The sequence below is a fragment of the Pteronotus mesoamericanus genome, unplaced genomic scaffold, assembly GCF_021234165.1.
Source record: "Pteronotus mesoamericanus isolate MK-2021 breed Mesoamerican mustached bat unplaced genomic scaffold, CSHL_Meso_final contig_78, whole genome shotgun sequence".
Classification (NCBI taxonomy): Eukaryota; Metazoa; Chordata; class Mammalia; order Chiroptera; family Mormoopidae; genus Pteronotus; species Pteronotus mesoamericanus.
Window position 1 is genome coordinate 11,622,042 of NW_026555258.1, and position 109,979 is coordinate 11,732,020.

Consider the following 109,979-nt stretch of genomic DNA (forward strand, 5'->3'; position numbering starts at 1 on the left):
GTGAACTGGTACAGCCTCCATGAAAAACACTTTGATGATTTCTCAAGAAGTTAGACATAGAATTACCATATGATCCAGCAATTCCACTCCTAGGTATATACCCAAGAGAACTGAAAACGGAGACTCACACCAATACTTGTCTGTTCATAGCAGCATTATTTACAAGGCGGCAACAACCCAAGTGTCCATCCGCAGATGAATGTATAAGAAAATGTGGTGCGCGCATGTGCGTGTGTGTGTATGTATGTATGTGTGTGTGTGTGTATATATATATATATATATATATAAATGTTATTTGACAATAAAATGAAGCTCTAACATATGCTACAATATGGATGAACCTCAGAACATACTAGGGAATAGAACCCAGACACAAAAGACACATTGGGTGATTCTACTTAATGTGAAATATCTAAAATAGGCAAATTCATAGAGACAGAAAGTAAATTAGAGGTTTGGGGGAGGAGAGGACGAGGAGCCATTGCTCAGTGGATGCAGTGTCTGCTCAGGATGATGGAACGTTTCGGAAGTAGTGGTGATGGTTGCCAAGCACCGTGAATGTGATCCATGCCGCTGAAGTGTGCACTTTAAAATGGTTTAAGTGGCAAATTTTATCTAGTACGTACTTTGCCACATTAAAAAATTGTACAGAAAAGTAAGTTGGCATCACATATTGCAAAGCTGGCTTTAGAGCTCAGCAATAAAGGCATTTCATTATTTTATAAAATTATTTTACATGCTTTGTAAGCAGTGCTCTCGATAACATAAAAGATATGTCAAAAATCACAGACACTGGCAATCCTGACTTTAAAGGTGATTTAGAAGAACTGAACTCAGAATGTGCAAGTTTTAGGAATATCTTAACCAATATATTTTACTGTTGGTAAGCGGATAAACAAATTAGGTATAGCTACGCAATGGAATATTACTCAGCCATAAAAAGGAAAAACTGCCAACACATACAATAACATGGGTGAATTTCCAAATTATTCAGCTGAATGAAATAAGCCACACACAAAAGAATGCAGGCGACATATGTCTATTTATACGTATTTCTCTCCCTAAAACTAACCTCTAGTGGCAGAGCGGTGGTTGCTGGGGATGGAAGTGGGGGGAAGGATGTGTTACAAGGGCCGGAGGGAACCCTTGGTGATGAAGATGTCCATTATCTTGACTATAGTGATGGTTTCACAGATGCACACATATGTCAAAACTCATCAAATGGACACTTTCAATATGTGTGGCTTATTTATGTGAAATTATACATCATTAAAATTGTGAAAAAATGATTTCCTGTTCTTGCTTTCTATTTTCTAAAGCTTCCTTCTCCTAAGTGCATTCACCACGCATACTCTTGGCCAGTCTGTCCCAATCACTTTGCTTCCTGGTGTAAACATGTGTCCCTCATGCTCTGCGGTTCTGCTCCTCAGGTGACTAATGAGCTTGGTGTGCCAGCTCCTGTTCCCCTGGGCTACGGGCTCGCCTGAAGAGCAGTGTTTCGGTGAAAGGCTGCAGACCAAGCTTTGGTCTATGTTCTTCCCACTGGGTTCAAGGAGAGAGGAGGGATAAGCCCCAAGTCACAGAACCCAGGACCCATACAGTCACTCCTGATACGATTTGCTTAATCTCACCCTTTCTGGTGGGATTGACCCTCTAAAGCTCAGGGTCTTATCCTCACACTCACAGTGAGCAGCAGCCCGGGAAGGGAGACAGTGCAATCTCTAGCTGCATTTTACTTTGCTTCTCACTGGGGCTTCTTGTTCCCTGGTGAGCCGACATGTGGCCTGGCTGTGATGCTAGTCTCCACAGGGCAGGCGCAGGCAGCACTAACCGGAGACAGCCCTGGGAGAGGCGGTGGCCAACCTTCCGGGCGTTTCCTTCAGCTTCCCCGCTCCCTGTCCTTCCATCAGCCTCCCCACAGGCTGCAGGCAGCCCCTCCCACCCGAGGCTCACTCACCGGTTCCGGACCGACTGCTGCTCCGCAGGGCCGCTCCTTATGTTTTGTTTTATAAGTGCTTTAACTCCATCCTTCCATTTCACTTAGATAATTCCTCCAGAATAAATCGTGAGGGGGAGAGAGAGAGAGAACCTGGTGTTAAATTTGTCTTGTCAGGGACCCCATAATTTATTTTAACTGATTCGAAACCATTTGATATTATTGGAAGAGCAGCGCAGGTCTGAAAATCAGGTTCCTGAACATTGTAAGAGAACCAAAGACAATAAGAACTACAGAAAAGTGGGAGACAGTTTGCTGATTCCAAAGCCAGAAAAAGAAATGACTTTCTAAACAGACTTTGACAAATACTTTAGAACTACATATATTCATTTGAGTTAGTGACTTTACCCTGTTCTGAGTGGTGGAAAAACCAAACTACAAAGAATTCTGAATAAGTTAAAATGTTATTTCAAACAAGAACACACTGCATTTAACACAGCCCGCTGGCCTCTGGGCTGTGTTCTGAGCGTACTAAGAGTTTTCCTGCTTTGGGGTCTTGGACTGACTCTCGCCTTTTCTTGGGATTCGCTTCTCCCAGATCTCCACAGGTCTTGCTCCTTCTTAGTACTTAGGACTAGCTTCAAATTTCACCTTTCTAGAAATTTCCATGACTACTCTATCTTTGAAACCACTCCCACCCCGTCCACCCTCAATCACTTTTGAACTCCCTGTTTGCTTTTTTATTCCTTCATAGCACCTATCTCCATATGAAATTATATATCTATCAGTTTTTTTATTGTCTGTTTTCTCCCATACGAGACTGGAGGCTTCTCCTATCTTGTTCAGGAAGGTACAGATCCCCAATGCCTGGAATAATATACTCGGTACTGGGTGGGCCTTCAGTAACTAATTGTTAAATAAATGAATCTCCCCACCCTCTGCCATGTATGGTTGCTTCTATCGATGTAATATTCTATTCTGAAACTTACTGGCTTACAACAACAATTTGTTATTTCTCACAATTCTGTGGGTTGGCTGGGTCAGCTGGGCTCGCCTGGGCTCGCCTGTGCTTGCCTGGTCTGAGGTGAGGCATGGTCTTAGGTGGCCTTACTCACACATCTGGCACCTGAGCTGGCGCAGCTTAGGCCTCTCCTCACGGCCTTCCAACCTGGGTGTCTTGATGGCCTTGATCTTCCAAGAAGGCAAAGGTAGGAGCTGCAAGGCTGTGAGGGCTGGGCTCCGGACCTCCACACGTCGCTTCCTCCATGTTCTCTTGGTAGAGCAAGCCAGGAGGCCGGCGGAATCAAGGGGTGGAGGATAGGTGTCACCTCTTGATGGGAGAACCTGCAAAATATTATAACCTTGTTTTTCATCTACCACGTTGCTCCAAAGCAGCTTTCCTCGTTTGTAAACAGCAGAATTGTAGGATCATCAACCATTGCCCAGCCCAAGGCCTGGCACCTCACTCGCCCTCACTCTTGGTCTAGGGAATCAATGAATGCCATCACTGATTCCAGTCCCTTCCACCATGCAGTGCCCACTTCTCATTGGTTTACGCTGCTCCCTAGTGAAATGTGAGGATCGATACTTCTTTTCTTGGAAGATTGAACTGTAGGATTCCAGGTGACAAATTAGGACAGCGGTTCCTAAACTTTAGCTTATATGTGAGGTACATGCAGATCTTATTAAGAATGGAAGATTCCATTGGAAAACATCTCTGCCGCTTAGTATCTGTGTAATTTTGGGAAACGCACTTAACCTCTCTGATTCTCAGGCCTCTCCTCTGCAGAAGGGGTTAATGTTAGCTATTGCGTAGGGTTGCTGTGAGATTGGAAACAGTGCCTCGTTACACTGCATAACAGACCCTAACTCAGTTAAGTGGGGGTTAATATTATTGGTGTGATACCACAGACAAAGGTCTGTGAAAGTGTATAGCGTAGTAATAGAGGTTCAGCAAGCATTAGCAGAGTTTAACTACCGTAAGCACCAAAACAACAAGAAGAATCATGTCTACCCGCCATAGGTTACCAGCAGTTAGTGTGTCAAAAATGTCATAGAGCAGGTGCTGAACAAATGATTTTTAAACAAATGAATGGAGTTCTCATGTCCTATCTCTGTTGGTATGAGAGTTTGTTTTCCCAGTGTGCATTTCCTTATCAGCACTGGTTGTATCAGAAGTTTGGGGGGGGGGTGTTTGTGTGTGTTTAGGTTAAGTTTTGTAGGGACTTTTAGGCACATTTTGTTTTGTGTACACCTCAACACATACTAAATTGTCAGGGGTCAAGTTGTTTTTAGAAAACTTATTCCTAGTGTGGCATAGTGAGAAGAATACCAGCCTTGCAGACAGAAGACCAGGGTTCAAATCCCTGTTTTGACTAGTAGTTCTGACTAGTAGTGTCACTTTAGGCAACTCACTCACCCTCTATGAGCCTCACTTTCCCCATTTGGAGGATGAGGGAGTTGTTGCTGAGGGTCTATCCTTCCCTAATGTGTTACAATTCTGTAGTCTAGTTCAAAGTTTTAAATAATTCCTTTGTTATAAAAGTAATATTGGTATATGTTCACTGTTAAAACCTTTAAAAATACTAAAAATAATAAATAAGAAAATAAAAATCATTGCTAATACCGCTTACCCAGGAGAACCACTGTTAACATTTTGGTGAATATTCAAGTCCTTTTCATGTCTCTGAATAATTTTAAGCAAAAAAAATGGAATCAGAATATATATACTGTTTTGCAATGTGCTTTTCTTACTTAACATAATCAGAATTTTTGTATAATTAATGTTCTTCCATAGCATGATCCTCATGGCTGTCTAGTAGTCTTATCGGATGAACGGATGGGTTACAATTTATTTAAACAATTCCTTTATTGGATGTTTCAGTTCGTTCCATTTATTAGCGTTACAGATAATGATGGTTAGCCTTTTATGCAAATGTATACCCACATCTCTGAATCTACCATCTTTGGTTGAATTTGTAAAGCTTTTGAGGTCTATCACCAAACTGCCCTGCAGAAAAGTTGTACAAATTGTACCCTCATTAATAACATTTGAAAGTAACCATTTCTCCATTAAGCCCCTGTTGGCTACTGTGGTTTAAAAAAATCTTTGCCAATGTCACAGATGAAAAATAGTACATCATTGTTTTAATCTAATGTAATTTTCATCACCTTGTTTTATTTTGGTAGAATATAAAATTGCATATACACTATTTTCCAACTTCGTAAAAATACATGTACATATCAAGTGTGGGAGGGACCATATGGAAAAGTCAGTAGCTGTATAATGGGATTGTGATAGAATTCTGTTATTATTCATTTTCTTAAATTAAAAAACAGTCTTTGTAGCACATGGCTGTTGTTCCCCCAACTCCTTTCTCTACCTCTTCCTAGGCAGAGCGGGGACTACGTTTCCCAGCCTCCCTTGCAGCTGGATGTGGTCATGTGGTTGAGTATGAGCCAATAGAATATAAAAGGAAGGGATGTGCACACTCTCTGGGTCACCTCTAACTTAAGCTCTTTATGTTACTTGTTGGCTCTTTCCTCTTTCCCAGGAGTAGCAACCCAGCTTTAATTAAGCAAATGAGGATCCCCAAGGGAGGGCAGAGCAACAAGGAACCTGGTTCCTACTCATGGCAGAGTCATTTCACCAACATAGCCTGGCTGGTTGTTTTTTTTAAGAGAGAAATTAATTGATGATGATGTTTGGGTCACTATAATTTTTGTAGTCTTTTTGTTAAAGCAGCTTAGCTGTGACCTAACAAATAAAACTTCAAACTTCTCCCTAAGACTAGGGACATTTGTTGACCATTTCACAGTTTGTGGAGCTGATTAGGCTCTAGTAGAACAGCACCTGGGAGTTGCTATATGCTTTACAGAACAGCATAGGATATTGGTCTTTTATATTCCTTTATATAAACTTTGATTTAACAAAAATTACATATTAAGCATATTTTGTTTAAGATATTTAGATGTATTATAATACATATAATCTAAGTTATTATTTATTACAACATAGTTTAAGTTATATATTATATATGCTATAATAAATATTACATATTATAGTTTGTTATAATAATCAATATAATCTAGATGTATTGATAGAATACATCTGGCACCTGAGCTGGCGCAGCTTAGGCCTCTCCGCACGGCCTTCCAACCTGGGTGTCTTGATGGCCTTGATCTTCCAAGAAGGCAAAGGTAGGAGCTGCAAGGCTGTGAGGGCTGTGCTCCAGAATCCCAATTACAAGCAACAACCAACAACCAACATCCTCCACTGGGGCTAAGCTGTCCCATTAATATTTAAAGGCTGTATGTTCATCATTGGTTTTGCTATACTGTGCATTCTTAATGGCGATGGTTGTAGTAGAACAATAGAAAGCATACATTTAAAAAAGAGTTTCACGTGATTGGTTCAATCGAATGCATTCACAATTGCTTCAGTTGAATGGATTTGCACTTCCTACTCTGGGAAGTACAGTATCAGACAGCCCTTGAAGTCAGCCTTTGTCCAAGATGCTGAATGCTGGCAAGAGACTTGAGCGAGGCACACTGGGAGCTCCGAGGGTGCCCCTCCCAAAAGGTCGCCCGTTCTCTCCATGAATGACTGGTTCCACGGCCCCACGTTGACCTTGGTCCGTGATTCTCATCACAGTTACATAGCCCAGCCATGACCTCCCCCTTCTGACGAAAGAAGGAGGTGTCACTTGGGAGGAGAGCCCTCCCTCCTCCTCTGAATGGGTCTTCTCAGGCACCCTCGGTAGTGCAGGCTGGCAGTGGTCCCCAGCCCGCTCCTCAGAGGAAGCCCAGATTCTCTTGGTCACAGTGATGTGGCAGAGATGGGCCACTCAAGGACAGAGGGTATGGGTGTGCTTTCCAGCTCCATGTCTTCCTATTGTGAGAACCAGCGTGGTTGAGGGATGCCCTTTCACATTTCATTGTGTTTGTTTTTATTTAATGTAAAACCATCATTAGCAATTCACTTGATGTACATTGCCATTGCCTTCATAATTAACACTTTTACTGACTATACATTATTTCATCAAATAATATAATTTATCTAACTAGGCTCTTTAAGTAGTTCTCAGTTTATGTTATTGTAAAAATTGCTGCAATTAATACCTTTGTCAATATAACTTTTTGCTTTGTTTGGATAATTTCCTCAGGAAATGGGGTCAGTTTTGGCTACCTCTTACAGGAGACAAAAAGGATATTGTGGCAACATTTTTTTGTGCAACATTTTAGCATTCTGCATTAGCAAAAAAAATGGGAAAGAGCAGAAATATCCTTCAGTAGGAAGTGCTTAAATAAACTATGCTCCATCCAATCAATGGAATACAACGCAGTCACTAAAACGAATGAGGATTATTCATAATAACCCAAAAGTACAAACAATCCAAATGTCCATCAACTAATGAATGGATAAACAAAATGTGGTATAATAGCCATACAATGGAACATCATTCAGCCATAAAAAGGAATGAAGCTCTGATTCATGCTATGACAGGGATGAACTGTGAAAACGTTATGCTAAACGAAAGGAGTCAGACACGGAAAGCCTCATATAACATGAGTCCATGTATAAGAAGCGTCTAGAATAGGGAAATCCATAAAGACAGAAAATAAGATGAGCAGTATGGGGGGCTGGTGGGAGAGAGGACTGGGAAGTAATGAATATGAGGTTTCTTTGGGGGCTGATAAAAATTGCTCTGGAACTACATGGTAGTGAAATACGAAAAACCACTGAACTGAAAACTTTGTGGTATGTGAATAAAAAAATTGAAGAATCTGTGCTGACATAATTTGTCATTCATTGTAAAAAACAAAGTGCAGAGCAGTATCTAAAATATACCATTTTGGTGAAAGTCTTTTTTTCTGTCTTTGGTGGTTGAAATTGGGAGGCTTCCTCAAAAAGATGTTGGTCCTGCCGTCACTCTGCCTCTTTTTCTGGACACAGAGAGCACCTGCTGCATGTTGGGCGCTGAGATCCTGCGTAAGGACGTCTATGTGATGTATGATTATTCCTGTGGTCTCAGATGCAAAACAGGGGTCAGAGAGACAAGTGGTTTGCCAAGGTTATACAGCCAGGAAAGTGGCTCTACCAGGAGTCAAAGGCAAGTCTGCCTAACTCCAGAGAAGATGAATCAGAGACTCGGGCACGTAGGGGCTTGTCCTCAGCTTCATTTGTTCCCTGTGGACTGGCTGGCTAAGGGCGTGGAAGCTGCTCTGCCTCAGTGAACAAGGCTTACAACAATGCTGGTTTATGATTTACACTGTGAGGTCCTTTATTTGAGGACACCAGAATGGGGATTTCAGAGAGTCTTCTAAGGGCTAATTAGTCCCTTATGATTTGATGGGAATATTTCAATAGTTCTTACCTGGTCCACTCATGCAGCCTGAACACTCCCTGCTCCCGCACAAAGCTCCCCTTGCTGTTGTTTCTAACTCGAAAACTCTTTCTGCCCCTCAGCTACCCAACAGACTCCTACTTATGTGTCAAAACCCAGCTCATATGTCACTTCTGTTGTTTCCTGCTGAACAACACCATTTATTGATGGCCCTATTGACATCTTTATAATAGTAATAGTAATTTTAATACTAGTAGTTATCATTTATGAGTGCCAACTATGTGCTGGGCAATTTGTTTCTTTTCATTCTCATGGGAATTACACAATAAAAGCATAATTATTTACATTCTTACCGATGAAGAAACAATCGAGGTTAGGAAATTTGCCCCAAGTCACACAACCAGGATGTGAAGAAACAGATCTTTCTGACTCCAAAGTCCGTGCTTTTCCCGTTGCACCACATCCCTCCCCTGCACCAGTCCGCTTGAGCTGCAGATGCAGCCTGTCACTGTCTTTGCGGTTGCCTGTGAGCCCTGGAGGGCGGGTGGTGGCTCTGATTTCAGGACTGCCACCCATTGCCCATACAAGTTCTGCTCCCAAGGGCCTGATGCTAGATGTTTAGCAGGAGTGCATGGTTCAGTTTGCCAGGACCCAGCCTGGAAAGTAAAAGCAGTGTTGTCCTCCCCCTGCTGACGGGATAGGCCCACTATCTCTCCTAGAAAGGCGATAAAGGGGTAGGTCGGGCCTCCTTGAGGACTTGCAGATGTTTCCTGAGGCCACAAGAGCATTTCTGCGTCTTGCCAGTTGATGTGAGCTGCTCGGAAAGCCGGTTCATGTCCCTGCTCTTGTGAATGTCAACAACCAGTTCTTGCCAGCTCTCTGGGAATTACCCTGGAATAGAAGGGCTAGTAGAGAGGCCCATGGAGGATGGAGGTCCCAGCACCAGCTTGCTGGATCCTTGCCGAAGCCCAGGCAGGGGCTTCGTTGTAGAGGCAGCAAGACCTGGTTGTTGAGATGTCCAGCTTGGCAAGTAGATTTTAGCTTTGAAAACCACCTTTGCCACTTTACTAAGTCTGTGACCTTGGGGCAAGTTTCTCCATCTTTCTAACCCTGAATTACTTCATTTTTACCAGGGAGTCATAGCTTCCTTCTCTGAGTTATGGATTAAAAGATACAATGCATGTAATACCCTGACCACCAAGCCTACCACGGTGTCTACATACAACAGTGACACTAATGATGACTGAAAGAACTACTAAATTATCCGGAGTAGGTTTTTGTTGTTTGCAGCTAAGAATGCTGATGTGCAGTTAATGCTATTAGTTGGGGGAGCAGAGCTGTCTTCTAGGAGAGGCCACTTGGGCCAGATGGATGGTTTTCCTGGTCCAGGACAAGTGCTGTCTGAGAAAGTGACCCTTTGCTCCGCTTCTCTGCCTTTGACCCTGGAGCACACCACACTTTGGGTGTGCGCACGTGCTGTTCTCTGGACCCCAGCTCTGCAGCGACTGGGAGGAAGGGGAGGCCTGGCCAGGACGGCATCCCTACTCTGCTGAATCCCAGCCGCACACAATCCCTTCTCCGCCCCCAGCCACCTAATACGGGGTTGAGCAATCGGCAGGTATTAAAATCATGTGCTATTTTTTAAAGAAAGGGAATAATTTGATGTTGAGCAATACTTAAAAATTAAAAAACATTTCATAAGGATTATTTTATTTATATTCTCTGAGCACACTGATACCCACAGGGAAAAAAAGATGCACTTTATGGAAATCTTATTTAGGTCTTTCTTGAGCACTTCCTGTTTTCATATAGAGGAGTCTCCAGACAAGAAACAAATAGACTTGTGTAGTCTGGGTTTCTAATATTTTCACTGGACATTGTGTCATACAGACTTTTTCATGCTTTGGTAAGATTTATATTTGTCATTTTTAAGCTTGTCATAGCAGTCCTTCCAGTGAATGGATCAGGATTTGTCCCTCCACCTGTCATTTGGCACCTGGGTAGTTCCAATTTTCTGCTCTTATATATAATACAGTACTATCTACCCTTGTGAAAACAAACTCCTAGAACGATATTTAGAAGTATCTCCTTAGGACAAATTCCTGGAAGCAGACTGAGGGACGCATGAGTAGAATCGAGTTTCTTGGCCTCGTTATTTATGGTTAGATCATCCTCAAGAAAGATAAAACCAATTCACAGAGAGCACCCATGTATTCTTTCCTGGTCTGAAATTGGAAAGAAATTTGCAGGCAGTGCCAATGAGATGACAAGACAATTTGTTGAGCCAGGCAGAATTTTCTGGAAGGGTCTGGGCTTTTCCATGAGAGTGTCCTCCACTGGTATCCCAGTGCTCTGACTGTGCTCCCACCCCCGCCTCAGCCGCCTCTGCAGGAATTGTACCTTCGCAGCTGGAATAGAGTTGGGTGCTCTCTACGCTCTCTCACAAATCCTCAAGCATCAAGCGCCTATGGTGGGTGGGAGGAAGTGTTTTACCTGAACCAGGTAAGAGAGCCTGGTGGAGGGAGCCCTGCACTGACCCTGGATTTAGAACACCTAGTTCCAGGCAGGGCCCTGCCATCACCTGGATGAGTCACCAGGCTCTGCCTGCCACCCTCACCTGCGTGATGCATTACTGAAATTTCACAATTCTAGACGCATTCCTTTGACTCGGGACTTGGACATAACACAACACAGGTCACCTGGGAGAGGGCACGGTGCCATTCCTGGCCGGGGTGAACTATTTTTATCGTCGCTGACTCTGAGAACAGGCCTGCTGGGAGAAGGAGGTGAACAGCCCTGTGAAGACTCTGAAAGTAGGGGAGGAGCTCCCAGAAGGCCGTGCAGCCCAGTCTGGCCTTCCACAAAAACCCTTAACACCTGGGCTTCCTCTCTAGCTGCCTCTGACCTGTGGGGCTCTCCGGGGTGGGGGGTGCTGAGTGCCGGCGGGTGCCCCTGACGAGCCTCCCTGATGAGCCTCCCTGAGGGTGCTTGGGCTGGACAGAAAGCCGGGATGGATGTTTCCTGTCAGACTGGAGGACTGGCCCACAGGCTCCAGTGGAGTTGCCCAGTAACCCCGCCCCAGCCACACTGTGCGCCAGCCCCTGGCCTGCATAGCACACATCACACTACGATGCTGCAACACCTGACCTGCCGGGGCTCTCCTGTTCTAGAAGTGGAATTGTCTCCAGGATTCAGCCTTTCGCCAAGCCCAGGGCAGCCGCCTGTGGCTGAGACCACAGCCTCCTCGCAGACTTTATCTCCTTCCCCTCTTCCCCTCATTCACTATGTGCTACCCATCTGGCTTCTCTCTTCTTCACACACTCTGAGCTTATTCCTGTCTGAGAGACTGGCCACCTCTTCCTTGGACCGTCCCATGCTGCCTCCTGGTCCTCATTCAGGCCTTGGCCCAATGGGCACCTTTTCCCAAGAGGTCATCTTGCCCCGGAGTCATTTTCTATCTCGTTATCGGCCTGTGTTTTCTTCTCAGCACTGTCATTTCCAAATCTGATCTTATTTACTTATTCACCCAGATCTTGTCTGACTCCTTAACGAGAACCTAAGTTCCATGAGGGCAGCGGCAAGGGCTGTTCTGTTGTCTGCTCAGAGCTCGGAACCACGCCAGCAGCTGCAGGGGATCCGCCCCGGAGTCCCAGGCAGAGCCGCCCTCACTTCGCTTCATTCGCCTGTCGCGGTTTGCCCCTCGGTGGGCTGCGCGCGGTCGCGTGGCGGCAAAGGGAGCGCAGGCGGGGCTGCGCGCTGCTTACCTGCACCAGCGCCACGCCGTGTCCGTGTCCGTCGCGAGACCGCTCACCACCCTGCGCCTCCCGGGGCCCTGCCCACCAACCCGCTGCCCCAGGGGGCTCACGGGCGCCTGGGACTATTTTCCAGTACAGATGCTAAGGAACTAGATCAGATGATGTCTGTGGGCCGTTTCATCTCCCATTTCAGGACCTTGACCGAGAGCAGTTCATTTCTAACCTGCGGCCTGTGGACTGCAGGGTCTCCAGGGAGCAGAGGGTGACAGGTTGGGCTAAGATGCTAATGGAGGTCAAAGTTAAAGCTCAGCGAGCCAGAGCGCCAGGACACTGGTTAGGGAGCACATCTGGTCCACCCACTCTTGGCTTTGAACTGATAGCTGATGGTCTGAATCAGGAATGCAGCACCCGGGAGAAGTACGGGCTCCACACCCGCTTCTATGAGCTCCACACCCGCTTCTGCTGCCGAGTTGTGGTGTGAGCTTGACTGAGTCCTTTCCTTCTCTGAGCCTTGTTTTGTTTTTGTTTTTCTGGAAAAATAAGAATGTTTGCACTAGGCCTAGATGCTTTTTAAGGCCCTCTCTTCTCACCTTAAGTTCTAGGACTCTACCGGTGAATCTCACACGAGAAAATCCTAGTGCTCATGCCCAAGCTCCCAGTCTTCGGCAGGCCACCTCTCGCCAGCCTGAGGAGGAACCAGGACCTCTGACCTCCATCAGCAGCAGCGCCAGTCTTCTGGCCAGTCTGTGTTTACTCACAGCTCTGGCTGCACAGGTGACCTCAGCATGTGATCTGCCGGTGGCCTGAGCCTGCAACGTCCGTCATGAGACAGGCGAGCTCAATCTAGTCCCGAGTCACGTGGAGGCTGCCCCACCAGCGCCTGGACTGGTCTGCTCGCCCAGAGGGCAAGAGAGAACTTTGTGCCTCTGTGTTTGACCCTTTCAGCGCCCCCTGGGGAGCATCTTTGCCAAGACCTCCCTGGTCGTGACTCCCCTGGGCAGGCCCCCCTGTGGTTCTGAACCTGGAGAAGGAAGGGAGTGCAATGAAAAGGAGCCTTTTCATGATGCCCCGGGATAATTTCACGATGTTCTACAGTTTCCTGCTGCTTTCCTGAAACTCGTCTGAATTGGTCTGAGGCACGACCACGTACAAAGAACGGGGGAAGCCAAACACTGTGTTCCTGAGGCCCTTCTCTGTCCTGAGCTAGCGCTTTCTTTCATCCTGCAGGAAAGAGAGGCCCAGAAAGTCCAAAAGTTGAATAAACATTTCCCAAGCATCATCGGTGTGCTAACTCCAGGTTGAGAAGCAGGAATTAAAAATGAATCATTAACTTTTTAATGCTCTGTGCAATGTATATGCCTACACAAACACAGGGCACACATTCTCAGAAGAACAGGTTTTCATGAAATATAAATCTTATACATCACCACTGACAAGACTGATACTCTGGCTTTAAGGGAATATACGTCTTATGTTTAAAAAATAAATAAGTAAAGGTTAAAATGAAAAAAATGAATCAGACATGGTCCTTATTCTCAGAGAGTTTGGATAAATCTCTTCACCCCTCTGAGCCCCAGTTCTGCACAATGGAGTTAATGTTCCCTGTCTAGGATTGTTAGATGTAGCAAATAAAAAGTACAGGATACTTAGTTAAATTTGAATTTCAGATATACACTGTGTACTATTTTAAGTATAAGTATGTCCCATGAAATACACGGGATGAACTTATACTTAAAAGTTATTCATTGTTTATCTGAAATTCAAATTTAACTGGCATCTCGTATTTTATCTGGCAAGCCTATCCTTGTCCAAACTAGTTCAGGGATTTTATGAGGTGCAACAGGAATAATATGTGAATTAATAATGTATGAAAGTGCTTTCCAGCTTATAAAGTTCTGTGTCAGCAAGATGGGTTTGGATTGCATTGCTTCGATGGAAGAGGTTCTCTTGCAGGCCTGGGAGTCTGTTCTCACTGTGGAGATCCGAAGACAAGAGGAGAAAGTTCAGTGCTGCATCCCAAAAGAACACTTTTTATTCTTGGGTGGTGGATCTAAAACCAATGGCACAAGATGGAGCAGCACATGTGAGAATGTCCTGAGGGTTTTGGTCCGTAGAAAACTCAAGGCAGAACCTGCTAGGATGTGCACAGCACCAGCATCTTCTGACTGCATGGTGTCTAGAAGGCTGTCGGTGCTGCTCGGAGTCCCCTGAAGGACTGAGAGAGACAGGGATGATGGGCTGGGTTCACGGGGCTTGGAGACCAGTGTCCTGGCAGGGATAAGAGGGCTGAGAGGTATTTGACTTGAGGTCTGAGGACTCAGGAGACATAAGCCATAGGCTTCCCATCCAGACAGGGTCTTGCTCCTGGAAGGTGCCACTTGCAATCCAAGGTGGCATTCTGCTTTGGTAAAGGGCCCCAAGCAGACAATCCTTTTTTGTCTAGTTGAGAAGCAGAACAACAACTGCAGCAGCAGAAACTGTGTGGTACGTGAGGGCTGGACAAACCCCCGGAATCCCCACTCCTCCCAGACAGGGACAACCAGGCTGGAGACACGACTCACCCAAAACCATGTATTAAGTTAGGGCGGAGCTAGGATGGAACCACGCCTGCGGCTCCCCAGCTCTCGGTCGGGTTCATCTCAAACCATCCTCTCCTGAGATGCCTGCTGTTTGAGCAGGGCCCCCAGGCAGCCGTTGTCCTCCAAGGCTAAAAATCCAGAGAGTTTCCCACAGAGGGGAAGGTGGTTATTTACTAATGGTGATGATCATCTGCTTGGGGGCGATACTTTATAGTTTGCAAAATACTTTCATGTCGTTTATCGCATCTTCATTGACTTCTACATTCCTACATCCTATACTTCCTGCCCTTGTCCACCTCTTAAGGTGCAGTACTCTCCCACGGAGGGACAGTTTAGTGTAGAGTTTGGAGTATGGCTTCTGGAGCCAAACTGCATGGGGCTGAAACCTGGTAGGAGATTGGGTGGCCTTTGGCGAACTATGTGACAGAGGTTCACTGTGTCCCAGAGTTCCCATGTGAGGATTAAATGAGTTGAGATGTGCTTACAAGTACCTAGCACATTGTTAGGACTTCATAAATATCAGCTACTACCATGACTATTATTATTGCAGTTGTTACTTCAGAACTCTGTTCTATGACCCCAAAGCCCTTCTCCTTCTTCCTGTTCCCCCTTCAAAACTCAGCTCAAATTCTGCTCCCCTAAGAAGACTTTTTTGATCCTTTTCTCTCAACAGTTAGATGTCCTCTAACATTGACTGCACTTACTTAGTTGTATAAATTCAACAATTTTCTGGTTCATTCCCATGAAGCTTTGAACTTCATCCCCATGTTTATCTGTGACATATTTGTGCTTAATTGATGTTTGTTGAATGAATGAGTGATCGCACAGATACCATTCTTGAATTCTTTCCTTCCCTCACCCTACACCCAACCCAGCAGCAAGTCTTGACAATTTCACATCTAAAATAGATCCCCAATCTGCCTCTAGGCCAGTCTAGGCCACTACCTTCTCACATCTGAACTTGGCCTTCTCACTGCTTCCCATGCTCCTGCCCTCGCTGCCCTACGATCCACCTCCCTTGACTTCTTGCTCTAAGAAGAAAATCCAGCCTACTCACATGGCTCTGGAGCTCTGCCTAAGTAGCTCCTTCCTTATCTCGATCCATGCTCTCCTTCACTGACGTGCTTCCTCTGCTCTGGTCTCCCTTCCAGACCTTTCCCACCTCATAGTCCTGCACTGGCTGTTCCTTCTGGTCTTTGCAGAGCCAGCTCTTTCTTCGGACTTCAAGTTTAATGTTACATTCTCAGGGAGGCTTTCCCTGACCACCCTATGTGTCTCCCAGTTATTCAGCATCACAACACTCTTTTGATTTTTCTTCTGACATTTATCATAATTTGTAAATACCTTGCTTGCCCACTCATGTATTTGTGAATTGATTTTTGCACTCAATATATTATAAGCACAAGTTCAGGGTACAAACTTTTTCTTTCTTTCTTTTTTTAACCTTGTTTACCAGGGTATCTCTAGATCAGTGCTTAATCCATTTTTGATGAATGAATGGCTCCTCCTAGCACAATAGACCAATATAGATGCTCATTTTACAGATGGCAAAACTGAAGTGTAGAGAGGTTGGTTGCTGGCCTAGGTCACATAGGCTGGAAGTAGGGCACTGGGCCCACTAGATCATGGACATTTTCCCACAAGACCATTTCACCTTGAGGGGAGACAGGCTGTGGGTTGAGAACACCGTTTGGCTGATTCATAGAATAATTCTTCAACATGGGACCATAGATGGCAGAGATCCCAAGATTCTTGTCTCTAAAGAGGTAGTGCTGCTGGTATGTGGCTAATGATTAAATTCAATTCCGAGTTCCCGGCTGCCCTTGAGGCATTGTACACACCCAACAAACACCCAATGGTTGTAAGAAAAGTCCAGTGATTGTGTGAGAAAGGAAATCAGACCCAAAGGCCTGAGAGCAGGCTTGATCTCCCAGGACCCTCTTCGGAGTTGTTCTAATTTAGGCCTGATGGAATGGGAAAGATGTTGTTTCTAGTTCCCTTGCACTAATGTGGCCTAATTTGGAAGATTTTGCCGTTCCTGAGTTCCTGGCTGGTGCCTGAGAGCAGACCCTGATTATTGTCATCACTTAAAATACTGCCTTGGTCATTGATAAAAAGCTGGCAGCAAAGCACAGTTTCTGTGGTTTCAGGAGGAAATTTCTTCTAGAGGGAGCCAGGTGACACAAAGAGAGCCCTGGCCAGAGGTCATAGGGCAGTGCTGTGAGTGGGGAGGGAGGCCCTTAGGCTTCCAGCCAGCTGACATGAGGTCCCTTGCTGCCCCGCAGCTGCCTCCTGTCAGGAGTGATTTGGGTTTGATGGTGGCTTGAGTCAGAGGGTTGGGATCTGGTGCCGGGTCTGCTGCTGCTGTGTGGTGAGGGGCCTTGCCAGGGCCCTGTTTGTCTTTGGGTGTTGGTTTATCATCTTCACAAAGATGGGTTTGAATCCACCTCCGATATTTCCTCTCTCTACGGCTTCTCCAGGCAAGTATTTTCTCCTCCCAGCCTGGATTTTCCATGTCCTTTAGCCCTCAGAAGCCAGCATGAAATCGGCATTGTGACTCAAAATAGTGCAACAAAGCGCATCTTAGTCCTAGAGAGCTGGCTTTCCCAGGCACACTCAAGGGTCCAGCGCCCTCTCCTGTCCCTCTCCCAGCCCTAGGTGCTGGGCACGCATCCCAATGGCAGGTGCCCACTCCCGTGAAGGAGGTTCTTCAAGAGGGTGAGGTCATGGGAGCAGGCTGGGGAGTAGGACTCCTCTGCTCCTCTGGGGGTCCAGAAGTCCTGGGCACTGGACCACCAGGACATAGTACTCTCCTGGCCTTGACCCGCCATGTGAGAAGGCGAGGTTTAAGAAATTTAGGTATGTCCCGATGTCTTTTGAGTGTTTACTATGGGGCAGGCTCTGGCCCAACTCCTTATATATGTTGTTTCATTTGACCTTGAGTCCTATGAGATGGATATTATCATCTTCATTCTGCAGAGGAGAAAGTTGAGACACAGGACTTAAGTGACCTGGCCAAGTTTCCACAGTTAGAAAAACCAGGATTGGACCTAGCACTCTTTACTGTGAAACTACTGTCTCTCCTAATAACAATAGCAATAAAAACAATCAAAGTTGAAGAAGTTCAGTAAGCAGTTGTGAAAATTACTATGGACTTAAGGTCTAAATAAATGGCTAGGAATTCTAATTCTTTCATTTATTAGCTTGATGATCTTGGACAACTCACTGGACTTACTTGAGTGACAGTGTCTTAACGTATAAAGTGGAGGGAATAACTCCTTCTACTTCATAGTGTAAGATTAAAAAGGTTAATGTACACAAATTGTTCAGCATTGATGTCCGGCTTGTAATAGGTGCTCAGTGAACATTACCTGCTACAACCTTCCCTCCAGAGGGGTTGCAAAGTTTAGCTGAGATATAATGACTGGGAAAGCTCTGTGTCTTCCTTCCCTGTCAGTAAATCCTCTTTATTACAATTATAGCAACGTAAGGGAAAGAGTTATTTGCGAAGCTCTGGCTCCATTCCTCCCCCGAATGGTTCAAATTCTTTGCTTTGCAGCCAACACTGATGACGAGCAAGGGTTTGACTTGGTGCCCACTGCGAATGACGTCCTGCAGCAGATCTCCAAGAACTGCAGCAAATGCTTTTCTGAGCTTATTTTTAACGCCAGAAGTTCCCTGAAGCAGGATTTTACCATTTAGCTTCATTGTTTGGAGGAAGGTTCTTTGACTCAATATGAATTTATGACTTTAGACCTTCTCCTCCTCATCACTTACACAGTATACCATTGGGGTAGATCACGGATGTGGTTGGCAGACATAGCTCTAGATCCAAATGAGTTCTACTGTTGGTTGTTCCTGATTGTTGAAACAGTATGTACTCATTGTAAAAAAATTTGGAGAATGCAAAAAAGTATGAAGGAGAAAAAAATTTAAATACCCATAACTGCAATCATTCAGAGACAAAGATTGTTAATGTTTTGGTGTATTTTACTTTTTATATATGTTCATACATTGTTTTGCATAATTGGGATCATAGTATAAGTCGTCACGGAAGATATTTTTAAATAAAATTTTATGTTTTTAGAGCAGTTTTAAGTTCACAGCCAAAAAATGAGAGGAAGCTATAGAGATTTCCCATGTGCCCCCTGCCCCCCGACATGTGTGACCTCGCTCATCATCAACATCCACAACAGAGTGATGCATTTGTAACAATTAATGAACCTGCACTGAAACACCATATGCACCCAAGGTGGACAGAATACATCATGGTTCATTCTTGGTGTACATTCTGTGGGTTTGGACAAATGTATAATGACATCTAGCCATCATTATAATATTATTCAGAGTGTTTTTCACTGCCCTAAAATTTCTCTATGTTCCACCTATTCATTCCTCCCTTCCCCCTCCCACAAAACCTGGCAACCACTCACCTTTTTACTGTCTCCACAGGTTTGCCTTTTTCAGAATGTGAGATAATTGGAATCATACAGTATGTAGCCTTTCCAAATTGGCTTCTTTCACTCAGTATTGTGCATTTAAGATTCCTTCATATCTTTTTGTGCCTCGACAGCTAATTTTTTAGTGTTGAACTGCAGTTTATTTATCCATTCACCTACTAATGGACATCTTGGCTGCTTCCAAGTTTTGACAGTTATGAATAAAGTTGCTATAAACATCTGTATGCAGGTTTTGGTGTGCACTTGTTTTTAGCTCCTTTGGGTAAGTACCAAGGAGCACAATTGCTGGATCATACAGTGAGCATGTTTAATTTTATAAGAAATCTTCTGAAGTAGCTTTGGCATTTTGCATTGCTACTAGTTATAAATGAGAGCTCCTGTTGCTCTACCTCCTGGTCGCATTTGGTGTTGTGTATCTAGATTTTGGCCATCCTAAGGGGTGTGTAGTGATAACCCATTTTTTCACCAAGAATTCCCTTCGTGAGTGTTATTTTTTATAGATGTATAGTATTCTAACATAGGGAGGCCACAGAGCGCAAAGTATTTAACCTATCCCTTATTATTATCTGTTTAGATTTTTTTCTAATATTCACTACTATCAGTAACATTGGATGAATGTTTTTGTACATAGTTCTTTATTTACATCTGATTATTTATTCCCCTTGGATATATTCTTTCAAAGTAGAAATGAGTCAAAAGAGTACAGACGTTTTTCAGGCTTCCTGGGAAGGTTCTCTCGCTTCACATTCCTATCATCAGTGTGAGGCACTCCCCTGCCAGCAACAAGTATTACCACCTGCTTTAAAGCTTTGCCAAATCAATTGGTTAAAAAATTATAACTCATTGTCTCAGTCTGCAAATCTTTGATTACTTAAGTTTAATGTACAGTACTGGTATTTCATCCTTCCTAGCCACTCGTATTTCCCAGTGAGTTTTCTGTTCATGTCCGATGCCAGGCAGACTTTGTTAAGAGTAGCCCCAATAATCCTAGAGTTTTTCTGCAGATGATGCCAAACCTTGCATTTAGCCACATCTGATTTGAGGCTAGGCTCCGGCAGGATTAGAAAGAGTCCATGTCAGCACTGCTGTTTCAATGAAACCAGAAAGGCGAAAGTTTCCCCGGTTTACTGGCATCTGGGAGATGAAGTTATTTTGCTGAGCCACATCTATTATCTTGTTATGCCTTCTTTTCTTATGCCCAAAGCTCCTCTTTTCTTTCATTCTGCTCTAGCAGGAGAGCTAAATTTGGTATGTATGTGTCCTTTCTTTCAGCGTGTTCATCCACCTCCTACTACGTGCTGCACTGTAGCCACATCAAAGGACTGTGATGTCTAGAGAAGAGCCTGGGCTTTGAAGTTGGGCAGATCTTGGGCGGGTCCCTTAATCTCTCCGAGGCTAGTTTCCTCTTCTTTCAAGTACAGGCGATAGCCTTAGTTTGGGAGAATAAATTCATTATGAATGTAAAACTCCTAGAACAGTGTCTGTCCCATGATAAGATTCCATTTAGCTCAATGAAGAATTCTTAAGCCACTTCTTATTTGCTAGGTGCTGAGTATACAAGAGGAATCAAACGGGGCACTTCATAGTGTCTGCATTGCCTCCAGGAGAAAGGTCAGGCTGTGCGTGGACTCGGACAGGGCCCTCTTCGACCCCTGCCATTCTGCGTCACCCTCCCCGCCTCCCCTGCCCAGCCTCATTAAGGCCTGAGGCCCCAGGTGTCATGGGTGGGTTGACAGCTCTCTTTAGAGCCCTGCTCCTTAGCTGCAATTCTGGAGCAACAGCAAAAGTGCCAGTCAACATTCTGTTACACAGAAAGTCACGACTATAATTTTTATTTTCTCTTTTCTTATTAACATTGTGTTATAAGTACTTCCCCTTTATAGCACAGTTGTTAAGGGAATTAGTAGAGACAGCCATCCTTACTAAGTGACCGTGGGCAAGTGGCTTAACCTCTCTGTGCCCTAGTTTCCTTATCTGTGAAATAGGAATAATAATAGTACCTACTTCCTGAAGTTCTGCTTAGGAGAAACCAAAATATTTCACATGTAGCTCTTAGTATAATGCCTAGCACATAGTAAGAAATTGGTGATCTAGTGTTACTAGTTGTTATACTGCCTTCTCAGCCACCTTTACAATGACTTTATATGATTAAGTTGAATAGTTATAATATCTTTCTCTGATGTTGGATATTTAAGGTGTTTCTGATTTTTAAACACAAAGTAAAGTATTATTCCTGAGAAATTTTTAAAAAGTCATCTTACAGTTTGGAGATAAAGGTAGAGCAAGAAATTTAAGAGTTATATGTAGGAATGAATAACATTAACACACTTAAGTTGTCTTTAAAAAAATTCAATATTCCTATACATATTGCAGGATAATTAACCCATCTGATAAGCATAGGATGATCCCTGTGTGAAGTACAGAGCTGGCCTGAATTACTTCGGCAAGGTCTTCTAGTCTTTCTCCAGGCAAAGAAGCTGCATCAGCTCTTCTCTCCTACTGCCAGAGAATCTCTGATATAGCACAGCTGAAGGTCATCCTAGCATTTTCAGCTATCACTTAGGGACATCTGGTAGGGCAACTATCAAGCCATGTCACCTGATGGGGAAATTAAGGGGGCAGGGGTTTCTTCTGTGGTCCTTTAGCCAACAAGGTTCAAAGTTAGCACCGGTATAAATGAAAGACAAACCTACACAGATCTAGCACCCTCCATGTGCCAGGCTCTGTAAAAAATTCTCTACCATGCTTAGCTTAACTAATTAAGACAGAATTTATTGGCCCTAATTTATAGATGGGAAAACTGAGGCTCAGAGAGGCGCAAAGTTTTTTCCAAGGTTACACAGCTGGCAGAGTGATGACCAGATCTGTCTGACTCTAAAGATACAAGCTCTTCCATGGCACACTGGATTTCTTTTCAGTTTAATTCAAGTTAAGCAGCAGGGATTAGCGCTCACATGTATGACCCCTGCTAGGCTGAGAACAGAGAGAACAGCCTAATGAGAGGGACAGACATAAATCAGAAGTTCTAGTGGTTGGAATAGTAGGCAGATGCATGCCTGTGAGAATTAATAAAGCCATGAAGGCAGTTCAATTTATCTTGTGTCTTTCTCTGAAACCCATCCTTAATTCTTTTAGGAAGAGGCAGGGGAGAGATAGATTGATAGATCAGGGTTGTAATCGATGAATAACAAAGGGCAGTGGGAAATTGGGGATGGAGAGATTAATTCCCATTCAGAAACGCAGGAAAGCCTTAGAGGATATGGTATGTTGGTTGAGGTTTGAAGGCAAGGAAGAAACAGCAAGAGAATTTTGGGAAGGGGCATGACCTGTTTACCCCAAGAGAGGTAAAAACAATCTTGATTTGTGTTTGCTAAATACTGGTCTGAAACCAGAACACCAACACACGCCTCTTTCATTTTCCCCTCCCCTTTACATACATAGACAGACCTACCAAGACACAGCCATAGATACTCACAAATGCAAAAAACACAGAAAATACACATGTAACACACCAATACACATAACATACACAGATAGATACTAGCTCCCATACAAGCTCACACATATATGGAAAATACTCATACACACAGACTCACAAAGATGTTTATACTTTCATACACAGGCACATACATATTCTCTCCCCACCCACTACTCATGCAGGTAAATAAATGCATTTTTTCATTAACATATACACAGGTCCACAAGCAAATCTCATCCTGCCCTTCTGCTTGGAGGCCAGTGACTAATGGGAAGCCGTGCATGCACAAAGGCAAGCATCACACAGCGGGGGCCAGGAATGGGGTTGGCGGTGGGGCTGGGATAAGCCCTGTCAGATGACAAACCCGCTCAGCCGGGCTCCCTCTGAAGGTTGCTGAGCCAAGGCTGCAGCGCGTGAGCGAGCTCTGGATCCTGGGCGGATGGGGCGGGGCTGCGCGCCAGAATTCCAACCTCATAGGGTTTAGTGTCACCCAGGGTCAAGTTCTGCTATCAGACCCACCCCAATTCCTGCAATAGGCAAGCGGCTCCCGGGACTCAGCAGGGCTGTGGCGCGCGGCTTGTGTTAGCACAGTGCACTGAGAGTACCGGTAGTTAGCATTAATACGTGTTTACAGGGGGCCAGGCACTGGGGCAAGCCCTTTTAGAGCGTAGATCTCAAGACAGCTCTGTGTGGAGGGCAGGGTGCGGTGGAAGTGGATGCGACGTGTAACATCCTCTATTTAGAGGTGAGAAAACTGCGCTCAGGCCACTAAACCATTGAGTAGGCTACAAGAGGCTGAGGTTTCATCCGTTGGGTCCTATTTTCCCCGGGGTTTCGGGTAAAGTGCAAGTGACCCTGTCTCTCCCCAAAGCAGGAAGCTCGCACTTTCCGCTCCTGAGGGGGTCTCTAGACATCCTCTCCTGCCTGGCACAGAGCCTGACCCACAGCAGGTGCCTGGGGAGGGCGTGGGTCTTAGTTCAGTAATGCTCTCAGTTTCCCCATCTCTGAAATGGGAGTGGCAGCGCAGACCTCGCAGGGCCGAGATGAAGGTTTCTGAGGCAGCAGAGGCAATGCTGAACTCTACATCCTTGCTGCTGCGCCCTCGCCCGTCGCGGGGATTCCAGCCCAGTCCCCACCCGGGTGCGGCGCCGGCGCCCCATTGTTCAAGAGGGCGGGCAAGCTCCCGAGATCTTATTCCCCGCCCCGGGTCGCGCTCGCCGCTCAGTGGAGCAGACGACTTGGCCCGGTGTCTGCCGCGCGGGGCGCGTCCTTTGTCTGCTCCGCGGCGTCCGGTGCCCGAGGCCCGCGCCCCGCTTCTTGGGTAGACAAAGCCCGAGCTGCCGCGAGCCTGATGCGCTGGAGCAGGGCTCGCACCACCCTCCTCCCGCCTTAGCACCGCCCCCTCCCTCTTGACGGCCTCTGATTGGCCCGGGATGCTATAAAGAGGCCAGAGAGCGACTGGGTCACGTGGGCTAGCGTGGCTTCCCATTGGTCGGGCGAGGCTGCCAATCGGAGAGGGCGGGCTGTCCGCGCTCGGCCAGGTCGTTCCCTCTGTGCTGGGGCCCGCCCGCGGGGCCGGCCGCCTGTCAGAGGGAGGTGGCGATGGTGCGCCGGGTGGCGGTGGCGGTAGCGGTGACGGCTCTGGCGGCTTCCCTGGTCCGAGTGCAGGGAGGAGAAGATGACTGACCGGCCGACTGACTGAATGAATGAATGGCGGAGCCGAGCGCGCCATGAGGAGCCTGCCGAGCCTGGGCGGCCTCGCCCTGTTGTGCTGCGCCGCCGCCGCTGCCGCTGCCGCTGCCGCTTCAGCAACCGCGGCGGGGAATGTCACCGGTGGCAGCGGGGCCGCGGGGCAGGTGGACGCGTCGCCGAGCCCGTGGCTGGAAGGCGAGCCCACTCACTCTTTCTCTAAGACTACGGCTCCCACGACCCGGGCCCCGAAGACTGGACCTCCGCGCGCTACCGTTCACCGACCCCTGACCGCATCCTCTTCCACCCTGTCCCCGGAGACCAGCCCTCCTCGGGAGACAACCGGACCCCCTCTGACCACCTTTCAGGCGCCGCTCGGCCCTTCGTCGACCACCCCTCCGGCGGTGGAGCGCCCTCCGACCACCCCTCGGGCGACGACCAGACCTGCGCCCACCACCCTCTCGACGACCCCTGGCCCGGCGCCGACCACCCCTGTGGCCACCACCGTTCCGGCGCCCACTACGCCGCAGACCCCGACTCCCGCTCTCCCCGGCAGCAGCAGCGTCCCGCCCACCCCACCTGCCACCGAGGCCCCCTCACCTCCTCCCCCAGGTGAGTCCCAGCGCGTCCGCGCCCGGCAGGACCCTCCGGGCGGCTGCCCATCCTGACCCCGGCGCCTGGCCTCTAGGATCAGGCTCTCGGCCAGAATGGATCGTTTCTTGTCGCAGAGGTTCCCCAGATTTCGACTCCCAATGGGAGGTCCGAGCCCCAGCTAGCGCGCTCCCCCCCACCCCCCATCTGGAAAGTCTTTTGTGCCCCCTGGGCAGTGCGTCCTTGGGGGAGGGAGCTGCCGTGGGGACGGCGCCGCAGCCCCTTCCCCCCGGGCTCTCTGGCCTTTGTCAGGCCCCCACAATGGGCACGAACTTTGGGGCTGCGTCGCTCCTCCTGCCTCCGCGTCGGGTCAGCTGGGGAAGTTCGAAAGCCACCACAGTGCCTCCTTCCACCACTGGGTCGAACGCGGGATTCCGCCCGAGGCTCCGGTGTCCTGCTCCTTTCTCCTTGTTCATAGAAATATCAGATGGGCATGTGGCAGGTGGAAGGGCTATTGAAAGCATTTTGTTTACAAAGTGGTACAGAGCACTTGAGGCCAGAAAGGGGGAAAAAAAAAAGCAAAACAAAAAACCCAAACAGAAACATTGCGATGCGTGTTTCCCCCGCTGTACGTGGATTCAGTCGGTCATTTGGGACAGGTGTGTATCTAGGTTGAGCACAGTCATAAATTAGGTTAAATCCCTTCCTTGCACCATTTTTTTTTCCCGGTCCCTCAATGACAAGGTCAATATGTTTGGACAAATATACAAATTAAGCAGGGATGCCACCCCCCCTTTTTCTCTCTCACGCTAGAATGTTAAATTTTGCTAATGCTGATAAGTTGCCCATTTCTGTTTTTTGAGTCCACATAGAAAATAAGGTCCTTTTTTCCTGGGGGTTGAAATCTTCAAGCAAAGTCAGAGACAACTCCTATTCTCTCCCTTTTTCCATCTGAAATGGACTTGGAACAAAACAAAACCTACCTTGTCCAAACCATTTGCCGAGATGTACTTAACATTAATGGATCTCTGACCTAATTCTTAGGCTCAATGATCCACTGTGGACTCAAGTATGGACTTTGGACTGTAACTGAGTTTGTAGAGTTTTGCCACATGATTACTAGTCTTAACAGTCTTGAATCTTGGGTTCAAGCTTGGCATTGACATTAGTAGGAATGCAGATTATTCACTCAAAAAAAGCTAAGCTTCTCTTCTCGCTGGATTTTGACTGTAACCTTTTTTGGCCTTGTATGGAGAGACTGACCTATGACTGAGAGACAGGAAGCATAGTGGTTGAGAGTATGAACTCTCAAGCCTACTTGTAGTTTTGAATCCTAGCTCTGCCCCTTATTAACTGTATAATCTTGGGCAGGTCTCTTAAGCTTTCTTCATCTGTGAAATGAAAATAATCGTAATATTTACTCATAGGATGGCTGTGAAGATTATATATGACTAGGCTTTTTCTGTAGGGGGATAGAAAACATTTGAGGAACCTAGTAGGGACTTGAGGTGATTTTTATTTGTCTTAGTGAAGCATAATAGAAAAAAGAGGAAATAGATGTTCTGGAATTGGAAGCACACAGTAGCATTTAAGTAGCAAGATCACTTATTGGATGGTTAATATAGGATAAGTAAGTCTGTGTAGTTGATGCTGTTTTACTTTTATTGTTTTTGTGTTGTTATTTTTAAATCACAAAGTAACCACTACTTGCAAAAAAAGTTACAAACAACCAGAAGTCCTCAAAGGAACAAGTGAAAGTCACTCCTTTCCTGCCTCCAGGTTCCAGTGAGTCCCTAGAGGTTACTACTGTTAACAGTTTGATCTCTTTTCATACGTTTTTCTGGGTGTATATGAACATACACATAGGCTTTTAAAAATAGTTTTAAAAAACTCAGCATAAAATAAATCTATCTATATATATTTTTACAACTTGCTATATTCACTTAAGTATGTATCATGGACTCTCCACCCTCCCTCTGGCCCCGCTCCTGCCATGTTAGTGCCTAAGGTCTACCTTATTATTTTTTTTAACAGTTGCATTTTTCTTGTAGGACTATATCATAATTTAACCAATCTCTTATTATGGACACTTAGATTGCTTCTGGGTTTCACTTTAAAAAGCACAGAGAAGAATGTGTTCTTGTTGAGTCTATCATCTATATTATATTCTCTAATACTTTGGCTGGAGTTCATACACTCCAAATGAATTTTAGGTAAAGTAAAGCTGGATTGATTATATTTGCAATCCAAACTTTTCAAGGCTTTTCATGGACTAACATATACCTATGTCTGTAGTGGTCTTTGGGTTACAAACGTTTGAGGAGGATGCTCAACTTTGGTAGCTCTGTATTTTAAATTTTCTATAGTTTGTATTTTTCTGTGAATTCACTATGGATTGCCTCTGTCTAGTTCTCAGCATATTAATATGCAGTTTTAGCTTTACAGTGATATAATCAAGTGGGACCTTTTTATCTGAACATGGGTTCTAATTTACTTCAAACAGTAAACACATCTCTCTGACCCAAGGAGAACTTCTACCTGAATTTGAGAGACCTAGTTTGGCTTGCAAAGTTGTATTCTTGGCATTTGGGAACTTGGTTGTACAGGGTGTTTTATTTTAATGTTCCAATGTTCCTCTAAGGACTGAATATCTTTGATAATATATTATATGATAGGCTGGGTCTTTTGGCTGCTCCCGGAATTAATAAAAATTTCTTTTGTGAAGGTCTTGCTGAGAGCTCTTGCCTGCCCCTCAATTAGGGCCCTCTTTTATTTACAGGGACAACTGATCGCAAACTGAAACTAATTGCCCAGCAAGCAGGCACTTTCCTCCCGCAGACCTGGCAAAACATTTGGCTGATTGGTTGGCTGGGAAGGACATTTTAAGGAGGGTGAAGGAAGAGGCTGTGATACTGTAAAATAATAGTTATATCAGCAGCAAGAGACTGAGGTGATAACAAGTGTTTGATTTTTAAAGTTATGAACCTTTAATGCATCTATTTGACAGACCCGGAGCACTTACTGTCTGCTGTTAAGATTCTAGTGCAGATGCAAGAAAAGAGGATCCCATGCTTTCTGTCTGTCTGAGTATGGCAGCCAAGATTGAATGGGGGACTACAGGAGGAAAAAAAATATGGACCTTTAGGGCCAGATAGAACATTACTACTACCTTCTTACATGGCTCTACATTTTAGGAAATACTTCCATGGACTGAGCTGAAATATTTCTCTCTGTAGTTAACACAGACTGGTTCTGGCTCTGCCCTTTGGGGCCATGCAGAGTAAGGCTGCTCTCTCTGTGCCATGACAGTTCTTCGGGGGTCCAGGGATAGTGGTCTTGTTCCCTCTGAGTCTGGATGAAATGCCTTCAGCTCCCTCAACTGTTCTTTATATAATATGATTTCAAATTCACTCACTATCCTGGTCACCGCTCTTCTGGACTTTTTCAGTCTTTCTGTGTCTCTCCCAAAGTGTGGAACACAGAGATGAACATAATAGTCCAGATGAGCTCCAACTTGCTGTAGCAGAGAGGGCAGTTACCTCGTTCTTTCTGGATGCTATTATTCTACTGTTGATGTAGTTATTTCTAATCAGTAGCTTTTTTTGGCAGCTATACTATTTGTTGACTCATCGAGTCCATTAAGATAGTTGTCTTTTTTTTTTTTTTTTTTTTTTTAACATGCTGGATGAGTTTTCCTTCATTCTGGATTTGGAAATTCTTGTTATTTTTTAAAATATAAGCTGAGACATTTACCAAACACGTACAATTTATTATGCTAGGTTCAAACCATCCTTTTAGATCCTGTGTCTGTCAGTGTACCACACCCAGTTTATTCGTATTCACTTACAGGGTGTTCCTATAGCCAGAGTCTAAGGACAAGTTAGAGCAGGTTATTATTACCTCATAGGGAAAAATAAATTTATGGATGTTAAGCAGTTTGGAAGGCAAGGAGTAATAGTTTAGATTAGTTCTCAAGGGTCTCTTCCTGCTCTAAAGTTTTGTAATGATTTGGTATGCATGTCTCAGGACACATTAATACCCCCCAAAGAGCCTAAATTATTTGTTTGTAATCTAAGTTAAAAGAATACACTTTGTTTAAGCAAGCACTAAATTTAGAGTTCAAATATCTGACTACTGTGAACTGTATATAAAATATTATGAATGGATTTTATTTGAAAGGAACGTTTTGGGAATGCAGGACCCACCTCACTGTACTGGGAAATGTTTTCGTCACCCTAAAATTCGCTACGGCTAGGTTCAGGGTCCTATTTGCTTGTAGTTAATTAGGAAGATGCCATTCATTTTAAGGAAATAGGAATTATTCAGGCTTCAAAGGTAATGTAGGTCCATAATCTTATCCATGTGGGGCTGGAAGTGTTTCATGACTTAGAGATTTTCAGATTTTAGGAAATTAATAAATACACCACAGTTAAGTTTGGGGCAGCATACAAAAACACATACAAATATATGCATGAAATGCATATATAGTCACATTGAGTGGGATAAATGAAGACTATAAATAGCCTTGCATTTGTTCAGCTCAGGTTTTGCTGCCAAATGAGTTATAGAAAAAAATTTGGTTTTTGGAGCTTCTGGTATTCAGCATCAGGTCTGGGGGATTGTGGACCACTGTAATAGTAATTGCAAATACATATAGTGTTTACTATGTTAAAGGCAATGTTTTAACTGCTTCACAGACACAAATTTTTAATTTCACAACAATTAGCTATAATCAAGTTGTTATTACTCTCATTGTATGGACAAGGAAACCGAAGTTCAGAGAAGCTCAACTGAGGCAGAGCCTGGATTCAAACTCTGTCATTCTGGTTCCAGATTTGTATTACTGGTATTCAAAGAAGTAGTTACATAGTAGAGAAAAGATGGAAACCATTTTGCTAAAATTATTGGTTCTTGGATACTAATCTGAAAAAATTTCTCCTCTTCTTTGGCACTTATTCCCTTCACTTCGTTGCGGACTATTCATTCACCTTCTCAAATTTTGTTTTACAATGTTTTACAACTGTGATTTTAAATTATAGCTCTAATTTTCCTTTGATTTGGTTCTCACGTGGTCTGTGATAGAGAAAAATTGTAGTCTTTTTAGGACCAGGCCCAGGGACTTCTCAAATTCACTATATCTTATTCCTGGCCTAAATTCCTAGCTTTCTGTAGAAATTCCTTAGGCTGATTATTTTCTGGAACAAAATAGTTAAATTCCAGAACATTAGTTTCCATTTTTCTGAATTATGTCCCCAGGAAGCCTTCTGGCTAGTTGAAAATTTACACGTTGATATAATCTAACTAGGTCTTTTTATCTTGATTTTTCAAAAGACCCATAAAATTAAAGTGTGTATTACTTTCATCTCAGCATTTCTAAACAAGTATGTATTAACTTCCAGACGTCCTGGCACCCTTATAAAAAGAAAAGTATCACAGTGCTGTTTTTTACTGATGGGTAAATTAGGGGCAGAGAGGTTGCTGCTCTAGGGCACTTAATAGATCAGAAGAGAATAGAAATGTAAGATTGTGTTTGGCTGAAGACGGTGTTAGATGATATTTTTAGTCATAAATAGCTTTAATTTATGTTTTTTTGCCTTGATCTTGAATTTTGATTGTTTTCTTTAGATATTATATAAAAACCTTCATTACCAATGTTGACATTATGTTGAGACACCTTTTCTGTGGTCACTTAAACTTTTTTCAAGATTACATTTTGGTTTATCTGTTTTTCACTAGAAACAACTACCCTAATTGTACTGGTAACTTTGAAAGGAGATTTTAAAAAATCGTGATTAAAGAGATAAAGATTGTATCTGGATACATATGTGTTTGGATCATAGTAAAGGTTTACTCAAAATAATTGTCTTTTTAGATGTATGTAAGCACATGTGATAAATTTGTGTCAAAATAATTTCTCTGGTAATGCCACTGTTCCACAGACCATTGTTATTGTCAGGAGAAATCTTTCCCTATTACTTTTTCTTCATTAAAAACTATCTTTCTTTAAAAAAAATCTTTTGTCTCCCTTGCTCATTTTTTCACTTTAAACTCCTGTATTTTTCTCTCCCTCTTGTCTCTTATTCTTAGCCTCATCCATTCTTTTACATTCTTTAAGGAACAAAATTATCCTCTCTATTTAACAATTTACCACTTTGTCCTCCTTCAGTGCCTCCTCAAAGCCCAATTCTTCCAAGAAGTCTCTCTAGAGGAACAAAAGGTCCTTGAAGATGTCCTGGTAACAGGGCGCACAGGGTTGAACACTTTGCACTCAGAACAAAACCTGTCTTTCTCTGTGACTTTGACTTTTTTCCTTTGAATTTGTTTTTAGTCTATTTAATTTAGATTATTAAGCCCACTTGATAAGCAAATGTCATCACTTATACAATATACAGGACAGGGTATTAATTCTCTCTTTTTGAAAAAAAAAAGATAAGAGAAATGAGAGAAAAGATTTTGTTTTTGCTCTGGGATCTTCTTAATTGCCCAGCTTCCCCGCTCTCCCCCCATTCTCCTGAGGGATAATACAGAAAAAACTGTCATAACAGAAGTTATCTTTCTCAATTAAAAAAAAAAATCAAGTACTTTGAGGAAGCAGCAAATTTCTTTTTCTATTTATGAATATAATATGAGCTGTGTTTTGCGGTAGGTGGATTGGGGCTGCATACCAGTATAAAAGGTTTATTTTGGTAGAGAAACAAATGTTTGATCTTTTGAATGACAGAATTTCCACCATAGAAATCTTATTAAAGTTAATAATGAACAGAGTGCTTCTAATAATGAAAAAGAGTGCAGTGTTTTATAGTTTGCAAGGTGCTCTTAGAATCTCCAAGACTTTGACATCCATATTTTGTTAATTTCTGGATATTATATGGACAAATGAAGGCTTAGCTTCTGTCCTCTGTTGGTACTTTTATTGGTGAATATTGGCAAAATCTTCACAGGTTTTTGGTGGGCTTCACGTGTGATATTTTGTATTTCAAACTGTTGTCTTTTAAATTTATATCATTGAATGTAAATATTTGACTGGTTTAGCTACCCATAATTACAGGATGGAAAAATGGTATTTGGAAAAGAAGATTGCTTATTTCCTATTTTCTTTCTTAGACATTATATGGGGATGAATGTTATGGAAAGAACCCAGTATTCATTGGAAGCAAATGATGCCCTGGACAGGTGGCTCAGCTGGTTGGAGTATCTCCCATACACAGAGAGGTCGTGGGTTTGGTTCTAGGTCAGGGCATATACCCACGTTGTGGTTGGGGCATGTACAGGAGGCAGCCAATTGATGTTTCTTGCATCAGTGTCTGTCTGTCTGTTTCCCCTTGCATCCTCTCTCCCTTCCTCTCTCCCTTTTTTTCTCTCTAAAAAAATCAGTAAAATGTATCTTTGAGTGAGGACTTAAAAAAAAAGAAATGCTGATGGAGATAACAAAGGTGAACTGCAGAACTTGATTGGGAGGGCTCATGTAAATCTCACTTCTTCAGATTTAACTATGATTTACTTCCTTCCTAGTGTATGAAGCTCTTTGGAATTACCTTAACATTATTTTGGTTGTGTTGCCTCAAATCAGTGCGCCAGGAGCATGTTACTCTCTTGTTTCTCTTTTCTGATCTAATATTTAACATTTTAGCAGGAAAGGTAATTAATATTAATTGACATATTACATGCCTAGTTACATGCCAGGATTTTTTAAATCATACATCATGTGATTTAATTCTTAAACAATGCAGTAGTTAAATATTATTATCCTTACTTTATGGATGGTAAATACTCAGATTTAGAAATGTAAAGTAGTTTGCTTACACCTTTCAGGTTTCTAAAGTCCATAAGGGCAGGGACTTCTGTTTGTTTTGTTTACAATTGTATCCCCAGTGTTCAGCCTAAAATAGATTCTCAATAAATATTTGATGATTGAATGAGTAAAAAAAGAAGGAATGGTTTGTAACTATACTACAGTTGCCATGTATTCTTAAGGAAGATAATGCAATTTCATGGCCTTTTCCCTTAGGGAAAGTGGTGGGGGGTAGGCAGAGACAAATGTATTTGAAAAAATAAATTAAAAAAAAAAGAAATGAAATTTTCTTTTTCTTTAGCCCTTTACTACTTATGGTAAGTAGAGTTCCTTGAAATCTAGCAAATTGCATTATTTATTTATTTATTTTTACATAACTTTATTCCTTCTATTTTTTTTTTTAGTTAAAGAACAGCAATAGATAAACACTGAATGACTTTTGTAGAAAGAGTAGCTAAGTTGGAAAAGCTGAGCACTTGTCTGTAAGACATAGGACCTTAAGTTATTGCTCAGTTTTTTCACCAGTTCTGTGACCTTGGGCAAGTAATTTCATCTGTAAAATGAGAGAGTGAGACTAGACTTGTGGTTTTTAAACTGTATTATTTTGGGACCTAGGATTCCTTATATGAGTTTCGGAGGCAGTATAGGACTGTGGAAGCCAAGTGGGTTACTTCTGGACCCATCACCCCCAAGTCTCACCCCCATGTCTCACCCCCATATCACCACCTGCATTTTAATCCACTCAATTCTGATATGGTTTATGTGCTGGGTTTCTTTCAGTAAAGATTTTTGAAATAGGAATTCTTCTACTCTACATTTCTATGATAAAGAAATTATAGTAATTATGAACTATTATGCAGGCATTAAAATACATTATGTGTAGTAGCAATGTACATAGGAGGAAAGAAATATACCAAAATGTTAAATGGCTAAAGTTAAATAATGGGATTATGGGTCATTTTAATCACCTCTGTGTTTTTCTGAATTTTCCAAAAAAATTTAATTTTTTTCCAATTTTAATTTATACTTATAAAAATTAAATAAAATGAAATAAATGTTGTGATAAGGTTGGTAAGACTTTACTTGCATGAGATCATGTTAGGTGATATTACCCAGGGCCACTTAACTATAATTTCTGCCACTGACTTAGCAATTTTGATTTGCATCAGAGATATTTGCTTAGTCTCAGTGAGTTGTGGTTCTGAAGAAGGGAGATTGCTGAAGACGATACCCAGGAAAGGAAACTTTCCTGAGGCCTGACAAATCTTAAACATTTGGTAGGGATGACCTATCTAAGATTTGGTATCTTTGGAGGAGATTTAAGATCTCAGAAGAAACTGGAAACAGAGCTGTTTTTTCATCCATTTTTTTTTGTTCTGTTTCAGGAATTTAAAGCATGACTTAAAATTAATTAAAATAGTTTATGTTTAAAATATGCAAAATTTGAATTTATGACATTGTTCACAACCTTTGCTAATAGAAGATCTTTGATTAGATCTTCCTTTAAAGGTATAGAGCTCTCAAAAATTTGGTATTGGTCCTTATGCTTTGCAGTTAGATCAGATAGGATTGCTTTCAAACTGGTAATATAACAGCTGTTTTATATGATATCCTTGCCAGGGAGACAGCTAAGTTTTGAGGGAAAGGGAAATTTATTCAAATTGAAAAAGGAATGTATTCTGATTAGTCACAGGGAAAATGATAAGGTATAGGAATGTTTTCAACCTGTCTAGAGAATGTTATATAACCTTTATTTAGTATGTTTCAGGCTGATTTTGAAAACTTTTGTTTCAGTCTTGCATGCTTCCCAGAAACTGGCATATTATCAGGGATCTTATTAGGTTTTTATTATTTATTTTAAAAAATCTAGAATTTTTACTTTATGTGAACAAAAAGAAGAGGTTAGGAGTAGCATTGTTAAGTATAAGGAGAACATTATATTCCCTATGACTATTTTAATTTTGGTCTTTAAAGATGAAATTTCTTTAAAAATATTCTAAGGAAAGATTAGATGTTGGCATCTCTGAAAGAAATTGGATGAGCTGAGTAGCTTTTAGATCCTCTTCAGTCCTATCTTTCATTTATAGGGATGTAATGGTAGTTTGGGAAGGTTAAATGGAAATAGTGGGTGATAGGAAGGGATGCTTGGTATTCCAACATATTTATCCTGTTTTATTTTTTTATTGAGGCTTGATTAGAGGAAGGCATTGAGATTTTTTTGTCATAGATTTCTCATTTGACTTCAAGTTCATTATAATCCCACAGCGTGTTTTGATTTATCTGTTCTATATGAACTGCATTAACAATACAACCCCACCAACCATTGATGTTGTGTGGGTTAATGAATAGTTATAATATGTACCAAAATCACAAAGCAACCTAGCTGCTGGGTATTATTATACTAAATTGTTGGTATATTGCCTGCAAGCCTATCCTGTTCAACTGGTTTTAGTTTTTAAGTTAGTTTGTTGCTCCAACTTGTCTGTGAAGGTAGAGTTGAATGGTCCAGCTAATCAGTGGTATAGCACTCAGAAGAACTAAATTCCAAGCTTTATTTCCATACACTGTGTGAGTTCCTGAGCACATTTGTTAATGGCTCTCTGACTTAGTTTCTCTGAATATAAAATAAAGACTGTTACTTACTTGTAGTCTCCCAAGTTTTTTGATAAGTTACACATGTAAATTATGGTGGGCTTTTCTCAAACACAAAGTCTTTATAGAATTCAAACTGTTTTCTGGTATTCTTTCCTGATTACATGGTTTATATAGCTTTCAATGTATTGTGAACAAGATAGCTTTTGATTAAACACAACAAAGAAGCAAACATATTTATAGGTGACTTCTTTATGCTAAAATATTTTTATGCTATTTTGTAGTTAACATATTTATATAGTTTATACACAATTATATATTATGGCATTTTCCAAAGATTTGGGATCCTTCAGTATTATTTTTCTTTCTGTACCACCTTGAGAAAATAAAATAATCCTTTTCCCATATTAAATTCATAAAATAAATAAGTTGTGCTTTTGTAGATATTTAATATTGTTTTTAATTGAGCTCTTTAGAATGGGTTATATTTAGTCTTTTTATGGGTATAAAATAATATATATTCACTTTAGAAAATACAAAAAATGAACACAGATATATCTAAAGTTAACATTTTAGTGGCAATTACAGAATTTTTTATATCAGTACTTATTTTAGCCTCCTCCCTACCTTTGAGATATTCTGTATGACTGTATTGCTTTGAAATTACTATTTAATGTAACATATTCAAATATTCCTCTTCAATGTAATATATTTCAAATATTTTAACACTGTGAAATGGGACACTTTTCAAATGAAGTTGAAAGTAGTGCTATTACTATATTGGTGCTATTTCTGTAACCTAAATAATCAAACTCTGCTTATTATGTTCAAGTTATTATATTAGGTGCCTCCTAATAGTTACAGAAAAAACTATACCATAAAGCTTTTTAATCACTGACTGAATTTAATATTTTATTACTGCATATATTGCTTCATTTTTCACAGCAATGAATGAGATCACTTATTTGTTATGAAAACAGAGGTGTGGGTTGGATTTAGCACTCTTCTGAAGTCAAATATATAAGAGATCAAAATGGGAAAATAAAATTAACCACATTTAAGTTATTTATTGCCCTGGCTGGTATGGCTAAGTGGATTGAGTGCCAGCCCTTGAACCAAAACGTTGCTGGTTTGATTCTCAGTCAGAGCACATGCCTGGGTTGCAGGCCAGGTCCCCAGTTAGGGGTGTGTGAGAGGCAACTGATTGATATATTTCTCACACACTGATATTTCTTTCCCTTTCTTCCTCCCTCCCTTCTCCTCTCTAAAAATAAAAAGATAAAATTAAAAAAATTATTTGTCATATCACAAAAAGGAAAATAAATCTGCTTTGAATAGAAACCTCAGGCTTCATACGATGCTTTACCTGAGACTTGGTACTCCTTGGCAGAACCAAACCAGTGACTATTTTTCTTGTATCTGTTCCAGCACAAGCTGATATCTCTTGGGTCCCTGAAGGCCCAAAGCAGTCTGGAACCAAGCCAGGCATTTAGTATTTTCAACTCTGTGATGAGAGAAGTCAAGGTGCCCATCTGCCTAGCTCATACATTGCCAACAAAGGCCTAGGTTTTAGGCTAAAGAATATGCCAGAGTATCGCTCTAGCCTTCAGGAAACTGATATCTGTTTTACACAACGATCTCTATTCTCTGAAATTTGTGAAGAAAAGGCCATAACTTTCAAATTAAAGCAATAATAAACCATAGTGTTATTGAGAGGATTAAATTATTAATGCACATAAAACATTTCAGAAGTACTTAATAATCAGCACATAGGTTAATAATCAGCACATAGTAAACACTCAAAGCTGTCATTATTATTAATAGTTTTTGTTATCTATTCATAGTGTTTGAAAAATAGTGGAAAAAACTTGGTCAATTCTAGATTAATAAATTGGTGATCAGGAAGACCTGCACATTGTTACAGGTTAGCCTTTCTAACAGGTGGTTCTAAGGTACAGAGTAGGACCAATAAGCTTGACCACATCCTATTCTGTCAGAGTGGACCAGGAGAGTCCACATTATCCTGTGACATGTTGCAGATACAACAGTAATGGTACTGCCTGGAGCTGGACTAATGGACTAAATGGAAGCTGTTTTCAAAAAGCAAATGCAGAGATAGGACTCCCTGAAGCAGCTGTTGTCTAGTCTGGCAGATGTATACTTCTCTGGGATCTTTTATAGGTATCAGGCCCTAGCCACAAATGACCCAGTAAAGTGAAAATAAGACTGGCCTATAGAAAGACATGAACACTCAATTTTATATTCGTTACACATTGATGTTTTTGAGAGCCTACCAAATACAACATGCACATACACATTGCAAGTCACATAGTCTCCCTGGGCTTCTACACCATCATCTGTAACTTGAGTATAATATTACCAACCTAATAGGGTTCTTGAGTGTTGACCTAGAATTGAAACCCAGCTGTCTGACTTAAAAGTCTGTGCCCCTTTTTTCCTTTTGACTAAACTGCGCTGCATTGCCAAAGCAGATGGGAGTAGCTGGAAATGAAAGAAAGCAGTCAGTGATACAAAGCACATTTAGGGTTCTGTTTTTATTGCCTTTCCTAACCGCCCCCAGCAAGCCTATACATTGTCCTTCTAAGCACTCATTCTGAGTTACACAGTGACTGGGCTTTGATTTCAGTAGCTACTGTGAATACCAAAATTAGATCAAAGTGTGTTTCTCAGAGGTAGATACAGGTGCAGATAGAGATGCGGAGAGGTGATAATAGTGGAAATTAGTTCAGAGTAAATAGGTAGGCAACCGTAATAAACGTAAAGCTGAACTGAAAAATAACTACAAGTTTGTCTACTCAGCGCCAGAAGGATTGGTGCTAACAGAGACTGTAATGCTTATTAGCATTTGGCAAGAAATACCACACACTGCAAAATGGTAGTATTGATTGTTCTTGACAATAGAACCTTTCATCTTTAACTTAATAGAGACTCCAGATCAAGATGCTGGTGCAAGACATCATGTTGTAAAAAGTAGCAGGTGATAATTTGATTTTATAAAAATCATGGAGGAATCTCAGACTTGCAAGTGTAATTCATAGTTCTCTGAGTTATCTGAGGATGTATTTATTCCCCTCATTTTATAAACTTCCCTCATTTCTCAAAGATTAGAAAGAGGAGAAACTATTCGTTTTATGGAAAGACCTAGCTACTTCTTTCTGATCCAGTTGCAAAATATATTGACAGATGATATACACAATTTTGGAGGATTTGTATTTATTAGAAAGAATTAAATAACTTCAGTTTGTATGGCATCAGGATTCAACAATAACATCCTGCAGGTCAAACTATAAAACCATAGCTGTGGAGAATACATATATAGTGCAAAACCTGGTCATATAATTCTCCTAGTTAATAATTTAATATGATAATTATACTTCAATATAACTCTCCTATTTAATCACATAAGTGATTCCAGCCCATAATGCTTAAGTTTCTTAATATGACTTGAAGTGTCTTCATAATCCTTCTCTAATAATTCCCTACCACCCCTTCCCTTATGTTCTAAACTCCAGAACAATCAAATTGCTTATATTGCCCCACAAATACCATGCTTATTATTATTAATAAAGAAATAATCTGTGTCAGATACTAAGAGTTTTAAATGAATTATGATGACCTTGTTTAATTCTCAAATAACCTAAAAAGAAACATGAACTTTTATCCCCACTTTACTAAGCAGAAATTGAGGCTTTAAGAGTTTAGATACAGTACATTGAGCAAGGTCCCATAGCTAGAAAAAGGTAGAAACTTGATTCAAATTCAGATCTATCTAGTCTCAAAGCCTCTTCTCTTAATCACTAAGCTAACTGGCCTGTAGTTACTTTGCTTATGCTCTTCCCTCTGCCCAGAATTTCCTTCTCTTCAGTTTTAATAAAGGCCTTAATTGTAAGCAACAGAAATGGAATTTATTAAAAGGATATTGAAGAGTTCACAGAATTTCCTGGGCGGACCAAATTCAGGACATGGAGCTAGACATAATGCTCTGTTGTGTTACAGAGAATTCCACTGAATATGCCACTGATACCACCACTGAACATTAGAGGCTATAGTTGCAAACATTGGGTACCGGATACAATGACAAGTACTGCGGCATCTTTCACACTGCAGCCATCTTTCCTCTGCCACTGGAGCCTCATGCTCATTGCTTTGAAATCATTCGTTTCTAATTCCAAGCCAGGTGAGGTTGTATATGATTGCTAAGAACCTCAGTCACTTGCCCATGCTCTCAAGGTAGGAAAAGCAGGGGAAAAAAATAACCTGGCATTATGAACTTTTGTGGTGAGATAGCAAAGCTTAAAAGATTGAGAATTCCCTCAAATAGGAAGAAATTCTGAAATAGTAGGAAATTAGACTATGATACTAAGCTGCCAAAAAGAATGACATGGATGCCTACCACATCTCTTTCTTCACCTGACAAACTTAATTGTCCTTGAAAAACATCCATACAGCCTCCTATACTATTGTACCTTATATATTATAATATTTGCATATTATATTTTTTTTATTACTTGCTTTTTAAGAATTCTTGTTTTAAAGTATTAGTTTATATAACTGACTCCTCTATACCTTGTTCTCAAGTAGCTTTTTGGCTATGTCTTATTGATGTTTGTATTCTAACATCTACCTAGGACAGTGTTCAACACATAGTAAGTATTCAATAAGTAATTGGATTGAACATAAATCCTCCCCACCCACCACTATTAGAATGTAAGTTCCATAAGGGCAGGGATTTTTGTCTCTCCCTTACCCCCACTATATGATATACCCAGCACCTAGATTAATTCCTAGGATCCGGTAGGACCTCAGTAAATATTTATTGAATAAATGGATACTCCTAAATAGTAAATTATTTATCTCTGAGAATGATATGGTCAAGAAGACCTTTGGTTGTGAATGGAAGATTCAAGGAACTATATGATATTTTCCAACTAGACTGCATATTCCAATAAGAGGCCAGAAACTGTCTGGCTTATCTTTTGTTATCTCTTCCTCCTATCCAGAAGCATGACCAGAAAAGGGCAAATAGAAATCTGGAATTCTTTCCCAGACCTATCGCCATGATCACTAGCCACAAAAATGGCCTAAAATACCATACCTGCTTGAAATAAAATATGTTTTTATTGTCTCCTTTTGTATAACCAGCTATATCCTGGGATTGTATCTGTTCCTGGAAGAAAAGACAGTTGGGCAAAACTGCCTTGTGCCTTGTTTTAAAAAGTATTATAACCTAAGACAGCAACATTTTACTTCAAAGAAATGAGGAAACGAAAGCTCATAATTGTGAAGTTATTTGTATAAATGCAGTAGAGTGGCAGAAGTGTACTATAGATCAGAGTCCTGTAGTCTTTAGAGGTTGGCTTTTTGGAGGGAACATAGCACAATTATGTCAATTTAAAAGAGAATTTTTGTTCAAGCTAACTAAAGAATTATTGTTATTAGTGATAACAATCATTTCTGGGGCCAGACTGCCTAGATTTGAATCATTTTCTCTACCACTTACTAGCTGTGACCTTGGGCTGTGCCTCAATTTTCTCATCTATAAAATGGGCATAATAATACATTCTACCTCACATGGTTATTTTAAGGATTAAATTAAATACTTAGAATGCCTGGCATAAATAGGCCTTCTAAATGTTAGCTCTTCTTTGTAGAATTATATTTTGAATATCTGTTTACTTTCACTACTTCCATTCTTTTTGATTCTTCACTATCTCTAATCTTTTCAATTGTGAATTAGTAGTGTTACCCTATATTACAGAGGACCAGAATCTGAGATGAGGTTAAGTTGTTTGCCCAATGGTCACATAGCTGGTAAGTACTAGTTAGTTGAGATTCAAAACTATCTTATTTTTGAAGCTTTTCCTAGCATGGTAAATTAACATGCTAAATGTAGATTGAGTTTAATGTGCTCTATTATAGCTTTCTAACTGCTGTTGTTAATTTTAATGCATCTTTTTCCTTCTGCCACCTTTGTTCTCTTTTCCGATATGTAGTCATTATTTTTCTCTCCATACACCCTTATAGATTTGTTTACCACCCTTATTGCTTTTCTTTTAATTCTTTGGATTTTTAGTAGAAAGTAAGTACTTTACCTGAAAGACCAATGCATATCCTCATATACTACTGACTATTTATTTCAATTTTACTTTCATTTTTTTGTTAGCCCTACTGATCTATACAGTGGATTGGTTTCCAGGAGAGAAGACAGATATCTGCTATGAGTCAGATAAGTAATGTTATACATTAGGTAGGATGGTATTTAAGGGAAAATTACATAATTCTGAAAATTTAGGACCATTTCAATCACCGTAAAAAATGACACACAATTTTGTCAAAAACAGACAATATCAAATGATGACATTGAGTTGCCACAGAAAGTTCACAACTTAGCACTTTTGTGTGTATTATCACTGTTTGACTCTTGCATAAAATTTTTGTTGAGAGATTCCAAATGGGCTCCAGACATTTGTTGCAAAAAAAATATGTTTACATAAACTCACTGTTTTAGAAAATTATTTCTCTTAGCATATGATCTTTCTTGTTAACAACAAGCCTTTCCACGATTACCAGGAAATGGGGATTTATCTTTGCTATATTTCTTTTAGTTGATAATCTCATATTATAGATTACTCAATTAGAAATATACACACTTAAAATCAGCCATTAAACAGTCTTCAAGGACTAAAGCCACAAGTGTCAGGAAGCTATTACTTTCTATTTCCTTATTGCTTAACCAATCGTCTCTTTTTCCCTCTTCTTTTTTATTTTAACCAGACAAGATTTCAGATCCTCTTTTTCACTTGATATTTTTTTTTTTTGGTTTCACTATGTTCAAAGTGGCCTTTAACTGTATTTTGGTAATATGGTTCAGCATAAGAGTTTGCATTCATTTTTACTTAAATAATAGGGAAAAGGGTATGTCAGTAAGTTTACAGTGAGCTTTCCATGTTAACCAAATAAAGTTCCTTTATTTGTTTATGAAATCTTTGTTAATCATTTGCTATGCACTTAGTGCTGGGGTAGAGAGATGTTGCAGAGACAAATAAGATGGTTTCTGTCCTTGAGGACATAGAGGAGGATACAGAAAATAAGACTACAGAATGATTAAGTTCCATCACAATGGTATGCACATACTACATGCCAACAAATGGATTTTTCTTGGGGGTGGGGTGCAAGATAATGTCAGAGCAGGCTTTCTGGAGGAAGTTTTCTCTGAGCTGAGTCCTGAGATGGAGGAGGGGGAGGACACTAGGAAAAGGGAACAGCATGTGAAAAAGTATGGAGGTAAGATAGTGCATGCATAGCCTGTTCAGGGACCTGAAGCCCTCAGTGGCTCAAATAGGGGAGGAGAGGAAATGTGAGCGTAGAACAGGGAATGATGAAATTTGAAGCTGGCATTTTTAGCAGTTGTGAAATAATGAGGTGCTTTATATGTCATGCTCATAAATTTATTCTAAAGGCAACGAAGGAGTATAAGCCACAAGTGACATGGTAAGGTTTGTGTTTTACATCAGTCTGGAAACTACAGTGCACTCCTGAAAGAGTAAATGATCCCCAGCAAAGATAATTAGAGGCCACTGACTCTCTGTCTAAACTTTTTCCAGCATTAATTTTGGATTAAAGGGTTTACATGCTACGATAATGTAAGAATAGGAGGGGGACCTGAATTAGTCTTCTGTCCTCTCTTATTAAGCAAACATTTGAAACCTATTTTACTTGTTGGTGTAACACACAGATTTGACAAATAAAGCCAGCAATTGATGCTGGACCTCTTAATGGATCTGCTGTTAGACTGAACAAAGCTAAGTGCCTCCTGTGCCAGGTACTGTGCTAGGAGCTAAGGATAGAAAGGTGAAGGATGTAGGCATTTACAGTCCGATGGAAGGACAGAATTTTATGTAAATGCTTTAGGATACTCATGTATTAGATTACATTTTCACTTTCCATTTTTACCTCAAACCTTCAGAGTATGGGTGAAGAAACCAAGGATAAGGGATGTTTTTCCCTTCAGCTTTACGGTCATATAATTGACACATAACATTGTGTAAGCTTAAGATGTACAGTGTGATAATTTGACACACATATATATTGCAAAATGTTTACCCCAATTACGGTCAGTCAACATATCCTTCACCTCACATAATTACCATTTTGTTATTCTTGTTGCTATGGTGAGAATATTAAAGCTGTACTCTAAGAGAGGTGTTTAATTTAGTCAAGGTCATGTAATATGAATGGTACTAGCTATAATTCAATATTTGAACTACCTACCTTCAAATGTTTTTCATTCCCTCCCCACCATACATACTGCTTCCTCTGACAAGGCAATGCACATCTATTTTGAGCCTAGAGTAGTTTGTTTCCTCTCTCCTCTTAATTCTTTCCAGCACTACTCAAACCAGTATGTTGAGCCTCAAAACATCCAGTCCTTGATGATTTATTTATTTATTTACTTACTTACTTACTTACTTATATTTTATTGATTATGCTATTGCAATTGTCCTGATTTTTCTCTCTTTGCTCTTCTCCACCCAGCACCCCCCCCCCAACCCCCGACCCTGGCAATCCTTCCCACCATTGTTCATGTCCATGGGTCATGCATGTAAGTTCTTTGGCTACTCCGTTTCTTATGCTGTACTTTGTATCCCCGTGGCTATTCTGTTACTGCCTATTTGTACTTCTTAATCCCCTCACATCTTCACCCATTCCCCTGCACCCCTTTCTAATCTGGCAACCATCAAAACGGTCTCTGTATCCATGACTCTGTCTCTGTTTTTCTTCTTTGCTTAGTTTGTTCTTTAGATTCAGTTGTTGATAGATGTGTATTTTTTGCCACTTTATGGTTCATAGTTTTGATCTTTTCTTAAATAAGCCCCTTTAACATTTTATATAATAATGGTTTGGTCATGATGAACTCCTTTAGTTTTTTCTTGTCTGGGAAGCCCTTTATCTGCCTTTTGATTCTAAATGATAGCTTTGCTGGGTAGAGCAATCTCGGCCGTAGGTCCCTGCTTTTCATGACTTTGACTGTTTCTTGCCAATCCCTTCTAGCCTGCAAAGTTTCTTTTGAGAAATCAGCTGACAGTCTTTTGGGAATGCCCCTGCAGGTAACTAACTTCTTTTCTCTTGTTGCTTTTAATATTCTCTCTTTATCTTTAATCTTTGGCAGTTTAATTATGATGTGTCTTGGAGTGGGCCTCTTTTCATCCATCTTGTTTGGGACTCTCTGTGCTTCCTGGACTTGCATTCCTTTTTCCTTCCCCAAAGAGGTATATATTTTCAAAACATACAAAAGTTAACAGAATAGTGTAATGACTTCTCTCATACCTGTCTCCCACAGGGGTAACCATCTATGCTAATCCTGCCTCATCCATTCCCCCATCCATTTACCTGCTCCTATATTCTTTTGACATAAATTCTAAACGTCATTTTGTCTATGAATATTTCAGAATGTATTTCTAAAATATAAGAGTTCTCCTGTTTTTCTTAAATAGCCACAATTCTGTTACCACCTAAACAAACAAAAAAAAAAATTGAACAGTTTCTTATCATCATTAAATACTGAATCAGCAAAATGCTTTGTTTATGATTAGAGGGAAAAATCTTTTCCTTTAAAAAAACTAAATCTGTGCACTTGATTCATTAGTTTTTGGGAGAGGTAATGGATATTGGTAGCTTTCTTATTGTTTCTGACATTGCCAAATACTTTTGTATAGCCCAACTGAGGGTGAAAACTAGCAATATAAGGGCTCCTTGCATTGTTTGGGTAGGATTGGTTATAGATTAGCATCCAGTTTTTACATGTGAGTACACTGACTCAAAGAAATAATGTCAGTGGTCATATAAACTGTAGATAACTTGGCTGAAATTTGTCTTTTGAACCATGCTCATTTTGTAAATATTTATTGAGTTCTTACTATTTATATTGCCTTTTAAATGTCTATGGTCCACATTATTTTTATAACAAGGGCATTCTCTTTGGTCACCTAATTTCTTCCACCTTTTGTTGTCTTAGAATTTTAAGTGCTTTCCCTTTCCTCTGTCCTAGCCTAATTTTAAGCTGGTATAGTGACTTCAGGGCTAATACAGGGGAAATTTTGGTCTCCAGCAGAGGGTCAGTTTCAACTATGAAAACAAGTCAGGCAAATGGTCTATTGATAGTGGAACTTTTCATTATAAAAAGTTCTTTTCAAATTCCAGGATATTGGTTGCTTGGTCACTGAAGAGTCTGTACTACCCATTCACTAGCACCCTGGGTGTCTGTGCAGACCTGGTTAGGAATGTACCTTTCATATTGAATGAAAAAAAAAAAAAGGATAGAGAAGCTGCCTCAAACATTGCATCACTCAAATCAAACACTGCACATCTGTTATATAGTTAATACAAAACATTAGTCTTTTAAAGTATACCCTAGCAAACAAACAATTTTTTTTTTGAGTGGTTCTATCTTTGACTACACCTACATATTTTTTAACATACACTTGATATATACAATATTCTAGAGGGTATTGATGAAAGCTCATTGCTTTTCTGGTCTCTGTCAGTGAGTAAAATTGTTTTAATATGTCATGTTTGGTGTTGTTAAGAAAATACCCCAGTGCACCTATCTTTGTCATTACCATTTAAAAAATTTTAAACCCTTGGGCCTCACAATTTCCCTAAAGTTTTGTATTGTTCAGTACTGTCCACTGAACAATTAGCAGAAATGATAGTGCTGATGAAATATGTCTTTGATATTGGTTTATCTGGAATGTTTATTCCCCTGAGCTTTCCAACCGAGGAAGCTGGGCATGAACTCCTACTTCGGAAAATATCTGAGTGGGCAGACTCATTTTGCCACATTGCCCTCATTGTTTGTCTTTGTTTATTCAGCTGAAAAGCTGTACTTGTCTCTTACCCATGGATCTCAATGTCTTAGAAACTGTTAAAACGGGTACAAAAATTGTTTTGGGAAGGGAAAGGATGAAAATCATAATGTATAATGAAGGCACTCTTTTAGGGAACAGCATAATGACTGTAGGTGGTTATAAAGCACAACTCTAACAATATTTTTTATGGGTTTTATTAGGGTCTTTGTGTTTATACAAGCTTTTTACCTTCTAGAAAAGAGACATTGATAATTCATTGGTACATGATTTGTTTTTGCTACAATATAAAAATAAATTTTAAGGACATGAGCATACCACCTGGCCCAGGTAACAATAAATATCCTGTGGTCTTAGTAACATACACATGCTCTTGGTAGGCTTCTAAAAAGTCTCCTTGCCTTCATTTTTTTCCAGCCCATTCTTTACACTGCAGTCAGTTATCTTTCTAAAATGTAAATGTGAGTATTTCATTCTCTCTTGTGTAAAATTTCTCCATAGCTACCCAAGTGCCCTTAAGAAAATTCTTCACTTGTCCCCACTCCTGCCTCCTAGTCTATGCCGGAGCCCAGATGAACTTTACTCAGTTTTCTGTGGCACCATGCTCTGTCTTACCTTCGTGTCATTCACATGATACCGTCTTGCATTTGAAATATTCTTCCCTTCTCCTCTTAGCGTGGCTAAACTCCCTCACCTTTTGTGTTTCATTTTAAATTTGTTCCTCCGGAAAGTCCTACTTGTTTCTCACTGTGCAAACATACACACCATGTTTTCCCAAAACATTGTGTGCATATTTCCATTTTAGTACTCATCACACTATATTGCTTCTTTATTTCTCTCTCTGCTATATGACTGTCAGCTGTTATGAGGGTAGGGTCCATGTCTTCCGCATTGTTTTATCTCCAGCATGTGGAAATTATAGTATCCATTTTTGGTAAAATACTAATTTGTTGAATTGTTGAATTAACAATCATGTGCTTTACCAAGAATATTTTCTCTAATAACCTCGGGAAAAAAAAATAGAGTTCTCTGTTTTCATTTCCTGATATTTTTCTCCCCATCTTCTATTCATAATCATTCACTCATTTATTTATTCATTCAATTATTCAGCAGAATGTGGCTTTGAGCCTTTTAAACCTCCATACTCTGCCCAGAAGCACATGTAAAGAACGTATGAAAGGAAAACTCTTCCATATACTTACCATAGGCTTCTGTTGTCCAGCCTATCTAAAGGTGCACTCCGCAGCATAACATACATATAGTCTCTCCTCTTCCCCCTACCCTGTTTTCCTTTCCTGCATCGCTTTTCCTCTTTACCACTTAACTATCTCCTAACATACTAGCTATTTAACTTAAGTCACTTATTGTGTGTCTCCCCCATGCTGAGATATAAGGGGCATGAGAGCATGAATTTTGGTATATGTTATTTACTACTGCATTTGTAGAACCTGTTACAATATCTGGCACAGAGTAAGCCAATATACACTTGCTGAGTGGATGAATAAATTAATGCCCTTATATGTGATTTTTTAAAAAAGCTTTTCATACAACTGATTTAGTTCTACTTCCATGACTGTGCTGTTTCTTTCTTTCACTTTTCAGACTTCACATGTGGTTTTGTTTTTGAGGCCATCATCTTGGATACCCCCCACAAAGTTTCTGTTTTCTATTTTATTGCTTCAGGTAACTATCACTCAACTTAAGTCTGACCTCTATACTGTCTAACCTGGTACCTGAATCCCAAAGAACCATTTTGAGGAGGGGTGAGGATACATTCAGAAATAAGTCAGATGTAAAACCTGTTCTTCTAGAATGCAGGTAGGACAGGTAGATAAATAACTATAGTACAAGGTTAAGTAGAATAATATTTACTAATGAGAAATATTAACGGGGAAAAACATGTCTTGTAAAAAATTATGAAATATATTGAACTTCCAAGAAAGTATAGGAAGTACTATGGTGAGCACTCACTGTATACCTACCTCTCAGCTTTGTAATATCTGCATTTTCTTCCTCATTTGCTTTGGATTTTTTTCATTTTGAAATAAAATACTAGATATGATTAAAGCTTCAAGTGTTCCTCCGTCATCCAATTTTCTTCCTTCTCTACTCAGATGTATTCTGAAATTGGTCTCATGCATATAAAAATGTTCACATTAAACAAAACTCCTTTTTCCCTCCCCACCACAACTCCCTAGTCTACTCCTTGTTTTTCTGAATTTGGCTAATTTAGATACCTCATGTAAGTGGAATCATGTAGTATTTGCCTTTTTGTCACTGGCTGATTTTGTTTGACGTAACAACTTTAAGGTTCATCCATGTTGTAAGTGTGGCAGAATTTCATTGCTTTTTAAGGTTGAAAAATATTCCATTGTATGTATAGCCCACATTTTGTGTATTCATTCATCTGTTGATGGGCATTTGGGTTGCTTCCACATCTTGCTATTATGAATAATGCTGCTCTGAACAGGGGCGTACAAATGTCTCTTCAAGACCTTGCTTTCAATCCCAGACGCTGGTCATATGGTAGCTCTATTCTTAACTTTTTGAGGAACCTCTAAACTGTTTTCCACAGTGGTTTTTACTATTTTACAATTCCCACTAACAGTATGGAGATAGCTTTTAATGGTAGAGAAAGTGGTGAGTGGAATGCGTGAAATCGTAAGTGATGCAGGAAAAACAGGTAAATTCGACTAGTGTGGAGATAAATTTCACTTAGCCAGAGTGTGTTTCTGTTAGATATTTTAGCTAACATTGCTTGCTTTTCTAAGACTAACCAAAAAAAAAAAAAAAAATCTGAGATGTCCTAAATTAAATTACAGCAAGCAGGAGGGTGGAAGGAAGAGACGAGAGGTTAATCAGTTAACAACTGCAGGGCAAAACTAACAAAAGACTGCTTACATCCCTGAATATAAGTTGAAACTTCAAATTAACTTCCAGGTGTTTTTTCCCCCGTGATTATCTAAAGAGAATAGCCAGGCAGCTCTGCTTCTTGCTTATACATGAACTTTCTGGACTGCTGCCCACAACCAATCCTGAAGAACAAACACTTCTTCCTTACAGACTTTGTACCTATCTCAGAACTATCCCCACTTCACTTTTCCCACCCCTTTTAACTATAGCCAGTGTAAATTCTTTAAAAACAACTTACATCTTTCTTCCCCAAACTGTTTGCATGAAAGCCTCATCAACTCCATGGCAGTGGACATGTTTGTCTTTTCTACCCAGCACTGCTACTGCTGGTGGTTCAGACTGTGTGCCCCAGGACCAGGTTCTTTTCTGGCTAGCATTTGGCTTAATAAACCCTTTCTTTCAGAAAAGTTTTCAGCCATAAATTTCTATTAATTTCTTCTTTAAAAAAATATTTATTTATTTTTAGAGAGAGGGAAAGGGAAGGAGAAAGAGAGGGAGAGAAACATCAATGTGTGGTTGCCTCTCATGTGCCCCCTACTGCAAGTCTGGCCCGCAACCCAGGCATGTGTCCTAGACTGGGAATCGAACTGGCAATCCTTTGGGTTGCAGGTGGGCACTCAATCCTCTGAGCCACACCAGCCAGGACAAATTTTCTTTTTTTCAACAGGCTCTTATTTCAGCAGTGGAGGAGGGATCCAAATTATTTCTTTTTTTATATATTAAAACTTCTTTTGTGGGTACTTAATGAAATACATATATATATTTGATTTTCATGAGGAATTTATTTCCTCAATTTTATCCATCAGTTTTACTGTATTTTTTTCCATTATCATTTATCCTCCTGTTACGCCCCCTCCCCCGCCCTGCAATCACCACAATGTTGTCCGTGTCCATGAGCCTTTTTTCCTTTTTGCTTGGTCCCTCCACCGCCTAACCGCCCTCCCATAGCTGTCATCCTGCTCTCTATGAGTCTCTCTCTATTTTGCTTGTTAGTTCAGTTTGTTCATTAGATTCCACATATGATGAGTGAAATCATATGGTATTGTCTTTCTCTGACTGGCTTATTTCACTTAGCATAATGTTCTCCAAGTCCTTCCATGCTGTTGTAAAGGGTTAAATTTTCTTCTTTTTTATGGCTGAGTAGCAGCCCATTGTGTAAATGTCCCATAGTTGTTTTATCCCTCCTCCCCTGATGGACACTTGGGCTGTTTCCATATCTTGGTGACTGTAAATAAGGCTGCAATGAACATAGGAGTGCTTATGTTCTTTCAAATTAGTGCTTTGGGTTCCACTGGATATATTCCCAGAAGTGGGATCACTGGGTCAAAAGGCAGAGCCATTTTTAATTTTTCGAGGTATCTCCATACTGCTTTCCACAGTGGCTGCACCAATCTGCATTCCCACCAACAGTGCAGAAGGGTTTCCCTTTTCTCCACATCCTCACCAGCATTTGTTTGTTGATTTATCGGTGATAGCCACTCTGGCAGGTGTGAAGTGATATCTCATTGTGGTTTTAATTTGCATTTCTCTGATTATTAGTGATGTTGAGCATCTTTTCATATGTCTATGGGCCATCTTTGTGTCCTCATGGAGAAGTGTCTATTCAGGTCCTATGCCCATGTTTTAATTTGGTTTTTTGTAGGGCCCACATAGCAACAGTGGTCCTGAGAAAGAAGAACAAAGTTGGGGGAATCATGCTACCAACTATCAAACTATATTATAAGGTCATAGTAATCAGAACAGCATGGCACTGGCATAAAAACAGACTCAGATCAATGGAACAGAATATAGAGCCCAGAAATAAATATGCACCTGTATAGTCAATTAATATCCAACAGAGGAAGTAAGCATGTATGATGGGCTAAAAATAGTTTATTCAGTAAATGGTGTTGGGAAAATTGGATAGTTATGTGCAGAAAAATGAAACTAGATCACCTTCTTATACCACACACAGAATAAATTCAAAATGGATTGAAGACTTAAATGTTAGACCTGAAACCATAAAAATCCTAGAAGAAAACATAGGCAGTAAAATCTTGGACATTGCTCATAGCAATATTTTATCTGATATATATCCTCAGGCAAGAGAAACATAAGAAAAAGTAGACAAATGGGACTATATCAAACTAAAAAGTTTTTGCACAGCAAAGGAAACAATCAACAAAATAAAAGAACAACCCATGGAATGGGAGAACATACTTGCCAATACATCTGATAAGGGGTTAATATCCAAAATTTATAAAGAAATTAATGTAATATATATTTAATTGAGGTAACATTGATTTATAATATTATATAAATTTCAGGCATTCAACATTATAATTTGATATCTTTATACACTATAGTGTGCTCACCGCCAGAAATCTAGTGTCTATCCATCACCATATGTTTGACCCCCACTTTATCCATTTGAACCTCCCTTCAACCACCTTCCTTTCTGGTAACCACCAATCTGCACTCTGTATCTATGAAATTGTTTTGAGTTTGTTCATCTGTTTCTTTTTGTCTGTTTTGTTTTATATTCCACATATGAGTGATATCATATGGTTTTTGTCCTTTTTGACTTACCTCACTTAGCATAATACCCTCAAGGTCCACTCATGTTGCCATAAATTACAGTATTTTATCTTTTTATAGCTGAGTAGTATTCCATAATGTGCGCGCGTGTGTGTGTATGTGTGTGTATGTGTGTACCACATCTTTTTTATCCATTCATCTACAGATGGAAAATTAGGTTGTTTCCATATCTTGCCTATTGTGACTGATGCTGCAGTGAACACAGGGATGCATATGTTATTTTGAAATAGTGTTTTTGTATTCTTCAGATAAATACCCAGTGGAATAGCTGGATCATATGGTAGTTCTATTCTTAATTTGTTGAGAAACTTCTCAACAAATTTGCATAGTGGTTGCACCATTTTACCATCCCCCTGACAGTGTGGTGATAGCTTTTAATAGTACAGACAGTGATGAATGGGTTATATGAAATCCAAAGTGAAGTAGGAAGAACAGGTAAATTCCACTATTGTGGAGATAATTTCACTTAGCCAGAGTGTATTTCTGTTAGACATTTTAGCTAACTTTGCTTACTTCTCCAAGACTATTACTTCAGGAGTAGAGGAGGGAGGTAAATTATATATTTTTAAAGATTTTATTTATTGTTAGACAGAGGGGATGGGGGGGAAAGAGAGAGAGAAACATCAATGTGTGGTTGCCTCTTGCACACCCCGTACTGAGGACCTGGCCTGTAACCCAGGCATGTACCCTAACTGGGATCGAACCAGTGACCCTTTGGTTTGCAGGCCAGCACTCAATCCACTGAGCCACACCAGCCAGGGCTAAATCATTTCTTTTTAAATTTGATTTGTTATTGACTACTGGTCCTTGAGAATTTCTGAGATTGTTAACTTCTGGTAGTGCCTCAGCAATTATTAGGGGAAGTTTGAAGGTTGTGTTTTGTATTGTTTGCAAACATGAACAAGGTCTTTAACATCATGGTGTTCACAGATTCTTATTTTAAAAAATACAGGCTCCCAATCTATATTTAGACAAATTATAACCATTTTAGTTTTCTTTTAAGGATCCTCTGAGTGTGTGTGTGTGTATGTATAAAGAGGGGTGATTAAGTTCCTCTAATGGTGTATACAAGAGCAGGAGTGAGCAGTGGAGTTGGAAGAGGGGTTTCTTCTGTCTTGTGTCCTTATTTTTGAATTTGAGGTATCACCTAAATGCTTAGTCATGATGATAAAGCACAGAACTTCACAGCTTGCAGTGTAGAACAATGATTATACTGTATAAGTGCTTGATAATAGTGAAGAGTGGCAGAAAAGTGGGAAGAATTTGTCTACATGTTTTGAGGAGTAAGAGGATTAGATAGGGAAGACAAAATAAGATAGTCCACTTCCAGCTCTAAAAGATGAAAGTACCTCTTTTAAGTGTCATTTGGAATAATGCAAGGCTCAGCTGTTTTACTTGGTTGACTCTTAACTCAAAATTTATTAAACTTTTAGCACTGCAGACAACTGCAGACAGGTATATTTTCCACCTTGCAGTGTTTATTTGTTCAAAAAGCAAACAGACTTAATCTCACTGTATAATATACAGACAGGTATCTGTATGTTTGTAGAAGCAATCTTTACTAGTGACACTCCCCAAATTCTGATATTCTTGTTAGACTGCTACAATAAAATTTGTCACCTCCAGTCTCCCCCTGAGTCCTTCATTCATGCTGCTGCTGAGGGTAATCTAACCCCAGATGGCCTTGGAGAAGTTATTTAATTTCTCTGTGCCTCCATTTCCTTGTTTTTATCCTATCACCGGTACCTACCTTATTGGTTCCTTGAAAGTTTGTAGTGTTCATGCATGTAAGGTACATAGAACCATGCCTTGCATGTAATAAGTAAATAAATAAGTAAACAAATAATAAATAATGGTAGAGATAAATACTGTTGGCATTACTATTTTTGCTATTTTTGTTTTTGTTGTTTTTACTTTTAAAGCCCAACTCTGTTCAAGAATCTTCCATATTTCCCGTTTGCTACAGCAAACTTTTTGGGTACATCAGAATCACTTTTGAAGCTTTTAAAAAATGCATATTCCTGAGTACCCCCACCAGAGATTTCTGTTCTATAGGTGTAGAGTGGGACCCAGGAATCAGTGTTTTGTTGTGTTCCCCAGGTGATTTTGAAGCAGGTGGTACTAATTTGGAGAATCATTCCATGTAGGATGAAGTTCAAACTCTTTACACTGGAATTCAGGACCCCAGTATACCTTTGTAATATGGATTTTCTTCTTCTATCAGTTCCTGCCAGCCTTTATTGCAACCATAGTAAGCAGATTTTTCCTCTACTCACTCTTCCCTGTGTACCTCATGTATTTTCCCAGGATGGTATAGCATAATTTTGTGATCAAATACATATTTATTCCTAGTAATTCACAAAACACCCACTTGATAGTATGTTTAAGAAATATAGTTAAACTATAACATAAGGGACCAATTTATCTTGTTTGAAAATCAGGAATCAGTTTCTAGGTTATATCACTGGGCACCTTAGGATGGTATTTTTAAATTGACCTTTTCTCTTGCTCTCTATGCACTCCTTTTCTCTGAATTAATTTTCCAGGTATTAAAATGAGCAAATACATTCTAGCTTTTAAGTTGCTCAGCTGTGCTCTGTAAACAGAGACACTAAGGGAAATCTAGTCCCAACCTCAGAAGCAATCAGCAGTATGTACTTGAAACTGAAGTTCTTTTATTTTTCTTACATTTTTTTCCTGTTCTATTGCTATAAAATTAAGGCAATAATGAATTTATTTAGGGTAGTTTTTCTTTGCATTCAGAAATCTCTGATGATCCTTTTTGGCTTTCCATTTTGCAGTCTGTAGTAACATTTAAGGATGCTGCTTTGCTCAAAAGATTGCTCATAATAAAAAGTTAGGGTGGGAAAAGAGAACGTCCTGCCCTAGATATTTTCTTGTCTTGTTTCCTATAATTCTTAGAACACCCTTCAAAGTTAGGTTTCATTATTCCAATTATATGAAGTTGGACAGTCTATATTTTAGAATATTATAATAGTTAAAATTAATTGAAAACATGCAAGACACTGTTATGAAAAGTCTTTACACAGAGGGTGTGAAATTTAAGATCATAGAGCTTATAAACAATGGTTTCAGTATTTAAAACCAGGTCCCTTGACTTCATAGACCAATCTCTTTTTATTGTGCTCTGGAGCCAGATTTTAATTTATTCGAATTCATTTTCTCTATTTCTCCCTACCCCCATCTCCCTTTGAATTCAAGGGTACTTGAAAAAATGCTTTAAGTAAAAAAGCTCATTAACTTCAAAGTTTGATAGAATAGTTTGTATTTAAAGCCATATCGGCAGTATTCAGTTAATACGTTTTTTAATTTCATTTTTTAATTGCAGTTTACCATCAATATTATTTTGTATTAGTTTCAAGTATACATTTAATTCCTTTAATGTGTCCTAAGTTTGATAGGACCTGACAGAATAAAGTGCCCTTTAAAAAATAAGCAATTAACTCTTATTAAATGTCCAAATTAGATTGTTTTTTAAAGTCTAAAAAAATGAAAAAAAAAGAAAAAATAGTGACACACAAAAATTTCTGCCTAAGTTCATGTAGCAGTTTGGCATTTTAGCACAGTTCACATCCATTTATCGAGATATTAGAAATACTAATAGGTAGTATTATTTTAGCTATGAAAATGCATTTAAGTAAAATTAACAGATCCCAAATATTAAATCATGAGCATGTGTCTTTGGCTCTGAACAATATATTAAGACTAATCAGCAAAAAGCAAATTTGAGGTGTTCTAAGTCCCTAGTTGAGAAATTTTTTGTATCTTGAGCAACTCTTTCCCCCTACCCTACTGTTGGTTAATCATTCCTCTTGATGTTATTTGCTTACAAAGAAAACCGAAAAACACCAACCAAAACAAACAAAAACAATTGCATTTAATAGTACTAGGTAAAATTTTTTTCTTTTTCTTTTTTTCTTCTTTGTTTTTGGTTTTGCTCCTTCACTCCATCTCTTTTAAAGGAAGAAAGCTCTGTGATAAGGTGGAATGAGGAACGGCATTGGAGTTAGATAAATCTGGGGTTTGAATGCTGTCTCAACCACTTACTGTAACTCCGTGGTCTTGGGCAAGTACCTAGCTTCTTCAAGTTCTAGTTTTCCTATTTGTAAACGACCATTGCAAGGTTGGTGTGAAGCTAAATGTTATGCAAATAAAATGTCTGACAAAGGTTGAGACATGGTAGGTAATAGTAAAGGGTAATTACTTATAATTAATAATAGTTGATCTAGGGATTAAGATAAGCAGTTGTGTGAAATCATTTTGTTCTATTTTACCAACAAACTGTTGGGGTTGAGTAGAACACAGAATTATATTGATAGCCAGGTAAGATATGACTTTTAGTGGAAGACCTCACTTTATGTAACTTAAAAATAGATGTCTTACTTAGAAGAATCAAGGATAAAACCATTGGAAATAGTAAGAAAGTACATTGGAATGACTATTTATATCAAGAAATCTAAGTTAATAAGTATTATTAACTAATACTAACTAGAAAAGATAATGGGAAAAAAAGATCACAGTTTTAACCATTACTACTAATGATGAAAAGGTTAGAGATAATCTCACCAAGGTATGTATGAAACTTATAGAGATGTAATTTTTAGTTATGAAATTTCACTGAGAGAAATAAAAAAAGACAGAATAGATGGAGAAGTGTATCAGTGCTCATAGATGGGAAAATTGAATATTATAAAGCTACCAGTTCTTGACACATTAATTTTCAAAGTTAGTGGAATTATTAGAGAAATTACAATAGGATCTTTTCTGGAGGCAATATGGCGACAAAGTTCTGATGGGGACATAACTATGAACTACTAAAAGAAATTATAAAGAAGAATAATATATTAGTGAAACGTGATAAAGCTGAAGTTATTAAACTTTAAATATTATACACGTACAGACAGATCAATTTAATAAATCAGAAATAGATTCTGATATGAAAACTGTATTAATATATGATATAAAAATAATAAACTGCAGTTTAACAATTTATCAGTTGAAGGAGGTTATTTCCAACTTTTAGTGATTATGAATAAAAGTGCTATAAACATTTACTAACACTTATGTGTGAACATAAGCTTTCATTTCTCTTGAGTGGATACCCAGGAGTAGAATCACTGGATTACATGGTAGGTACAAATTTAACTTTATAAGAAACTGCCAGATTGTTTTCCAAGCATTTCTATCAGCAACATTTAAGAGTTCTAGTTGTTCAGCATCCTTTTCAAAAAAACTTGGTGTTGCTAGTTTTTAAAAAGTTAGTCATTCTATTAGGTGTGTAGTAGTATGTAATCATGGTTTAACTTGCATTTTCCTAATAAGAGATTTGAGCACCTCTTCGTTTATGTTTCATATATATGTTTTCTTTGGTGAAGTGTGCATTCAGACCTTTCCCCCATTGTAAATTGCATTGTTTTCTTATTGTTGAGTTTTGAGAGTTTTTTGTATATTTTTTATATAAATCTGACAAAAATGTGATTTAAAAATAGTCTCCCAGTCAGTGGCTATGATTATGTTCTCTTAGTAGTCTTTTAAAGAGCAAAATTTTATTTTAATGAAGTCCAATTTGTACCTTTTTCTTTCATGAATTGCCTATAAAAGTTATTTGTCTGACCCAAGGTCAATCATATTTTCTCCTATGTTTTCTTCTACAGATGATAGTTTTGCATTTTACATTTGGGACTATGATCTATTTTGAGTTAATTTTTGTACAAGGTGCAAGGTTAGGTTGAGGTTCAGTTTTTTGCATATAAACATGTAACTGTTTCAACACCATTTATTAAAAACTATCATTTCTCTATTGAATTACCTTTGCTCCTTGTCAAAAATTAGTTAATGATATTTGTGAGTGTCTTTTCTTGCACTCTGCTCTGTTCCATTAACCATTGTATCTGTTATTTTACCAATCACACATTGTCTTGATTACTGTAGCTTTATAGTAAGTCTTAAAATCAGTTATGGAGACTCCTCCAACTTTGTTATTTTTCAGCTACTCAAGTTTCTTTGCTTTTCCACATTTATTTGGGAGTCAGTTTGTGAATATCTACCAAAAAAATCCTGCTGGGACTTTAATTGGGGTTCATTGAATCTGTAGGTCTAATTGTTACAGTATGTCTCTCCACTTAGGTCTTTTTGGTTTCTTTCATCAGTGTTTTGGAGTTTTTAGCATAAAGATCACACACATATTATGTTACCTTTTTACCTAAGTACTTCATATAGACAGATGGCAAGAATCATCCACATTTTATAGATTGAAGCGCTGAAACTCAGAGCAGTTAGACTTATTGAAGGCCACAGTGCTGGTTAATTAGCAGCAAATTCTGGTTTTAAGTATGCTGAGTCTGTCTGGTGTTTTTCCTATTCGTTTTCATAGGCAAAAGCTTCTCATGGTGAAAATACGTGGACTTTGGAGTTACTCAGTTTGGGTTCTATTCTGTTCTCCAATACTGGTTAGTTGTATGATTTGTTTGACCTCTCTGACTCATTTTCCTCATTCAAGGTACCTACCTCACAGGATTGCGGTGAAGACTAAAGGAGACCATATGTATAACATCTCTGGTATGATGTTTGCTATACAAGTAGAACAGGTTCTATAACTTTGTTACTATTAGTGGTAAAAGCTAGTTGTTATAACCTTTCCCAGAACTTGTCATCTTGTCTCATTAATTAAATGAATTGTTTCTGAATTGTGGAAAACTGGCAGTAAGCCAAGGACAAGCACTAACGCCATGGTCCTTAAGTGTGAGACAGAAAAACTTCTACGAAACCTGTGTCATGTTATTCCCCCTTTTCATATGTCTCTCATAAAATAGAAGATAGGTTTTGCAGTAGTGAATTGCGATTGGGGGTTTTAGTGGCTATATTTTAATTTCAAAAGGTAAAGCTTAAAACTTTTCTTTAAAAGTGATGGCTTTAAAAGTTTCCACATTTCTACAAAGTCTGGTTTAACTCAAGAAACTCATCAGCTTTAATATTAAGTTTCCCAGTTTTGTAAAGATCTGTGACCCTGCCCTGGCATAACATAAATGTGAAATGTAATTTGAGTATCAGCGTTATGCTAGACTAAGACCTTTTACAAAAATAAAAACTCTGTATCGATAATTCCTTTTCCCTAGAATGAGGCCTTTCTGAGATTCCTTTACTCTAAACCTACAAAGAGAAATACGGACCTAATAAAAAGTACATTTTTGAAATAAAGATCCCATACACTTACGAAAACAGGCCTTAGTCAAGACAATATAATTTGTTGTTATTTTTGTTCTGTTGATGCATATGCAGAGGTTTGAATTAAGTACTGCTACTCTTGATTTTGACAATTATTTTGCTTTTATTTTCAATTTGAAAATCAGGAGAGATGTTATTTTTGTAGATGCCATCATAGTTTTGTTAAAAAGAGTGAAGTTCTATGTGGGATAGACTGGATAGATTCAGAGTTCTTATACTTACATGCATTTTCCTGGCCTTTGTGTAAATTAGGTTTTTAAATGGTGAATCTCAAAGGGAAATAATTGTATATGAAAAAAGGGGCAGAATTCTTTTATATCTTTAGGTTTTATTTTTTCCTATTCTCCTTCATTCTACATTAGAGCAATTACAACCTGACTAAAGTTAGATCTGAAGGGAAAAGAAGATTCTACTTCTTTAATTAAATAGCATTTTATTTTATATTTTAAAATTACATTTTATTGATTATGCTATTACAGTTGTCCCCCCTTTGCCCGCTTCCACCCAGCACCGCCAACCCCCTCAGGCAGTCCCCTCACCATTGTTCATGCCCATAGGTCTTACATATAGATTCTTTGCCTACTCCATTTCCTATGCTGTACTTTACATGCCCATGGCTACTTTGTAACTACCTATTTGTACTTCTTAATCCCCTCACCTCTTCACCCATTCCCCCAAAACCCCCTCCCATCTGACAACCATCAAAATGCTCTCCCTATCCACGATTGTCTCTGTTCTTCTTGTGCAGGACCAGCCTGTTGTGCATCTCCACCCCTCCTACCAGTCTGGATGAATGTGGTTTCTTTAATTCTGTAGTTGTCAGATTTCATTCAATTTGATTTCTGATGGTTCTGAGTGATGGTTGTTCTATATTTTCGTTGTAATTTCGATGCGGTTGTACAAGGAGGTGAGCCGTGTTTACCTGTGCCGCCATCTTGACTCGGAATGAACTAGCATTTAAAATCCTAAAATGTTCCACAACTCCTTATGCAGTAATCAGTGAAAACATTAATTAAATCTTGCTATCTTAATTGTAACATTAGCTTTGAAAAAAGATTGAGTTATTAGTTAGGTCCCATGTTGATTTTAGTGCTACAGTCCAGCTAAAGAACAGTAGTTGCTTGTGGCATGTCATGGCTTCTTTCTAGCAAAATGTAAGAATCTATTAAAACCTCATTGCCTTTTTAAAAAGTTTTTGTTTGTTGTTAAATTTACATGCTATAAAATTTACTCATTTGGTAATCAGTTCTATTAATTCTGACAAAGGCACATTCAAGATGCAAAACAATTTCATTACCCCTCAAAATTCCCTGTACTGCTCCTTTGTGGTTAGTCCTTCCTCCTTCACCCAGCTCCTGGTGAGCCCCTGATCTGTTCTCTGCTCTTGTAGGTTTGCCTTTTCCAGAATATCATGTAAATGGAATCATACAATATGTAGCTTTTTGAGTCTGGCTTCTTTCATTTAACATGGTACATTTGAGATCCATCCATATTCTTGCGTATCAGTGGTCCATTCCTTTTCATGACTGAGTAGTATTACTGTGGTCTATCCAGTTCACCAATTGAAGGACATTTGGATTGTTTCCAGGTTTGTGTGATATGAATATAGATGCTATACACATTTGTGTATAAGTTTTTGTATAAACATAGGTTTTCATATATTTTTAAAATAAATATCTAGGAGTAGAATTGCTGGGTAATATGGAAAAGTATATTTAAATTTATAAGAAATTGTCAAATTATTCCCCAAAGTGTCTGTACTATTTTCATTCATACCAGTAATTTTTGAAAGTTTCATTTGCTCTGTAGTCTTGCAGCACTTGATATTGTCAGAGTTTTGTTTGTTTGTTTGTTTAATTTTAGCCATTCTATTAGGTGAGTACTCATTATCTCTTAATGTGCAATTTGTTCTTTGACTTCCATTCAGTGGATGCTATAATAATGGGTGCATTGTATATACAGAGAACAGAACTACTTCTATCTACTTTTGCAGGTCAGACCATGGTTCTAACACTCACAATAACGGATATCCATTTTGCACTTAGAACTGGAATAAATAAAAAAGTACTATTTATCAGAGCCCTAGATATATACTCACTAAGTGGTTATGCTCTTCTGGTAAAGATGATATGTGTTCAAATGTTAAAAATAATATTTATTATATTGGATACCTACTTTGCATTGCATTCTTTGTCTCATTTAATTTTCAAACAATACACCAGAGTTAATAGAGCAAAAGAAAGAAGGAAAGGGAGAAGGTATAGGAATAGGAGGTTATTACCTAGGAAGTTGGAAAGATGTTTTTCTTTGGCTTTAAGGTACAATGAAGGACTTGGTAACAATTGTTCCAGTATGATGGGTGGTGACATGACCTTGTCATATGACTTCAGTTCATAAAACTCCCAAAATATTTCATATTCTGGAATCAGCTTATTCCTATGTAATTATAAGCCCAAGACACCCAATTTCCCCATAATTATAAATGGCCTCCTGATGTTGATTAACAAAGTAATTATGTTTTCCTGCTGAAAATATTTAAGTGTAGTATGTAAATAGAAATGTATAGTTTCTAGACATTTTGAAATCCTGGGCATAAATTCTTCTCCTATTTTAAGGACTATTTGGAATAGTTCAAAAACTGGTGGTAGTTTAGAAAGACATCTTTTATAGATATTAAACAACTTAACAAAAAGTATACTTTGTTTATAGCTTATATTGATAAAGTTTTAAAAAATATTTTCAGATACGTTTAAGCTTACTAATTAATTTTTAAACAGATTTTATTTAGTTATTTATTTTTAGAGAGAGGGGAAGGGAAAGAGAAAAAGAGGGAGGGAAACATTGATTGGTTACCTCTCACATGTACCCCAGTTGGCAACCAGGCCCAGAACCCAGGCATGTGCCCTGACCGGGAATTGAACCCATTACCTTTTTCTTTGAGGGATGACGCCCAATCACTTAGCCACACTGGCCAAGGCATTAATGAATTTTTACTGTTTTGAATTTGGTTGTAAGATTAAGTACTCAGCCTAATACATTTAAATACTTATCTTCTAGTTTTTGCTACTTTGTGATTGAACAGAATATGCCATCAGTATTATAGTACATTTTGTATGTCTTCTGTATATGGGGAATAATGAAAAGTTTTGGAATAGGATGGAGTAGTGTTTTTATTTTTTCAATATTTTAAGATATTGAAAAGCAGGAATGAAATCATTGTTTCAAGATGTTTTAAATTGTTGATTTTAGTGAAAGGGGAAGGGAGTGAGAGAGAGAGGGAGAGGAACATCGGTGTGAGTGAGAAACATTGATTGGTTGCCTCCTGCATGTGCCCTGACTAGGGATTGAACCTGCAACCTAAGCATGTGCCCTGGCCGGAATCGAACCCACAACCTTTTGGTTTACAAGACGATGCTCCAACCACCTGAGCCATACTGGCTCTAGCAAGAGTGAAATACTTACTGAAGGAATGAAAAAACGAGAAATTGAATTTTGCAAAAGCATTTCCACAATTTTGCAAGAGGCTATAGATAGAATTTCAGGCTATATTCCTGAACTAGATTCTTGTGAGTGGTCTGTGTTAGCTATATTTACAGGTATTTTTCCAGTATCTATGCAATACTTATTTTGTAATGATTTTAGTTCAGCAACAATGCTGTTATCAATTTACATTTATTTGTTCAATAAGATTTGCATCATGGATTGACTAAGGCTACATTATTTTCATTTTCTTATTCAAATCTTTCCATTCCTACATTTATAGTTCTTTCTTATCTGCAAAAGACTAACACACTATTGTACCAAACTGCTTAAGTCTCCAGATATCGTAAGTTAATTACAGCACCCAGAAAGGACTCTAGAAAGAGGTACAGAGAGACCACACATTAATGAGGGCATACTATCACAATTAATATTTTTCTAAAATCAACTTATTCTCATCAAAGTATCTGCAAGTACCAAAACACAGTGAATATTTGCTAGAAGATATAATGGACTTTTTACTAAGCAGGGACATGAGATGGTTTAATAGCTAGACACAGAGAGAAGCCTACCAGGTGTATGAAAGGTCCAGTAAAGGTCTTTAGTATGTTCAAGGAGATAATCTCTTAACAGGACAAGTGTTTGCACATGGGATTGGTGGGGGTACTTATGGGACTTCTAAACAAAATTACTCTATTTTTTTTTAAATGCTGAAAATTTTCATCTTTTGGCCCTTGGTAGGGAATGTTTGAAAAAGTGTAGTGTTTGATTGAAGGATTTTATTTAATTATTTTTGGAGAGTGGGGCAGGGAGGGAGAAAAAGAAGGAGAGAAACACTAATGTATGAGAGAAATGTCCAATGGTTGTCTCTTGCACACCCCAAAGCAGGGACCTGGCCTGCAACCCAGGCACGTGCCCTGACCAGGATTCAAACTGGTGACCTTTTGGTTTGTGGGATGATGCCCAACCTACTGAGCCACACTAGGCAGGACTACAGTGTTTGATTTAAATGCAAAGGTTACTTTGGCTACTTTTACATCAAAATCGTCCCACAAACAGAAATTTATTGTTTTTTCTCTGGGCCTTTATATGTCTGTTTTCAGATAGTTTGACACCAGATTTTAGTTTTTTATTCCTCGTCAGGATTCAAATCACTGTGTTTCATTGCTCTTTAGAAGCCAAACAAAAAGAAAAAACATTGCCAAAGGTTGCAGCCTATCTGCTGACATTTACTTTCTCACATTAACATTCTTTTCTATTTCCCTGCAGAGTTTTGCTAAGAATTATAGGGCATTGAAAGGAAATCTACTACTGAAATGACAGAGTTTATTCCATATTTACTCTTCGGCAACGAAATGAGCTTTTGGCATTTTATTCAGACTTGTCTGTGATTACTTTCCTTATCCTGTTCATATTGTTTCATTCCCATTACTATCCAATAGTCATGTTATAGACTCCTTCGTGCTGGTCTTGTGTCTATGATTCTACCTTATTAAAAAATCAGTGCTTCATCTCTTTCCTTTGGCTATAGGTCCTTCCCACTGCTTCTATCTGTCAAAATTTTCTTTCCATTTTGCCAGCTTCCTAGTAAATTGCATTGTTTCTGCATTAACTTCTACTGGGTTCCATATGAATGTCAAGCACTGTGAAGGCTCTTAGATTTTACTCTATTTACAAGCTAGCAAGTTTCCTGACCCAACTAAATGGATGTTCATGGTGCTTTTCATTTATTACTGTTGCTCACTCTATTTATTTAACTCAAGTCATCTCATTTGAGGTCCATCACTGGAGTAGGGACCTTGGGTTCTGAGCTCCAAACAGGAAAGATACACATGTTCCTGGGCTTGGCTTCGGCTTCCTTTCCTTTAATTAATTTGGAGAGGAATGTTAACATGATAGTGTATTTTTGTCTTGATATATCAGCCCCCTTCTTGGCACTAGGGTGGTCTATCTTGCTGAAATATTTTCCATTCACTCCACTGCTGTTAGGATGATTAGAACCAATAAATGTTCTTTTTCATCCTCTCAGAAACCACATCCTAAACCTTGCTGTTTTTGTCATTGTATTTATAGGAACCCATATTGGTAATGTATAGAGTTAGGCATATGTAGGACACCATTTTATTCTCTATTTAGATGGCCTACAACTTTAAATTTACATGCAATGATTACTTTGGATACCTTTATATCAAAATTATCCCATAAGTTCAAATTCTCAGAGAAAAATACAAATTTATTGGCTTTTCTTTGGGTCTTTATATTTCTATTTTCAAATAGTTTCAAAACTGCCATGGTAATAAACCTAATCCTATCTAATCCTACACTTTTATTGAAAGATCTTGTCCACAGGATATAACAAAGCTGTGTGGCCTATGAATCTGACTTCTGAATTGCGTTATGTTATTTTATAAGGTATCCCTTTCTACCAGTGATTGTGTTAATTATTGCAGTACTCCAAACTACTTCCAGCTTATATGTTGGGGCTAAGTATTATAGGAACTATATTATGCCCTTTTTACATATGAGAAAAAACACAAGGCTAGCTAACTTGCCTGAGGTCATAAAATTAGTAAGTGAAAGAGCTTGATATAAACCTGCAGCTGTCCACCTCTTCAGTCCTTGCTCACCACTGCTTCACTTTGCTGTCTCTTCAAATTATTGTCATATGAGTTATAAGTAGTAGGTGTTATGGATTCACACTAAAGGCAATGGAGTTAAAGTTTATAGAGGATAAATTTCAGCTGATTCTTGAAATAGGGGATGGGTTTCAATATGTGGAGAGAAGAGAACATTTCATGAGGAACAGTATGAACGAATGTTCAGAGAAGATGGGACTAGAAAGAGTATGTTCAGGGGATAATGAAGAGTTTGAATTAGTTTTATAGAAGTAACTAATGGGACTTCTAGTCAAGATGGTGGCGTAGGCAGATATGGCTCACCTCTTCACACAACCACATAAAAATTACAACTAAAATATGGAACAACCATCACTCAGAAACAGCAGAAATCGAATTGAATGGAAGTCTGACAGCTACAGAATTAAAGAAATTACATCCATCCAGACTGGTAGGAGGGGCGCAGATGCAGAACAGGCTGTTCCCTCACCCACGTGTGGTGGATAAAAATTCAGGACAGATATCTCGGGAATGAGGAGTCCTAGCCCGACACGAGGCCCCCACAGCCCAGGGTTCCAGTGCCAGGAAGATAAGTTCTCACAACTTCTGGCTGCAGAAACCAGCGGAGATTGAGTTGGTGGAAGAAACTTCTGGAGCCCAAAGCATTTCCTCTTAAAGAACCCACATACAGACTCATTCCCTCTGAGGTACAGCACTGGGAGAAACTGAAGTTTCAAGGTGAGAGTGGAGGACAGCTTTATCCTAGAAAGAAAGGCAGGCAGAGGCCATTTTCCTTTTTCTGAGCCCATCCCTCACAGAGCCACAGAACCTCAGAACCAGCAGGTGGGTGCCATATCTGAGTCTCCATCAACACTGTTGATGTAGCTAACACTGTTTGCCCCACCCTGGAGATCTCCTGAGACTATGTCCCATCCAACTTATGGGGCTATGCAAACTGTTAACCGTGACTTTTCCAAATGAATGGCTGCTCTAGGCTCATGCTTCGCAACTTCCTAAATCCAATCAAACAAGCAACAGCCAGCCTCAGTAAGCCCCTAGGCCCTGTACCTTTTGCTAAGTGGCCCCAGGCCCAGCACTAGCAGCAGCCAGACTAGATTCACAGCTTGGCTTTGCCCAAGAATCCCCAAGCCCAGCACAAGTAGCAGCCATATCAGATTGCTTTATAGATCAGGCAGGGTAGCCCCAGGCAAAACAAAGGTGGGGGCTGATCTTGGACTGCACCACCTGGGAAGCCCCAGAGCCTGCACACCCAGTGGAGAGCTACAGAGCACCATGTCAGAGTACCACTACCCTGCACCTGCACAGCTGATCCTCCACAGAGGGCAGAGGTTGGTGGTCAGTGTTCACAACCAATCCTTGCAGCTGACTAGCCTGGGTAAATCCCTCCCATTGACCTGCCAACAGCAACCAAGGCTCAACTGCAAGAGGAGGGTGTACTCAGCCCACACACAGGACGCACCTTAAGCACCCAGCTTGGGTGATAGGGGAAGCTGTGCTACTGTACGCTACCAGATACCTACTACATTAGGCCACATTACCAAGACATGGAGTCAAAGCAGCTCTACCTGATACATAGAAACAAACACAGGGAGGCTCCCAAAACAAGGGGACAAAGAAACATGGCTCAAATGAAAGAACAGATCAAAACTCCAGAAAAAAGAGCTGAACTAAATGGAGATAAGCAATCTATCAGATGCAGAGTTCAAAACACTGATTATAAGGATGCTCAAGGAACTTAGTGAGGACCTCTGCAGCATTAAAAACATCCAGTCAGAATCAAAGTATATACTAATTGAAATAAAGAACAATTTACAGGGAAACAACAGTAGAGTGGATGAAACTAAGAATCAAATCAATGATTTGGAACATAAGGAAGCAAAAAACAACCAATCAGAGCAACAAGAAAAAAGAATAAAAAAAAATGAGGATAGTATAAGCAGCCCCTAGGACAACTTCAAGAAATCCAATATTTGCATTGGTAGGGGTGACAGAAGGAGAAAAGAAAGAGCAAGAAATTGGAAGTCTATTTGAAAAAATAGTAAAAGAAAACTTCCCTAATTTGGTGAAGGAAATAGACATGCAAATTCAGGAAGCACAGAGTCCCAAACAAGATGGATGAAAAGAGACCCACTCCAAGACACATCATAATTAAACTGCCAAAGTTTGAAGATAAAGAAAGAATCTTAAAAGCAACAGGAGAGAAGAAGTTAGTTACCTACAGGGGAGCTCCCATAAGACTGTCAGCTGATTTCTCGAAAGAAACTTTGCAGGCTAGAAGGGGCTGGGGAAAAATAGTCAAATTCATGAAAAGCAGGGACCTATAGGCAATTTGCTCTACCCAGCAAAGCTATCATTTAGAATCAAAAGGCAGATAAAGGGCTTCCCAGAAAAGAAAAAACTAAAGGAGCTCATCATCACCCAACCATTATTATATGAAATGCTAAAGGGGCTCATTTAAGAAAAAAGAAAATTAAAACTATGAACCATAAAATGGCAAAAAATATACATCTATCAAGAATTGAATCTAAAAAACAAACTAAGCAAACAAGAAGAACAGGGACAGAACCATGGATACAGAGAGCATTTTGGTTATTGCCAGATGGGAGGAGCCTGTGGGGGAATGGGTGAAGAGGTGAGGGGATTAAAAAGTACAATTAGGTAGTTAGAGAATAGCCATGGGGATGTAACAACATAGAATATGGAGTAGCCAAAGAATTATATGCAAGACCCATGGACATAAACAATGGTGGGCGGATGCCTGAAGGAGATAGGGGTGCTGGGTGGAGGGCGGCCATGGGGGAAAATCAAGACAACTGTAATAGCATTATCAATAAAATATAATGAATTAAAAAAAGAAAGAAAGAAATAACTAATGAACTTGGTTAGCATTGAAGGGTTATCTATTCGAACTTCAGCGAAAACAAAACCTTAATTTTGTCTCAGAGTTCTTATATTGAGTTCTTTTAAGATATACTACTAATCCCATTCATTTAGAATACTAATTCAGGTTTCAGATGGAAGCACATTAGTAAGGAAATAATAGGATAAAATTCTCTGTCTTTATTATAGTGTTTTTAAATTTGTTCAGTTTTTTTTGGGGGGGGGTAGTTCTCTTCCAACCAGTGTAATTTGGTTAGGTAACTTATGATGAAATTGGTCCAGCAAGGGGAATTTGGATGTATGTTGAAATTCTCCCAGATTTTGGAAGAAAAATGTTATTTTAAGCATTCTGGTCATTTTTGGTGGAGTGAAGGTCTTGCCATGAAGTTGTCATTGGCAGGTTTACAGACCACTAAACACGGCTTCCTCATTTACAAAAACCACACACACATAAACACACACACACACACACAGTAGAAATAATGTGAAAGCACGTAACTCTGTCAAAGAAATGTCATGCTTACATAGCCCAATAGAAATAGAATACTGATTAAGATGGGAAGCTGATTCCTTTCTGAAGTTTTGGGCTGAACCCTCTTCCAGGTTTTGACACATACATAAAATAATCACACACCCATTTACAATATATTTATTCATTTGGTAAATTTGCAAATTAGAAGAGGTGGGAGTAGCAGGGAGATAAGATGACAACAAAGATTAGGAACTGAAGAAATTTGGGAGACATAGAGTTGCTATAGAGTTGGCTAAGTGGGAAAATCTTTATGGATTCCTTTGTTTTGACTTGTGTGACTAGAGAAAGAAACTCCTTTATAACTTTCTATTTAAGACTCTGGATTTACAATTGTCTAATAACTTTTAAGAAATCATCAAAAAGTACATTAAAGATTATTTTTTTCAAGCTAAACTTTTATCAGAATAATGTCATTTTACATAGTGACTTATCTTTTCAGAAGTATAATTTGTATCATAGATTTCTCTAGGCTTTTCAAACTTAAGTTTATGACCATTTTGGAATGGGGCTATTCCTATACAATATGTACAAGGTTTTGTTTTATCTGCAGTTGATTTTAACTGCAAGTTTTTGCACATGTTTGGAAAATCCTATGTTAATACTCTGTCAATCTGTGCTAAAAATGCTTTTTTCCCCCTTATAAAATGTGTATTAATAATAACACAAACTAAATCTTTTTTTGGTAATTAATATTCAAAATTGTATAATTTTAAAAAGCTCTTTGATAGCCTTCCATAAAAAATTAAGGAAAAAATTCTAATAGTGATTGAGTTATTAATATTCCACAAATAAAAATAAGATCAAATAACAAAATAGCACATGCGGGATACAAAGTCAATATTCAGAAATCAAAGGCATTTTTGTACACCAGCAATGAAATAGAAGAAGAAGAAATCAGGAAAAAAATACCATTCGATATAGCAAGAAGAAAAATAAAGTACCTAGGAATAAATTTAACCAAAGAGGCAAAAGACCTGTACGCAGAAAACTATACAACATTGAAGAAAGAAATTAAGGAAGACACAAATAAATGGAAGCATATACCGTGTTCATGGATTGGAAGAATTAATATCATCAAAATGTCCATACTACCCAATGCAATTTATAGATTCAATGAAATCCCTATTAAAATACCAATGATGTATTTCACAGAAATAGAACAGACATTTCAAAAATTTATATGGAACCATAAATGACCCTGAATAGCCGCAGCAATTTTGAGAAAGAAAAACAAAGTAGGAGGGATCACAATACCGGACATCAAACTACATTATATAGACACAAACTAAATCTTACCTTTAAATGTACCTGCATTAAAAGGCTAAAGCCAAGGACTTTTAAATATTTTCATTTAAGGGACTGTTTGAAATGTATCTAAAGAAAATGGTTATTTTCTAAACTTTTGAATTTGGAAAAGAGATTCAGATTATGATTGGTTTTTAACCCATTGATTAGGATGATCTAGTAAACTTTTTCATCTGGAATTTATCTTATTATTTCTTCACCGTAAAGTTTCAATTCTCTGTTAATTTCTTCCTGGGAAGAACATATTAGCTTAAGATTTCAGCTGTAGCACAATTTCTCTGATCTATGTAAGTTACCACAGTTAACCATCTGAGCCTTAGGCTTTTGCAGCTATACAATGGGATTATTTATTATTTAACATGTTGTCATTTCCAACTTGCTCTCAGTGCCATGTAGACAAGCATAGGCCCTGCTTTTGGAGATTTCCAACCCAGAAAAACTAATAATATACAGACCCACACACATAGAATTGTAGGTCAAAGAATACAGGAAAGGAAAACGAGAATGTTTTATAATAATGAATACTACATAGTTTTATGTACTTCATATATTTCCCAAGTTAAATAAACTAAGTAGGATAGAAAATGAATTTGAACTAGAATATATTTTATCTATCCTTAAAAAGTTGTCATGAATACTTACTAAGAAAAATAAATTTCATTCTATTAAGAAAACATTAAATCTTAATAATGCCCCTTTCCTTCTCTCCTTTGCAGAATATGCATGTAACTGCTCTGTGATCGGAAGCCTGGATGTGAACCGCTGCAACCAGACCACAGGGCAGTGCGAGTGTAAACCAAGTTATCAGGGGCTTCGCTGTGAAACCTGCAAGGAGGGCTTGTACCTAAATCACACTTCTGGTCTCTGTCTGCCATGCAAATGTAGTCCACATGGAGCCCTGAGCATATACTGCAACAGGTAAGCAGCAGCAGGTTGAAGTTAATTTTATATGATCAAGAAAAATAAGATTCATGCTCTTAAGCTCCAGGCTGCTTTAAATAAAAAGGAAGACTTACAAAATATTGCATATCCTTTTATTCTCTCATTTTTTTATATTATATTATATTATATTATATTATATTATATTATATTATATTATGTTATATGACAAGATTGCAAAGTTTCTAATTTACTGATTTAGTTCTTCAGAAGCACTTGGGTCACCAATTTGGCTTGGCGATGGTTTCTCTAAGTTTCATGGAAAAACATTATTGAGAGAGCAGTCTTCTTTCTGGAAGCAGTAAGGTCCAGGCATTTCCAATGGAAACAACCATGTTTATTAATATGCCATTGGAGTTTCAGGAAATGTATTCTTTATTTTTGACTTATAAAAATTTTAGAACTGCTTCTTTGCACATCTAAGGCTTAAATTTGATAATATGTTAATTTCTTTAACTAGTGGGAAAAAGACCAGTTTCACTCTATGTACCAGCACATTCTTGGAGACCAAAACTAGATTAAGCAGGAATTGTTTGAAAATTACCTTTAAAATAGTGTGTTACTTGGAGGTGACTTAAACTAGGAAAACAGTACCTCAAAATATGAGGATTTACCTTCTCCTACACTGAAAATAATTATTCTTTGACCTTTTATGAGGCGTGTAGCTTTTTGTGGACTCCAAGCCAAAAAGCTGAAGAGACAATGTTATGTAAAGAAAAGAACACAAGCTTTAGAATAATCTAACCTGGGTCTGGATCCACGATTTGTTGCCATTAAGGACCTGTGTGTTTTTGGCAAGTGATTTCATTTCTTGCACCTAGTTTGTTTTCAAGCTTGTTGTGAATGTTATATGAGTAGAATGTATATAAAATTCCTAGCATACATCACAATAAATTCTGGTTTGCTTTAATTTCAAAGGCATGTTATTGGCTTAATGAGGGAATTTTTTTAAGGAACTTTTAGTTCCATGGCAGATAAAGTTCTTTATACTTACCAGTAGATTTTTTGTATGCTTTATGAATCACAATGTGATTTACAATACTATATCATATCACACTTCAAAATATAGAAGTGAACTTGATTAAGAAGTTTATAATTTCAAGTGCAACAAAAATAAATTTATGATGCTTATTAACATAGTTATTTGCCGTAACCCTCATAACAACTCTTATTTATTTGTTTATTATCTTCACTCAAAGACATGTTTTCATTGCTTTTAGAAAGAGAGAGAGGGAGAGAGGGAGGGAGAGAGAGAAACACTGATGTGAGAAATATCAACTGGCTGTCTCCCATATGCTCCTTGCCCAGGGGTCGTACACACCTGGGCCAGGGATCGAAGCCCCAACCCAGACATACACCCCAACCAGGAACCCATCCAGTAACCTTGCAATTATGGGACAATGCTCTAACCAACTGAGCCACGCCAGTCAGGACAATAACTCCCTTTATGTAGGTTATTAAATCACAAAGATTGTAAGTGGCAGAGAAAGAATTACAAATTAGGTCTCCCAATTCCAAGTCCAGTGTCCTTATCATCATGCCATATGGCTGTTATAATGAGAAAACTGGTAATCACTCTGTTATCTGAGGTTAAGGACATAGTAGTTGCTCACCATTTCTTCCTTTACTCTCCCAAAACATACCTATACCAGTTATATTCAGAAGGTTCACATTTCTTACCATTTTAAAAGATGAGATTTGTTCATTCTGGTGTCTTATGGCATGTTCACTACTAATATTAGAATAAGATTCTGCAAACACGTTTACCTTGAGTAGTTCTGGAGAGATAGAAAAGTGTTTACTTCTAAACTCGTACATAAAAGAAGCCTTTAGAAGGATTACATGGGAGCGAAGCAAGACATTTCTTACTACCAGACAGGAAGTTAGGTTGACCTGAGACTAGAGGACTGGAAAGGGGACGTTGTAGGACTATGTGTTTTGGCAAAAACATATGGGAAACTATAAGGAAATACCTCTCTGTTGTGCTTTGCTGTAAATTTTGTATAGGTGTTAAGAGAGAAAGGATATTTCAGGCAAGTAGTGTGAGGTCGTGGAAAGGAAGTGGAGTCTGAAATTAGTAGATTTTTAAACCAAACCCATTCTTGGTTTAGCCATTTACTTACTATACAACTTTGATTAAGATGTTTGGCTTCTCTAAGCCTCAGTGTTTTCATCTTTAAAATAAAATTAATGTATATAACAAAGGATTCCTGTGAGAAGTGTGTGTGTGTGTGTGTATCCACTTACATTGTGATAGGTACATAGATTCAACTTTATAACTTCCTAAGAGTTGAATCTATTTTTTTAAAAAAGCAAGGGATAGAATTGGCGATTCACACATGAGAAGGAGGAAGTCAATCAGACTTGGCTATTAGTAGGGATTGAGGTATTTGTTTTTGTTGGTAGGTTAAAGAAGAAATTGTTCATTTTAACAAGAAAAAATTAGATTCTTTTCTTCCATTTTCATAAGGAAACCTATTAAACACTTTATAATTGGACATTTTATATTTTAGAATAATAATCATAGCTAAAATTAATCAAACACTGCCAGGAGCTATTCTAAGCTATTTGCATATAGTAATTCACTTAATTATCACAGCAACAATATCAGGTTGACATTATTATTATTCTCATTTGCACAGGAAAAATATTGCAAATTAGGTAATTTGCCTAACTTACAAGGTAATAGCCAGTAAGTAAAAGAGTTGGTATTGGAATATTTGCAATCAGGATCTAGGATATGTGTTCCTATTCACTATGCTCGTGCAGCTTTTTTCAAAATCTCAGATACTAAGCAAAGTGAGTGAGTATTGTTAAGAACCTTTGATATTATGGTGCGGACTATTTAGTAATATCTTATGGTTGTATTCTGGTAATCAGATCCTGACTCCAGTGTGATGCTCACACTATATAAATAATTTCTTGGTTACCAATCCATTTTAGCTTAGTAGAAACTAAGAACATCAGAGGATCAGCCCTTCAATGAATAATTATCGATGACAATATCTGTTATAGTGCCATCTCTTTATGTTCGGTCTGCTTTTTAAAAAGATTTTTACTTACTTATTTTTAGAGGGGAAGGAAGGGAGAGAGAGAAGGAGAGAAGCATTGATGTGTGAGAGATAAACTGATGGATTACCTCTTGCAGGCCCCCAACTGGGGACGTGGCCTGCAACCCAGGCATGTGCTCTGACTGGGAATCGAACCGGTAACCTTTTGGTTTGCAGGCACTCAATCCATTGAGCCATGCCAGCCAGGACTGTGTTCAATCTGTATGAATTAAAAAAAAAAAAGAAAAAGAAAAAGTGAGGAGTAGAATTGGTGACCCACAAAAGAGAACTAAAAACTTTGGAATGAAAACAATATGGTTTTGCTCTTGTGAAGAAAATTTATGCAAGACCAAAGGACACAAAACTACTAAAACCAATACAAAACAGTGTAAAATTTCTAAATTTTAGAGTGGGAGAAGAACAGGAATGAGCTGAAATAATAAGGAAAGTCTTTTAAGAGAAGGTGAGAACTATAATGTACCTTCCAAAATATGATTTGGGAAGTTAGAGAGGTGAGAAGACCTTATCAGGAGAAAAAAACATGCAAATTTAAGTGAATTTTATAAGATTATACAATCAGATGAGAAATCTGATCTTCTAACACCTACTCAGATTCTTCTGTTTTAAACTCCCTGTTCTCTTTTTAAAAATAAATAAAAGTAGAAAAGTGGACTCAATTCTGTCCTGATTCTCTCATATATCAAACAAAGCCCATCGAACAAACAACTGGCTTTTTAAAAATTCATTTCTATGTTCTTTATACCCATATATTTCAGTGGGAGTTGTCCCAGTGAGGGTAGAATTTGGCTACAGGAGCCAGATGTGGGTTGAGCAATGTCTTTGTGTGTAACAACAAAGTTCTTTATGTACTGACAGATGGCCACCCCCTCACATCACCATTGGTGTTCCAATCTGTTTAACTGGGACATAGTTGGTTTATAATATCCTAACTTTTCATTTTTTCTTTAAAATTCATTTCTAATGTTTTCCTGATTTACATTTGGACATATGTTTAATAAATTAATGGAGAAATCATGTAGCAGAGTAGTATGCCTAGTGAGAGCCTGAGTCTCTTAATACAACTCTTAACATATTTCAGGGCTGACTTTATATCTTGGCAATTGTATACATACTTGAGACGAAGAAAATGTATTCATAGTGTATTAGTATACAAGCCGTATCACTTAAGACTATCTCTGTAAGATAGCAAAGAAGCTCTGTAGTGGTGTAATATCCTTTTCATAAAATCTGTGGTTGCTCCTATACAGTATATTTTGAAATATTTACTACTTTACATTTTTAATTATGGGACTGTGCCCCAGAACAGAGAGCAAAATTTTACTCATGAAGTAAACTCATGCTGAAATAAATGTCAAGTAGAAAGATGACAAAACCTCCAAGGCTCACATTCATATGGGGCTCTGAAAATCATCTCTTGTATAATAATTAGGAATAACAGCTGCTTGTGTAATCTCTTATTTATTACTTTGCCATAATTCTGAGAGGTCAAGAAAAAGTTATGTGATCACTAGGTATAATTAATAACTGAGGAAAGCTTTGTCATTTTATTCACTTGTTTCATTTAATAAAGACATTGCATTTGCTGATTATGTGTCCAAAGATATGATCCCTATGCTCAAGAAACTGACTGCCAGAGGAAAGATAGAAATGCATGTAAAATATGAATATTCATAAAGTACACAGGCAATTCATGGAGGTCTTGAGAGAGGAAGTGGCATCTAAATTGAGACTTAAAGGATGAGTAGAAGTTTGTATGAAAGAATAAGGCATCTTTAGTAGATTGCAAGTGGTTTATTATATCCTGAAGGCAAGGAACACTTGGTAATGGTGGAGAGGAGGGGTTGAAGGAGAGTGGGGGATGCTAAGAGATGAGACTTTTGTCTGTTTACTGTTGTATCTCTAACACCTAGAACAGTGCCTGGCACAAAGTAGACTCAGTAAATACTTGAAGAATGAACAAAGTGAATGAATAAAGAATTAATAGGGCCAAGGCATAAAGGACCTGTTATGCCATGCAAATTATTTTATCCAGTGAAGAATATTGAGTAAGGAATGACATCAGATTTGCTTTTTGAAAAATTAGTCTATCAGAAGTCGGATGGATAAGAGACCAGTGAGAAGAAGGCTATTAAAACAATGCAAGCAACAGAGGTTAAAGGCTGATCTAAGGCCTTGACATTCGCATTGGTAATGGTGCTGGAGAGCAGAGAACCGATGTAAGAAATATTTGAAAGATACAATCTGCAAGACTAGATAGTTGATGTATGTATAGAATAAGGGAGACAGAGAAATATCTCTCATGTTCTTTCTGACTTAGGCATGTGAGCGAAGAACTATTATGTCAACTGGATAAAGAATATGGGTAGATAAGCAAGTTGGAGGGATGTGATGATGATGGTAGGTTTCAAACATGTTCATTCTGAAATGGTTGTGGGACATTCAGGCAGAGATGTCTGGTAGACAGTCGCACATACCTGGTATACCGAAGTCAAGAAATCTTAACTAGCATTGTTTTCATGCTATTTCAGAGGAAAATAGATCAAAGCCTCATAGTTTTAATTTTATTTTAAAGTAACTTCATTCTGTATCTCTTTTATTATTCTTGAAGTTATACCAGTCCCCAATTTAAATGACCTTTTTTTGGGTACACTTTAATAATTTTTTTCCTTGAAGGTAGACTTTTAAAAGGTAGCCATCGTGGTCAAAAGCAGGTAATTGACCTCAGCATCTGTCCTATTATGATTCATTTGTTTCAATGAAAGTTTATACAATGCCATATAGCTTATGTCTTAGAAGCTATTTTAAGCACATTATTCCAAGTATCATTTTAAGTTTACAGTGAAACAAATTAGACTAAAATTTTAATGTTAAGAAATGACCAGGCGAGGGCTCATTTAGAAAAAGGCAGTGAGTGCATTGAGGTTTAAATGTAAATAATTATAGTTTGGAAAGCTCTGTGTGTTCATCAGTGCACTTCTGCCTTAAATCCGCCATTTACTACAGCACATGATCTGCCCTCCTAGTCTTCTAATTATTAAGTAGATATCACCTTTAGTAAAATGAATAAAAAAAAAAAACCTTTCCCCCCCAGCTCTTGGTGACCTTTGTGAACATTAACATGTCTCAGTGAATTGATATAGTTGCTGTTGATCAAACATGTTACTTTCCCTAAACCATGTTGTAGACTCTTCTACTCATTTCACTTTTATTAAGCCACTTCTACATCAGTTTGAAATTTTTTAAAGAAATATTTTAAAGTAAAAGTTTTATTATTGATAATATTAAAATATCATGCTTCTTCTGAGAGGCTCCCCCAAATCTGTAGTTATGCATATGCTAATAGCACAAATAACTAAGTTCATACAAATGCAGTATTTGGAACCAACATATTTATTTGTTCAACAAACTTTGTGCAGGATACTTTAATAGACCTTGTGGGAAATACAAAATAAATAGGACAATGGTAAGACCAAAGGAGCTTCTGGTCTAAGAAAAGAATACACACACACACACACACACACACACACACACAAATGTATATACATATATACATAAAATATATACATATATTCTGTATATATAGAAAATATTTATACATATATAGATAAATATGGCACAATATAAAACCTGACCTACATCATAAAACAAAGATAAAATGTTAAGGGGATTTAGAAACTGGGAGATATCACCTATAGCTGGAAAAACCAAAGATGATTTCATTGAGGAAGATAGCTTTCGACTTTGGTTTTGAAGAAAGGAAAGGATTTAGATAGAAGTGGGAAAGGTCGTTACAGAACAGGAAACAGCAAGATTAACGTCTCAGAGATATGCTTACACAGTATGTAAGGCGGAAGAGGAGTGGGGGCAGAGGAGATAAATTTGGCAAATCCTGTTGGAGTCGGGTCACAGAGGCCTAAAGGGCCACACAGATGATTTGGATTTTATTCATGAAGCAATTTTTAAGCAGAAAAAAGGTCAGCTTTATGTTCTACCAGTAGCACAATGGATGGGTGTAAATAGGGGGAGATGAGAGACAGCCTGAAAACTGGTGAGGGCCAAAATTAGAGTAGTAATAGTAAGAGTGGATAGAATATTGAGAGAATGGAAAATAGTGAGAATGATGATATGCCTCATGATAGCAGTGTTTGTGTGCATAATTCTCTAGAAAGTTTGTGATTTTTGCATTAATTTATACACACAAATCGGAAGGTTGTATTTCTAAGTTGAATTTAGGGATTTGCTCAGGCCCAGGGTGCCTTCTCAGGCCCATACCCTCTCCCTATGCTTCCCATTCTGCCTTGTTGCAGGCTGCAGGAATTGAGTCTGCTTTCCAGTGCTTCAGTAGTTGCTCCCATCCCATGAAATTTTTATTTCCCCATAAGACTTTCTGCTGAATGTCAAGCAGTGTCCCCATACCTGTGTTCTTCCTGGGATGCTAAAAATAAATCCAAGGGCCCTTTATTTTTTAAGAGTTTTAAAAATTGTTCATTTTTATAGAGAGACCTGTTGGAGTAGCAAATGTAATAGATATGGGGGAGTTAAAAGCTTATATAACTGACAAACTTTTCTACAAACAGGGTTCAAATATAGGCATACCTACTTTTTTTCAATCAATTACTCTGACGCTCACATACTTGAGTCGCACATATCCAGTGCCCTCCTTGTGAAGAAATCCATTCTCTACTGATTAATTACTAATTTTTCAATAACCCTAGGATTCCATCCTCCTGTTATACTAAGTATTAAAGGAACATGATTCTGATCGGTTCATTGACATTGTCGTTTGTCAGTCCTGCATGGAATTGCTGGGCTGAGGCCTGGCCCTGAATAACCTGACCCATGATGCTTACTCAATATTCTAATGAAGCTTTTACTGGTCAAAAGTCATTGGTAGCAACAATATTTTGAGGGGGGACGAACCCACTCCCTTAGCAGCAGTTCTTTTAAAACTGCTCTAAGTTGGGACTCCAAGGTTATAGATCTCAATAATCGTCTCATTCAGTTTATACAAACGGCCACATCCCAGTGTGCAAGCCAGCTCCAAGAGTGCTGGCTGAAGACATTTTATAGAATCCCCCTTTCTCCCTTATGCAGAAGTTCTTGCTAAACTCTTCTCTAAGGACGGTGGGACCTGGTCACTATATACTTACATAATTAAGGGAAACCTAACTTAAATGATTCTTTACTCAGGAGAATCTACTTCAAGGTTATTTTCTATTCCTGCCCAAATGGCAAAGCAATTATAAACTTCTCTTGCTAAAAAAGAAAGAAACCACAAATTTTATTTCTAGTTAGATATCTCTCTGATATTTTACTAAATTTTACTACACTTAAAAATCTTATGAACACACAGTGTTTTTTATAATCTGTAGTTTGGCTTCCTTCTAAGATGAAAATGCCACACAACTTGGCCAATACTACTAACATTATTGCTTCCACTATCCATCCCAGACTGGACAGCATTAACATTTATTGAACACTTACTATGTGCCAGGTTAAATGCTTTTTATGTATTACCTCATAGATAAAATAACAACTGATTGAGGTGGTATTATTTTACAAACGAAGAAACTGAGTAGTTTTCCCCAAAACAATTAGTAAATGGCAGAAACAGACTCAAACCAACACCCGTCTGACTAGACTGCCTTCAGTAGGTCCCAGGGTTTATTAATTGAGTGACTGATCCTCTATTTATTTTCCAAATAAACACGATAACCATACTAAGTTTAGTTACCATACAGACAGATTCCTAGCATGAAAAATTATCCTTTGAGTGATCAAGATACCCTCAGTAATAAGTCATATGGCTATCATGCAGTCCCTAATAAGATGAAATGAGAAGTGCACATTGCCTCTGTGATATCCTTCCCCCAAATTTAAAACCTCAGTCTAATTGTGTTTTGAGTTCCTATAATGTCTCAGTCTAAGACATCACAGAGACTCAAACTGAGGAACATTTTACAAAATATCTAACCAGTACTACAGAAGCTTCAGGATCATGAAAGAGAAGGAAAGACTGAAAAACTGTCAGATTGGAGGAGGCTAATGAGACAAGGGAAGCAAATATAAGGATTGGATCCTGGAACAGGAAAAGGACATTTGTATAAAAATTAGAGGATAAAGTCTATAGTTAAGTTAATAGTATTATAGCACTGTTAATTTTTAGTTTTGATGAATATACCATGGTTATATGAGAAATTAACATTAGGGGAAGTTGGTGGAATGATATACAACTATCTGTACTATCTTTACAACCTTTCCTTCAATCTAGTATTATTTCAAAATAAAAGGTCAATAGAGTTGTTTTTGGCAGCAGTTAGTCAAGGGAATGTAGATAATATAACTGTCTTATTATGAGAGCAAAGTTGTTTCTGGTGATAACTCTGAGCCTTAGGTCCAGAAGAGGAATCAAGATAAGGAAATAAACTTACTCTGCTGGCATAAATATCTGCCATGTTAGATGTATGGCATTGTGGTTAGAATAGTCAATCAAATTCATGGCCTATTTTAATGTTTTAAATATCTTTTCTCTCTAAAGTTTTAAAAGAAGAGTTTCTGAAACTTATGTTAGACTTAGGCTGAAATAGAAGGATGCTTGTTGCCACAAAGAAGCATTTGTCATCTCCTGTGTCCCTTGAAAGAAAATTAAATCAGCATAACTTTTTCCATCTCAGATGGTATTTTTTCATAGTAATGTTTCCTAGAGGGTGGAGACAGAAATATGGTATTACACATCTTTTTTTCTCCTTGGATTTGATTTCCATTCAAAATATCTAAATTTTTCAATCCCAGAGAGAGATCTGGACTTGGAGTTTCTCTAGATTTCCTATACAAAGGTACATAAATGCTTCAGCCGTGATTACTTTGACATTCAAAGTATATAGGACTAGGTTAAAAACTATTAATTTCATTATTTTGGTTCTTTATATATTAAGTGAATTCTCTGGTTATTTATTCCTTGTGTTTCAATAATTTGGTTTTTCAGGCTTGTTCCTATGTTTACAAATTCAGTAGCTTTCCAGGGAATGTTAATGACTAATTACAACGTCATTTACGATTAACAGTATTCTTTTCTCCTGTAAATTTTCTGATTGTCATTCTAACAATCCCATGAGGTAGATAAGGATGATTATTTGTCAAATTACAGATGATAAGTAATCAAAAGGTTACATGATGAACCCAAGCTTGGATGTCTATTAAATATCAGAGTGAGAAGAGTCAAGTCTAGGTCTTCTGAAACCATATCTCATGCTCTTTCCATTACATTAAACTCCCATGGTTGTCAGTTCTGGGTTAGTATATGCTCCTGTGCTTGAGGTCAGGAGTTCTTAACCTAATAGGAGAGAAACACAAAAGGTAATGGTGAATATGTACATATTTTTGTGAAGGTGGTCTAAAACAGATAATAACATTTAATAGATTCCCATAGAGAGCTGAGATACCATCAAGTTTAAGAAGTTTCATTTTAAATACTGTAAAGAAAAGACATAGACATCCTTCTCACAAACAGTAATATTGGCTTATAGTAGCAATAGTAGAATCCCTTCTCTCTTCTGCCAATTGCTAACACATACACTGTGACTCTTTCTTTAATTAAGTTTTATTTTTGCTGGTTTTCAATTGATTTTTAAAGAATTCAACAATTGAAAAGAATGTCCAGTAAAACAGATATTATATGTATTTGAAAAAAGTTTTTGCAGAGAAATATGTTAGCTTTCTTGACCAAACTATTTATCTAAGGAAGCTGTACAACCCAGGAGAGGAAGCAGAAGGAACAGAAGGGAATGAGAAAATATTGTTACACCTCTATGCTTGATGTTTTACACATTTAATCTCTCTGACTTATCCGAACAACTTAGCTGCCTTGCTCTTAGAGGCTGAGTTAGCAATGTGGCATAGCTAATAAATAGCAGAGCTTAGATTTGAGCCCAAGTCTATCTGACTCCAAGGCTTTCTCCACTGTACCCTGAAATAGAACAATCAAGCTTGAATATGGCAGCATGAGTCTCAAGTAAGTACATGTCTGGGTGTGGGTGATCATGATTCATCCACCTAGGAACTGGCCCATGGAGACATAAATCTAGAAGTCAGATCTAGTCTACAAGGAAAACAAATATTGGTAGAAGAAGGCACCATGAAGTAATGAGAGTATCCATAGAGAATCATTTGAAAAGCAGGAATTAGTATCAAAGCTGAGTCTGCCTGACTTGCTGGGGCACAAGTGGCAGGCATTTGACATGTGAGAGACTTGAAAACAAGTGTCATGGACCTAGCCATTGGGTGGGAAGTAGGAAGGCAGAGAAACGGGGACCAGGAGCCAGGAATCAAGAAACTAGGGACAATAGCTGCAGTCTAGCCATTGAGAATATAGGGAACTAAGGTCAAAGGAATCAGTAGCAAATGGAACTGCATGACAGACAGATCGCTGAGGTTGATTGCATTAAATACCCTCTTCTTAGGTCAGAATTGATACCAAATTAAGGGTTCAGCACTAAGCCCAGAGATGGAAATTAAGCAGCTTTAACAGTCAAGGCTAGGAGTATAAAAAAGTAGAGAGTGTAATAAACACAATGATATTTTAAAAATTAATTTAGTGCAGTGGTTCTCCAAGCATGGTGCTCAGACTAATATCAGCATCACCCAGGAACTGGTTAGAAATGTGGATAGTTGGGTCCAACCCCAGACCCACTGAATCAGAAATTCTGGGACAGGACTCAGCAATCAGTGTTATAACAAGCCCTTCGGATGATTCTGATGCATGCTAAAATTTGTGGTATTTGTTCAGGGACAATAGATAAATAGAACAAAAAAGAAAACCCAGAAAAAAACAAAACAAAACATGTGCATACAGACCTTTGACATGTGGCAGAGGAGGTAGTAAAACTTAAGGATAACAGGATGAACTTTTCAATGAATTGTACTAGAGCTTTGGTTATCTATAAAAAAGAAAATGAGCTTGGACCTCTAACTTACACCATATAATATAAAATTTGGGTGGATTAAAGACTGACATATGAAAAGCAAAACATAGAGCTTTTAGGAAAGCATCTTAATGACCTTGATTTAGGGAAGGATTTTTTCAGCAATAGTATTAATATAATAGCCATGCTTATATGGTTTTTATTATGTGTCAGGCATTGTTCAACATGCTTAGCATTAACACTATTAATACATATTAACTAATCTTCACAACAAACCTCTGAGAGTGATACTATTATTTTCTCCATTTTGCAAGTGAGGAAACTGAGGCATAAAGCATTTATATAATTTACTTAAGGTCACATGGCTTGTAAATCACGAAGTCAGGATTTGAATGCAGGTAATGGAGCTCCAGAGTTCATATCTTAACATTCTGTTAACCTATAAAACTTAAAAAGAGTGGAAAGAAAAACCACAAACTGAGAGAAGATAATGTAGCACAATTAAGCTGACAAAAGATTGCTTTTCCAGGAATATATAAAGAATGTGTACAAATCAGTGTCAAAAATATTTGGTTGCCCAGGAAAGGAAATCATGAACAAAATTTAAAAAAAAAACCAAAATGGGAGAACATATTTGCTGATACATCTGATAAGGGGTTAATATCCAAAATCTATAATGAACTTAACAAAACTCAACACCAAAAAAAAAACAACAACCCAATTAAAAAATGAGCAAAGGATCTGAATAGACACTTCTCCAAGAGGGCATACAGATGGCCAATAGACATGTGAAAAGATGCTCAATGTCATTAATCATCAGAGAAATGCAAATTAAAACCACAATGAGATATCTTCTCACACCTGTCAGAATGGCTATCATTAATAAATCAACAAATAACAAGTGCTGGTTGAAGATTTGGAGAAAAGGGAACCCTTTTGCACAGTATGTGGGAATGCACATTGGTGCAGCCACTGTGGAAAGTATGGAGATACCTCAAAAAATTAAAAATGGATCTGCCTTTCAACCCAGCTATCCCACTTCTGGAATACATCTAAAGGAACCCCAAACACTAATTCAAAAGAACATAAGCACCCCTCTGTCCATTGCAGCGTTATTTACAATCGCCAAGATATGGAAGCAGCCCAAGTGTCCCTCAATGGATGAATGGATAAAACAACAAAGGGACATTTATACAGTTGAATACTACTTGGCCATAAGAAAGAAGAAAATTTTACCCTTTGTGACAGTGTGGATGGACCTGGCAAACATTATGCTAAGTGAAATAAGCCAGTCTGAGAAAGACAAATACCATATGATTTCACTCATATGTAGAATCTAATGAACAAACTGAACCAACCAGGAAAATGGGGACAAACTCAGGTAGAGAGCAGGATGACAGCTAAGGGGGTCAGGTTGGGGGTGGAGGGATTGAGCACAAAGGAAAAAGGACTCATGGACATGGACAGCAGTGTGGTGATTGCTGGGGGAAGGGGGATATAAGGGAACTAAATGGTACTGGAAAAAATACAGTAAAGATTAAATAAAAAAATATTTGGGCAGACTCTTCATAAAAGAGGAAGTTCAGATAGCCAATAAACATGAAAGCATGTTCCATCTCATTAATTATCAGGAGAATGGAATTTAAAACCACCATTCAATACCACTTCAAGCTGCCAGATTGGCAAAAATTTTAAAAGCTGATGATATCAAATGTTGGTGAGGATATAGAGCAATGATACCACTATTCCACTGGTGGTAGGAATGTAAATTGTTACTGCCACTTTGGAAAACAGGCAATGCTTATTAAAGTTGATCATACACAAATTCTGTTATCTAGCAGTTCTATTCCTTGGTATACCCCCAGAGAAAAGAAGGCTCATGTTTACTGGAAGACATGCACAAGAACGTTCACAGAAACATTAGCCATAATACCTAATTAAAACATCTCATATGTCTAGAAGAAAGAATAACTAAATAGGGTTATTTTCATGTAGTTAAATGTAATACAGCAGTAAAAAATGAGTAAACTCAAAGAAAACAATGATTTTTATTAATATAAAGTTTAAGAGCAGGCAAAATGATATATTATTTAATAATACATACAGAGATGGTAACACTCTTAAAAAGCTAAAGAATGATTAATACTTGTTTCGGGGGCAAGAGAAGGAGATGCAGTTGAGGAGCTTCAGATGCCTTGCTAGTGGGTATCAAAGTGTTGCGTTCAATTCCTCTACCTCCTATCCACTCCCCAACCCCCTAAGCTGTCATTGAGCAAAAAGGAAAAAGGACTCATGGACAACAGTATGGTGATTTCAGGGGGAGAAGGGGCATGGAGGGAGGTATAAGGGGACTAAATGGTAATAGAAAAATATAATAAAAATCATTTAAAAATTAAAAAACAATGTTGAGCTTATTTTTCTTTAAATTATATTTTCTTTAAATTTGTCTACTTCTGAGTGAATGATGTATCTCACAATTTAAAAATGAAAGTTTAAAAAGCTTTGCAGGGTAATATCAATGAGGCTGTTGGGGGTAGGAAAACTTCGTAAGGAAACTGGCTGGAATATGGGTCATTGCAAGCAGTGCTGGATACTGGTAGGAAATTAGAGTTCCCAGATTTTAGGATTGTATTGAGACAGAAACAGAGACAGATAGAAAAACGTTTTCTAGCTGTCTTTTTTTTAGATTTTATTTATTTATTTTTAGAGGGAGGGTATGGGAGAGAGGAGGAGAGAAACAGAAACATGTACATGAGAGACTACCCAACTAGGACTGAACCCACAAGCAATGTCTCATTTCTTTGGCAATTATTTTAAAACCCAACTCATCAGAGGAGATATTTGAATGAGTGACTATTGACGTAGGAGAATATTAACATAAGTTTTTTCTAGAGGTGTTGCAAATCTATTAAGATGAACACATTAAATGCTTCTGGTTTGCTTTCATTAAGTACATAGAGGTAATCTATAACATATGAGAGAGAGGAAAAAAAACATTGTACAAGTAGGCAGAAGATCTAATTCTGATTACCCTCTGGTTTTGTGTCCTTAAAAATTAAGTCTGTTTATGTTGTTGAAGCTCTACCAGTTGGGGATATTGAGAATATTAATGTTTTATTATATATGAAGCTGCTAATGTCTTTGGAAGACATTTAAATATGGAATTTTAGTTATTTTTCACAATATTTTGAAACAGGGAGTATTATTCTTATTTTTCAGATGTGAAGATTTGCACAATAATCAAACAGCTAGAAAGTTGCAAAACTGAGACTAATGAATGTCACAGAATTATTATAAGGACTAAATTAAGTAATGTATATATAAAAATTGTGCTATATATTTTATTTAGAACTCCATAGTAGGAACTCTATAAATGTTGATATTGCCTTCTGACCATTCCACCCCCTAAAGGTTCAGAACTCAAAGGCTTAGGACTTGGGTTTAAGAAATTGGTCCTCAGCACTTGTTAATATCAACATTTTTAATTAAACAGGTTTTGGTTTGCTCTTCTGGAAACTAAGCCACCGCTTATGCTGTCATTCCTTTGAGAAAATTAATTCTAAATTCTAGGCACTACAAGTTAATTTTTGTAACACAGCATGTATACAAATCAAGTATTAATAATTACCCTTTCACTAAGTGAATCTTTCACAATGGCTACAAAATAGTAAAAATGTTAACATATTTGAGGAGCATCCTCTTTTTAAGGAGATGATACTGGGACTTCATGCTTTTTGTCTTTTTAGAATGAGCTTTTGAAATGCAGAAATCTGTAATCAAATAATGGAGTAATTGTATGGGTTTGGGAATTCTTATGGCTGTATTTCTTCCATTAAAAAAAAGTTAAGGAAGTAAGAAATAACTTTCCTAGTTGAATTAACTTAGTCTTCCCAAGTTGTGGCTTGGGAAATATGACACTTCTTATTTTTTTGCCATTGTTTTGCTTCTGACTTTTAAAATAAATGTTTAAATTTAATTTTGGTAAGATCAGCTCTCAAAAAATATTTTTATACTTAGGCAACACCCTTTCTGAGTATTAGGAATTTCTGTCTGAATATGGATTTCCTCTAAACATATTTTTGACTATTTGCCCTAAAAAATACAAGGAATGTTTAGCATAATGGACCAATGTTTTCAACAATAAAGCTATCATTTTTTCCCTCCAGAAAAGGAGCTTTGCTCGTTGCATAATGGCCTTTTCCATGGTTGTAGAAAGATAGAGGAACACTAAATGCAGTTGGTATTTTCCCAAAATGTTTAATTATTGAGTTTATTTCTTAACAAAAGAGGAGAAACTATTTTTAATTAACTTTATACTACCGTGACACAAACATGAAATTAAGAATTATTAATAACTTTCATTTTGTTTATTTTCTCATGTAAGAGGTTTTTCTTCTCAGAAAAACGTTTCTAGCTGTCTTTTTTTTTAGACTTTATTTATTTATTTTTAGAGGGAGGGTATGGGAGAGAGGAGGAGAGAAACAGAAACATGTACATGAGAGACTACCCAACTAGGACTGAACCCACAACCCAGGCTTGTGCCCAGACTGGGAATCAAACCAGCAATCTTTTGCTTTGCAGGATGACATCCAACCAACTGAGCCACAACAGTCAGGGCTCTAGCTCTCTTTTAGTATTATTTTTAAATTATTGAGAGGGTATCTTATCTGCAATTTACTGGTAACTTCAGACACTATTTTAACTAGTACTTTCAATCTCTTTCTAAACTAAATTGTTTTTAGTTATAAAAAAAGAAGAAAAAATTGATATATTTAATTATCTATTTTTTTTCTGTTTCTTGTTTTTTCCATGTCAGACTGCCAACATGTAAACTATCTGAGGAAGGAGGAAGAAGCAAAAACAAGGCTTCTGAATAAATTAATTTCCTCTAATTATAACTATATCTTTGGTTATTCTGTGACTGCTTGAGTTAAAATTGATAAAATGATATCTAAAGGCCTGCCATACACACAATTTGTAGCTTGTAAATCTTAGAAAATAAACACTGTTTTTGATAACACATGCCAAGACATTTGACAATTTAGGAAAAATGTTAAATCAATTAGCTAGTTGGTACAAAAGCACATCAGTTCTTGCTGGCATTAGTCCTACCTAATGTAGGATTTTGCTGACCCTTTCCTTTCTTAATTTTTTTCATCCCCACCCAAGGACATGTTTATTGATTTTTGGAGAGAGACGAAGGGAGGGAACGGCAGGTATAGAGAGAAACAGCGATTGGTTTCTTGCATGTGCCCTGACCAGGGGACTGAACCAGAACCTGTGGGTGTGCAGGACAACGCTCAACCAACTGAGTCATCTAGCCAGGGCTTCTTTCTCGATTTTGAAGTATCTTTTCAAAAATCTTTCCTACCATTTGTTCATAATGTGCTTACTTTTCCTTGCCACAATTTTTGCTCCAATCTAGTTATTACCCTATAAATTCTTGCCATTCTTCTGGGTCGTTAACAGAATTTGAAAAGTAAATAACTTAGTTTGTCTATCTCGGCCTACTAGAGATTCTAACTCATTTTTCTTACAATTCTCAGAGAAAAATTTAAGCTCTGGGATCATTGTCATTATCTTCATATTTCTTTCATTTTTGAGTATTGATTCTGTGCCAGACACTGCTAAGTACCCTACAGAGTTTGGTACAATTGTCTTCATTTTACAAATGAGAATACTGAGTCCAAGATAGAATAAATACTTGATCCCAACTAGTTACTGGCAGAGCTGGAATTTGAACCAAGCTCTCCCTCTGTCTCCTCAGGCTATGAATTTTCCATAGACTCTGATATCTCCCTTCCTGTGTTCCACCCTTCCCACCCTAGTCAGTGTGATTATAAAATAATGGAAAATCTGAAAATTCTTCACCCACTCATCTTAAACAAAACAGAACCTTTAGAAGGACATTTTGGTTAGTACTTGTATGGCATAAATTTGTACTGCATCTTGAGATAACATACCATTGAATTTCCTTTTGAAATACTAATAACTTAACGTAAGAAATATATTACTTGTTTATACTTTAAGGAGTAATTTTTAAGTGTTCAAACCTTATAATAGTTGTTCATACCTATGGCTGTGATAAAGCCTCTAAGCACTGACACCATAAGAAAATCTGGGAATTCCATATAGGATAGTTCAAAATATGTGTAGTATATGCTTAGTTATACTTAGCACAACTTAGTTCCACAGGGCTTGTGATTCCTTTATAAATAATTCTATATTCTTTTTTCTGATATAATCCTCCATATGATGTTAGTACTTCACTACCAGCTATCTCATATCTATAAAGAGTGACACCAGATGAGCAATTCTGTCTTAAATTCTTTGTTAGTTTATCTCAGTAGTATAGGTCTCTGACTTCTATTCAAAATCCAGTTCTTTGCCCTTATTCTCTAGATATAAAGATGTGAGTCTTTGGTTCTTTCATTCGGACCTATGGATAAACATAAGTCTTTTGTTAACAGGCCTATTTTTTTTTCTTCTCTGCATTTATATCACTGACCTTTGCTTCAAAAGCATTCAGTCTTTAACAGAGGAAGACTATGAAAGGGGGTGTTGTAAAGCCTTTATTCTACAAAAGAAGCAACACAGGGAAAGCTTTATATTTGTTGAGTGATTTAATTCTTATACATGCAGAGCTTGGCCATGGTAACATGGTGGAAAAGTCTATTAGTGCAGCCTCACAGTTAAACTTCTCCACTCCTGTGTATTTTTTACAAAGAGAGAAAAGATCATCTCCTTTCCTGTTGTTTTAAAATCTACCCAAGAAAAGCAAAGCATGGTGTCTAGAATGGTCAACTGCTTTATCAAGATTCATAAAGCCACCGTGGGTTATTTTTTTAATCATCAACTAAGAAGTATATACTCCAGGGAGAAAAATGCCTGCTTAAATCAGTCTTCTGATTTAAGAACTATGAAGGGAAAGTCCACTTACAAGAATAGCATCTGTGCCCTGGCTGGGTGCCTCAGTTGGTTGAAGTGTCATCCTGTACACCAAAAGGTTGAGGGTTTGATCCCCAGTCAGGGCACATACCTAGTTTATGGGTTCGATCCCTGGTTGATGTACATACAGGAGGTAGTCAATCGATATTTCTTTCTCCCTTCCTCTCTAAAAATCAATAAAAACATATCCTCAGGTGAAGATTAAAATGAAAAAGAATAGCATCTACTTTGAGAACACTGACTGTATCTTGTATTATTAATATATTAATAATTAACAATAACATTAATTATTAATATTATATTGTTAGGTATTCCAAGATAATACCTTTTTCTCATAGGTGCTGGGTTGGCAAACACTGTCATTAAAAATAAATGTTTCTTCTTCTGTATACTGAATAATCTAATGTCTATAGAGAAATGAGAAGTAAGCATATTTTAGTTAATATTTTAAAAGCTTTGAAAATTGGCTAATGAAATGTTGTTAGCCCTTCTCTAAAAGGTACATTATATCCTTATAATCTCCTGAGAGTATAGCAAGATTACAAGACTTAAATAGATTGGATCCTTTTTGTGAAATCTTAAGATATTCCTGAACTTCGTATTTGGTGGATACAGATTTACTTTACTAGGCCTTCAAGTACCTTGGGATATTCTTGTGTGAGACTGTGTATATGTATATGGGTTTATTTTTTCTTTTATTTTTTAATTTTTTGCAAAGTTACTTAAGAGATATGGTTGCTAATATAAATTTCTATAGCACTTTATAAAACAATGCTCATCTTCTATATTAAGTACAAATTTTAATTAAGCTTTAAATATCAAAATAGTTGGGCTCATATCCTCTGAGAAACTTGGACTTTGCTGGACTGTAGCTTCTCTTCAAGCAGTAAGACCTGATAGCTTTTGTCAAGGAAGACCTGGAATTTACTGGCAGTGAGAAAAGAGACGGGGGTTTATTTTGTGCAAGGATTAAAGAAAATATAAACTTATTGACATAATCCCTCAATAGATGATGGCTCATTGTTTTTATCATCAACATAGTCATCACGATGCCTGCTTTTAGATACTTCCATTTTACATTTTCTGTAAAATTATTTGTTAGTCAAGGAACTGAGTAATCCAATACACTAGGCAGCTTAAGACAGAAGTACAGATTTTTGATAGGTTACTTCTCAGGATACAAGACTTTAAGATATGTTAAGTATTTACTCTTACATAAGCTTGGCTTTCTTTCCCTTCTGGACTGGTTTTGTTTGAGGAAAGCCCCCAAAAATATTCCATGTAGAACTGTTTTTCTACTTGCTTTGGCATACCCTGAGATATTGCAAAGAACCATAGTAAGTGAGAGAGAGAATAAACTTCAACTCCAGCTGCTCAAAATACTTTTATAATCATAGAAGGCAAAAGCCATATTATTTTGCCTAAGGAATGCTGATGAAGAGAGAGGCATATCTCACATAATAAAAAAAAATCCTTAGTTTTATATACTACAAGTAAAATACACAAGTTGAAAGTTGCTTTCCTTCCATTCTGCAAAGTTCAATCCAAAGTTCCAATAACTCTCAAATTTAGAACTTCTATTTTTACTACAGAAATAAGAATATGGGAAGTAGCAGGGGATTACTTTAACTGATGATATGTGTAAGAGCTATTTAAGTATTTAACGATCTGAGTTTGGACTCCTGAACTAAAATTAACAACACCATGGAGGCTCATTATTAGGAGCTGAATCTCTAAAAAAACAACAACAACAACAACAAAAATACAACAAACATTATAATGAAAATCAGTTCTCCCTTACATTGTCTCCCATCCAACATAACTCATACCAAAAATCTACTCAGATGAAGCCTAAAAATTTGAGATACAGAATGAGCATATAAAGAAGGTTACACTGTTAGAAAAAAGGGAAACAACTTCTGCTGTTCTGAGAATCCCAGTAATTATTTTAGCCTTTCATCTTTGTTTTTCCCTTCTAGTACTTAATTCTAAAATTCAGTTTGTATATTTATTGAGCATTTATTTGTCAAATATGTATTAAGTGCCTACAGCAAACCAGGTACTATACTAGACTCTCAGGATACTAAGACGGCTAAGATATGGTTCCTGGACTCAGCAAACTTACCAAGTAAGATGTATGAAATGAAAATAGTTATAGTACACTATCCATAGGCTTTAGCCATGTCTCAAGAATAATAAAAAATAGCTTCATGATACAGTCTTTGCCTTGGGTCTTTAAAAACTTAACTAGAGGAACAAGAGTTACATATATGAAAGAATATAAAACAGATCATAATTAAGGTTAAAATTTATGGTGCAGAGAATGTGAAGTCAGGAAGCCAAAAGATTGCTTTAGACCACTAGAGAAAGCTTTAACAGAAAATGATGAGCCTGAATACTTGAAAATTTTTTGAGAGATGGAGGAGGAAAGACATTCTAAGAGAGATGTTTGTAGAGGAAATAACAACACCAAGAGACATTTGACAGAAAGTGGTGATTTATATGTGTTTGAGTGAGTGATTGTAAGAGCGTATGGGACAGAGAGGAGTTGAAGATGACAACAGAGGTTTAAGTTTCACTGATTGGAAAGAGGTGATATTAATGTAATGGCCATCTAAGAAAAAAAATAGGTTAATAGGAAGAGATGGGATACTAAATAAGCTATTTTTCTTACTTTAGATTTCTGGTCCTTTTGACTTGACAATTTATAATTTTTATATGGCTTTAATCCAGAAAGTGATAGATGTCACCATTATAGTCATTTCACATACTTGTGAATTCCAGTTTGATTACCAGGTATATATTAATATAGCTTGTACCTAACATAGAAAATTATAGCATGTTGCCAGCATCTCAATGGAAATTGGCCAACACAGTCCTTAAGATCTTAATCTTCGTATTCTTTATCCAGGAGCCAGGTTGGATGAAGACTTTTCAGCTTCAGATCAGTCAGTGTGGATGCTGATGGAACTGTGGAATGATTCAGGAATGAAATGTGGCAGTAGTACCCGTTCTATGCCTGGGTGCTTAATAAACAAAGATTTCTAAGCACTGGGATTTATATTCTCCATGGCTCCTTTATCATTTATTTTAAACTACCTGAGTGCAGAGGATCAAGTTGTCACAAATTATTAGTGTTGGTAATATGTTTATTGAATTTATATGGTCATGAAGCTGTTTAATTTTTATTATATTTAAAATAAAAATCACTCAGTACTTCTAGAATCTAGTTGAAATAATTTCTACATTAAGATCATTGTATGATGGGATGTTAGGCAACAAAATTTTCAACCTAATTTACTTTTGTTTATTGTCTTTGTTTTTGTTTACAGTTCTGGGAAATGCCAGTGTAAAGTGGGTGTCACTGGTTCTACATGTGATCGATGCCAAGATGGATACTATGACTTTAGTAAGAGTGGCTGCTTGCCCTGCCAGTGCAGCAATCGGTCTGCCAGTTGTGATGCCCTCACAGGTACACATTTTCCTTACCTTTTAATGTAATTAGTCCATTGTTCTTTTTATTTTGAGGTCCTTCATCTATAGGTTGATTCTTTCCAAATAGTTTATAAGGGTCTTTCTCCTCTAAGTGGGATGTAATAGGTTATAGCAAGCCAAACTCCTGCAACAACTTGAAGAAAAAATCTAAATACATTTCAAAAATTATATTGGTTGGAGAGCTATGGAAACAAGGAGGGTGATATGAACTAAAATTTCAAAAGGGATAGAACTCTTCCTAAGTGAGTTGGTGATCAATCACAGCCATTTCTTTTCCAGAATTAGCAAATGTCCTAATTCTGGGCACAGGTTAAAGAGCAGGGTTGGCCCAGGCAAAGGAATTCTTGAAGAAAGAGACACAAGAAGGGCTTTTGGCCATCCTCTGGGGCTTGTAGGATGGATTGGAAACTAGAGGAGCCCTTTACACAAGGGCTGATTTCCCTCAGGACCTTAGCTGACTGTGTAGAAGATGGAAGCCTGGCCCAAAAGGTAGAAATAAATCTCAGTCTTGTACTGCTTAGGGAACAAAAGTCTCTTTAGAGCCTGGCTGGTGTGGTTCAGTTGCTCAGAGCATCGTACTGAGCAAAAAGGTTGTAGTTTCGCTTCTCTGTCAGGGCACACGCCTAGGTTGTTGGTTGGGCCCGCAGTCAGGGCGTTCATAGGGGAGGCACCGATTGATGTTTCTCTCCCTCTTTCTCTCCCTCCCTTCCCCCCTCTCTAAAATCAATAAGCATGTCCTTGGGTAAGGATAAACAAAATCTCTTTAGAGAGGGCCTCCTACAACATACAGCCATCTCTCTCGCAAGACGTTGCCAGATTTTAAAGGTGCATGGACTAGGACCTAGGCTCAAATCAGCAAAGGGAAGTACTGAATCTGTTGCAGTTCTTTCAGGGCTGAGGAGACTCAGGCCTGTTAGGTTCTTAGTCAAAAGCCTTAGAGAGCCATGACCAGGAATTGTGATGAACCATTGGTAAACTGACTCATACTGAAATTGCAGTTTGTCCTCAACTCATTTCAACGTCTGATTGGATTGAGGTGATCCTCTTCTTGTATTTGCCTAACACAGGAAAGGGGAGTCATCTGTGGTTCTCGTATAAACTGTATCTGGCATACAGTAAAAAATACTAGACATTTCTGAGGTAGGAAAGTATGACAATAAAGAGAAAAACAATGGAAGGAGACCCATAGGTGATCTGCATATTAGGATTAGCATACGATGACTAAAATAACTAAAATTAATATTTTAAGGAAATAGAGGAAAACCAGACAAAATAGATTAAAGGAGACAAATTTCAAGAGACTTGGAATCTATTAAAAAATTCAAAAGGACAATCAAGAGCAAAAAAATCCCATGAAATTAATAACTTATTACATGGGTGTTAACAGTAGATTGTACACAGTGGAGACAAAGTTAGTACAATAGATTCAAATATAACTCTATTAAAAATATCCAAACTAAGGCAATGGAAAGAACAGAGCAGGAAAAACATGTGGGGTACAGCCAAAAGTCTAACATAAACGTAATTAGAGGCTCAGAAAGGGGCGGCGGGGAGAGATTGGAGCAGAAGAAATATCTGAGAGATAATGGCCAAGAATTTTCAAAATTAATGAAATATATCAACCCACAGATTCAAAAAGCTCAGCAAACCCTAGATAGTATAAAAACAAGAAAACCACATTTAGGCAAACTTAGGCAAACTATAAAAAAAACTAAAGACAATTGACTTCTCTGGTCTTTAGTTTTCCTAAATGTAAGGATTAGAGACCTCCTTGGAAATCTTTTTTTCTCCAACAAAAAACGGTCAGGACTAGTCTTACAAGTACAAATGCTTTTATGAGAGCAAGGTAGCAGAATATTTGAAAATGTGGAAGTACCCTGGAAAAAAATCTGTTGAAAACTTATTCTTTATTTTAATCCTCTATTCTATGATGAAATAAATTTATTTAGAAGAAATTGTGGGGTTTTTTTTCCTATTATGTGATCTGGTCCCTATCTACTTACCAGTTTTATCTTCTGCCTTTTTTTTTAATTGTCTATGATCAAATCATACTGGCTTCTATTCCTGAAACAAGCTGTGTTCCCTTGTCCCAAGGTTCTCATGCATGATCTTTTCTTTGCCTAGAATGACCTTTCTAATATGCCTCTATCTCAAACCCTGGACCTTTTACCTTAATAAATCATATCCTTCCTTTAGACCTTCAGTTAAAGATTACGTCATTAGAAAGCAGTTCCCAGCCCTGGCCAGTGTGGCTCAGTTGGTTGGAGTGTAATACCATGGACCAAAAGGTCATGGGTTTGATTCCCAGTCAGGGCACATGCCTAGGTTGCAGGTTTGATTCCTGGTCAGGGCCTGTATGGGAGGCAACCAGTCAATGTTTCTCTCTCCCTTCCTCTTCTTCTCTCTCTAGAAGGAAGGAAGGAATCTATCTATCTATCTATCTATCTATCTATCTATCTATCTATCAATCAAGCAGTTCCTGATGATCCAGGATTAATGACAATTCCCAGTTATATACTCTCATACACACTTCTATTTTTTCATAGCACTTACCACGGTTTGTAATTGTATATTTATTTGTGCTTATGAGTCATGTTTGGCTTATTCACTACATTGTAAGTTCTACATCAGTTTTGTTTACCATTGTATCCAATCTTTAGCATGGAGCCTGGCAAAGAGTAAATACTCACTAAATTTTTGTTGAATAAATGAACAAGTGAATGGAATACATACAGAGGAAAGATGAGTTCCAATCCTGGGTAACGACAGAAATGCTTCATCATACTGAGTTGATTTAAATTATCCTCTCGATCTTCTGCGGTACAAGGAAGCAGTCTACATTGCTGGTTGTCATTTCTCATTTTCCTTGAAGCAATGAACTAGCTCTCTTTAATGTTAAATAAATCCCAACCTGTCCTTGCTCTGGAGATAATTTAAGGCAAAAGAAATCCTTTTCATGATTACGATTTCTAAAAGCAGCTAATAATAAGAGGAATAAATGGTTTCTCTGTTTTGAAATATAATAAAAGTGGAATCCAACATGAAGGACTGCTAATACTTGATTTAAAACTGTAAGCTTAATATAAAATCGGTCTTTTGTCTCAAATGAGATTTTTTTCAACAGTGCTGTGATACGGTTGCCCTCTGGTGGCCATGTACAATGTTTTCATAGTCTTTATTCACTGCCCCCCCACCCCGCCGCCCGCCTGCTGTACTCTTTTTCTATAACTTGTATTTTAGATTGAAGTAATTTTTAAAGTAACCTTTTTGTGATAAGATATATTGGAAAAACATTTTGGTAAGCAATTTGACAATGTGTGTCAAAAGTCTTAAAAATACTTCCTGTTTCAGTAATTTTGTTTCCGGGAACCTATTTGGAGGAAATAATTCTCAATTCATAAAAAGCTTTATGTTCAAAGATGCTCATCAAAGTGGTAGTTATAATTCTAAAAAAATGAGACTGCCCTATTTAAAACAGAGAATGCAAACTATGTTATCTAGGCAATATATAGTTAAGAGCATAGAAAGTGAAATTTTGACTTTACCTGTGTAAGTTACTTAGCCTATTTTTTTAATCCTCACCTTAAGATATGCTTTTTGATTTTAAATTTATATTTATTTATTTTTAGAGAGGGGGAGGGAAGGAGAAAGAGAGGGAGAGAAACATCAATGTGTGGTTGCCTCTCACACACCCTCTACTGGATACCTGGCCCACAACCTAAGCATGTGTCCTGACTGGGAATCTAACCAGTGACCCTTTGGTTCACAAGCCAGCACTCTATCCACTGAGACACACCAGCCAGGGCTGCTTATTGATTTCATGGAGAGGGGAGGGGAGGAATAGAGAATGGGAAAGAAACATCGATTGCCTCTTGTATGCGCCCTGACCAGGGACCAAACCTACAACCTAGGGATGTGCTCTGATAGGGAATTGAACCCATGACCTTTTGGGCTTACCGGACCACACTCCAACCAACTGAGCCACACTGTCCAGGGTAGCCTGTTTTTTTTTTTCTTTTTAATCTAGAAATTTGGGATAATAACAGTAATTGCCTAATAGCTTGTTGTGAATAGTCAATGCAATATACAGGGTCCAGCACAAATTAATGCCCTTTTTTTAATTAGAAAATCTCAAGCATGTAATTCTGTAACATAACACTATCACATTTAAGCACACCATATGACATTTTAGGTGAAATGTTCAAATTAAAACTATAATTTATTATACCCATATTATTGTCCTACTTACCACACTTGAGCAGGCATTACTTCTACCAGACCCTGTATTTATAAAGCCCTTAATATGGTGCTTGGCTCATTATAAGCAATCTATAAGTGCCAAATGTTTTTATGTTGTCATTAAAGTGTTTTAAAGATTGATCTAAAAGTGAAAGAGAGCAAGTGAAAGAAAAGGGGTATAACGTGTTTAGACTTTAAGAGCAAAATCTAAACCTTTATATATGAAAAGATTTCAAGGAAAAGTACTCAAAATCCTAATGACAAATTTCTTAGGATAATTTTTTTTTCTTTCTATTCTTCCTGTACTTTTCTAGATTTTCTTTATTGAAAACACATTTCCCTTAAAATGGAGGTGGGGGAACTGTTATTTTTTTAAACTAGAACTTTATGTTCATAAAATATACTTCTTTTTAAAAATTGAGCTCCTTCATGTATTCATAGTGTTCCATGGAGAGTAATCTGACTGTAGCTGCTTGACTGAGCTGACCACTCCTTCGCTCCTCAGTGACTTTCTTCGCTTTAGGATATCACACCTTCCTGGCTTTTCCCCCTTTTCAGTCAGCTCTGCTTCGTCTTCTCTTTCTACTCTAAACACTGGAGTGCCTCAGAGCTCAGTCCTCGCATGCTTGTCTGTTCCACTTACACGCTCTCTACATGTTCTCATTCAGTCCCCTGGATTTAACTTAAATGCCATCAGCACTTGTGTTGATTAGCAGATGTACATTTCTTCCTTAATCTTCACACTCAAAGATCTAACAGTGCATTTGACATCTTCACTTAAATGCTTTAATTGGCATTGTAATCCTAATACATCCAAAACAACTCCTTATTTTGCCCTGTAAGTAATGCCTGCTTTATTCATAGTGGTCTTCATTTTGGTGACTGGCACCATTCACCCAGCTGCTTAGTAGTCCAGAAGCCTGAGACATATTTGATTCTTTTCCTACTGTAAATATCCAATCCATCAGCAAGTTCTACCAGCTTGACATTCAACATAACACCCTGAATCTGACCACTCTTCATAATCTTCATTGCTATCATCCTTGTCTCAGCCACTGTCCTGTCTCTGAACTACTTTGACATCTGAACGGTCTCCTCTTTTGTTCTCTCATCCCCTAACACCCACCCCAACATAGTCCAGTCTCCATGTAACAGAGTGATCTTTTTACTGTAAAATGTAAAACCAGATCATATCATTCTCATGCTAAAACCCTCCAATGGCTTCCCCTCCCTCTTGGAATAAAATTCAAACTTCTTTCCATGGCCTACACAACTTGACATTTTTTGGCCCTTTCCTTTCTCTTTAACCTTATCTCTTGTTACTCTCTCCCATGTTCATGTTGGCCTTTTTTCTGTTTGACAGGTTAAAGTTTGCCTTCTGTCCTGTTAAACTGGGTCAGGTATTTTTTCTACAACACAATACTTTGCTGTATTTCTGACAGGGTTATATATAAACTATGAAATGGCAAAATAAATAAGGAAAAGTCTTTTTACAGGTGGCAATTTGTTTTCAAAGATTTGTCACTGAATTTAGTTGGAAAGAAACACTACATTCTTTTCTTTGACCAGTTATTTTCTTGGTTACCACTACCAGATTTTTTTGATGCTTAGCCTTGGAGCATGAGATCACCTTCAGGAAGCACTCATTGCTTCCCCCACTCCTTTTTTTTTTTTTTTTAAATCCACTCCTTTGATTATATTTTAGCAAACAGAATGTGAATTTTAAGACAGTGTTGTTATATAAGGGAGACTCCAGGCAGAGAATAATGAACAAAGTTAAACTTCAGCTAATTTTTATATATCATTTATCACAAAAGAAAAATCCTCAAATTTTTGATGTTAAAGGAAAAATAGATCTCATCTATTTTAGCTCTCTTAATTTATAGATGAGGAAATTGGAGCATAAAAAGAAAATATTATATCCTATGGAATAGTCTTTCACTCTTTGTAATATTTACATTACATTAAATCATTAGCTAAAGAATTATTATCCCATTTAACAGCTCAGAAAAGTGAAACTCAGAGAAGCTATTTGCTTCATGTGGTAAAAGGTTCAGCTGGGAATGGAAGTCAGACCTGACATTAAATACCATATCATTTTTCTTATGCTGTGCTGCCTCCTACAGAGGAATTGTAAGCTGTTAAAAAAGCAAATTCACATTATTAATTCCTACTGTATGTGGATTTTAAAGGTTGTGATCCTCATTTTTATTAACAAATCTTATCTTTAAGTTTCTACATGAAATGTTTAAAAATTGCTGGAGTTATTGAAGTATTTTATAATAAGCATGTTGTCCGTTTTACAATGTATTAGTTTTATAATCAGAAAAAAAATCAAGATAATAAAAATAAAAGTGAGAGTTGTATACCAGAGAAAATTTGAAAATTAGACAGGGGAAAAAAAACACTGTGAAGGGAATGTTGCTCCTTACAACTATTATTAGCATTCTGGTACATTTATGTGTGGTCTGTAATTTATTAATTTTCTTTCTGTATAGTTATGTTCCAGGTGCATGCTCTTTTTAAAGTAATGTAGTACAGAAATTAACAGCTATGTTAGTCTAGAAATGTTCAAAATAATTTTTTCCTTTTGTGTAGAGGTAACACACTATATTAAATACGTAAGATCTTAATCTACATGGGTTTGATTATAGCAACTAACAAAATATTCTCTAAATAATGAAAAAAAGAACTGATGAGTTTTATTATTATACTTGTTTTCGTGTTGACTTTTGAGTTAACATATTTACCATATAGGATTTTCTTTTTTCTTATTGACTTCTCATTGCCTGGTAGGGCTTAAAACGAATGGAAATAAGAAATTCTTCTGGAAAAAAATTTAAATATTCTAATGTAAATGGTTTAAAAGAATTAAATTATATTGTCATAGGAACACAGACAAAGCCTTGGGGGTCTTATCTAGAATAGTAAGAAGCTCCCAAATAGTAAACATGTATGCCCAGTAATATTGCAGGAGCAAAGTTTTAAAAGTATATGTATTTACCACTTTTTAATAAGAGTAACAATGTGACTTTTTCTTGCCACATTACGAATGGCATGTATTTATTACTAGACTTAAGTCTAGTATTGTTTAATGTAGTTCTTAAAATTTTACAAAATAAGTACCCTCCTTCTCTAAGTATCATTTTGCAATTTGCTTTTATCAAACAGCATTGTTTTTAAAATTTATGCATGTTCTTAACATACAGGTCTAGTTCACCTATATAATGCAGTATGCCAGTGATTAAAATAATACAGTTTATTTTCTTTTAATGATTTTAGGTTGTTTTTATTTTTTCTTTGCAAATTATTGGCCTACTTTCAGTATGTAGTCTATCAACAAGGGCTTATTGCAACTCTAGTTACCTTTTCCTAAAGAGTTTGCAGTCTAGTAGGGGACACCAAACGTACAGTGCAGAAGTAAGACGGGGCAGAAACTGATCTCTGTCCAATCTCTGCTGGTTGACTCTTAAGGTCTTTTGGTTGCAGGTATGATTTATGCAAAGTTACTGTGCTTTTGGAGTAAGTATTTAACTTCTTAAAATAATTTGCTTCTTTTAGGTGTTTGTTTAAACTGCCAGGGAAATAGCAAAGGGGATCACTGTGAAGAATGCAAAGAAGGATTTTATCAGAGTCCTGATGCCACGAAAGGATGTCTTCGCTGCCCTTGTTCAGCAGTGATATCTACAGGCAGTTGTATCATAAGTAAGGCCTTTCTCTAACTCTTTATTTTTGAAGGAAAAATGAGTGAATCAGTTATCAATAGGTATAAAATGTGTTGATAAATAAAGTTCTGGGTGCTGTAGGTGAAAGGGAGTTATAAAAACAGCAAAGACTTCCTGTTCTAGGAATTTGCAGTCAAATCCACATACTTATGTGAAATGAGACTTAAGGGAGGGATGAGGAAGTTTTTGGTAAAACCGTTGTTTTATTTCATCTATTATAACTAGAGAGTAAGGGATGAAAACAGTTCAGTGCGTATCCATTGTAATTATTCAGATTTCTTACGTAAGCATACTTCTATTGTTTTCTACCTGAATAGGTTCTCTGATGGTCCCATCAGTCTCACAATAAATTGGACAATTAATAAGTAAGGTGTAGATTTTTAGTTTGATTCCACATGTCTCTTAAGTTTGAGAGGAGATAGTAGGGAAAACTTAGAACCCTTTTGAGAACTAGCTGTTTTGCATTTTCAATTGTAGTTTGAGACTGGGCTGAATTATTTTGGTGTTCTCTCTATTTTAGAATTGGGTGAATTGGAACCTACATGTGTCCAGTGTAAAGATGGTTACACAGGCCAGAACTGCAATACATGTGAAAATGGCTATTACAATTATGACAGCATCTGTATGAAGTGCCAATGTCATGGCCACGTGGACCCAGTTAAAACTCCAAAGATTTGCAAGCCCGAGAGTGGTGAGTGCATCAACTGCCTCCATAACACCACTGGGTTTTGGTGTGAGAACTGCCTAGAAGGTTATGTTCGAGACCTCGAAGAAAATTGCATCAAGAAAGGTAAACTTCACCTAAAGTTGTACATTTAATATCTAAGCCTAGCATTGAAAATTTCAGGACAGCTACCTTTAGCTTTATAAAAGCTTCCAATCCCACAAGAGGAGTTTTCTGGAAATAGATTTTGATAGATATTTGCCTAAAGAGATTTCCTTCCATTCCTGCTGCTCTCCTGATACTCCAAAGTCAACTTCAGAAATTTGAGGACCAAGACCAAGTCATTGCAGTGTTTTCACATTTTCTCTTCATCTACTTTTATATTTATGTTAATAATTTAAAAGTCCTATCATTTTTTTTTATCCTTTGCTTCCTATATTCTCATCACCTCCAGTGATCACCAAAGGTCTTTTAAAATAGGGACTATAATCTGGTTAGAAGTTCCAGCTGGGCAATAGGCGTTCATTCTAGCATCTGTCCTAACTTTGGGCCTAATTTTTCCCATGCGTGATGGGGGAAATAGTTATAATATTCCTTTTGATTTTTAAAATAAAAGGTTATTCATATGGCAAAATGTTCCTGACAGGGAGGTTGAGTAGGATTTAGATACAAATTAATGATTAGAAATTCAGGATGAGTTAAGAATATTCAGGCTTTATTAGATCACAGAGAGGTTAGACCATGTTTTTCTATAAACCACCCTTTGATGCTGAACACTGGGCCAATGGACACTTGGCCTGTGGCAAGGGTTGTCCTTCTGCCATTTTCTTGATGCCCTTACTCTGTTGTGATCAAGGCTAGAAGACTCCAATTGAGCCTTATCACGAGCCTGCACATCCTGTCACTCAGCTCTCTTTCCCATTCAGAGGCATATCTTGTATATACTTAGCTGTCAGGACTGTGATGATTTTCTTATTTGTTATTAAATAATGTAAAACATGCCTCTTTTGAGGATATATTGATGTGGCTGATTGTGGTGATTAATTATAATGATAAAAGTAATCATTTTGTTGAATGACTACTATGCGCCAAGCACTATAAACATTTAATATAACAATGTTATATATTATGTTATCTCATTTAATCCTTCCCAAGAACTTTGCAAAGCATATATTATTATTCCCATTTATAGATGAAGAACCTCAGTTTTAAAAAGATTAACTGATTTATCTATAATTGTTCAGTTCTACTTAATTCCAGCGTCTTTGGTATTTCCACTGAGTTATGCTGCATTGGAAGTACAAAGTATAGCATGTTAATTGTAGCTATAATCTACACAAAGGAAGAATTACTACACATGAAATTAAAGGGAGTCTCTTTTCTCTCTTGACTGACACCAACTTTGGACATCTAAATTGTGTTATCTAGAAGTAACTAGAAGTAGAATTTTTTCTGTGTTTTGTTTTTGCCTCCTTTGAATAGAAGTTTGCCCTTATGAAATGCCATCAGACATGCTGAACTTATTTTAGTTCAATTGTCATCTACCCCGTCACTTTTAACCAAGTGATTTAGAACTCAGTAGTGACATATTTACTGCCTGTGCAGGAATTTGTATAAATCTATTCAAGAATAAAGAAGGATGGAAAATTTCAACATTAGAATTTTTCTGAAGATTTTAATATAGATATTATACATTTTGAATAACAGCCATGGATATAATAATCAACTTTTGTAGACCCTAAGTCTTTTCACTATATCTCTCTTAAAATTATTTTTAATTTGCATGACCTTGAAGCAGAATATCATGTCAACATGCCATATCAACTTCCACTCCCATGTATTTCTTTTATTGTTTCTTAAAACTAGATAATTTTGTCTTTTACATTTCATTCTCTGTTTTTATTTTCAGAAGTTATTGTTCCAACACCTGAAGGTTCTACCATTTTGGTTTCCAATGCCTCTTTGACCACATCAGTGCCCACCCCTGTTATAAATAGTACATTTACCCCCACAACCCTGCAAACTATCTTTTCAGTAAGTTCTGCTGAAAACAGCACATCAGCTTTAGCTGATGTATCATGGACCCAATTTAACATCATCATTTTGACTGTCATCATCATTGTGGTGGTGCTGCTGATGGGATTTGTGGGGGCTGTATATATGTACCGGGAGTATCAAAACCGGAAACTCAATGCCCCCTTTTGGACCATCGAGCTAAAAGAAGACAATATCAGTTTCAGCAGCTACCACGACAGCATTCCCAATGCAGATGTGTCAGGATTGTTGGAAGATGATGGCAACGAAGTGGCTCCCAATGGGCAACTGACCCTGACGACACCCATGCATAACTACAAAGCTTAAGGAGCTAGAACTGTTCTCCAGGATTGTTAGACTGCAGTGCTTACTAAGACAGCATCAGCCCCTGGGCCAGACAAAGCCTGGGGAGAATTTGCTGAGGAAGCAAAGGCGTATAGTGCATTGACGTTTTCAGGTACAAATTCATAATGCACTTAGCCAATTACATTTAGTTTTCGCATGAAGATCTGAAGCAGTCACTGTCAATAAGGACTTGACGTAAAGTATATTTTTGTACAAAACCACATGGGAGGATAGAAAAGCTGAACCTCAGTGCAGCCCTAATCCACTTTGACCTCCAAATAGACTCCTTGGGAGTGTTCACTCAACCAGCGGAAACAGGATGACAGATGTGGAGGGGGAGAGGACTGCCCGAAGACTTCATCTCCATTCCTGAAACATTTTTTAAAAAAGGAGGGTCAGGGATGGTTTCATTTTTCTGTACTAAAAGACATCATTGAGGAAAAACTGATGTCTGGGCTATATCACAATAAACAATCTTGATAGTTTCTAGAATAGGAGCAGAAAAGTCCCAAGAAGGACTTTAGAAGGGCTTGATTTTTCCTTCTAGAATTCTTGCTCAGTGAAAGGATTAAAGCACAGGATAAGCTAATGATACAGAGGGGAAGGCAACATCTGGGAGCAGGAAGCTGATATAGTCCTCCTTAGGGTCTCAGTGTAAATTATAAATTGTCTAAAAATAAAAAAAAAATTTCCTGCCTCTAGGGAAATAAGGTGTATATAGTTAATGTAGCATACCTGGTCAGCATTGTATTTGTATCTATTTGTAAAAAAATCATGTCATATTTTATCATCTAGAATGTATTTGTACAGAAGTTAATGGCGTAAAAAGAAAATATGGGAATTGGTTAAAATAATGTAAAATAGATGGCAATATTGCTAGAGCTGGGACTCTGGTGCACATCAGTCATTTTTAGTCCCTCTTTGGACATTGTTGAAATTTATAAGAGGTTGAATGTTTCTAATCTTTCTTTTCCTTTCTCATTCTAAATGTAGAGTTTGTTCTTTGACTTATTACAGATTCAAGCAATAGATTTTGAAGACGGTGATTGTTAAGCTGGAACACAGGCTGTATTCTCCAAGCTACTCACCTAATTAGACATTAACCACTCTCTATATTTTATATAGATTAATGTAGAACTGATCCTCATTGAAAATGTTTTTTAATGTAAAAGATGGTCTTCCAAAGGAATTAGAAATATTTTAGTTCCAAAAGAAAAGCCATCCTATCACTTGGCATCTGGTTTTCATGCCTATGAAATATTTATATCCCCCCACCAAAATCTACATTTGAACATAGCCTGTCACTCATATGCCATGAGGTATGTTCCATCTATCTTTAGTGCAACAGTTCTCCTATCTTCTTGTCCAGTTAAGGGTAGCTCTGTAGTTGAGTGAATATGGTTAGTCCTTGTATTTAGGTGTGGTTTTTTCCCCAAGAGGCCATCCACCATCACTCTTGTCTATTATGATATTGACAGATTAAACAAGTCAGGATTAAACAAGTGGATTAAACAAGTCAGGAAAAGCAGCCAGAAAACACCTATAGATATTTATTAGAACAGCAAACTTTCAAGCAGTTAGAAAAAGAGTAAAGACTTATTAGACCTAGGAAATCTAAGGTGACAACTTTGCCAGTTTACCCAGAGGAAAACCTAGAATTTGGCCACCCCTCTGGAGGAGACCACTAAGTTGTTCTCAGGGTTTGGAGATGATGTTCTGGAGGATGTACAGGCAGATAATCTGCTTCTGGTAACTTGGGGTGCTTCAGATATTTGGCCATTGCCCATAAGAGCAGAGATTACAGTATGTTATATTACATTAAAATAAGTTAATATTTCTATAGTCCTTTGCACGTTACAAAACATCTTCCCATACGTGTTTCTTTTGTTTCTCACTATAGTTCCCTGAGGAAGTAATTGCTGTCCCCTTTTTGTAGATGAGGTTAAATGGTTTATTTGAGGCTACACAATATGTCATTATTAGGCTTGGAATTAGGACTCCTAACTCTGAAGCACATATTCTTTCAACTGTATGCTAATGCAGAAATTGCTTAACCACAGACACAAGAAGGCGGAGAAGCGGAGTCCCATCGGCAAATGATTCTAATTTTTTAAGTACAAGGTGCCATTCGGGGCCATATGGCTATGAAGGACTTTGTGGAAAGAACACAGGAAGATTACTATCTGAAGCCAGTATTGGTGATAAGAAAATAAAAATACCAGTTCGTGCTTCATTAAAGTGAACTAATCCTTCTAAGTAGGGAGAGAAAACCTGCTTTCCCCAGCAGCTGCCACATATGTGTGCATAAGCTGTGCACTGCACAATTTTAAGGAACTGTGCAAAGTGCCTTTCTCCAGGTTACCCTCTGAAAGCCAGGGATTCAGGATGGTGAGAAATAAACATTTGATTAACAGAAATTAATCCAATAGGGAAAGGAATGTTTATTGGGGTCTAAGAGCCAAAGCCAAATAGTCCAGATTCTGGCCATGTAGAGATTCCTTGAAACAGACCTTAGAAGGTATTGCAAAAATTGAATCGCAAAGAATGTTTACCTTTAAATACTTATGAACAGTCCTAGATCATGTTTTTAATTTTTCCCAGTGGAAAACAACTAAAGATTTAAACATTTAAAATTTTATTTCATGTCCCCTACTTTTTTCTGTTGGACATAATATTGCTCTATAGTTTAAGTTAATCATGAAGTGATCTACCACCAAAATCAGACTAGAAAACTAGTATGGAATGCATTATACAATATTCATTTCTCTAAAGTATGATCTCATGAAATAGGACATGCAGCACAAGGATCCCCGCCCCCCCATCAGTCCTTTAGAAAGACTAATATCGGAAGAATTTTTGTCTAGAGATTAGAAATGTTTATTTTCAGATAAGATTAGTGTGAATCTTATTGATAAATGAGAGATACTGCTATAAAGTGATGCCTTCATCTTCATTAACTCATTTTAACAAGCACTTAAGCATTTCTGACAGTTAGATACCCTAGGAAGTGTTGTTAAATATGTCTGTCCTCTCTTATTTTTCCCTCCCTCCTTCCCTCTACTAATGGAATTTCCTCAGTTATAGAGAAAAATGATAATAAAAACTAAACCTCATTTATACTAAAGTCCTATGGACTTAATGTGTTACTCCAAGAGATACCTGAATTTTAAGAGAACAGAGCAGACATAGAATGGAAAGAGAGAATTTCTTGGGGGGAGGGAAGAATTTGTAGAAGCATCAAATTATATGACTGCTTTGAAGCCCAAAATTCCCAGGAAAATTGACGATTAAAACAACACTCACTGACCCCTGAGTTCATTTTGGAGGCAGAAAGCTAAACAACAGTACTTCCTCCTGACAGCCTCAACTGGGATTGGGTAATTAGATTATTTACCTTAGTTGCATATTCCCCCCCTCCGCCCCCCATAGGACATGTGGTGAACATACAACCACTGGTAGATAGGAGTTGAATTTACACATCTCAAGAAAAGCTCTCTGACAAAAGTTTAGAGAAGTAAAAAGCAACCCAGTGTAACCTGGTAGAGTAAGGAAAGCATTTCTGGACTCGTCACAAAGTACCTTTGGTCTGTTATGATCTTCTTGACAGTAAGGAGTTTGGAAGCTAAAATGAGTTTGGTGTATGCAGTGGAGTAATAATGGAAGGTTAATGTAAGTTTTCTCTGTAACCTCAAGCCAGTGGCTATGCCAAGGGGAAAAGCAGGAAGAACATGCTGATTCATCTGAAGAAGTCAAATAATATCAAATGGACTAAAGCTTATGGATCATTAAAATGTCAGTGGCTGAATGATGCTTTTCCAAAGGCAGTTGGGAATCAGTCTTATGTGCAGTGACTGCAACAGCTGCCCTAGAATGTGAGCGCAGGGCTTCAGATTTATGTTAATGCAAAAGCTAAATGATCTAAAGTTAAATTGTAATGCTAGACACAAGCACTCTGTAACACATTAAATTTCAGCCCAAGCAATTAGAGAATGTTTCTGAAACATTAAACTTGTATTTATGTCACTAAAGTTCTAACACAAATTTTAAAAATGTGTTCTCATACATACGCTGTACTAGGCTTCATGATGCATTTCTAAATTTGTGTATGATTTGAATATATAAAAGAATTTATACAAGAGTGTTATTTAAAATTATTAAAAATAAATGTATATAATTTGTACCTATTGTATATTTGTTGTTTTACTTTTTTACATGGTGAGAGTGGTTGGAAGTCTTTTGATGTATGTCACAGATCATTTATTTTCCAACCACATTGTGAAAGTCTTGAACCCTTCCTTTGTTGCCTGCTTTTTTGTTTTAAGAATTTCCTTTAAAGAATATTTTCCACTTGGGAATAAAATGTCACATGAAGAAGATTCCCCCTCTTAGAACAAAACAACACCTCCTAAGGAAAAAAACCCCACATATATCCTTATTTGTGCTTTTGCTTGTTCCCTCAGATTCATTAGGGTTTCCATGGAAATGTTATAAGAAAAAATTTGCTCTTTTTGGATTCCTTTTTCATTCATGTAAAACATTTTCTTTTGTTAGTATAAATTTGAAGGGCAACTACCATGTTCTATGTGTTTAGGAAATAACTGGTAATGAGAGCACATCTTTTTATTATTTTGAGGTGACCTTGAGGATCGCTATTTTGACAAAATTCAGTGGTGTTTAATGGGATGCCATTTGGAGACCCAAAAGTTACTTTGAAAAAGAAGAAAAACTAAGGCCTTTCTTTGTGCTGACAGCTTTATAAACTTCAACTGGTTTATTCAATGTCAGTTGTTGATATTTAATTTAAACTTTAAAACTGTTTTTCTTTTCTAGTCACACAAGAAAACAAACTTTGTTAATTTATAATCCCACCTTCTAATTTATACATAGGGTTCTATATATGTAGATCTATGATGAGCGTGAATTGGGTATTATTTTAAGAAAACAGAGAAATAAGCATGGCAGAAACCTAGCAAAGTAAAATTTTAAGAGAAAGTAAATTATCTTACAAATTTACTACAGCAAGAGGAAAAAAATATTACTTTCATAGTATTGTCATATTTTTCAATGAAAGCCTATCAAGTAAAGACATCTACTAGATTGCATTACCAAAGTTGGTTGTATTCATTTTCCACAAGAGTATTAGTGTTTTTAAAAATCATACAAGCTTCACTATAATTAAATCAGTAACTTCAAAGTAACAAGTATGCTTAGTTACACTTAAAATGTTAAGTTAAATTCAAAATAACAATGTTTTTCATGAGATGATATTAGTAGGAGTGTCAACTGATAGGCCGAAAAGCAACATTCTCAGTGAATGTTACGTCATAATTATGTTAGTTTTTCAAGGCAAATTTATGAAGAAATTGTTGTCGTAACCATTGTACAAGCTTCCTGATACTTAAGCTTACAAATGAAAGCCATCAGACAATGTTAAGTTTAAAATGTGTTGCCAGTTTGTAATAACAGGTAGATTTTAAACCTTGTATGTTGAACACCAAACTTCAGATAGCTGCAGAAAAAAAAAACAGTCAAAATGTTTTCTTTGTATGTAGTAAGAGTAGGTTTGGATAATAAAGGAAGTATTTGGAAGGAAATCTTCTTTTTGTGGTTTCCTTTGTGTTATCAGACAAACTGCTGAAGTCTTACATGTCAATGTTGTTTTTCCTAGTCTCTGGCCCAAATAAGGAAGAGCCTTATCCCTCTTGTTCACTACCATTCTAACCCAATCATGTTAAACGCATGTGTAATTTCCTATATATACCTGGTTATATGATGTCTCTCTCCCTTTGCTGCTGCTGTTTCTTTTCTCTATAACGTTCTGGAGAATGTTTCTTCATTCTTTGAAACCCCTTGATTAAAAAGAAAAAAAGAGCTCATCAATCCGTAATTTGTATCTCCATTTTGTCCAATGAATAGCTCTCTTAT

General features: G+C 37.9%; 1 protein-coding gene across 1 annotated transcript; it reads left to right on the forward strand.

Annotated features, from left to right (window-relative positions):
- Window positions 1-24,128: 24,128 nt before the first annotated feature.
- Window positions 24,129-108,262, forward strand: MEGF9 (multiple EGF like domains 9). Its single transcript, XM_054584465.1, has 6 exons — window positions 24,129-24,856; window positions 70,390-70,591; window positions 92,885-93,024; window positions 100,848-100,991; window positions 101,532-101,801; window positions 103,585-108,262. Exons 1-6 carry the CDS (start codon window positions 24,262-24,264, stop codon window positions 104,034-104,036), a joined length of 1,803 nt encoding a protein of 600 aa, XP_054440440.1. The 5' UTR covers window positions 24,129-24,261; the 3' UTR covers window positions 104,037-108,262.
- The last annotated feature ends 1,717 nt before the right edge of the window (window positions 108,263-109,979 follow it).

What these genes read in the sequence shown, in the direction of transcription:
- MEGF9 (XM_054584465.1), top strand. Translation starts at nt 24,262, where the DNA reads ATGAATGGCGGAGCCGAGCGCGCCATGAGGAGCCTGCCGAGCCTGGGC. An exon ending in TACAGGCAGTTGTATCATAA is followed by an intron (nt 100,992 to 101,531) that starts GTAAGGCCTTTC and finishes TCTCTATTTTAG; the next exon opens with AATTGGGTGAATTGGAACCT. An exon ending in AGAAAATTGCATCAAGAAAG is followed by an intron (nt 101,802 to 103,584) that starts GTAAACTTCACC and finishes TTTTATTTTCAG; the next exon opens with AAGTTATTGTTCCAACACCT.